Raw genomic sequence first — 143,121 nt, forward strand, 5'->3', positions numbered from 1 at the left:
GCGACCATGAGTTTTAGATTCACTTCTCCTAACGGTGTTAGTGCTGCACATTCCACAATCATTAACATTGAGTAAGGTCTCATATCTGTAACATTAGGAGGTAAGAGGATACAGAGTCACTGCTGGCAGAAAGCTGTATAACTAATCTCTAATATGGCAGCCCCAAATCTCAGCTGTATTGCCTCTAAAAGAATCTGCCAAAGCTAGGTGCTCAGGTATGTTATCTGCAAAATGGGGCCATTCCTGTATATATAACCACTGTTTTAGCATGTTATGTGGCAGGTCCAGAAAGGATAACAGCCTTCTGACACTAATAGGTAATGTAATTACTTTTTTAGCTCAAGCAGTAGAGGTCTGCCACAGCACTGAACTGTCCTAGGTTTTAACTCTGCTGATAATCCACAGCAGTTGGGGTGGGCAGGGGGGCTGCTAAAATTGCACACAATATAATTTTTTCATTTTTAAACTAGGAAATCACTAAAAAATATTAAAAGATCATTGAGGTTACCAGCGAAGCACTCAAAAGTTAGGAAGTGTCAAAATTAAAGTTGCATTTGTAACTTTAATCCTCTCCCATTGTATGTATGCATTTGAGATGGTCTTTAATTATATGACAGTACACCTGAGGGAAAGAAGGCCAATGACCCATAGTGTGCCAAAGGCTATGTCTACCCTATGAACCTTACAGCGGCACAGCTGTACCACTACAGCTGTGCCGCTGTAAGGTCTCCTGTGTGGCTGCTCTATGCCAGCAGGAGAGAGCTCTCCTGCTGGCATAATTAAACCACCTCCAACGAGCAGCGGTAGCTATGTCGGCGGGAGAGCACTCCCGCTGCAATAGTGCTGTCTACACCAGCACTTTTGTCGATGAAAAGTATGTCAGTCAGGGGGTGTTTTACAAAAGTTTTACCAACAAAAATGCTAGTGTAGACATAACCAAACTTATCTACCTACAAGTGGCAATAGCTAAAAATCCCTCCTTGCCTCAAAGCAGCACTGATAACTCAGACTATGGCTATGTCTAGATTACAGAGGCTATTGGCATAGCCCCTTAGCCTAGATGCAGCATATACCAACAAAAGTAGCATTTTGGCTGATGTAGCAACACCACTTCCCTGAATGTTAGCTATGCTGACAGAAGCCCTCTTCTGTTGGCATAGCTGTCTCTCACACTGGTTGTTTCGTCAGCATAGCTATGTCACTGGGGGGGGGTATGGTTTTTTCACATCCCTGACCAATATAGCTATGCTGGTATACATTTTTAATGTAGACCAGGCCTATTTCATCTGCAAAGCTAAAAAGCACCAATGGAGACACAATGCAGTAACCAAAAGAGAACAAGGGAACAATAAAGTTGCAGAAACGCCATCAAAACTGGATAAAAAAAAATTGCCAAGGCAGTAGAGAGCTAGACAGGAAACTTCTTTTCTGAACAAAGTCAGAAGGAACTGAAACAAAACACTGCAGAAGGTATTAAGGCATAGGCAGTTGGCCTTCAAATGGAGCTGAACTACCAGTGCCTCAAAGAGAAAAAAAATATTTTGAAAGCTAGAGGAATTACGGCTTGTGCATGCTAGGGAGAGCAGGAATCCAGTCAACATTTTGTTTTTAGAGAAACATTTTAATGTAGGAAAGGGTTAACAGCTTTGGGCAAAGGTAAGATTAGTAATAGAGTAAATACATATCTAATAAGTATAAAAATTGAAAGGAAAAATTAAGGGCTGGACTGGGATAGAATATAAGTTAGGGTATCTGATAAAGAAAAATATAGTGAGTGAAGGCTTCTGCACAAGGGCTAAGAAAGCAATAACCTGGGCAAAGTGGAGAAAGGTTTTGTTTTGGGTCTGGTGTTTTTTTGTTTTTAAATGTATCATCTCACTTATTGTCTTTGTTAGACTGAAAAGCTCTTCTGGGAAAGTACCATTTATGCATGTAATGCTCATACCATGCTGCTATTGTTATTGTCATAAACATCAGAAGACAAAGTCATGCACAGGTTTTTGGCTTGTCCCACTGCTTATGCTTTCCAAAAATTATTTTAAAATGCTGTTTACACCAGGGGTTGTTTCTCAACCAGGGGGGGGCTGTGATCAGGTTTCAGGGGGCCACCAGGCAGGGCCAGTGTTAGATTTGCTGGGACCCAGGGCAGAAAGCTGAAGCCCCACTGTGTGGGGCTGAAGCCCAGGGCTCCCAGCCCTGCCACCTGGGGCTGAAGCGTGAGCAACTTAACTTTGTGGGGACTCCTGCAGTGTGAGGCCCCAGGCAACTGCCCTGCTTGCTACACCCTAATGCTGGTCCTGGCTTTTATATGCAGAAAAACAGTTGTGGCACTGGCAGGCCATGGAGTTTTTGTAGCATGTTGGGGGGGGGCCTCAGAAAGAAGGTTGAGAACCCCTGGTTTACACCCAAAATTTAAACACAAGTATTTTTAGTCTTCCCTAGGGAAAAAATGGCAAAATAATTAATTCAAGTTACATAGTGATGAAAGCCATTTTAATTGATAGAAAGTCAGAAGAAACAGCAGATGTATTGTGGCTTGGGAACGTCTCGCACTTAAACCATGAAAAGTGCTTGACCTTAAAGACTAAACTCAGAGCCAAAACACAGTTTTTAGTTTTTGTTTTGGAATTTTTCATTCCAAGTACACCCAAACTAACTGTTGTTCAAACAAATGTACAGATCAAAATAGGATCCAAACATTTATTGTAATACTCATCCACTAAAAATGTGACTATACATAGAACAGCTTCATCAGTATTACTGTAGATTAACATTTAGGTTAACATTTGGCAAGTCCAAATGAAACAAAATTGTTGATTTTTGTTTCCTCACAATGCAAACAAATAGTAAACTGGGAGTTTCAGAGAAGCAACGAGGAGGAAGCAATGTGGGCAAATGAGAACCCTTCATCTATCATTTGTAGCCTGCAATAACTTCTCCTCACAGGCCTGAGGTTTCTCGCATTCTAGACAAACAGCAATTCAGATGAATTATAAAGCTCTGATATTATTTGCTTATTTGAACAAAAATATTTAACATGTACCAAAACAGCAAAGCAGGAGGAAAATGGTTACTGACATAAAGGGATGATATCCTACAAAGATGACAAAAAGAAAGGGTAGTCTTATAACCAGACAAATAAACTAACTCAAAACTGGGAATAAACCTAGTCCTTATTCACACTTGTTGATTCATTAATTATAATTTACTCCAAATTATAGTCTGTTTATCTTGACTTCCCCCCCCTCACCCCTTTTCCGGTCTGGTGATTTTGTAGATTATATACTTTTGATTAAATTCAACATATTGTTGTAGAAAAAGAAGTAATGCTAATTTAGCCAATATTTTCTATAGAGATCTAATTACAGAACTGTGAGAGGAAAAGAGTACAATAGATATGGTTAACGGTCATATCTTCACCAGCCAACACTAATCAAGCATGGTGAGGTTAGAGTCCAACCCTTCAACATAATGCACAGCAGCTGTGCTGATGGAGGCCTGTAGTGCTGTAGCCCTGCAGTGAGCAAATAATTGAAGATACAGACTCGTTCTGTATTTAGTTAAGAAATTAACTAAAACTGATAAGGTCTGGAGGAAAGAAAGGCATTAGAGGCTCCTTGGCTCAACAGCACTGTATAATTCTGAGTGCATTTATGCTCTAAATTGATCCTCCCTTAATACAATCAACTTAAAACTAGCTGTTTACAACAAGCGTTATCTGATACAGGGAAGGATACTGCTTTATTTCCCATCCACCCCACTGTGCCTTCATAGTTCTACTGATCTTTTACTTTGAAACAGACCTCTTAAACATCTGAAGAATTGTCTTTTGCTTATTCTTGGTCAACAGTGATTGGATATCCTTTGAGTCACAGCTGTTGACACAGTTCAACACTTTTCCTCCTCTGACACTCGGCGATTTCATCTGGAGCTTGCTGGGAGGCTGCCAGTTCTCATTGTGGGAGCTTCTTCGCGGTTTCCGATGACTCGTTTCAGTCTGGCTCTTGGGAGATGTCGACTCACTTGCCATCTTATTACTACCTCTCCCAGTTGGAGATTCCTCCAGACATGGAGATGCTTTAGGACGTAGAAGGTACTCATCTGGAGAGCCTTTCTTTCGGTTTAATGTCTTTTGCTCCCTGTTTATCTCTCTCTGAAGTCGCAGAGCCAGGAGCCTGTCTTGCTCCTCTTGCTTCCGCCTCTCATAAAGCTGCTTCTCCAAATCTATATGCATTTGCACATTAAGATCATTTACTTTCTCCTCTTGGTCTTCATAAGTTTCTGGAAAAGTTTTCCTCCTTTTATCAATCAAGCATGAATCAACTGCTGATTCAGTTGGAGATTCTTGAGATTTTCTTTTTGGTGTCTCCTTACTGTTCTGTAACACATTTTGTTTCTTTCCTTCAACTGAGCAGTTTGCAGCCACTTCCATGAGATTATGGGATGCATCCTTGTTCTCTAATTTGCCAGATGTCACAGAATCAACTGCTTCCTGAAGAGAAGAGCTAATTTCTGCACATTTTTCAGAGTCTATGTTTTCTGTACATGTAGAGTTATCATTTTCAAAGGCACTTCTGGCTAACTCTCCACTGGAAGAAGAAAGTCCAGTATCAGGCCTTTCCTGTTTTGTGACATTGCTAAGTGCATTTGTAATTTTATCTACCTGATAGTTTGCTCCTGACAGACCTTCCCACTCAATGGGATGAGACCCCACTACAGGAGAGGTATTTAAATAAGTCAGACATGATTCTAAAAATGAATCCTTAACATTTCTGTCTTGAACAGTGGAGAAAGTTTGTGGAGACAGTGTTGGCATTTCCTCTCTATCCTTTTCTTGCCACGTTAAGATGTCATCTTCAGTGCTATTATTTTCCTACAGAAAAGATAAGGCAAAACTGAAAACAAACCGATCAAATACAGCTTGGTGAAAAGTTAATCTTCCATAAACTTTTACTTCTGTTCAGAAATGTTTATTGTCCTCTGATGAGTTTTTATATAAATAGAAAATTTAATAAAATAAAAAGCAAGCTTCATTTCTGTTGGCTGCATTAGCTCTGAAAGCTAGAGGATATTAAGCTGGATTCTTTTCTGGCCTGTGCACCAACTGAACTATTAACCAAGTCACCATTGTATAATACTTGTTGGGGATGATGCACAAGTCAAAATGTATACAAGCTTTCCTTCCAGATGCCATATTGAGTTTGCAGTTAGAATATTTTTTTTGGTCAGAAAAGTAGAGGTCTCATACATAAGGAGAAATTACTCCTGCTTAGCAGACCTTAACAGTGAATTTTCTGGCTCCAATACTTGGTATCAGAGAGAATCAGAATACATATTCAGATCTTGCAATTTTTCACAGAGTAACAAAAATATATTTTGCCTAGTCAGTGATACAGATTGGATGAAATGCTTTCTAAGGCCATTTCTGAAATTCTATTTAAATACAACCTTTACCTTTTTAAGATGACAGTGTGTTCATTTTTATGGTTATATATGTACTTCCAGTCTATATACCCTCAACAAAAAGAAAAGAACCTGCAGCTACTAATAAATAGTGCCATATATAACTTCAATATGGAGACAGATTACCATAGAAAAGGAGTTATTCCTGCGTTTCTCTGCTTTTTCAGAGAGCGACATTGGTACCGAGGCACAAGGTGGCTTTGGAGATAGATACCTTAAGGAGGAAAAAAAAAAAAAAAAAAAAAAAAAGCACATATTAAGACAAAACTTTAAGCATCAAATTAAAGTCTGAGAATCCTCCACATTTCTCTGAACCTTCAGATCAGTGTAGGTGAGTGTCCCACTATTATCTTCCACATTATCCTGTGCTGAAATACTGTAACATTCAGTAGCTTCCAGTTACCATAGATTACTAATAAAAAAAAAAGTATGCCAAAAAAGTAATGCAGTTCGCCACTCGAATCCAAAGATTAAACGATAGCTTATTTTACAAATGAAAAAATAATTTATGTATAGTAATTTTGAAGGCGATTTGTTGCATCAACAATAACAAATGCTTGGTATTATACTTTCCGAGCCTCCTTGAAGCCATGAGAAATAGTTCATATTTACTTTAAAAGGCCACAGTGATTACACAGTGTGGCTACCAGCCACAGCTGGAGGACCATAAAGGGTCAAGTTCTCTGATCCTAACTGGAAGACTGGATGGCATACAAGTCTAGAAGGACTGAATAACACTTCTCTGAAAAAGTGAACTTAAAAAAGAAAAAAAGTTAACAGAAACTGATCTGCCAGGAACAGAACTAAAGTTGAGTAACAAGAGGGGCCACAGTGATAAAATTTAAAGAATATATCAACATAGAATAAATTCAGCCTAAGTAGGCCAATGGGACAACAACAGGATATTGAGGCAGAACACAGTGATCTTAAAGTGAGGTTACAGTTGAAAGAGTCAACTATGCAAAGGCAGCACTTGTTATTCAATAGATCTACCTGTATGTGTCAAATCTTATCTGTTTACTGACATTTTCACTATTTGCCTTGCAGCTACAGGAGAACAAGAATGATTCTATTCTTGGCCATACATCAACAGAATTACTAACTGAGCTCCAACTGCAGAATCTCTATTGCTATGTGATCTCAGAGGAAGAACACAGCTTGACTTTCAGATTCCAGGTTGAATTTGCTCTCCTGACAATTAGAAAATCCATCTTTTTTTATCTGTTACCTGAGCAAGTTTGATAAGGAAGTAGTTGAGAGAATCAACACAGAATGCCAGTGTGCTCTTTTACAGTGGTACTTTTCAAATTTTAGCCACACTTAGTTCTTTCCAAACTAAAAACCATATTTCTCCTTTCACATGCTGTGTATGTTGTGGAAGTGTACCAACAAATCTTGGACAGAAAGGTGGATTACTTACTTTTGGATGTCCCCAGAGTTGCTTGATTTGTCTTTTGTCTTGCATGAACTAATTGGAGATGGGCCAGATGTGTGACTGTTTGCACGTAAAGGAGTGCTGAACATGTGTTCATCAGTAGACTTGTTCTTTAATGACAGGAAACATACAGAAATTAGACAAAATTGAAAATAAGCGTGCTTCTATACACAGGATTAGTTATTTGCATGAATTCTTTGGAGCTAACAATAATTATAGATAGGGAACTGCACTCAGCATGCATTAAATTTATCTGGAGGCAGTGGTATCAGGAGAAGAGTTTTTCATTAGTGATAAATTCATTGTTTTTCATTAGTATTACCACAAAATGGCAGGTTATATCAAATACAACAGAGCTATGTACATCCCACATATATATATTTCAATGGTTAGGATTCTTCTAAGTTACTCTTCCTCAAACATTGCCATTGCATTTTCCACTCCCAAGCACAGGCTACAGACATTAACCTCCTCCAAAAAAGCATTTTTTAAAATAATGGCAGAAGAGAGGAGCTCCTGGTATCCAAGGTGGTTACTATGGAGGAGATTTTAAATCAACTACTGGTAAACACTTCAAGTATATTTTAAAAGTGGAAATTTTTATTTTCTCCTCTCTTGTTGGATTTTAAAACATAATGCTCAATAAGTTATTTAAGCATTGAATGTTGGGTTCCAATCTAAAATTTGAAGAATTTTTTTGAAATTCTTCATAAGGATTTTTGCATATGCTCTGGAACAAGCCTGCACAACATGTGGCCCGGGGGCCATATACGGCCGGCGTGGGCTCACTGTGCGGCCCGCGGGGGGTGAGTAGGCAAGCAGTGGGTGAGGGAGAGGGGCTGAGGAGGCGGGCGGGCAGTGGCAGGGGATGAGTAGGCAGGCGGGCAGTGGGGGGGGGCAGGTGAGCTGGCGGCAGGGGGTGCTGAGGAGGCAAGCAGGCAGGCAGTGGCATGGGGTGAGTAGGCAAGCCGGGGGGCTGAGGAGGTGAGCAGGCGGGCAGTGGCGGGGGGGCAGGTGAGCTGAGGAGGCGAGTGGTGAGTCGGTGGCTGACCTGTTCTACTGATCTGGTCTGGCTCCCATCCCGTGGAGGTGCTTGCCTTCCACGCCTTCCTCATTCACACCTCATTCATTCAACAGGGCAATTGATTACAAAGTGGGGGGAAGATCTTATTCTACTTCTGGCAAAAAAGACAGTTTTCTTTTACCTTAATTATACTACCTTAAGGGCCCGCTATAACATATTACCAAGGTTCAATACCGCTGTTTTGGTGGGGCGGTGCTAGGGAAGGAGGGTTTGTTTCCGTGGGGTGGGCAGCGCTGGGGGGGGGGGTTGTTTCGGGGGGGCTGGGCGGCGCTGGGGGGGTGTTTTGGCAGCGCTGGGGGGGTTGTTTCCGCAGGGCGGGGGGCGCTGGGGGTGTGTGTGTTCTGTTTCGGGGGGGGCTGGGCGGCACTGGGGGGGGGTCGGCAGTGCTGGGGGGGGGTTCGGCAGGGCCGGGGGAGGGTTCGGCCCTCAGCTGTTTTCTTTGGAGTAATATGGCCCTAGCCGCTTTACGAGTTGTGCAGGCCTGCTCTGGAAGATATAAAGATCACTCACTTTGAGAAACACACTGCTCTAATGCCCCCTAGAGCTAAACTCACCAGATTGATACTCAGCTTCCATGCCAGCTCTTCATCTTGTTTAAGCTGTTCCTCCATCTCTCTCTGCCTTTCTTCTGCCAGCCTGTGCACTTCTTCCTCCTCTGCTAATAGCCTTTGAATGTACTCCTCACTTGCTTTGCTCTCCTCTTGTTCGTGTGCCCACCTCTCTGCCTTCGCCTATAAGAGAAGTTTTTAAAAGATCTCAAATTAAATTTCAAGTGAACCTGCAGACAACACATTATTACACTAGAACCTCTCTCTTACACTTCATTAATATGAACATCCCATAATTCACAAAAAGGCACTCTTCATGTTTCTCAGCAAAAATTTAATAGCAGAGTGCTGTGAAACTTCACTATTAAGACTTCACTAAATTTAGCATATATACAGGATGCAATCTAGGATACTATTAAGTATTAAAGCTTCAGTAATCAAAAGAATCAAGTACACTAATGAGCTACCTTTTGATTCTTAGAAAACTGCATTTGTAAACTTGCTAATCTGCAAGATTCAGTGACTTGCAAAGGATCTCCCAGTGAGTGTGAAAAGGTTACTTACCCGCAGCTAGAATTCTCCAACTACGTGTATCTACAGAGAACCTTTTGAAAAACCATGTGCCCTTGATACAGCAGACTGGAAACCATCCATATTGCAATGACTGCTGAAGCTGTTCATTCTCTCATACAGCTAGTCATTTAATGCAGGGATATGGAAGACGGAATAGCACTCATCTCTTTCAATTCCTTTCTAACCCTTTAGAGCGTCAAAAAAACTAACATAGTAGGGTGGGTGAGTATGGCTCTCTTGATGCAATATACTGAGAACTCCAGTTATGGGTTAAAATCTTTTTTTCCTTTAGGAATTACCTCTCCAGACTTTCTTTCTTTGGAGATCAGCCAGCAGAAACCACCCCAGTCAGACTAAAGGCATTGTGTTTGTTCTGCATTACCTTGACTACAGACTGGAAAAGCTTGAACTATAGAGTGGAGGTATAGAAGTGGCCGAGGGAGGAATGTTTTAAGGTGCTCGTGAGTGTCTGACCCTGGCAAACCCCCGCAGGGCTCTGGGCCGAAGACCGGTGGAGTGGGAGGGCCCAGGCTCCCCTACCACCCTCTAACCACTAGGCGCCATCTCTTTCAAGTGCCAGCTATTACAACCCTTCTCCATTCTTCCATCAATGTCAGCCTTGACATCCCTATAATCTCCTTCCACACATGCTGTAAGAGGAAGGTCACACATGATCACTGGGCTCACTCAACTTCCTTGTTGCCGTAATGAAAAACAATGCAGCCACCTGGAAAAGGTGGTACAAGAGCATTCAGATATTGGTTCAAATTGAAAATCTATAAGCATTATTAGTACCATATTTAATTCCATTTAGAAGGGTCCTAAAGTCTAGAGTAAAAAAGAAGCAAGTGATCAAATAATTCCTGCACTGAGCCCAACAATTTGTGGTTGAACAAGAGCATGTCTTTAGAGAAACATCCAATCTTTATTGAAAGATGAAGAGTGAGAATTAGGCCTGGTCTACACTAGGCGTTTATGTCGAATTTAGCGCCGTTACATCGAATTAACCCTGCACCCGTCCACACCACGAGGCTATTTAGTTCGACATAGAGGTCTCTTAAATTCGACTTCTGTACTCCTCCCCAACGAGGGGAGTAGCGCTAAATTCGACATGGCCATATCGAATTAGGCTTGGTGTGGATGGAAATCGACGCTAATAGCTCCGGGAGCTATCCCACAGTGCACCACTCTGTTGACGCTCTGGACAGCAGTCCGAGCTCGGATGCTCTGACCAGCCACACAGGAAAAGGCCCGGGAAAATTTGAATTCCTTTTCCTGTCTGGGCAGTTGGAATCTCATTTCCTGTTTGGACAGCGTGGCGAGCTCAGCAGCACTGGCAACGATGCAGAGCTCTCCAGCAGAGATGGCCGTGCAATCCCAGAATAGAAAGAGGGCCCCAGCATGGACTGATCGGGAAGTCTTGGATCTCATCGCTGTGTGGGGCGATGAGTCCGTGCTTTCCGAGCTGCGCTCCAAAAGACGGAACGCGAAGATCTATGAGAAGATCTCTAAAGCCATGGCAGAGAGAGGATACAGCCGGGATGCAACACAGTGCTGCGTGAAAATCAAGGAGCTGAGACAAGGCTACCAGAAGACCAAAGAGGCAAACGGACGATCCGGATCCCAGCCCCACACATCCCGTTTCTACGAGGCACTGCATTCCATCCTAGGTGCGGCCGCCACCACTACCCCACCACTGACCGTGGACTCTGAGGATGGGATATTGTCCACGGCCGGTTCCTCGGACATGGTAGCGGACGGGGAAGATGAGGAAGGAGATGAGGAGGACGAGGCAGTCGACAGCGCTTACCAAACTGATTTCCCCGACAGCCAGGAGCTCTTCATCACCCTTACAGAGATCCCCTACCAACCGTCCCCAGCATTTAACCCGGACACAGATTCAGGGGAAGGATCAAGCAGTAAGTGTTTTAAACATCTAAACATTTATTTTTAACAGAACTGGAATATTAACAATATTAACAATGGGTTTTGCATGATTACTTTGCCCTAGGCGCTTAACGGTTCAGTCCCAACTATTTAAAAAAAAAATCAAACAATGTCCAGTTGTCCATGATTCTGCTGGCCAAGCCGCTCCACTCTTTAGTCCCTGCCAGTGCAGCTATATTAAAATGCGGTCTATATGACCGGGGATAGAGCTGAAATCCTCCAGGGACATCTCGACGAAGCTCTCCTGGAGGTAATTTGAAAGCCTGTTCATCAGGTTCCTGGGGAGAGCGGCCTTACTGGGTCCTCCGAAGTAGGAGACGTTTCCGCGCCAGGAGATCCTCAAGTACTCCGGGATCATAGCCTTGCACAGCATGGCTGCATAGGGCCCTGGTCTTTGCAGGCTTTCCCGAAGCATCCTTTCCTTATCGCTGTCCGAGATCCTCATGAGTGTGATGTAGCTCATGATGACCTGCTTTGAATTAGGTAGGGGACTGTTAGTATTGGGACTGCTTGCCCGTTCCTTTACAGAACTGTAACCGCCGGTTTACAGCCACGCGGTGGAGGCGGAAGAGGGGCAGCATACAGGGATCTTTCCCTGGGACAGCCACGAGGGGGTGGGACAGGGGCAGAGTTCATGCTTGGCCGATTGCTGGCAGCAGAGACTGGCATTGCTTTCAATGTGAAAGGAGGCCAGTGGTACTACTAAAGTTTTAAGCAGCCACAAGTCTACGGCTTACCATGTCTGCCTGCTACAGAAATTCCGGTGTCCTGCCCCGCTTCCCAGATCGGCAGTGCAAGACCCCAGGCACTGAAGGCGAGGTCCGAAAATTCGACCTAGTCCTGAGTGCGCATGTGATAGGTGCAGTGCATGGTCTTGTTCACAGAGAAAGACTATGTTCTTTGTTCACAACTACATTTATCTTTCGGAGGAATTCACTACCTTTTCTCATTCCCACAGCCACATCTGCGACTGTCTCCCAACCCAGCCTGGCATCACACTCCCAGAGGCTAGCGCACATTAGGCGGAGGAAGAAGAAGACGCGAGAGGACATGTTCTCTGAACTAATGGGCTGCTCCCGAGCCCAGGCAGCCCAGCAGAACCAGTGGAGGGAGAATTTGTCCCAAATGCACCGGACACACATGGAACGTGAGGAGAGGTGGCGGCAGGAAGACCAGCAGGCGACTCAAACGCTGCTTGGACTTATGAGGGAGCAAACGGACACGCTCTGGCGCCTTGTTGATGTTCTGCAGGAACGGAGGCAGGACGACAGAGCCACGCTGCAGTCTATCAGTAACCGCCCTCCCCCGCCACCAAGTCCCATACCCCCCTCGCCCAAAGTCCAAAGAAGGAGGGGCGGGAGAGTCCGTGAAAACTCTCACTCCACCCCTGCAGACTGCTCAAGCACCAGAAGGCTGTCATTCCCCAAAATTTGAAAAGTCCTTTCCTGCCCGCCTCACCCAAGCCCCCGTCCAAGTTTCACCCCCCAGTTTCATGTGTGGTTGTTAATAAAAAATTCGTTTCTGTTCATTACTGTTTCAGTCATGTTCTTTTGGAGGAGAGTCTGCCTGAAGGGGGGGAAGGGGCTTGGTAATTGGACAGGACAGTCACCTTTAGCAGGGTACAGAGGCGGGGGCAGGTCCGCAGCAGGGCACACACACAGTGCAGTGACTAGTTACCCTGGTCAGTCTGGGAGGTGGTTTTCATGTTCTGTGCGTGGGGGGGGGGGGGGGGGTTGGGTTGGGTTTGCTCTGTGACTTTGTGGCGGGGGAGGGCAGTTACAGATCTTATGCAGCGGTCCTTGTCCTGGATCACAGAGCCACGCAGCAGGGGATCTGTAACCCTCCTTCCCCTGCCATAAAGTCACATAGCCCCCACATACACGCAGTCCCGCTCAGGAGGGCTGGCAGGCTCCATTGAAACAACCAGTCCCGGATGCACAGCGCGTCCCGCTGGGCTCTTCTAATCGCCCGGCTGTCTGGCTGGGCGTAATCAGATGCCAGGCTATTTGCCTCAACCTCCCACCCCGCCATAAAGGTCTCCCCCTTGCTCTCACAGAGATTGTGGAGCACACAGCAAGCTGCTATAACAATGGGGATATTGGTTTCGCTGAGATCACAGCGAGTCAGTAAGCTTCTCCATCTCCCCTTGAGACGGCCAAAAGCACACTCCACCACCATTCTGCACTTGCTCAGCCGGTAGTTGAACAGTTCTTTTTCACTGTCCAGGGCGCCAGTATAGGGCTTCATGAGCCAGGGCATTAGCGGGTAGGCTGGGTCCCCAAGGATCACTGTAGGCATCTCCACATCCCCAAGAGTTATTTTGTGGTCCGGGAAGTAAATACCTTCCTGCAGCCGTCTAAACAGACCAGAGTTCCTGAAGACGCGAGCGTCATGAACCTTGCCCGGCCATCCGACGTTGATGTTTGTAAAACGTCCCCGATGGTCCACCGGTGCTTGCAGCACCATTGAAAAGTAGCCCTTTCGGTTAATGTACTGGCTGGCCTGGTGGTCCGGTCCCAGGATAGGGAGGCGAGTTCCATCTATAGCCCCACCGCAGTTTGGGAATCCCATCGCGGCGAAGCCATCTATGATGACCTCCACGTTTCCCAGGGTCACTACCTTTGAGAGCAGTACCTTGACGATTGCGTTGGCTACTTGCATCACAACAACCCCCACGGCAGATTTGCCCACGCCAAAGTGGTTCGCGACTCACCGGTAGCTGTCCGGCGTTGCAAGCTTCCAGAGGGCTATGGCCACTCGCTTCTGGACAGTCAGGGCCGCTCGCATCCGGGTGTCATTGCGCTTCAGGGCAGGGGACAGCAACTCACAAAGTTCAAGGAAAGTCCCCTTCCGCATGCGAAAGTTTCGCAGCCACTGGGATTCGTCCCAGACCTGCAGCACTATGCGGTCCCACCAGTCCGTGCTTGTTTCCCGTGCCCAGAATCGCCGTTCCACAACATCCACATGACCCATTGTCACCGTGATGTCCTCGGCGCTGGGTCCCGTGCTTTCTGACAGGCCTGTGCTACTCTCAGACTTCAGGCCCCCACCGCGGTGCCGTAGCCTCCTCGCCTGGTTTATCTGCATCTGCCTCTGGTAAAGGTGGATGATAACCTGCGAGGCGTTGACAACGGCCACAACTGCAGCGATGGTCGCAGCGGGATCCATGCTCGCAGTGCTGTGGCGTCCGCGCTGTCACTGACCGGAAAAGTGCGCGAACTGATTTCCCGCCGGCGCTTTCAGGGAGGGAGGGAGGGCGGTAGTGACGGACGGATGACGACAATTACCCAAAAGCACCCTCGACCCTTTTTTTTTTTACCCAGAAGGCATTGGCGGCTCGACCCAGAATTCCAATGGGCAGCGGGGACTGCGGGAACTGTGGGATAGCTGCCCACAGTGCACCGCTTCCAATGTCGACGCTTTCCCCGTTACTGTGGACTCACAAAGTCAAATTACTGTCCTTAGTGTGGACACACAAGTTCGACTTTGCAATATCGATTCCACATATTCGATTTAAGTGAAATCGAACTACCCTCGTAGTGTAGACATACCCTTAGTCACATTCCTTGGTAAACTATTCCAATGGTCACCTACACTGACTTAAAATTGTACACCTTATTTCTTTGACTTCCAGACGTTTGATATTGTTATGCCCTTGTGTGCTAGATTAAAGAGCCCAGTAGTATCAAATGCCCTCTCCCTGGGTAGCTTCTTGTACATCATAATCAAGTCACCTCTTAATCTTCTCTTTAATAAGAAAAACTGAACTCAAGTCTCTCACTGTAAGGTGTGTTACCAAACCTCAAACCATTCTTGTAGCTCTTTCCTCTTCAATTTTCCATTACAGCACTAAACTTACTTTCTATTTTAAAAGAAAGAGAGGAAAGTTATTCTAATTAAATAGTCAAATACTGGAGTCATTCTACACATACAAGATTCAAATAAATCCATACTCAAGGCAGTTACTACTTTAAACAGGATTTTCTAGACTTACCTTGCTAATCTCTGCCTCATATTCCTGTCTCAGTTCCCCAGGCTTGCTTAGCTGATGCAGTGGTTGGGATATACAAACTAATCCAGAGAAAAAGAGAAGGGGAGTGTGGGGAAAACAAAATGATCACTTTCAATAGCTCAGATTTGTATAGATTCTTTTCATACCACAGCCCATTACAATTTCATATTATCCTAGTTTAACTTAAACCTAAAACATGCAGAACACAACCATATCCAAGACTGCACCTTAACTCAATTGTGTTCACCTAGTGGGAACTTCATTGAGAAAGCAAATGCATCTCTCAATCACTTCCAGCTTCCCTCACCCTCTATGAGGAAAATGACCAGGCTTCCTTACACTAGTGCAGCATGAAATGTAAAGATCTTAAAAGCTGACCTTCAAAGGGGAAAAAAAAAAAAAAGAGTCTGTACTCTCTTTTGTTCTTTATAGTATATAAACAGCCTGAAATGTGTGTTGCTCTGTTGCTTTGAAGCTATTTAACAGGATTCTCACTCTTGGGTGTAAAAAATTCTTGACAGGATAGAACTCTCAAAGCTAATGTGTTGCAGGGCTTCACCTCCACATATCAACAGAGGGAACATTCCCATCCTGGACTGGCAGTGATACAGTTCACTGGTGTCCTCAGATGTCAGTTTCTTTTTCAAACAAATGGAAGAAATTTATCAATTCACAGCTGTACAAATAAAGCCACTCAAACTCTGATGATGCCACAGCACAACTGGTTGCTGAGCTCTGTGATTTTATCCTCACACACAACTATTTCAAATTTGATGACAATATATACCTCCAGACCAGTGGCACCGCTATGGGCAACCACATGGCCCCACAATATGCCAACATTTTTATGGCTGACCTGGAACAATCCTTCCTCAGCTCTCGTCCACTCATACCCCTTCTCTACCTATGCTACATTGATGACATCTTCATCATCTGGACCCATGGGAAAGAGACTCTGGAAAAATTTCACCACGATTTCAACAGCTTCCACCCCACCATCAACCTCAGCCTGGACCAATCTACACGTGGAGGTCCACTTCCTGGACACCATGGTGCAAATAAGTGATGGTCATGTTAACACCACCCTATACCAAAAACCCACCGACCACTATGCCTACCTTCATGCCTCCAGCTTCCATCCCGGACACACCACACGATCCATTGTCTACAGCCAAGCACTGAGATACAACCGTATCTGCTCCAACCCCTCAGACAGAGACCAACACCTACAAAATCTTCACCAAGCATTCTCAAAACTACGCTACCCACAGGAGGAAATAAGGAAACAAATCAACGAAGCCGGACGTGTACCCAGAAGCCTCCTACTGCAAGACAAGCCCAAGAAAGAAACCAATAGAACTCCACTGGCCATCACATACAGTCCTCAGCTAAAACCTCTCCAACATATCATCAGTGATCTACAACCCATCCTGGACAACGATCCCTCACTTTCACAGGCCTTGGGAGGCAGGCCAGTCCTCGCCCACAGACAACCCGCCAACCTGAAGCATATTCTCACCGGTAACCACACACTGCACCATAGTAACTCTAACTCAGGAACCAATCCATGCAACAAACCTTGATGCCAACTCTGCCCACATATCTACACCAGCGACACCATCACAGGACCTAACCAGATCAGCCACACCATCACCGGTTCATTCACCTGCACGGCCACCAATGTAATATACGCCATCATATGCCAGCAATGCCCCTCTGCTATGTATATCGGCCAAACTGGACAGTCCCTACGTAAAAGGATAAATGGACACAAATCAGATATTAGGAATGGCAATATACAAAAACCTGTAGGAGAACACTTCAACCTCCCTGGACACACAATAGCAGATTTAAAGGTAGCCATCCTGCAGCAAAAAAACTTCAGGACCAGACTTCAAAGAGAAACTGCTGAGCTTCAGTTCATCTGCAAATTTGACACCATCAGCTCAGGATTAAACAAAAACTGTGAATGGCTAGCCAACTACAAAAGCAGTTTCTCCTCCCTTGGTGTTCACACCTCAACTGCTAGAAGAGGGCCTCATCCTCCCTGATTGAACTAACTTCGTTATCTCTAGCCTTACTCACTCTTGCTTGCATATTTATACCTGGCCCCTGGAAATTTCCACTACATGCATCCGAAGAAGTGGGTATTCACCCACAAAAGCTCATGCTCCTATACATCTGTTAGTCTATAAGGTGCCACAGGACTCTTTGCTGCTCAAACTCTGATGGCAGTGAATGGACAAGTGAGATTCCTGTAAGAATATTATTTTCAAAGAAGCAGAATTAAGCATGTCTCCCTCCTTCTTGATGAAGGATATGATGCCCTAATTACTTGTTTGAAATTTCTGGGATATCAGGCTCTGAAGGTTCTCAGAGCACTCAGAACTGTCCTTATTTTGCAAACACTAATGTGCAGGTTTTATCAGTGGAGCAAGTTCATAGCATGTGCCTATAATTTTATCACTGCTTGATCTAGTGTGTATTGTTACTCTTCTTATTAAATGGGACATTTCTTGAGCTACTTACTTTCCAAAAGTAAGAGTCCTGTAATTTCCTTTTTTAAAGATACCATTATTATTATTATTATTATTTAAAGCTACCGCTCTTGATTAAGTAGCTTAAGAGATGTCCCATTTAATAAAACATTCTCACTAGATCAGACAGTGATAAAATTATAGGCTCCTGCTTAAACAAACCAATTTGATTTTTTAAATAAAGAAAGAGAGAAACCAGGCCCTTTCAACTGCATAAGGTAAATACAAATGTTTCAAGGATACTCTACCATCACAATATATTTTCAAATTTGGCTCTCTCTACACTAATACTTTTAGTCGCAAAACTTTTGTCGGGCAGGGGTTTGAAAAAACCCCCACACCCCTGACCAACATAAGTGTCAGTGGCAGAGCATCTCCTGCTGACAGCTACCGCCGCTTGTTTGGGGTGGTTTAATTATGCCGGCATACAGTGGCTACACAGGAGACCTTACTACTGTGCTGCTGTAAGATCTATAGTGTAGACATAGCCTTTGGCTCAGCTAGAGAAAAGACACTGACAGAGTGGGTTATGACAATATCAAAATTACAAACTCTATGTTGTAATAGAATCCTGTTGTACTGCATTCCAGACAGCTGCCCTAATTTGGGAAAGGTGTATAATATCTTGTTGAAAGACCATCACTAAGACCAATCTGGGGCCACTGACTCAGAATAAACACTATGGAACAATGGTCTCTACACAAAGGTCTGCAAGGGAGGGGCCCAAACCTGAGAGTCAGATCTGGAGTTTCTGAATTTGAGCACATGGCACAGAGACAGAGGCCTTATTTAAGAGCTGGGTTCTGCTCTGAGCAAGGGGCTGACAACATATATGGAGGACTTACAGGAGAGGTGGCAGGAGGGACTCTGCCCAGCCTGAAATGCTGATGAACCATGGACTCACAAGGGGTGAACTCAGACTAGGGGCAAGTGCATTTCACTACTTTTGTTATTTTCAAAGATATGTAATGCTCGAGTGCTTTAAGACTAAAAGTTACTGTGGCTAAGAAATTCCTTTGCTAAGCTTGTTTCCTGCCATGTTGTCTTTGAAGAAGTTAAACTGGAAGCCCAGAATACCCACAGTCACGGAGTGTGTGTAAGCAACTGGGGGCACAAGCAGTGCTTGATTACAGGAGGGCTGGGATGGGGGGGAGCAGTCCCCCTTACTACTTTTAGAGGCTACCCCACTTCTGATTTATTCAAAGGCAGCAGGGCAGCTGTGTTTTGGCCCCTTACTTCTCCCTTAGTGGCCTGTAGCAGGGCCAGGAATGGCAGGGAGAGCAGCAGCAGCAGGTGCTGCTCCCTATGGCAAGAGGGGGGCATTGCAAGGAGAGGAAACAGTCTGCAGAGAGAGAATGCTGCTGGGAGAATGGGCCCCAGCACCAGCACTTCATGGGGGCACCGTGAATGTCCCCCGACCACAGCAGGTCCCACTTGCCCAGGCTCAGTCCTTCACTGGCAGATCCCAGGCTCTGATGCCCTGCTCTGGAGAAGCCCTTTCATCCTGCCAGGAAGCACAAGGTGCTGCCCAGTGTCCTGGCCAGCTACTTGGAAGAGATTGGCTCAAGCCTGCTGTGTCCTGTCTTGCCCACTCTTCCTCTGGTAACAGGCTGGGGGAGAAAGATGGGAAAGAGAGTTGGGGGACTGGGTGAGCCCAGGGGGAGAGGGGACCATCCCCTTCTAGGAGCTCTAAATTGGGGAGAGGACCTGTGGGATGGGAGGGGAGTCAGAGTGGAAGGAGGGCCAGAGACGGGAGTCAGGGGGAGGCAAGAGTGGAATAGGGAAGCTCGGGGGTGTTGGCTGGGATGATTTAGTTGGTGCTGGTCCTGCTTTGAGCAGGGGATTGGACTAGATGACCTCATGAGGTCTCTTCCAACCCTAATATTCTATGAAAAGGTGGGAGGAGGCAGGTTAAAGGCAGGGGGAAAAGGCAGATGGGGGTATAATGGTCAGTGGCAGGTAGAAGGGATGCTGTGGTGGGTGCAGAAGGGAGAGTTATTAGTGGGGGCGGAGGCAGGCGGGTAACAGATAGGGGAGATGGGGGAGTTAGGGGTAGGGCAGGAGGGGGAATTAGGAGTATGGGAGGCAGGGGTAGAAGTTAGGGGGCAGTTAGGAAGGGGAGGAGGCAGGGCAGAAGGGAGAAGACAGTTTTGCCGCAGCAGTACTTTAGGTAAGACAATATGCCTATAGGCCTTTTCTTATTTTAACATTTTCACTCTGTTTACTTTGTTCCTTTGGATAAACACTTTGTTTTGAAGAAGCTGATTTGAATCGCTCCATTTACCTACTCGTCACTAGTCTTAAAGAGAAGTCTTTAGCAGCAGTGAAAACCTAGATGACCCTGCTAGTTCGTAAACAGGGATGCTCTGACCTGGAGACTTGGTTTAACAATGGAATGACTTGCATGCAGGATTCCATCCTAAGAGCAAGCCTCTCACTTGGAAGGGTTGCCCATGGAAACTCAGTGAGGGGGGCCAAAGGTACAGTTCACCCTGAACCATGACAAGCATCCCATACCCTAAGCTGAAATAAATTTGTTTCATAGATCTCTGATTCAGAGATCACTCACATAAGGCTACCCAGGTTAGGATATATATCTGAAGATCCTCTTGTGGCAAAAAACCCTTTGATATCATAGTATGACAACCAGAAAATTCCACAGGGTTCTCTCCAGAGAGTTGTGATAGTCATGACATCTTCACATGAAGAAAAAAATCTGTATAAAACAGTCACAAATAGCCAGGAAACCCAATTTAATACTAAGAGACAATCTGTGTTCCTGTTGCAGGCTTTACTTGGGGCCAGCAGGCCTAGGGGGCAGGCTGCACCTCAACAATCTCCCACAGTTTTGGGATTCCCTTGTCAGGCAGTCTGAGGGCCTGGTTGTCAAGTTATAGTACGTCATCCCCCTGTGCTTCCTGGGTTCTCTCAGTCAGCCAGCAGCGGAGGGAAGGGGTACCAAGGCCCTCCCTCTCCAATGGGAAAGTGGTGAGGAGGGAGTCTCAGACCCTCTTAGCTAACACATTAGACCAGCCTCCCCTGGGCCACTTCCTACATCTCCTGTTCTCTCTTTGGCTCGGGGTGCAATCTCCACACACTGCTTCCCTCTCAGCAAAGGGTTGCTCTCAGTCTCAACAATTCAGATAAACCCCAGCTTTGAGCAGGGGATTGGACTAGATGACCTCCTGAAGTCTCTTCCAACCCTAATCTTCTATGATCATCTGGGGCATCCCAGTTCACTTTCAGTGTCCAGTTGTTTCCTCTTGTTGGAGTGGGAGAGAAGGGGGTGAGGCCCCTGCCCTGGTCAGATCTTACTCCAGTCCAGACCTTTGCCCTGTGGATCGCTTTGTCCCAGAAGCTACAGGACCTTACCCCTGGGGGAATTCTGCGCCACTGCACAATGCAGAATTTTGCAGAAATTAATTAATGTTGTGTGTCCAGAATTTCCTTTTGCCCACAAAAATGGTCTGCAGTGCAGCTGGCCACCACTGGGGTCCACTGGACCTGGCAGAGCCCAGCTTGCACATAGAAGACACTGCCCATCACAATTCCCTGAGCAACAAGTCTGTCTGCTGATATTTAAATACAGAAGAGGAAAGATACTGAAATAATTTGTTGAAAATCCTGAGGAAACCTCAGGAGTAAATAAAATCAACTGATGTCATTGAAAGCGTGCAGCCCTCCAAAACTATTTGGTTGGAACTTCTAAAGTGAATATGAAGTTGGAGGGTTAAGACCCAAGGCTGAGAATCCTGATGATGATGATGGTGTCTAAAGAATTTTTTTCACCTTATTTTACCTTAGAAATATCAGGAATGTCGTCAAGTTTGGTCTTCCCTGGTTTGACTAAAGAATTCATCATGCTTCTCCAACACATATTGACCATAATAGAAAGGATTGGTGTGGACAGAGGGGAGTTAAATCATTGATATTAACCTTTTCTCCTAAATATTTTACTTAATTAGGTGTCAAAACAACTAAGTTTTAAATAGTCTAAGGGCAAGTCTACACTTAAAATCCTGCACCGGTGGAGCTGTGCTGCTGTAGTGCTAAAGTGAAGACGCTCCTACACGGACGAGAGAGCTCCTCAAGGGGAGGTAGCTATGTTGACGGGAGAAGCTCTCATCTACATGGGGGTTGAGATCGATATAACTATGTTGCTCAGGGCATGGATTTTTCACGCCCCTGAGCGACACAGTTATTCCGATATAGGTCTGTAGTGTAGACTTGGCCTAAATAAAAATCACTCCGACTCTCAGTTAACCATGTTTCACTTCCTTGTGGTTGTGATGTCAATCCTAGTAGTTGTCAGAACCTTGGGCTTGAACCGATACCCACTGTTTTTTGGGAAGCAGCCTAGGCCATCATGCCACAGTGAGACATTAGATTACAAGGGAATTCACAGACTTGGTGGGCCAGCTTCCAGGGTTCCATGACCTGCTTCCTGATTGGCCACAGGATCTTGACCCTGATTGGTTGGTGACTATATATAAACTTACTGCCTCCCTTCTGGCCTTGTCTGAGCAAGAAGCCATTGCCTGCTAGTTGCTACTCAGACCCACCTGATCCTGCCTTGCCCCACCTGACCTAATCTGGCTGCTTCACCCTGACCCCAGCACCCTCCTCGCTGTACCTTCCCCTTGGACTAGATCTTCCAGCGATCCCTTGTGTTAACTCTGACCACCACTTGGCTGCCCATTGACCTGCCCGACTCCCCGCCATTACAGTAGTCTATCCAGCAGTCTCCCAGGCTGTGCCTACTCTAAGAAAACTGGAACCTGGTGTCAATAAAACGTAGACAGGGCTTGGGCATTTTTAACCATGTCACTCATACTACGTTGGTGATCAAATAAAAAGACCAAAGCACCATTTACAGCCTTCTCTATTACCACTACTGGTAATTTTCCTTGCATAGACAAGATGCCCATTTTTTGTGTAAAACACAAAACAGAAAAACGAATGTGCACTTTTGAACAAACATACATGTAGCTTGCCTTCTTTACATTACATAAAAAAGGGCACAAGCACATTTCTTTGCTTTGCAAATTACCTTTAATTTCCCAGATGATTCAATAATTTAGCTGCGCCAGCAATTACTTTATGATCTCACTTCATGACATCCAAGCTCACTAATACCAATTACTTTCCTACGGCACAAACAGATACAAGACAAATGTCATTTTACTTACTGTCCTCTTCCAGATCCTGTCCATTAACTCTGCGCTGGCATTCTTCTGGGTAATTCTTTTGAATCCTTTCCCACAGTTCCCAATTGATAAGAGTATTTTTGCGGGCATTATATCGCGCCCAAGAAGAGACCCACCGGCGGCAAAAAGGGCAGTACAAACTTGCCTTCTCTACTGTCAACTGGAAACAAGAGTTACAGAGTGTGTGGTTGCATGGCAGGGTCACTGGCTCCACAAAAATGTCCATGCAGATCTGGCAAAGACAGTCAGTCAAGGAAAGAGGAGCCTCAGATTTCTTTGACATTTTGATTCCAAGCAAAAAAAGGAGGTTAATGCAGCATCAATACCTGCAGCCAAAACAAAAACCACATTTCTTACTTGGTACTATCAAGAATACAATTTAACAGAGTTTAAAATGTTTGCTGAATAATGTATAAAAAGGCTTGAGCTATCAAAATGTATGCTTTATCAGCTATTTCTGTTCATCATCCCCAAGATTCCAGATTTGCAGAGTAAATTAGAAATCCTTCTCAAAGTCATTTACTATCCTGAAATGACGAAGACTACATCAGCAATCCATGTTACTCAAAATGCTTGGAAACGAACTGCAAAGTTTTGAACAAATCCTGAATGCTCTATTATAAAATTCCAAAATAGGGGGAAAAAAAAAAAAAAAAAAAAAAAAAAAAAGTATGCAGGGCTTGAAAATTTACATGCATTCACTAGCTAGGGTGAAAAATACTTTTCCCAACACACCCCTTTTCTCCTACAAAGATATGCCCCTTGCAATGCCACTTGTGGGATGGGGAGTATGCTTCACACGCAGGTGAGAACCAAGCCCATTGGCCCTATTTCCCCAGCCCGTCAGTTCAGGAACAGGGAAGGTATTGGGATTTCTACCAGGGTGATTCCTTTAATTAAATGGCAGATGAAATTCAATGTTGATAAATGCAAAGTAATGCATATTGGAAAACATAATCCCAACTACACATACAAAATGATGGGATCTAAATTAGCTATTACTAGGGCCCAACCAAATTAATAGCTATGAAAAATGATTAACGGACTGTGAAATATGATCTCCCCTGTGAAATCTGGACCCTAGCCAGCAGCTCCTATCCTGTGCAGGGCTCCAGATGCTCCCCCACCAGGGATTGAAACAACTTCTTCCACTGCAGGGCCGCTCCCAGGGAAGGTCAGACGCACCTCTGGGATTCTCCCCAGCTGCAGGAAGCTCCACAGCTCCAGCTGTTACACCCCTCCTCCCTGCCCCAGAGGCTGCAGTTCTAGCTGACACACACACACACACACACCACCCAGGGAGGCTGCAGTTCCAGCTGTCACCATCCCCCGCCTAGGGAGGCTGCAGCTCCAGCTGTCACCCCTCTGTTTGGAGAGGCTGCAGCTCCAGCTGTCAGCCCGCCATGGGGGAGGGAAACTGCCGGAACCAGACCGATGGTAACTCATGCCCCAATACCGTGCAACCCTCACTTCTTTGCTGCTGCTGCTGGTGGCTTTAGAGATGGGTGCCCAGGCAACAGCCTTCCTCACTGGCTGCCCAGCTCTGAAAGCAGTGCTCTTGCCAACAGCAGGGCAGAAGTAAGGGTTGCAATCCCATGACCCTCCTACAATAGCCTTGCGAAACCCCCTCCCCCTCCCCAACCGCCTTTTGGTTTGGGACCGCCACGGTTACAACACCGTGAAATTTCAAATACAGTAACTCCTCGCTTAATGTTGTAGTTATGTTCCTGAAAAAAATGCTACTTTAAGTGAAATGAAGTTAAGCGAATCCAATTTCCCCATAAGAATTAATGTAAACAGAGGGGATTAGGTTCCAGGAAAAAAAATTTCAACAGACAAAAGACTATTATTTTTTTATATATATACACACACACAGTATAACTTTTAAACAATTTAATACTGTACACAGCAATGATGATTGTGAAGCTTGGTTGAGCTGGTGAAGTCAGAGGGTGGAAGAGGGTGGGATATTTCCCAGGGAATGCCTTAGTGCTGAATGATGAACTAGCACTCGGCTGAGCCCTCAAGGGTTAACACACTGTTGTTAATGTAGCCTCACACTCTACAAGGCAGCACGAATGGAGGGAGGGGAGACAGCATGGCAGAGAGAGACAGAGACACACACACCGTGTGAGAGAGAGAGAGATGCGCATTGCCCCTTTAAGTATGCTGACCCCACTCTAAGGGTATGTCTACACTACGAGGGTATTTCGATTTCACTTAAATCGAATATGTGGAATCGATATTGCTAAGTCGAACTTGTGTGTCCACACTAAGGACAGTAATTCGACTTTGTGAGTCCACACTAACGGGGAAAGCGTCGACATTGGAAGCGGTGCACTGTGGGCAGCTATCCCACAGTTCCCGCAGTCCCCGCAGCCCATTGGAATTCTGGGTCGAGCCGCCAATGCCTTCTGGGTAAAAAAAAAGGGTCGAGGGTGCTTTTGGGTAATTGTCGTCATCCGTCTGTCAATACCGCCCTCCCTCCCTCCCTGAAAGCGCCGGCGGGAAATCAGTTCGCGTGCTTTTCGGGTCAGTGACAGCGCGGACGCCACAGCACTGCGAGCATGGATCCCGCTGCGACCATCGCTGCAGTTGTGGCACTTGTGAACGCCTCGCAGGTTATCATCCACCTTTCCCAGAGGCAGATGCAGATGAACCAGGCGAGGAGGCTACGGCACCGCGGAGAGGGCCTGAACTCTGAGGGGCACAGACCTCTCACAAAGCACGGGACCCAGCTCCGAGGACATCACGGTGACAATGGGTCATCTGGATGTTGTGGAACGGCGATTCTGGGCACGGGAAACAAGCACGGACTGGTGGGACCGCATCGTGCTGCAGGTCTGGGACGAATCCCAGTGGCTGCGAAACTTTTGCATGCGGAAGGGGACTTTCCTGGAACTTTGTGAGTTGCTGTCACCTGCCCTGAAGCGGAATGACACCCGGATGCGAGCGGCCCTGACTGTCCAGAAGCGAGTGGCCATAGCCCTCTGGAAGCTTGCAATGCCGGACAGCTACCGGTCTGTCGCGAACCAGTTTGGCGTGGGCAAATCTACCGTGGGGGTTGTTGTCATGCAAGTAGCCAAGGCAATTGTCAAGGTACTGCTCTCAAAGGTAGTGACCCTGGGAAACGTGGGATTCCCAAACTGCGGTGGGGCTATAGATGGGACTCACATCCCTATCCTGGGACCGGACCACCAGGCCAGCCAGTACATAAACAGAAAGGGCTACTTTTCAATGGTGCTGCAAGCACTGGTGGACCACAGGGGACGTTTTACCAACATCAACGTCGGATGGCCGGGCAAGGTTCATGACGCTCGCGTCTTCAGGAACTCTGGTCTGTTTAGACGGCTGCAGGAGGGTATTTACTTCCCGGACCACAAAATAACTCTTGGGGATGTGGAGATGCCTACAGTCATCCTTGGGGACCCAGCCTACCCGCTAATGCCCTGGCTCATGAAGCCCTACACTGGCGCCCTGGACTCTGAAAAAGAACTGTTCAACTACCGGCTGAGCAAGTGCAGAATGGTGGTGGAGTGTGCTTTTGGACGTCTCAAGGGGAGATGGAGAAGCTTACTCACTCGCTGTGATCTCAGCGAAACCAATATCCCCATTGTTATAGCTGCTTGCTGTGTGCTCCACAATCTGTGTGAGAGCAAGGGGGAGACCTTTATGGCAGGGTGGGAGGTTGAGGCAAATAGCCTGGCATCTGATTACGCCCAGCTAGACAGCCGGGCGATTAGAAGAGCACAGCGGGACGCGCTGTGCATCCGGGAGGCTTTGAAAGCCAGGTTCAACACTGAGCAGGGTGACCAGTGATTTTAAAGTTTCTGTTCAGAGAAGCTGAACCTGCCCCCGTTTCTTTACCCAGTTAAGGATGACTATCCTCTCCAGTTACAGACCCCCACCACCCCCTTCCAAAAAAATAAATTTAGTTTTATTTTGTTAATGAACACCGTTGTCTTTATTACTGTTTTCGCGGGAATGTTTTAAACCTGGGACGCAGACTGTGGTGGGGAGCGGGTGTAGTGTACTGATGCAAATGATCCTTCTAAACTCCAGGAATGACAGGAATCGCAGTGGCGGATTGGTTGTTTCCACGGAGCCTGCCAGCCCTCCTGAGCGGGACTGCGTGTATGTGGGGGCTGTGTGACTTTATGGCAGGGGGAGGAGGGTTACAGATCCCCTGCTGCGTGGCTCTGTGATCCAGGACAAGGACCGCTGCATAACATCTGTAACTGCCCTCCCCCGCCACAAAGTCACAGAGCAACACCCCCCCCACCACCACCCCACGCACAGAACATGAAAACCACCTCCCAGACTGACCAGGGTAACTAGTCAGTGCACTGTGTATGTGCCCTGCTGCTGGACCTGCCCCCGCCTCTGTAGCCTGCTAAAGGTGAATGTCCTGTCCAATTACCAAGCCCCTTCCCCCCCTGCAGACAGACTCTCCCTCAAAACAGCATGACTGAAACAGTAATGAACAAACACTTATTTTTTATTAACAACCACATATGAAACTGGGGGGTGAAACTTGGATGGGGGCTTGCTTGAGGCGGCCAGGAGAGGACTTTTCAAATTTTGGGGAATGACAGCCTTCTGGTGCTTGAGCAGTCTGCAGGGGTGGAGTGAGAGTTTTCACGGACTCTCCCGCCCCTCCTTCTTTGGACTTTAGGCGAGGGGGGTATGGGACTTGGTGGCGGGGGAGTGCGGCTCCTGATAGACTGCAACGGGGCTCTGTCCTCCTGCCTCCGTTCCTGCAGAACATCAACAAGGCGCCAGAGCGTGTCTGTTTGCTCCCTCAGAAGTCCAAGCAGCGTTTGAGTCGCCTGCTGGTCTTCCTGCCGCCACCTCTCCTCACGGTCCATGTGTATCCGGTGCATTTGGGACAAATTCTCCCTCCACTGGTTATGCTGTGCTGCCTGGGCTCGGGAGCAGCCCATAAGTTCAGAGAACATGTCCTCTCGCGTCTTCTTCTTCCTCCGCCTAATGTGCACTAGCCTCTGGGAGTGTGATTCCAGGCTGGGTTGGGAGACAGTTGCAGATGTGGCTGTGGGAATGAGGAAAAGGCAGTGAATTCCTCCGAAAGATAAATGTAGTTGTGAATCAAGAACCTTGATTCACAAGAACATAGTCTTTCTCCGTGAACAAGACCATGAACCACACCTATCATATGCGCACTGAGGACAAGGTCGAATTTTCGAACCTCGCCTTCAGTGCCTGGGCTTTTGCACTGCCGATCTGGGAACCGGGGCAGGACACGGTACTCTCTGTAGCAGGCAAAGATGGTAAGCCGTAGACTTGTTGCAGATTAAAACTTTAGGAGTACCACTGGCCACCTTTCACATTGAAAGCAATGCCAGTCTGTGCTGCCATCAGTCGGCCAAGCAAGAACTGTGGCCCTGTCCCACCCCCTCGCGGATGTGCCAGGGAAAGATCCCTGGATGCTGACCCTCTCCTGCCCCCACCGCGTGGCTGTAAACCAGCGGTCACAGTTCTGTAAAGGAACTTGTTGCAAGCAGTCCCAATACTAACAGTCCCCTACCTAATTCAAAGCAGGTTGTCATGACCGACATCACCCTCATGAGGATCCCTGACAACGAGATCCGGAGGATGCTTCGAGAAAGCATGCAGAGACCGGGGCCCTATGCCGCCATGATCTGCAAGGCGCTGATTCCTGAGTACCTCCTTGTCTCCTGGCACGGGAACGTCTCTTACTTTGGAGGACCAAGTAAAGCCGCTCTCCCAAGGAACCTGATGAACAGGCTATCCCTTTACCTCCAGGAGAGCTTTGTTGCAATGTCTGTGGAGGACTACTGCTCTATCCCCGGACATATAGACCGGCTTTTCATCTAGCTGCAGTAGCAGCGACAAAAGAGTGGAGCAGCCTGGGCAGCACAATCATGCAGAACCGGACAGTGTTTGATTTTTTTACAAATACTTGTTAGTGATTATTTAAGCGCCCAGGGGGAAGAAATCATGAATCAAAGATTGTTATTAGTATTAATATTCTAGTTTTGTACAAAATAAAGGTTTATATGTTTAAAGCACTTACCGCTTGATCCTTCCCCTGAATCTGTGTCCGGGTTACATGCTGGGGAGGGTTGGTAGGGGATCTCTGTAAGGGTGATGAAGAGCTCCTGGCTGTCGGGGAAATCAGCTTGGTAAGCGCTGCCGACTGCCTCGTCCTCCTCATCTCCTTCCTCATCTTCCCCGTCCGCTAACATGTCCGAGGAACCGGCCCTGGACAATATCCCATCCTCAGACTCCACGGTCAGTGGTGGGGTAGTGGTGGCGGCCGCACCAAGGATGGAATGCAGTGCCTCGTAGAAACGGGATGTGTGGGGCTGGGATCCGGAGCGTCCGTTTGCCTCTTTGGTCTTCTGATAGCCTTGTCTCAGCTCCTTGATTTTCACGCGGCACTGCGTTGCATCCCGGCTGTATCCTCTCTCTGCCATGGCTTTAGAGATCTTCTCATAGATCTTTGCGTTCCGTCTTTTGGAGCGCAGCTCGGAAAGCACGGACTCATCGCCCCACACAGCGATGAGATCCAAGACTTCCCGATCAGTCCATGCTGGGGCCCTCTTTCTATTCTGGGATTGCACGGCCATCTCTGCTGGAGAGCTCTGCATCGTTGCCAGTGCTGCTGAGCTCGCCACGCTGTCCAAACAGGAAATGAGATTCCAACTGCCCAGACAGGAAAAGGAATTCAAATTTTCCCGGGCCTTTTCCTGTGTGGCTGGTCAGAGCATCCGAGCTCGGACTGCTGTCCAGAGCGTCAACAGAGTGGTGCACTGTGGGATAGCTCCCGGAGCTATTAGCGTCGATTTCCATCCACACCAAGCCTAATTCGATATGGCCATGTCGAATTTAGCGCTACTCCCCTCGTTGGGGAGGAGTACAGAAGTCGAATTTAAGAGCCCTCTATGTCGAACTAAATAGCCTCGTGGTGTGGACGGGTGCAGGGTTAATTCGATTTAACGGTGCTAAATTCGACATAAACGCCTAGTGTAGACCAGGCCTAAGTACACTGCCTTTTTAAGTAGATAAGTAAGTTGAGACAGCAGCTGCAGCCAGCAAGCCCTGTCCTGAGCCCTGTCGTGTCCCTCCCCTGCTCTGTGGAGATGGGGTAAAGGAGCAGGGGGCAGGAGACGGGTGGAGGGGGACACCCTGACATTAGCACCCCTCTTCCCCCTGCACAGCAAGCAGGAGACTCTCGGGAGCAGGTCCAAGGCAGAGGGCAGGCAGGAGCAGCACACTGCAGTGGGGGGGAGGGACAGCTGAACTGCCCGGCAATTGACAGCCTGTTGGGTGGCTACCGCACAGGGAACTTAGGGGAATGGGGAGCTGATGGGGGGCTGCCAGTCCACCCTGGTTCCAAGCCCCCACCAGCTAGCTCCAACGGGCTGCTCTTCCTGCAAGCAGTGGACAAAGCAGGTGGGTGCCAAAGAACGTTATAAGGGAGCATTGCGCAACTTTAAACGAGCATGTTCTCTAATTGATCAGCAACGTAACAACGAAACAACGTTAACTGGGATGACATTAAGTGAGGAATTACTGTATAAACACCTGAAAATGTGAAATTGACTAATTTTAAACAAACACACACACAGGCTGTGAATTTGACCAAAATGAACCTTGAATTTGGTAGAGCCCTAATAATAAGACTGTAACTATCATAATGCCACTATATAAATCCACGGTACACCCACACCTTGAATACTGCATACAGTTCTAGTTGCCTCATCTCAAAAAATACATTTTAGAAAAGGCACAGAGAACTGCAACAAAAATGATTAAGTGCATAGAACAACTTTCACCTAAGGAGAGATTAAAAAGACTGGGACTATTCAGCTTGGAAGAGATGACTAAGGGGGTGTATGATAGATCAGGGGTTCTCAAATTGGGGGTCACGAGGTTATTACATGGGGGTCGCAAGCTATCAGCCTCCACCCCAAACCACACTTTGCCTCCAGCATTTATAAAAGTGTTAAATATTAAAAAATGTGTTTTTATTTATAAGGCGGGGGGAGTGTCGCACTCAGGGGCTTGCTGCGTGAAAGGGGTCACCAATACCAAAGTTTGAGAACCACTGAACTAGTAGGACTATATATTTGAAGCCACCTATTCCACACCATTATTGGAAAAGATGAGCATTCTCTCCTCCCTCTTGCTGTATTTCCAAGTTTCTAGCTGATGAGGTTGGGGATGGGGAACATTTCCAATACTGTACATATTTTCCAGCCTCTGGGTTGGGGTCCTCTTTCTCAATCAACACCTCCATTAATTGCATCATGAAATTAGTCCATTCTTGTCTGTTTAACTGTTACCGACATGATTCTGAACACTAGTAAAGAAAACTGACAACAGTCTGGTCAGATTTTACTGATTTCATCTGGCAAAGCTCTGAACAGAAGCATAGGCAATGGGATTGTCGGTAGACTCAGGGAAGCAACACTATATCTGAGACATGTTTGGAATGTCATTTTCACAACTATAGAGAATACTTTATTTTGCAAAGTTTAGGGAACTCTCCTTGCTCAAGAAAGCTGGACGACTAAGTGAGGAGTTACTGTACAGGACCTCAGTTTTATTATCACCTGAAGTTAACCTTCAATATTGTTCTGTAGATCAACAGTGGTTCTTGCTCAAAAGGATAGTTTACTTGCATTCATCTGGTTGACTAACCTAGGGCTAAAAAGCTGAAATGAAGTAATCAAAACTGAAAAGCCTGAAAAAAAGTGAAATGATAAGCTGCATACCTTTTGTTGTCCAATATGATATTGTGATACTTTTATGGACCATCCCATACCTTCCTCACAGCATTTTCTGTCTGCTCTAGTAGTACTGTGGAATACATTTCACAGGCCCTGATTTAAAAAACCAAACAAACATATAGATCACTGATACTCAGACTAAGGCTCAGGAGCACAAGCAGCTCTCCTGCACCTCTGTGCAGCACATGATATTAAAGCACCATGTGATTTAATTATTAACCAATCAGGATGCACTTTTACTATGTTATTAACCAATTGCAGTTGATAAAATAATAATACTTGGTCAGACATTTAGTTGTGAGAAAATATATCTATATATTAAAAATAGTAAATGAAATTCACACTACAGTGGCTCTTTTGGGTAATGCTGATTGCTAATTTGGCTCCTGAACCACTGAGGTCGGAGTATCACTGATATAGATCAGAGCAGAACAAGTGACAATATATAATAATGAATATGTATTTTGTAAATGCTCCAAGTTACAAAAGCTTAAGTTTAAGAAACCTCTCCCAATGATCTCCTCAGAACTACAGGGAACATTTATATAGGTAACAGTTAACCCATTCAGCTTGGATCCAGGACACTCTGGCAACTAAAAAGGAGCAGGTACAGACTGTTGGAATATGCAGTCCAATAACCAAGCTTTGGACATTCTGGGATGCATGCTATGAAATGCAGCACTCACTTTCAGAAAACATTATTTCAAAGACATGGAATGGACAACGATGGAAGAGACTACCAACCACCTGACCAGGATGGTGATAGTGACTGCGAAATGCTTAGGGAGATTAGAGAGGTTATAAAAATAAAAAACTCAACAATAATAGGGGATTTCAACTATCCCCATACTGACTGGGTACATGTCACCTCAGGAGGGGATGCAGAGATAAAGTTTCTTGACACCTAAAATGACACCTTTCTTGGAGCAGCTAGTCCTGGAACCCACAGGATGAGAGGCAATTCTTGATTTAGTCCTAAGTGGAGCACAGGATCTGAATCGCTTGGCTAAAAGTGCCACCAGGGCTAAAAAAAAGTAAAAGAAGCAGTGAGAGGCAAAAAGGCAGCCTTTAAAAAGTGGAAGTTAAATCCTATTGAGGAAAATAGAAAGGAGCATAAACTGTGGCAAATGAAGTGTAAAAATATACACCTCTACCTCGATATAACGCTGTCCTCGGGAGCCAAAAAATCTTACCACATTATAGGTGAAACTGCGTTATATTGAACTTGCTTTGATCCACCGGAGTGCGCAGCCCCGCCCCCCCGGAGCACTGCTTTACCCTGTTGTATCCAAATTCGTGTTATATCGGGTTGCATCATATCGAGGTAGCGGTGTAATTAGGAAGGCCCAAAAATAATTTGAAGAACAGCTAGCCAAAGACTCAAAAAGTAAGAACCAAAAAATTTTAAAGTATATCAGAAGCAGAAAGCCTGCTAAACAATCAGTGGGGCTACTGGACGATCAAGATGCTAAAGGAGCACTCATGGAAGATAAGGCCATTGCAGAGAAACTAAATGAAATCTTCGCATTGGTCTTCATGGCTGAGGATGTGAGGGAGATTCCCAAACCTGAGCCATTCTTTTTAGGTGACAAATCTGAGGAACTGTCCCAGATTGAGGTGTCATTAGTGGATGTTTTGGAACAAACTGTTTAATTTAACAGTAATAAGTCACCAAGACCAGATGGTATTCACCCAAGAATTCTGAAGGAACTCAAATATGAAATTGCAGAACTAACAACTGTGGTATGCAACCTATCATTTAAATGAGCTTTTCTACCAGATGGTGTCACATCAGCTATCCTCCAGTCAATTTTTTTAAAAGGCTCCTGAGGTGATCCCAGCTATTACAGGCCGGTAAGCTAACTTTAGTCCCAGGCAAATTGGCTGAAACTATATTAAAGAACAGAATTGTCAGATTTCAAAGTAGCAGCCATGTTAGTCTGTATCCACAAAAAGAACAGGAGTACTTGTGGCACCTTAGAGACTAACAAATTTATTTGAGCATAAGCTTTCGTGGGCTACAGCCCACTTTGTCAGACACATAGATGAACATAATTTGTTTGGGAAGAGTCAACATGTTTTTTATAAAGGGAAAAAATGCCTCACCAATCTATTTGAATTCTTTTAGGGGGTCAACAAGCATGTGGACAAAGGTGATGCAGTGGATATAGCGTACTTAGATTTTCAGAAAGCCTTTGACAAGGTCCCTCAGCAAAGGCTCTTAAGGAAAGTAAGCGGTCATGGCATAAGTGGGAAAGTCCTTTCATGGATCAGTAACTGGTTAAAAGATAGGAAACAAAGGGTAAGAATAAATGGTCAGTTTTCAGAATGGAGAGGGGCAAATAGTGATGCCCCCCAGGGGTCTGTACTGTGGCCAGTACTGTTCAACATATTCATAAATGATCTAGGAAATGGGGTAAACAGTGAGGTGGCAAAATTTGCAGATGATACAAAACTACTTAAGATAGTTAAGTCCAAAGCAGACTGCGAAGAGCTACAAAAGGATCTCTCAAAGCTGGGCGACTGGGCAACAAAATGGCAGATGAAAGTCAATTAAATTCAATGTTGATAAACGCAAAGTAATGCACATTGAAAACATAATCCCAACTATACATATAAAATGATGGGGTCTAAATTAGCTGTTACCATTCAAGAAATTGATATGTATCAAAAAAGATAGTCTCCCACAGTATTCTTGCCAGCAAGTTAAAGTAGTATGGACTGGATGAATGGACTATAAGGTGGATAGAAAGCTGGCTAGATCATCGGGCTCAACGGGTAGTGATCAACGGCTCGATGTCTAGTTGGCAGCTAGTTGGTATCAAGTCTAGTTGGTATCAGTCTAGTTGGTATCAAGTGAAGAGCTCCAAGGATCAGCATCTTCATTAATGATCTGGATGATGGGATGGATTGCACCCTCAGCAAGTTTGCAGATGACACTAAGCTGGGGGGTGAGGTAGATAGGGTCCAGAGTGATCTAGACAAATTGGAGGATTGGGCCAAAAGAAATCTGATGAGGTTCAGCAAGGACAAGTGCAGAGTCCTGCACTTAGGATGGAAGAATCCCATGAACTGCTACAGTCTGGGGACCAACTGGCTAAGCAGCAATTCTGCAGAAAAGGACCTGGGGATTACAGTGGACAAGAAGCTGGATATGCGTCAACAGTGTGCCCCTGTTGCCAGGAAGGCTAACGGCATATTGGGCTGCATTAGTAAGAGTGTTGCCAGCAGATTGAGGAAAGTGATTATTCCCCTCTATTCGGCACTGGTGAGGCCACATAGAATCAATCATAGAATATCAGGGATGGAAGGGACCTCAGGAGGTCATCTAGTCCAACCCCCTGCTCAAAGCAGGACCAATCCCCAACTAAATCATCTGGATTACTGCGTCCAGTTTTGGGGCCCCCACTTCAGAAAGGATGTGGACAAATTGGAGAGAGTCCAGAGAAGGGCAACAAAAATTATTAGTGGGCTGGGGCACATGACTTATGAGGAGAGGCTGAGGGAGCTGGGGTTATTTAGTCTGCAGAAGAGAAGAGTGAGGGGGGATTTGATAGCAGCCTTCAACTACCTGAAGTGGGGTTTCAAAGAGGATGGAACTAGGCTGTTCTTAGTGGTGACACAACACAGAACAAGGAGCAATGGTCTCAAATTGCAGTGGGGGAGGTCTAGGTTGGATATTAGGAACAACTATTTCACTAGGAGGGTGGTGAAGCACTGGAATGGGTTACCTAGGGAGGTGGTGCTATCTCCATCCTTAGAGGTTTTTAAGGCCTGGCTTGACAAAGCCCTGGCTGGGGTGATTTAGTTGGGGTTGGTCCTGCTTTGAGCAGGGGGTTGAACTAGATGACCTCCTGAGGTCTCTTCCAACCCTAATCTTCTATGATCTTGGAGTCATTGTGGGTAGTTCTCTGAAAACATCCACTCTATGTGCAGCAGCAGCCAAGAAAGCTAACAGAGTTGGGAATCATTAGGAAAGGGATAGATAATAAGATAGAAAATATCATATTGCCTCTACATAAATCCATGGCACACCCATATCTTGAATATCGCATGCAGATCTGGTCCCCCCTCATCTCAAAACAGATATATTGGAATTGGAAAAGGTTCAGAAAAGGGCAACAAAAATTAGGGGTATGGAACGGCTTCCATATGAGTAGAGATTAAGACTGGGACTTTTCAGCTTGGAAAAGAAACAACTAAGAGGGATATAATAGAGGTTTATAAAATCATGACTGGTGTGGAGAAAGTAAATAAGGAAGTGTTATTTACTCCTCATAACACAAGAACTAGGCATCATCAAATGAAATTAATGGGCAGCAGGTTTAAAACAAACAAAGGAAGTATTTCTTCTCACAACACAGTCAACCTGTGGAACTCTTTGCCACAGGATGTTGTGAAGGCCAAGACTATAACAGGGTTCAAAAAAGAACTAGATAAATTCATGGAGAACAGGTGCATCAATGGCTATTAGGCAGGGATGCAAACCACGCTCTGAAGTGTCCCTAGCCTCTGTTTGCCACAAGCTGGGAATGGGCGACAGGGGATGGATTACTTGATGATTACCTGTTCTGTTCATTTCCTCTGAAGCACCTGGCATTGGCCACTGTTGGAAGACAGGATACTGGGCTAGATGGACCATTTGTCTGATCCAGTATGGCCGTTCCTACATTCTTAAGTGCAGAAGATAATCTGCCAGATCTGCTGGGCCTCTTTTCATTCTATGATATACAAGGAGAATATAAGAATATATAAGAACCTGAAGCATCCCTACACTACCATTAGAACAGCATTGGAAAGCGCCTAGAGCAGTGGTTCTCAAACTTTTGTACTGGTGACCCCTTTCACACAGCAAGCCTCTGAGTGCGACCCCCTTCACACAGCAAGCCTCTGAGTGTGACCCCCTTTATAAATTAAAAACTTTTTTTTATATTGAACATTATAAATGCTGGAGGCAAAGCGGGGTTTGGGAGTGGAGGCTGACAGCTCGCGACCCCCTGAGGGGTCACAACCCCCAGTTTGAGAACCCCTGGCCTAGAAAGTCCATAGGTCTTTCTGCGGTACTCTCAGCTATTTCACTTTTGTACACACTGACAGAAGCAATGTATTGTGAGCCTCAAAGCTTCACATCATATTAAATGTGAATTGTTATAATTGGCTTAAGCCTCTTCAAGCTGGTGAAAAGCTTATACCAGTGAGCAAGGACACTGTCTCCTGTCATTTGATTCTCCCTTTGTTAAAGGAAACAGATTTTGTATATTTTTTGTAGTAAACAGGGCTGCATCCAAGTTACCTGGCTCCATCATCAATTTCTCCTCCTATCTGTAATAACCTGCAAGACCCCAAATCTTTGACTAACTGCTCGGGTCAAAAGGAGTAATAGAATGCTCAAAAAAATGATGAGAAGAAAAGAAAAATAAGCAGAATAAATCCAAAAGCAGAATAACTAATAGAAGGCTTCAAAGAAGACATTTTAAGGAAGAATCAGAAAACAAAGGGAAGTAGCTTGGCACATAAGGAGAGAGGAAGAGTTTTCTGAGTAAACAGAAGCTGAAAAGAGAGGGAATACAAGGAAAGGAAAGTTGCTGTGCTGGGACTTGAAGAAAATAAGCTTGAACTTGATGCAGAATGTGAGAAAAGGACAGTGAACAGGGAAGTGACAATCAGAGCAATGAAAGAAGTGTAATTTTCACAGCAGCATTTTATATAGACTGGAGGTGAACAAGGTGAAGTCTGGTGAGGAGACTGTAGCAGATGATGCAAGGGATAACCAACACACGGACAAGGGCTCTAACAGTAGGTGTTAAAAGCGACAAAGAGTCCTGTGGCATCTTATAGACTAACAGAAGTATTGGAGCATAAGCTTTCATGGGTGAATAACCACTTCATCAGACGCATGTAGGTGTTAAAGGATTTTAGAGATGTTGTAAAGGAGCTTAGCTTTAAGGATACAGATCCAAATATTTTTGGGACTGTTCATTTTTTTAACAGGATAAATAACTTTTATTTGATCTTTTAAGTGCAAGCTGTATTTTATGTTCACGCTTCAATAGTTGAGCAGATTTGTTGGTAACTATTCAGCTGATTCATTTACAGAAGACAGGCTTTAAGAGGAGTGTATGCACATGTTGCCATTACAGTGACTGAACTATTCAGTGCCAGGATACCTGAATAAATGGACTCTCTTTTCATGAATATTTAAATGGGCAAAGCAGGAGAAAAGGATTAGACTTAAAAGACAATCTAGTTTTGGATTTATAAGGATTTTTCTATAAAAAGCACAGCTGTGTATCCAGTATGATGTTCAGATTTAAAGGTGTAAGGCACAGAGGGGCACTTACACCACAGCACTGAGGGCTGCATTGGCATCTCACCAGCAGCTGGGGGTTTGCTCTCCATTTGCATTTTTCAGAGCAAGCACTTGCCTGTATTTTTGCCCACATGAATAAGAATGGGGTTTCAGCTGTTACCCCTCCCCCCACCCAACTGCTCCTCTTGGCACCCCTCTCATGCAGGGCCTCCTTCCCCCAACCTGCCCCTCACCTCCCAGTGAAGTAGGGTTGCCAACTTTCTAATAGCACAAATTCGAACACCCTTGCCCTGCCCCTGAGCCCCACCCCTTCTCCAAGGCTCTGCCCCCAACTCACTCCATCTCCTCCTCCCTCCCCCATCGCTCAACTCTCCCCCACCCTCACTCACTCGCTCCCTCATTTTCACTGAGCTGGGGCAGGGGGTTGGGGTGTGGGAGGGGGCAAGGGCTCTGCCTGGGGATGCAGGCTCCAGGGTACGGCCAGAAATGAGGGGTTCAAAGTGCAGGAGGGGGCTCTGGGCTAGGGCAGGGTGGTGGGACCAGGGACGAGAGGTTTGGGGTGCAGAAGGGGGCTCCAAGCCAGGGGCAAGGGGCTCGGAATGTGGGAGGGGGCTCCGGGCTGAGGCAGGGGGTATGGGCTCTGGGCTGGGGGGGGTGTTCCAGGGTGGGGCCAGAAATGAGGGATTTAGGGTGCTGGAGGGGGCTTAGGGCTGGGGCAGGGTGTTGGGGCACAGGAGAGGGTGCGGGCTCCAGGAGGGGGCTCAGGGCTAGGGCACGGGAGGGGGCTCAGGCTCTGGGACAGGGCAGGGAGTTAGCATTCAGGGTGTGGGCTCTCGGAGGGAGTTTGGGTGCATGAGGGGGCCCAGGGCTGGGGCCGAACTGCAGGAGGTGGCGTGGGGTACAGGCTCTGGGAGGGAGTTTGGGTGCAGGAGGGCTCAGAGCTGGGACAGGGGTTGGGATGCAGTAGGGGGTTCAGGGTGCAGGCTCCGGGCAGGCAGCACTTACCTTAGGAGGCTCCCCGGAAGCAGTAACATGTTCCTCGGCTACTAGGCATAGGGGCAGCCAGGGAGCTCTGCGCGGTGAGCACTGCCTCCACCTGCAGGCAGCACCCCTGCAGCTCCCATTGGCCACGGTTCCCAGCCAATGGGAGCTGTAGAACCAGTGCTCAGGCCATGCCTGTCCCTCCACCTAGGAACCAGATGGACAGGTCGCCGCTTCCGGGAGCTGCGTGGAGCCAGGTAGGGAGCCTGCCAGCCAGGGCCATCCCTACCAATTATGGTGACCTACACAGTCCGAGCACCTGCTTTCCCTCCCCTCCCCCCCAAGGGTCTGGGCTGCGCTCAAGGCCTGGGGGGCCAGGGAGGCAGGAGCTGTGGGGGGCCGCTTTGGGGGGCTCCACAGGCCCAGAATGGCCCAGGGGATTAGCAGGGGGCCTGGCACCGGCAGCAGAACAATCCAGCATCAGCCCGCTCCGCTCCCCCTCCCCCCCAGCCGTGTTGCTTGGGGGAGGGGGAAGGACCGCCCTCCGCACTCACTGGCGAGAAGCGGAGCAACGCGGCTGGGAGCTGGTGGAGTGGAGAGGGCTGGGGCCGGGTTGCTCCGCTTCCCGCCGCTGCTGGTGAGTGTGGGTCAATGGGGGAAGAGGTGGAATGGGGGCAGGCCAGGGGCAGAACGGGGGGGGAGGGGCAGCAGGGGGATAGGGCTGGCTGCCAGAGCTGCTGCCGCGTATGCAGCACGCAGCTGCCATGGGCACCATGAAATTTGGGGCAATTTGGTGCCCTAGACAACTGCATATTCTGCATATGCCTAGGGACGGCCCTGCTGCCAGCCCTGCACCAACTGGACTTTTAATGGCCCAATCAGCAGTGCTGACCACCAGGGCTGGCTTTATCAACTGCGGGGCCCGATTCGAATACCCGGCAGCGGTCCGAGGCTTCAGCAGCACTTCGGCTGCAGGGGGGAACGCACCGGGTCTTCCTGAAGGACCCCCTGCCGCCAAAATGCCACCAAAGACCCAGAGCGGACCCCCCGCCGCTGCCGAAGTGCCACTGAAGACCCGGGTGAGTAAAAAAAATTAAAAAGGCACCTAAGGCACAGGGCCCGATTTCAGGGACTCGGCCTAAAGCCAGCCCTGCTGACCAGAACCACCAGGGTCTCTTCTCAACTGGGCTTTCTGGTCAAAAACCAGACACCTGGCAACCCTAGCAAGGGCTCCAGAGCCCTCTTCCCCCCCAGACCCCCAGTGCAGGGGCCCAGAGATCCCCCCCGCGCTCAGGGCAGAGGCCCAGACACCTGTTACCCCCAGGAAGCAACATAAGCTGGGTCTGAGGCCTCCACTATCCGCCGTCCCAGAGCTACAGCCTGATACTCACCGCCCGCCTCAGCCCGAAGCCGCATAACTGCAACGGACTCTTACCCCGCTCCCGGGGTCAACCAACTGACGTCATCGCGTCAGGCGCGCGCGGCCCGCACTTCCGGATCCCGCCGCTACCCGCCTACCCCTGGCGCGCCGGAGGGCGGGAGCTGCGGCCTGGCTTCCAGAAGCACCTCACTGTTGGGACTCTGCGGCCGCCTCCCCGCAAGGGAGCGATGAAGGAAGGAGAGGCCAGAGCTATTGAGGGGAAGGGCCGGGCCCCAGCCCCGCCCTCTGCTTGCCTGGCTTCGGACGCCCAGCCCCGTGACAGGGCCTGGCCTGGCTGGCCCTGCCCTCGCCTCGGCGGCGAGCAGAGACCTCTCATTCCAGGCAGGGCGGGCCCCAGGAAAGGGAACGCGGGGAGACGACGCGGGGCTGTTAGGCGCCGCTCGTGGGTCGGAAGCCTGCCCCCCGGCCGGCCGTGCCTGCTGCCGGGAGAGGCCTGGGCGCGGCTGGGAGCTACTTGCTGGGGAGGCACATCTGAAGGTGGCAGCTGCTGTTTGACAGGGATTCCCCTTCCTACACCCAGTCTGGGCTCTTAGCCTGCTCTGACACTGCTGGCCGAGTGGAGCGGGGGGAGCGGAAGCCAGGCTATAGCTTGATTTTAGTCAGGCTTTTGGCGCAATCTCTCATGACATAATAAACCGACCAGGGAAACGTGGGCTAGGTGAAATTACTATAAAATGGGTGCGTAACTGGTTGAAAGACCATAAGTATAGTCATCACTGGTATCCTAACCCCCCTTGTAGTACAAGTACTACAAGTCCTCCACCCGCAACACTAACTCCAAGGAAACTCTTCAATGCACCCCACACCCCCTGTCAACAGCCACTTAAAGTATCATCTTTAGCTGGAATTAGAAACTTTTAACATTAGAGATACCAGGGTATTATGATAATAGTGCAAATTTTTAGATCCATATGGAAAAACCCTGGCAGATTAAATTATTTTTCTAGTAATTGGCAAATCTTTAAAAAAAACTGGCCATGACTGTCAAATACTGGCCAGATGTTAACCCTACCTGCAGGGGTCAGGCCTGGGTCCAATACTATTCAGTATTTTCATTAATGATTTGGATAATGGAGTGGAGTGTATGCTAATGAATTCTGCAGTTGAGACAAAGCTGAGGGGTTGCATTCACTTTGGAGGATGCACTTAGAATTCAAAATGAACTTGGCAAATAGGTAATTGATCTGAACTGGGACCAGTGCTATTCAACATATTCACTAATGATCTGTAAAAGGGGGTGAACAGGGCCATGGCAATGTTTTCAAATGACACAAAAGTATTCAAAATTTTTAAGTCCAAAGCTGACTGTAAAGAGTTACATGGGGAACTAACAAAACTGAGTGACTGGGCAACAGGATGGCAGGCGAGCTTCAACAATGACAAGTGCAAATAATCTCAATCTATCTCTCTCTCTCTTTATATAAAAATGATGGCTTCTAAATTAGCTGTTACCACTCCAGAAAGAGATCTTGGAGTTACTGTGGATAGTTCTCTGAAAACGTCAGCTGTGTGCAACAGTGGTCAAAAGGGCTTACAGAATGTTAGGCACTATTAGGAAAAGAATAGAAAAGAAGACACAGTATCATAGCACCAATATTTAAATCCATTGTGCACCCACACCTTGAATATTGTATCCAGTTCTTGTCTCCACATCTCAAAAGGGATATAGTGAAAGTGGAAAAGGTTTGGAGAAGGGCAACAAAGATGATCAAAGCTATAGAATGGCTTCCATATCAGTAGAGCCTAAAATGATTAGGGCTGTTAAGATTAGAAAAGAGATGATTAAGGGGACAAGAAGACTTTTTATCAATACATTAGAAGCAAGAGGAAGTCCAAAGACAGGGTAGGCCCACTGCTCAGTGAAGAGGGAGAAACAGTAACAGGAAACTTGGAAATGCAGAGATGCTTAATGACTTCTTTGTTTCGGTCTTCACCGAGAAGTCTGAAGGAATGCCTAACATAGTGAATGCTAATGGGAAGGGGGTAGGTTTAGCAGATAAAATAAAAAAAGAACAAGTTAAAAATCACTTAGAGAAGTTAGATGCCTGCAAGTCACCAGGGCCTGATGAAATGCATCCTAGAATACTCAAGGAGCTAATAGACGAGGTATCTGAGCCTCTAGCTATTATCTTTGGAAAATCGTGGGAGACGGGAGAGATTCCAGAAGACTGGAAAAGGGCAAATATAGTGCCCATCTATAAAAAGGGAAATAAAAACAACCCAGGAAACTACAGACCAGTTAGTTTAACTTCTGTGCCAGGGAAGATAATGGAGCAAGTAATTAAGGAAATCATCTGCAAACACTTGGAAAGTGGTAAGGTGATAGGGAATAGCCAGCATCGATTTGTAAAGAACAAATCATGTCAAACCAATCTGATAGCTTTCTTTGATAGGATAACGAGTCTTGTGGATAAGGGAGAAGCTGTGGATGTGGTATACCTAGACTTTAGTAAGGCATTTGATATGGTCTCGCATGATATTCTTATCGATAAACTAGGCAAATACAATTTAGATGGGGCTACTATAAGGTGGGTGCATAACTGGCTGGATAACCGTACTCAGAGAGTTGTTATTAATGGTTCCCAATCCTGCTGGAAAGGCATAACGAGTGGGGTTCCGCAGGGGTCTGTTTTGGGACCGGCTATGTTCAATATCTTCATTAATGACTTAGATATTGGCATAGAAAGTACGCTTATTAAGTTTGCAGATGATACCAAACTGGGAGGGATTGCAACTGCTTTGGAGGACAGGGTCATAATTCAAAATGATCTGGACAAATTGGAGAAATGGTCTGAGTTAAACAGGATGAAGTTGAACAAAGACAAATGCAAAGTGCTCCACTTAGGAAGAAAAAATCAGTCTCACACATACAGAATGGGAAGAGACTGTCTAGGAAGGAGTACGGCAGAAAGGGATCTAGGGGTTATAGTGGACCACAAGCCAAATATGAGTCAACAGTGTGATGCTGTTGCAAAAAAAGCAAACATGATTCTGGGATGTATTAACAGGTGTGTTGTGAGCAAGACACAAGAAGTCATTCTTCCGCTCTACTCTGCTCTGGTTAGGCCTCAGCTGGAGTATTGTGTCCAGTTCTGGGCACCGCATTTCAAGAAAGATGTGGAGAAATTGGAGAGGATCCAGAGAAGAGCAACAAGAATGACTAAAGGTCTTGAGAACATGACCTATGAAGGAAGGCTGAAAGAATTGGGTTTGTTTCGTTTGGAAAAGAGAAGACTGAGAGGGGACATGATAGCAGTTTTCAGGTATCTAAAAGGGTGTCATAAGGAGGAGGGAGAAAACTTGTTCACCTTAGCCTCTAAGGATAGAACAAGAAGCAATGGGCTTAAACTGCAGCAAGGGAGGTCTAGGTTGGACATTAGGAAAAAGTTCCTAACTGTCAGGGTGGTTAAACACTGGAATAAGTTGCCTAGGGAGGTTGTGGAATCTCCATCTCTGGAGATATTTAAGAGTAGGTTAGATAAATGTGTATCAGGGATGGTCTAGACAGTATTTGGTCCTGCCATGCGGGCAGGGGACTGGACTCGATGACCTCTCGAGGTCCCTTCCAGTCCTAGAATCTATGAATCACCCCCAAGGATCCTCTTGCACACCTCCTGGGGTGCGTGCACCCCACTTTGGAGACCACTGGTCTAAAGTATGCTTAGTCCTGCCTCAGGATGGTGGACTGGTCTTGATGACATCATGATATCCCTTCCAGTCCTATATTCCTAGGATTCTGTGAAAATACTGATTTTCCACAGAGCAGTACACACATTAAATGATAAACCAAGGAGTTTTATTATAAGAAATTAGTTTTTGTTTCATACTACAGTTTACAGCTTTCATAGACATGCAATGAGAATATAAAGTACAGCAAAGCAGATTTTATGCTGGAAAATGTTGGCATTTGAACTCTTCAGCATTATGCAAGTGTCAAAATATTTTAGCTAAGAAACAGAAGAATCTGTGTGTCCCTCCCAGCAGCCTCTGGCTACACATTTGCATGTACGCGTGTACATGATGGTGATGAAAATCTTATATGACTGCTGTATTAATTCTGGGAATCTGCCTGGCTTTTCAGACTCATGATACACTTTGGTGTGTCATGGTCGAGAGCATTTGTACATATGGATCTGTGTGTTGATATACACATGCACAGGTATGTAATTGCTTGTTTATGTTGGAACCTGTTTAGATTGTAAGCTTGTTTGTCCTAAGTGGGTAAGGGAGTTTAAGAAATCTGCCACATAAGTTATTTTTGGACAAGGGTTACTATCTTTTTTGGATCCCTCTGTGCTCTGCCATTCTCTACCACCTGGACAGCACACAGCAGGCTCTCTCGAAGGATCTGGTTCTTCACCACCTTGGTTATCATCGTGCTGATATCACTGGTGTACTTATGCCTCTGGTTAGCTGGGTAATACTGTGCTTCAGAGCAATGTATGATGAAAAAGGTGCATAGAGCTAAGACATCTCCTTCTTGCAGCCCCAGCATCTCCAGCACTGCTTCCCACACCAGTCTAATTCTCTGGTTCTTGCCTTTGCGCCTCATGACAGAGGCTAAGGTGGGGAGGCCTCCCGCCAGATCTGGCAGCTTCACTCTGACACAGGAATGCAAGCAGCAAAGCATTTCACTGACATAGCTGTAGAAAAGATTGATCTCCACTGAAGTGAACCTGCCACAGAGATGGAGACAGAAACCATTTCTCAGACAAAAATACTTCCCGTATACTTCAGTTCATTCCCATTTAGGTAATAAGTGGAGAATTCTAGTGGTCTGTAACCCCAGCAATCCCTGGTAATGCAGCCATCACATCACAGTAAGCCTTCTACTTAAAAGGCAAACACAGAGTGTCTGAAGGGGTGTTGTCAGGTTTCTTATAATGTAGGTGAGCTTGAATTTGAATGAAAAAGTGGGTAGAATTTCCATTTCCCTGAAGTCATTGTTAAGGTCAATTTCAGGGATCATTAGTTTATTTTTCCCAATGTACTTTTTATAGACTTTTACAGTTTGACTAAGAATCCTATTGCATCTAAAACTCCTGACCTGAGTTTAATTATTCAGCTGAGTCTAAGAATTAGTTGAATGAAGGCAGCGTTTTGAAACTAACTGATTCTGCTGCTGCAGCTGAGCTCTGACCAGATCAGTTACCACAATAAATGTGTATACCTTAGATGATTAGTGTACCTTTTCTAGTGTATACCTTAGACAATTTCCCTCAAGGCTTCCTGGAGGAAAAAGAAAAAAAGAAAAGATTGTTTTGCACTTGTGTAATAACACTTATCTGAACAAGTGCTTTCATAGAATCATAGGATTGGAAGGGACCTCGAGAGGTCATCTAGTCCAGTCCCCTGCACTCATGGCAGGACTAAGTATTATCTAGACCATCCCTGATAGGTGTTTGTCTAACCTGATCTGAAAAATCTCCAATGATGGAGATTCCACAACCTCCCTAGGCAATTTATTCCAGTGCTTAGCCACCCTGAGAGACAGGAAGTTTTTCCTAATATCCAATCTAAACCTCCCTTGATGCAATTTAAGCCCATTGCTTCTTAATCTCTGAGGATAGGACAAGAAGAACAATTTTTCTCCCTCCTCCTTGTAACAACCTTTTATGTACTTGAAAACTGATATCATGTCCCCTCTCAGTCTTCTCTTTTCCAGACTAAACAAACCCAATTTTTTCAATCTTCCCTCATAGATCATGTTTTCTTGACCTTTAATCATTTTTATTGCTCTTCTCTGGACTTCCTCCAATTTGTCCACATCTTTCCTGAAACGTGGCACCCAGAACTGGACACAATACTCCAGCTGAGGCCTAATCAGCATGGAGTAGAGCGGAAGAATTACTTCTTGTGTCTTGCTTACAACACTCCTGCTAATACATCCCAGAATGATGTTCGCTTTTTTTGCAACAGTGTTACACTGTTGACTCATTTGTTTACATATGTTTAGGGCCCTACCAATTTCACGGCAGTGAAAAACATGTCTCAGACTGTGAAATAATATAAAATGAAATCCGATCTCCCGTGCTGCTGGAAGCACCCCAGCCAGGGCCTCCTACTTGCTAGTCCCATCTGGCTGGGGAGGGACAGGATTTCCTCTTCCCCTGCATGGCCCCTCCCGCTCCTGTTGGTGCTCAAGGCATCCATTTTTCCAGGGCCCCCCAAAATTGGTTGGGGCCCCTGACAGAGCCTGTGCATTAACCTGCCACTGGCCAGGTCTAGCAGCCCCCGGCTGGGGTGCTCCTAGTAGCATGGGGTGATCATACCCACCTCCACCTCTGGGATCCTCCTCCAGGTGCAGGAAATTCTGGGGCTGCTGCCCAGCCATGGAGCTTCCTACAGACTGGGGAGGTACCCGGAGGTGGGTCTGATCTCCCCCTAGAGGGGCCATGCAGGGAAGAGGAAGTCCTCTCACACCCCAGCCGGCCAGGACTAGCAGCTAGAAGCCCCTGGCTGAGGTGCTCCTAGCAGCATGGGGAGATCAGACTCACCTCCACTCGCCGGGAGCCTCCTCTGACTACAGGAAGCTCCGCAGCTGCTGCCTTCAGAGCCCAGCTCTGCGGGCAGTGTAGAAGTGAAAGTGGTAATCCCGCCACCTCCCTACAACAACTTTGCGGACCCCACAACCCCACTTTGGGTCACACTGTAAAATTACCACACTGTAAAATTTCAGATGTAATCTGAAATTGTGAAGTTGACCAATTTTAAAACTGGCTGCAAAACTGACCAAAATGGGCCGTGAATTTGGTAGGGTCCTACATATGTTCTATTAAACTTAATACCACAACACCTAGAAGAAGAAAAAAACAGTATTTGGGGGACTATTCTGGTTTTGTTTGGGTTTTTAGTTGATGTACAGCTCCTAGAGTAGTAGATAGTTTTATTTCGGTTTCTGCAGTATCAGTATCATACACCCATTTTACTGATGGATAAACTGAGGCGCAGAGAGGTTAAATGACTTGCCAAGGTCACACAGCAAACCAATGGCTGTCTGGTGTTCTCACTCAGCTCCAGTTCCTGTTCTAACTAAAGGCACCAACTAAGGGAGAGAAGCTTAAGGAACACTCCCTCCTAAAGGGACTGGAAAGTTCTGAAAAGGAGGTAGAAGCTAATATTTTTTGTTTTACCTGATTTTTCTCCACCAGATCTATCCTGTTTTAGCTAAAATCATTAGGTTCAAGTATGTGTTTTATGAAGTGCTATTTATTTTTGTTGCAGTTATTGATATTAATGTGATAGGCCTCCAACTAAGCAATTTGCATTCATTTTTGAATGCGATTAATTTATTTAGGCCAAGATTTTCAAAAGTGGGGGGCCCAAATGTGAGCTCTGAAATCCATATTTAGACCCCAGTTCTGCAGAGGCTTAAGCATGTGTGTAATTTTACTCAAAAGTAGTCCCATTGAGTTCAGTGAGCTACTTGTGTGCCCATAGTTACACACCTGTAAGTTTTCATAGGATCAGGTCAGAGGCACCTAAGTAGCCTGTTTTTCAAAGCACTGTGCTCTTGCAGCTGCCGTTGCTTTCCATGGGAACTGTGAGTAGCTCGGGATCTTAAAAAGCCTGTTATTTAGATGTCTAAATATGGTTATGGGAGCCTAACTTCAGGCACCAAAATGTGAAAGATTTGGCCTTATTTGCTAGCAAAACAAAACCAGGGCATTAATAAGATTCTGATTTTTACTGCTTATAGTGGGACACAGTTATCTGAAAGGTTTTGAAAGAGCATATGGTGTCTCTGGTATTCTTAGAAATGGTGTGGGGTTTTTTTAAGATATAATAATATGTAGTGCATATTTAAAATTTCTTTAGAAGTTTTTGCACTTGGAATGGAATTTGGCTTGCATTTGCTGAGATCAACAAACTGTATTCTCTTGTGGTAAAAGGCAATTCAAAGCCACATTCCTGGATGTAGAAAGAAAGTTGTATTCTTTTCACTCAGTGTAGCCTAAACCCATTCATCTTCACCTGCACATATAGAACGTTACACAGGTTTCTCAATTCTCTAGTCTCCCAGCTGATACATGGAGGGGAAACAGATGTTTTTTTTCTTCTGTGGCTCACCTGTCCTCCAGCAAGGATATCCACATCTCATCCTCGTCCATCTGCTTCTCCAGGGTTTTATCCTGAAACTGCAGTTTCTGTGTCAGTTTCTCCATGGCAGAGTTCAGCTCTTTGAACTGAGTCTCCACTGTCTGCAGCCTGCTTTCCACCCTGTGGAATATAAGAACCAGAGTCATTATTAGAATCAGCATATCTGAACTTCTGCACTGAAAGAGGGCTCCACTTCTGCTGCATTATGGCTAACTTCAGATCCAGTTTAAGATTCCTCCATTTTACTTGGAAGTTATTCTGACTCCTTTTGAAGGTGTTTGCCAGTTGAGCTTCAGTTGCTTGATGTAGTCTGTGTACCTTTAGAAGTAGTCATCACATAGTCTTCTTCAAAGACAGTCAAGGTTATCTGAATTAATTTATCAGACACCCTCATTCTTATCATAAGAGATTAAATGTCTACTAATAGTGACCTATCAAGCTCAGTCTAATCTCATTGAGAGTTTCATTTTAGGACCCAAATTGATCCTACATAACAGTTAAATCAGCCCTGTATAAAATCTACCACAAAAATATAATAGCTAATACTTAAATAATAGAGGGTCCTGTGGCACCTTTAAGACTAACAGAAGTATTGGGAGCATAAGCTTTCGTGGGTAAGAACCTCACTTCTTCAGATGCAAGTAAGTTACTTGCATCTGAAGAAGTGAGGTTCTTACCCACGAAAGCTTATGCTCCCAATACTTCTGTTAGTCTTAAAGGTGCCACAGGACCCTCTGTTGCTTTTTACAGATTCAGACTAACACGGCTACCACTCTGATACTTAAATAATACTATACTTAAAACCAGCCTTTTTCTTGCCTCCCTCAGTACCATGGCTGGTGACTTCCTAGTCCCTACTAACTCTTCCTACATAGGTGCTAGAACTAGGAGTGCTACTACACCCCCTGGCTTAAAATGGTTTCCATCATATACATGATTTATAGGGTGGTTCTATGCCTCTCAGCACTCCTGTCTCCCTATTGCAATGTTTTCCTTTTATAGGAACTTTTTCCCCAGCATGCTTTTCTAGAGACGGCTCTTTAAATATGGCAGAACCAAGTAGCTGCAGCACAAAAAAGGCTATTTTGTAATTGGTAGCTGTATTGGTCTCTCTTCCAGCTAGTAAGTACTTATGTTTTTCCTTCTGATTTCTAAGAAAGTGGTATATTTTCATATTTCCTATGAATAATATAACTAAATGAGGTATCTTGATTTTGAAGTTTCTCCATGTGACCTCTATCAGAAAGTTTATTTTATTAGGGTTACCATATTGCAGTCCTGGAAAAAGAGGACACTCCAAGGGGCCCCGGCCCCGCCCCAACTCCACCCCTTCCCCGCCCCCAGCCCTGCCCCAACTCCGCCCCTTCCCCAAAGTCCCCGCCCCAACTCCTTCCCCTCCCCTGAATGCTCCGCCCCCCTGCTCCTTCCCCTCCCCTGCTTCCCGCGAATCAAATGTTCGCGGGAAGCCTGAAACAGGCAGGCAGGCAGCAGGTAAGCTGGGGCGGCGGGGGGGGAGGCGCAAGGAGGCGCGGCCCAGTCCGGCCCCCCCTGGCTGAGCGGCTCCCTCCGGCGGCTGGCCAAGAGGCTCTGGCCCCGGCAGCTCCGGCCCGGCTCGGCTCAGACCCTGGGGCGCCGGCCCCGGTTCCAGCAGAGCGGCTCTGGCCCGGCCCCGGCCGAGCACCCCCGGCCCCGGCCCTAGTGACTCCAGCTCGGCTCGGGCCCCGGGGCACAGGCCCCGGTCCTGGCCAAGCGGCGCCGGCCGGCAGCCGAGCACCCCCAGCCCCGGTCCCAGCGGCTCCAACCCGGCTCACCTCGGGCCCCGGTTCCAGCCGAGCAGCTCCGGCCTGGCCCCGCCCGGCGACCGAGCACCTCCGGCCCGGCTTGGCTCGGGCCCCGGTTCTGGCCGAGTGGCGCCGGCCGGTGGCGGCATCCAAGCTCGCAGCCACCTCCTCCCGGGCTCCAGCTGCTGCTGCACTGGGGAGAGCGGCGGGAGCCGGGAAAGTTGGAGCCCAGGGAGGAGGCGGTCCCCTTACCATGCCTCCCTATTTTCCCGGACATGTCCCGCTTTTTGGAAATTCCTCCTGGGTGGGGATTTGAGGACCAAAAATCCGGACATGTCTGGGAAAATCCGGACATATGGTAACCCTAATTTTATGAGGTGCTATTCTGTTGAATTTATGTCAAAACATGAGGAGGCAGGGAGCATGCTTTATACTCATTCACTGCTGTTCTGTAGATGTAAAGGAGTGGAATATGCTGGTCACTGTCCATTTTGATGGTGTTCCTCAGGAATAATTTAGGGTAATTTAGCTTAACTAAGATCCCAATTAAATTGTTCCCCTGAGGTGCAACTTTTGGGTAATTCTAGAATCTTGAAGCTGTTGAAACACTTTAGACTGAAAGTTTTTTTTGCCTAGGTTTCATACAGATAACAAGGGATCCCGCAATTGGCCAAGTATTGACTATAACAGCGTTTAAAAGAGAACTGGATAAATTCATGGAGGTTAAGTCCATTAATGGCTATTAGCCAGGATGGGTAAGGAATGGTGTCCCTAGCCTCTGTTTGTCAGAGGGTGGAGATGGATGTCAGGAGAGAGATCACTTGATCATTACCTGTTAGGTTCACTCCCTCTGGGGCACCTGACATTGGCCACTGTCAGTAGACAGGATACTGGGCTAGATGGACCTTTGGTCTGACCCAGTACGGCTGTTCTTATGTTCATTAGAAGGTCAGTTAGCCTTGATTTTTTTTATTTTTTTTAACGGAATGAACTTCAGGCTATCTTGAAAAACTGTCTCTGGCAACTAACAGCTATTGAATTGCAAGACTCTGTTTCATAGCAGTGTGGTCCCTGGGTATTCTTACTACTGTTTTATTTGTTTTGCAATAGTGCTGAGGAGCCCAAGTCATGGACCCAGGACCCTATTATGCGAGGCACTGTATAAACACAGAATGAAAAGACTGGCCCTGCTCCAAAGAGTTTGAGATCTGTTGCATTTGGTGAGCTTCCTAGACTAAGACTTTGCCTTACAAATATTACATTTCCTGGTCTATCTTTTCATCTTTGTCTGATGTTTTTGAAATGCCAAAATATCCAGTAGTTTTCAGGTCATCGGATAATCTCTGTCTCTTTTCACTTTAGATCATAGGAACAGTGGATACTCAAACCTATTAACAGCTGATTTCCACCCCCCTTTTTGCTGTAATATATAATGAGAATTTTTTTGGCAATTAACTTCAAATAACATTTTGCGTTAACCATGCTTACATCTCATTTTACTCCCTTGGGAATATTCATAAAAGTGCAAACTCCTTCATATAAATGTTTGCCAAAAGGGAATTTTAGGCCAGTAACAGAGATTTGTTTAATCACAAAGGAAATTTGTTTAATGAGAAAATGAAATTTATGTTGGGCAGAAATAGAATTAGCTTACCAAGGTCAGTGTAACACATTTCAGTACCGTGGATCTTTGCCCTGGTCTACACTACGAGTTTAGGTCGAATTTAGCAGCGTTAAATCGAATTAAGCCTGGACACGTCCACATGACGAAGCCCTTTTTTTCGACTTAAAGGGCCCTTTAAACCGATTTCTTTACTTCACCTCTGACGAGGGGATTAGCGCTGAAATCGGCCTTTCCGGGTCGGATTTGGGGTAGTGTGGATGGAATTCGACGGTATTGGCCTCCGGGAGCTATCCCAGAGTGCTTCATTGTGACCGCTCTGGACAGCACTCTCAACTCAGATGCACTGGCCAGGTAGACAGGAAAAGGCCCGTGAAATTTTGAATTTCATTTCCTGTTTGCCCAGTGTGGAGAGCACAGGTGACCACGCAGAGCTCATCAGCACAGGTAACCATGATGGAGTCCCAGGATCACAAAAGAGCTCCAGCATGGACCGAATGGGAGGTATGGGATCTGCTCGTCATATGGGGAGACGAATCAGTGCTAGCTGAACTCCGTTGCAATAAACAAAATGCCAAAACATTAGAAAAAGTCTCAAAGGGCATGAAGGACAGAGGCCATAACAGGGACGCACAGCAGTGCCGCGTGAAAATTAAGGAGCTAAGGCAAGCCTACCACAAAACCAGAGAGGCAAACGGAAGGTCTGGGGCAGAGCCGCAGACATGCCACTTCTACGCTGAGCTGCATGCCATGCTAGGGGGTGCAGCCACCACTACCCCAATCCTGTGCTTTGACTCCATCAATGGAGAATCACGCAACACGGAAGCGGTTTTGGGGGACGAGGAAGATGATGATGAAGACAATGAAGATAGCTCCCAGCAAGGAAGCGGAGAAACCGGTTTCCCCAACAGCCAGGATACGTTTTTCACCCTGGACCTGGAGGCAGTAACCCCTGAACCCACCCAAGGCGTGCTCCCAGACCCTGAGGGCACACAAGGCACCTCTGGTGAGTGTACCTTTGTAAATATTACACATGGTTTAAAAGCAAGCGTGTTTAATGATTAATGATTAATTTGCCCTGGCATTCGCGGCCAGTACAGCTAATGGAAAAGTCTGTTAACGTATATGGGGATGGAGCGGAAATCCTCCAGGGACATCTCCAGAAAGCTCTCCTTCATGTACTCCCAAAGCCTTTGCAAAAGGTTTCTGGGGAGGGCTGCCTTATCCCGTCCGCCATGGTAGGACACTTTACCATGCCAGGCCAGTAGCACGTAGTCTGGAATCATTGCATAACAAAGCATGGCAGCGTATGGTCCCAGTGTTTGCTGGCATGCAGACAACATCCATTCCTTATCTCTCTTTGCTATCCTCAGGAGAGTGATATCATTCACGGTCACCTGGTTGAAATGGAGTGGTTTTATTAAGGGGACATTCAGAGGTGCCCGTTCCTGCTCGGCTGAACAGAAATATTTCCCGCTGTTAGCCACGCGGTGGGGGGGAGGTGTGATCATCCCAGAGAATTGGAGGGGGGGGAGGGGTTAGTTGGGTTTGTGCTGCATGTTAACCCAGAAACCGCAGCCCCTCCTTTTACATTGCAAACCCATTTTAAATGGCCAACCCAATGGATGCTTGGTATGGGAAATGAGGGCGCTGCTGTTTGAAACCATTCCCACATGTTATGAAGGTTAAAAAAGCCAAAAGACTGGCTTACCATGGCTGCCTGCAAGCCGAATTCTGTTGCCTGGCACTGCGTGAGTGATCTCTCACACCAAACCGGCAGGCCCTCAATATAAGAGGAAAAATGCGACCTTGTAACGAAAGCACATGTGCTGTGTAATGTGAACAGCAGAATTTAACGTGAAAGAGTGTACCCATTGTTCTCTAAAATGTGTCTTTTTAACCACCTCTCCCTTTTCCTCCACCAGCTGCAAATGTTTCTCCTTCGTAGAGGCTAGTGAAGATTAGAAGGAGAAAAAGGTGGACTCGGGATGATATGTTCTCGGAGCTCCAGATGTCCTCCCATGCTGACAGAGCACAGCAGAATGCGTGGAGGCAGACAATGTCAGAGTGCAGAAAAGCACAATATGAACGAGAGGAGAGGTGGCGGGCTGAATCGCAGGCTGAAGAGAGCAAGTGGTGGGCTGAAGAGGATAGGTGGCGTCAGATTGCTGACAGAAGGCAAGAGTCGATGCTCTGGCTGCTGGAGCATCAAACTGATATGCTCCAGCGTATGGTTGAGCTGCAGGAAAGGCAGCAGGAGCAGAGACCGCCGCTACAGCCCCTGTGTAACCACCAGCCCTCCTCCCCAAGTTCCATAGCCTCCTCACCCAGACGCCCAAGAACGTGGTGGGGGGGGCCTCCGGCCACCCAGCCACTCCACCCCAGAGGATTGCCCAAGCAACAGAAGGCTGGCCTTCAATAAGAGTTAAAGTTTTAAAGTGCAGTGTGTCCTTGTCCTTCCCTCCTCCCCCACCCCACCCGGCGCTTCCCTTCTCCCCCACCCCTCCCGGGCTACCTTGGCAGTTATCCCCCTAGTTGTGTGATGAATTAATAAAGAATGCATGAATGTGAAGTAACAATGACTTTATTGCTTCTGCAAGCGGTGATCGAAGTGGGGAGGGGAGGGTGGTTAGTTTACAGGGAAGTAGAATGAACCGGGGGGGGGGGAGTTCATCAAGGAGAAACAAACAGAAGTTTCACACCGTATCCTGGCCAGTCACAAAACTGGTTTTCAAAGCTTCTCTGATGCGCACCGCGCCCTGCTGTACTCTTCTAACCGCCCTCGTGTCTGGCTGCGCGTAATCAGCGGCCAGGCGATTTGCCTCAGCCTCCCACCCCGCCATAAATGTCTTCCCCTTACTCTCACAGATACTGTGGAGCGCACAGCAAGCAGTAATAATAATGGGAATATTGGTTTCGCTGAGGTCTATCCGAGTCAGTAAACTGCGCCAGCGCGCTTTTAAACATCCAAATGCACATTCTACCACCATTCTGCACTTGCTCAGCCTATAGTTGAACAGGTCCTGACTACTGTCCAGGCTGCCTGTGTACGGCTTCATGAGCCATGGCATTAAGGGGTAGGCTGGGTCCCCAAGGATAACTATAGGCATTTCAACATCCCCAACGGTTATTTTCTGGTCCGGGAAGAAAGTCCCTTCCTGCAGCTTTTGAAACAGACCAGAGTTCCTGAAGACGCGAGCATCATGTACCTTTCCCGGCCATCCGACGTTGATGTTAGTGAAACATCCCTTGTGGTCCACCAGTGCTTGCAGCAGCATTGAAAAGTACCCTTTTCGGTTTATGTATTCGCTGGCTTGGTGCTCCGGTGCCAAGATAGGGATATGGGATCCGTCTGTCGCCCCACCACAGTTAGGGAATCCCATTGCAGCAAAGCCATCCACTATGACCTGCACGTTTCCCAGAGTCACTGCCCTTGATACCAGCAGGCCTTTGATTGCGTTGGCTACTTGGATCACAGCAGCCCCCACAGTAGATTTGCCCACTCCAAATTGATTCCCGACTGACCGGTAGCTGTCTGGTGTTGCAAGCTTCCACAGGGCTATCGCCACTCGCTTCTCAACTGTAAGGACTGCTCTCATCTTGGTATTCTGGCACTTCAGGGCAGGGGAAAGCAAGTCACAAAGTTCCATGAAAGTGCCCTTATGCATGCGAAAGTTTCGCAGCCACTGGGAATCGTCCCAGACCTGCAACACGATGCAGTCCCACCAGTCTGTGCTTGTTTCCCGGGCCCAGAATCGGCGTTCCACGGCTTGAACCTGCCCCATTAACACCATGATTTGCACACTGCTGGGGCCCGTACTTTGTGAGAGGTCTATGTCCATGTCAATTTCCTCATCACTCTCGTCGCCTCGCTGCAATTGCCTCCTTGACTGGTTTTGCTTTGGCATGTTCTGGCTCTGCATATACTCCAGGATAAGGCGCGTGGTGTTCATAGTGCTCATAATTGCCGCGGTGATCTGAGCGGGCTCCATGATCCCAGTGCTATGGCGTCTGGGCTGAAAAAAGGCGCGAAACTATTGTCTGACGGAGGGAGGGAGGGAGGGAGGGGCGAGTGACGACATGGCTTACAGGGAATTAAAATCAACAAAGGTGGCTGTGCATCAGGGAGAAACACAAACAACTGTCACACAGAATGGCCCCCCCAAAGATTGAACTCAAAACCCTGGGTTTAGCAGGCCGTTGATTTCACGGAGGGAGGGGGAAGCAAATGAATATAGAACAAATCTGGTCCATTTATTGTTTTGATCCACTCCATCTATCTTTTACATCTTAGACTGGCAGCATGACTGATAGCCATCGGCATCTTCTGGGTGCTTGGCAGAAGATGTTGCATTACGATTGCTAGCCATCATCATCAAGACGGTTCAATAGGACTGCCAGCAGGACTGAGTCTCCAGGAGACAAAACATGTCTGCCCAGGTGCCTCTGACCGAACTCACTGAGGAGTACGACGACAACGGCTACCAATCGTAATGCACCATCTGCTGCTAAAAGGCAAGGAGCTACTGCTGTATAGCAATGCAGTCCCACGTCTGCCAGCACCCAGTATGCCGATGACGGCTACCAGTCATACTGCACCGTCTACTGCCAAAAGGCAATTAGCTGCTGCTGTGTAGCAATGCAGTCCCACGTCTGCCGGCACCCAGATGACATATGGTGACAGTGAGCTGAGCGGGCTCCATGCTTGCCGTGGTATGTTGTCTGCACAGGTAACCCAGGAAAAAAAGGCATGAAACGATTGCCATTGCTCGCACGGAGGGAGGGTGCCTGACGACATGTACCCAGAATCCCCCGCGACACTGTTTTTGCCTCATCAGGCATTGGGATCTCAACCCGGAATTCCAATGGGTGGCGGAGACTGCGGGAACTGTGAGATAGCTACCCACAGTGCAACGCTCCGGAAGTCAACGCTAGCTTCGGTACTGTGGCCGCAGTCCGCCGACTTAATGCACATAGAGCATTTTGTGTGGGGACATACACAATCAACTGTATAAAAACGATTTCTAAAAAACCGGCTTCTATAAATTCGACCTAATTTCATAGTGTAGACATACCCTAAGTCTCCTTCTAGTGGCTGGTTATCACACTTATTTCTTAATGTAATAGTCAGTACATCAGATCCAGTAGTACAGACTCATGCTATTAGCAGTGAAGGTTCAAGAGTTCAAACCCTACTATTTATGTGAAGGTATCAGTTAGAGAACAGGAACAATACTATGATTTAAGTGACTAATCACACAGCTCACAGATTAGATACTCAAAGGAATAGCTGTCAGCAAACACTTTGTGTCTCGGTGGGAGTCACTGGTTCAATGCTCTGGAACTACTCCATATGAAGCCAGTCAGGACTCTGGGGGAGCATGCCTCCTCTCTCTCAGCATAATGTCTCCAGGGCAAGAAGCTTACACAGCTTCGATCTTCCTGGGTCTGACCTTGGAGCATTCAGCGTCCCCTTCCACACTGTGCGCTTCCCACAGCGAGTCTGCCCAGGCGGGGCTCCTGGGGAAGCCAGAGGGCCCTGCATCCCAACTCCGCAGTCAGATGTGACTGTCAGCCAGCCGGTAAAACAGAAGGTTTATTAGTTGACAGGAACACAGCGTAGGACAGAACTTGTTAGAACAGAAATCAGAGACTTTCAGCCAAGTGCATCTTGGGGGGAAGGGAACCCAGAGCTAGGGCTCTGGTCCTCCCCCTGAATCCCAAGCCAGCCAAGACTGACTCGTTTCCAGCTGTCTGGCCCCTGCCCTGCCCGTTGCTCCTCCTCCAGCCTTTGTCTCATTTCCCGGGCCAAGAGTCACCTGGTCGCATCCCCCTCCTGGGTCTCAGGTTACGAAGGGGCGGCTATAGCATCGGTGCAGGCAGCTGGAGCAGCCTCCGCAAGTCACACCCCCTTATTCCCACCACCTAGACATTGGTGCAATACACAGGGAAACTGAGGTACACACACAGGGCCGGCGCAACCCATTAGGCGACCTAGGCGGTCGCCTAGGACACAATTTGGGGGGCGGCAACCATGGCGGTATTTCGGCTGCAGGACCTTCCGCCGCCTCTGTAGGGGGCGGCATTTCGGGGTGGGACCTTCCGCCACCTAGGGCGGCAGAAAAGCTGGCAGCACTCCTGTACACACAGCATTCATGCAAAATAGTAAGACTCACATAGGCTCATATACAACATAACAAAGGAAAATCCCCACTTCATCACACTGTCAACAATCTACAGCCTGAAACTTATTTAGGTAACATTTGTTGGAAAAGATGAGCAAACATATTTGTAAGAGTCAGTTTGTGGACAAGTCAGAAATAAAAGGCTGAGTGAATTATTCATTACAGATTGTAATGGCTCATTGACCGAGTTGGGTGAATGAAGATTCATGGTTTCTGTTTTCACAAGCTTTCTTCTACATAAATGGTGAAAATGACCAATAGATTTAATTATTGATGAAAATGGGTCACCACTGATGCAATAATTTTTCTCTGTTGCTTTTAATATTTAATAATGTTGCTTTAATATTCCCTGGCTTTTCCAGCCATTTTTGTTCTTGGGAGAAACTGCTCCCAGCCTTTAAGCTACTTGCAGATGTTTTAAACCACCTTCAAGCCAAAACTGAAACATTCACAAGTGTCCGCTCTGAAAATGCCAATTCACACTGCAGTGACCACTTGAAATTATGAAGTGGATTTACAATATTATGATACGTGGAAATGACCCTTCATTAATAAGAGCAAACCCCAGGAAAATTTTGCATCTTGAGCCTTTGGGGAATAGATCAGCTCTCACATTGCCCCAATATTCACTTTGCCAATGAAAATGTATTCCCCACTCGTCAAAGGATGACGGTAGGTTATCTGACTTTTTAAATAGCTCACATTTCTTTGGGTTCCATTTCAAAAATAAGAATTATTACACTTACACAAACTGATGCAATTACAAATGTAGGCAAACAGGATGGCATCCACATATAGCAAACAGGAGAGAAGTCCATTAGTGGCTATTAGCCAGAATGGGTAAGGAATGGTGTCCCTAGCCTCTGTTTGTCAGAGGGTGGAGATGGATGTCAGGAGAGAGATCACTTAATCATTACCTGTTAGGTTCACTCCCTCTGGGACACCTGGCATTGGTCACTGTCGGTAGACAGGATACTGGGCTGGGTGGACCTTTGATCTGACCCAGTATGGCCATTCTTCCGTTCTTAATGTAGGGCAGGATGGTCCTGTGTTTAAGACACAGGGCTGGCAGTCAGGAAAACTTGATTTTGTTACCAGCTGTGCCGCTTTTTGGGCAAATAAATTAACTTTGTGCCTGTTTTTAATGTAAAATGGGAGTAGTTATATTTCCTAATCTCACTGGGGTCTTATGAGAATTTATTAATAATTGTGAGGCACTCCGATTATAGAGTGATGAGTTTCTTTACTTTTTAAAAGTGGTAACCAATGAGGTTACTACTAAATTAATACCACCTCATGTCAATCTTGTTCTGTACAAGCACAAAACAAATCCTGATCCTTTACAAGAAAGCTTTTAAAACCTTCCTGCTGCTCTTCCTGTAAATATACAGCACTGCACTTAGAACACATCCAGTAAAATCAGAGCTCACATTCTTATGAAGGTTATTGAACGCTATATGGAAAAAAGAGGCTTTTTAAAAATAAGTTATTTAATGCTCATGGCTTTTCTTTCCCTGAGTTTAGATCCTTTCCAGAAAATCAGACACCCTCATTTTTATTACTTTTAGAGCTAAGCTATAAATGTTCATATTCCAGGTCATCACTGTCGCAAACTCGTGTATAACACTATGTCCCACACACCACCTCTTTATCCTATTTTCATGATATCAACCATACACTTATATCTTTCCTTTGCTTGCTCCTCACTTAAGACCTCAATTCTCCACAGGCTTCTAATCACCTGTCACTTTTACTGTAATGGGTAATGTTATTCACAGAACCATGGAACATCGGAATTTCCATACCAATCAGACCTATAGTCCAGTGTCTTGTCTCCAGTAGTGATTGGTACCATGTTTCAGAAGAAGGGCAAAATCCCCCATAATGAACAGTGGCAGAATACCCCACTCTAAGGAAAAGTTTCTTACCAACCCCATTATCTAGTGGCTGGTTTATGCCCTGAAGCATGAGGGTTCAGAGCTCTATATAAATGTAAATGAAGTAAATAATTCCTAATCTTGTAAAGAGTTATTCACACAACTCACAGCAGCTCCTTACACTTCCTACTGAAAACTTACTTGCTCTTCTCTTTCCACATCATTCTCTGTGTGTCTCTCTCAGCATGCATATTTCTCTGTATAGAATATGTATGTTAAGACACACCGTCCTCAGTCCTGTTCTTAGATATACAGGTGCATGCTGCCTTTTTGCTAATTTGTTACAGCTGATTTAATAGTACAGTCAGTGATCTTGTGTAGCAGGAAGATTGAAGCACTAGTTACAGCACTAGTTAAATCAGAGAAACTGGAGATCTCATGCTGTATTACCCAATTTTGCCAGTAGTGGCCACTGTGTTCTGTTCCTTTTGTTACCTCTTCCTCCCAACCCAACTCCACCTATACGTGTGTGTTCACACACTTGTGTCCTGACACGTAGACAGTCTTTTCCCCAGAGATCTGACGATCTTTGTTAATTGTCTCTATAGTGTCTAGCACAGTGGGGCATTGATCTTTGGGGTTCCTTTCCTGGGCACTTCCATAGTATAAATAATGTGCATACAAATATGCAGATGTTGGGATATTAGAAATGTTAATTGAAATACTGTATCCCAGCCGCAATAATATATTTGTTTTACAACAGCCACTTTTACTACAATAATATTTATTTAAGCAGACACCAGCTTTACACATACTCAAGCCTGCCTTGTTAGATAACATTTGCACAATAATGTCAGACCTGGGATTCCTGTATATATACTTTGTAGTAAAAAGGGACTATACTTTACCCACCTCCAGTAACTATAGGAGCATTTTCAAATCTTTTGCTTTCCTTCCCCTTTAATTTTAATATGAACTGTTAACAATTTAAATTAGAAAAATAGTCTGCAAATTAAAGAAAGTGGTTATATGTGACCAGGCAATTGATGAGAGACACAATATGAAGTAGAGTTTCCTCTGTGAGCTGCCTTCCTTCCTTTCTTGTCTTTTCAATCCACTGGGTTCTGAGCTCTTTGCTTCTAACCCATCCTGGGCCTGGGCTCACCTAAAAACACTTGTTCAGAACTGGACCTTATCAGAACATTAGCATATGGTTGAATATGGAAACATTAGAATTTCCTGCTGGCCCATAATCAAATTGCAACTTTTTAAAAAAGAGATCATTTATGATTGGGGATCAAGTGATTGCATTCAAGCTGATGGCAAAGCACTCGTGCACCCGGGCCACAGGGCTAAATGCCTGCGAACTATACAAAGGCTTGTTCACAAAACAGGTGGTTGGTTGTTTTCAGAGATAAAGGAGAAACAAGGAGACTCCTTGTGATCTGAGACCCATCAGCCTCTAAGTTCATGTTTATACCCCCTCTATTTCCCATAAAGAATTAAGAAACAAGTACAGGCTCATCTAATATACAGACCTGTCACTCTGGTAGTTGTTAGTTTCTTCCCTTGCCCCATCTTGCTATAGTCCCTTCCCAGCACAATGGAGCCTTGCCTTGTTCCTCCTTGTAGTACTAACACACACAGTCCTTTGTGACCTGTTTAATGTCTCATTCAGGGAGTGCAGAGATATGGCCTCTTTAGTCATCCTCATGGGGAACAAGAAGAGAAGAAATGCAATTTTAATAGGCTTGAATCTTCTCTCGTGGGCAGTCAGCAACAGCACGGACAGGAGATCTGACTTCTGCTAAAGGTCACTTTGCACTGAGGGCTTTTTATAGCCAGTACATCCAAATATAGTTCAGAAACACACAAACATATGTCCACAAACATGTTACTTAATGAATTATGGATTTGGTGCAGCTCCTCAAACATGAACACCCCACTTGTCTTTCTTTGTATATGAATTACTCTTATTTAAAGGTGATCTGAAAAGGGGCTTGTGCCCTGTTCAGCTTCTTCCTGATGTATTATTATTTGTATTACTGTAGTATTTATGGACGAGAACTCCATTGTGCTAGCTGGTGTACAAACAGAACAAAAATACCTGGCTTTTATATAGAGACAAGGTGGGTGAGTTAATGTCTTTTATTGGACCAGCTTCTGTTGGCAAAGAGACAAGCTTGTCTTTTGCCAATAGAAGTTGATCCAATAAAAGATATTACCTCGCCCACATTGTCTCTCTAATATCCTGGGACCAACATAGCTACAACAACACTGCAAATTGCTTTTATATAGTGCTTTTCCTATATAGCTCTGTAAGTGCTTTACAAAGGTAGTGTGATCAGCATCAGTTACACCTGGGGGAACTGAGGCACAGAACAATGTCCCCAAGGTCACCTAGCAGGCCAGTAGCAGTGCCAGGAATAGCACTCAGGTTCCTGGGGTCACAGTCCAGTGCTGTATCCACTAGACCACACTGCCCCAAAGAGCTTACAAGCTATGTATCAGACAAGAGACAACAAATAGATAGACAGATGGGGAAATACGAGACAGTATAGGTCAGCATAATAGGCGGAGTCTCAGCATATCAGCGGTCTAACTGCTGTCACGTTTTCTGTAGGCTCCATGACAAAAGGGAGTCTGACACAGATTTGGAGGAGGATGAGAGCTTTGTGGATGTTTACAGGGAGCTTCTCCCAAGTGTGAGGCATAGCATAGGAAACACAAAGGAGCTTTTTACAAAATGAGACAGGTGGACAACAGAGGCTGGCATCATTGGCCAACTGGGGGTGGGTATATAAAGAAGGCCTGAAATGTATTTACAAAACAAAGTGTGGCTTTACATCAAAAATGCACATACTATCTAGCTTGGAAAACTGATGACTGGATATCTAGTGAAATTTGACATCACAAGAATCAAAGGTTTGTTATTGCACTAGTTTAACGTGAGTTGATTGCCAATCAACTTGTTAGCTAACATGTTTGTCCATGCTACTCTGGACACTACAAACATTTATGTGCTAGCATAATATATGAAAAAAGAGAGAGAAATGTGATTTTTTTATAATTTTTGATTAATCTCTGGCTCTCCTTTTCATCCTCAAACTGGAGGCTGGGCCCTACCATACCTGTCCCGCCAATGAACTGTGGTTGTGCAGAGAGACAGGAGGAGTCAGCATGGGGCTGGGTGAGTAAAGAGCCAGAAATGAACAGAAATTGCTAGCCCTAACATTGTGCACCATTTCTTGCTCTTTTTCCTTTTCTCCTACCTGACTTTCATTGCAATGTCATTTCCTTTCAGTTTTTCTCCCTTTTATTTGGTTACCTCGTCTCTCCTCATACCACTTTCCTACTCCCCACCTTATTTCTTGTTCCCCCTATTCCCATAGCTTCCTACGTTGCCATGAGGGACTTTAACTCTATTTTTTGAAGCGGTGAGACACTTCCTAATTGTTAAAAAGTTAATTCCAGAAGTGTGTTGACTGTCTTTTTGCTCAAGATATGAGGATCACAAAGATGAGAGCAGTACAAAGATTCCCACTGCCATAGAGATGTTACCCTTATACTTTGAAATGCACATCTGACAGTAGGCATTACTTTGTCACCATGGAAATGTTTGAGTGCTAAATATTCAAAAGCAGAGGGTAAAAAAAACAAGATAAAGCATATACAATTGTAAGGAATCTTTTAATCTTTACTGATGCATAAGAAGTTGTGATGGGTTCAGTCACAGAGACCCCCTTGAGACTGTCACCTGACGTGCTGAAACTACCTCTGAGCCTGTTTTCCCTGCCAGCTTGGGACTCCAGAACCCTGTCTTGTTGAGCCAGACACGCTACTCCGCTGCAACACAGACCCAGGGTCTGAACCACGCCCCCAACGCTGCAGACTTTAATCAAAACTGCTCAGCAGGTTTCCTATCTCCAGCAGCCAACGGGATCCAAACCCCCCAAATAAATCCGTTTTACTCTGTATAAAGCTTATACAGGGTAAACCCATAAATCGTCTGCCCTCTATAACACTGATAGAGAAATATGCACAGCTGTTTGCTTCCCCGGGTATTAAGCACTTACACTTACTCATACACAAAAGTGATTTTATTAAGCATAAAACATAGGTTTTAAGTGGTTTCAAGCAATAACAGACAGAACAAAGTAAGTTACCAAGCAAAATAAAGCAAAACACGCAAGTCTAAACCTAATACATTAAGAAACTGGATATAGGTAAATCTCACCCTCAGAGATGTTCCATTAAGCTTCTTTCACAGACTAGACTCCTTCCTAATCTGGGCCCAATCCTTTCCCCAGTACAGTTCTTGTTAGTTCCAGCTCAGGTGGTAAAAAAGGGGATTTTTCATGACTGCAGCCCTTTTATGGCTTTGGCACAAGGCGGGAATCTTTTGTCTCTCTAGGTCTCTACCCTTCCTTCTAAATGGAAAAGCACCAGGTTTAAGATGGATTCCAGTATCAGGTGACATGGTCACATGTCCTGTGAGACCCCAAGCCTCCATTCTTTCCGGCCTGACTCTCACGAACACAGGAAGGCTTACAAGTAAACAGAGCCATTTACAGGTGATTGATTCTGAAGCACCTTAATGGCGTCCACTTAACATGTTTACATCAGTAATACAAGTTTATATCTTATTCTCCTAACTCGAAACATAGAAATGATACATTCATACAAATAGGATGAACATACTCAGTAGATAAGCTTTGTAATGATACCTTACAAGAGCATATTCCAGTTACATTATATTCACTTATTAGCATAATTTCATAAAGCATATGGAATGCAACATCACCAATGTACAGTGGATAGTTTTGGTAGCCAGAGGGGAATGTCTCCTAAGTATTTTAGTTACAGTTTGGCTCTTTTCTTACGATAAAAGGACAATCCATCTCTCCCATTATCTTACTGCTTGCCACCAAAAAAGCTTCTAATTGACAAACACAAATTAACTTTATTTTAGTAATGTCAGATTTAATCCTTCAAAGTTCAGTGTTTTTGGCAAAGATCGCTCCTTTACATGTATAAACAATGAGAAGGAAATAATTTAATTGGTCAGATTAGTTCCCAAACTGTACACTAGTGCACTTTTAGCACATTAGTGATACAGGACATCCTGGGAAAATAAACTTTCTGAATTATTTGCACATCCCATAAAAGCCGAGAGTTTATTAAATAACTTCAAAGGCACAGGATTCACATTTGGTCACCTCCCCCCACATTTGTAAGCTAACACTCCACCTAGGGCAAGAGCCTGCTTTCCCTATTCATGCAAGGAGCCCTTGAAATCAGTAATACTATGTGTGTAAGGAAGACAGCAACACTTGGCCCTCTGTATTTTTATTATACTCTGCATTTAAGTTATAAAATGCTCAACTTCACATTTTCCACAGCATATAGGGTTACATAGGATAGTCATACAAGAGCTAGCAGGAGCACAAGTAGCACAGTGATGGAGAAAGCTTTTATTGAAACAGATTTAAAAGATTTTTTTCTTCTCTGACACATGAAATCAGAGGACAAGCCAAGTTAATAGCTGTTAACATTTCCCCCCACCCCCTAATGTTGTTCCAGTCTGAAAATCCCACTTAATGATGAACTTTAAATCAATTTAGCTATTTAACCCCTTCAGTAATTATTCTTAACTATATTAAATTAAAAATAGTTCAAACATGCTTGCAACCCACATTTCAGTTGTCGCAGCTCAGATAATCAGAATATATGTCTAATTCAGGCCTAAATTACCAGAAATGTTGAAATAAGGAAAGCAAAGAACTAAAGAGGGGAATTAGCAGGAAAATTAGTAGTTTTGTTATTGTGCAGGGGTTTTGGAGGACTCCAGTCAATTACACCTTCAGCAAAACTTACCACACCCATTGATTTAGTTTTTACAGAAAAGGCCACCATTTTTCTCCCAGACTGAATACCTTCTTACAATGTTTGCAGACTGAAACATAAAATGTTACAACCTGCAGCATGAGGCTGCCTCAGTGTCTGCTCATTTTTGAGCCTGCAATTCCTCTCAACCCATTTCAAACAAAGTTACACCTGTATTCAAGATGCACCATCTTCCGACCCCACAAGAAAATATTTACAGTGAAGATGTGCCACTATTGAAAAAGATAAAGCATTGTTACTTATGTGCATAATGTGCCATAGCAAATTCCTGGCCACTTCTAAACATGCATGAGAGCTGGGAATTATTTAAGCTACAGGAAGTTTACTCTCGATGGTAACAAAGAGGAGAGTGCTCTGTAGGAAACCAGGTAGGCCAGCTCACAACAACCCAAAAAACTAGCTACTTGCCAAGATTTCCTTAAACAATGTGGTCTAAGTTTCAATCAGAGGATATACAGATATACAGCTGCTCTGATCGGCAACTAATACCCTCCTGAAGCCTTTGATCTCTGCATATGAAATCCAGTTCACCTTCTCTCTATGTTCTATGCTTAGTTTTGGTAAAACTCTGGCATGTTCATTTGTAACCATTGCGTTGGGCTCTCCATCTCTCTTGGTGGAAGCTGGTGTTCTGGCCTTCCTCCTGTGGATGGATTTCACAGGACTCTTCAGTTGCTTCCCAACTTCATTGCTGACATCCCACAGTAACACCTTCCCATCATTTCCTCCCGAAAGCAGCCAATATTCTTCTGGCAGAAAGAGGACCTGTGACACCCCCAAAGTGTGACCCTTAAACCCCAGCTCCTGTTCAAACTTGACACCTGTTACCCTGAAGATCCGGATTTTACCATCTTCACCTCCACAACCAAAGACGTTGCCACATGCTGCAACAGACAGAGAATGAGCTAGGGGAGGGTTAAAGAACTGGCCAGCTGATTGCTGTTCCGCTCCTTCTGCTTCGTTCTCCTGCAGGGTCATGGTCCACAGTGGGCGAGCTTTCTGCAGGTTCCACAGCATAACCTTCAAATCAAACCATAAAAAATGACTTAGCACTATAGCTGCTGAAACAGCCTTCCTATGGTTAGTTGAGACTTGACCCTTGAGAAGGTGGAAGTGGTGAAGAAACCACTCTGAATTGCTTTCGGAGGCATCTGAGCAGCAGTAGCCATGACACACTGACAGTTTTAACTATGTAACTGAAAAAGGAACACACCAGTGTAATAGGGAATGAGAACAGCATTGAGTCAGACACTTTCTCTGCCACCTTTGGTGACCCATTTTATTTCCTTATCTGTAAATGGGGAGAACGCCTACTTCATAGCAGGGGTTGATGACTTTTGTAGATAATGCTGAACATTAAAACATTATATAAGAACTAACCAATTTTCATGATAACATACTAACAGTTCAGGGGAATCCAAGCCTCTGTGCTCTGAACCCCCAGGGCGTTTCAAGTTCCTGGAGCCTGAATGGAGTCCAGCCACTGCCCCAAATCTTTGAGTCCCTTGACCTTCAGGGCGCAGACCTTCTATCTGTCACCTCCTTCTAAGTGTTGGAACCTACTGTCCAGCTGCCTAACCCCTCTGGGTGCAGCACTGACCCTTCAGACCCCCTGATACTTAAACACACCCCTCTCCCAGAACTCGACCCAAAGTGTGAAGCTTCTGATTACATTTGAACTCTTCCAGGGGCAAAATTGTGAATGCTTAACACATACTGGTAGACAGGCTTTGCACTGATTCTAACACCATTGCTCTTTAACAGATAAAGCACAGGAGGCCACAGATCATACAAAATAAACATATGAAATGACAAGATCCCTCACTTGCTATCTTGCCCTTTCCTTGGGGTACCACCTGGGTCCAGGAAGGCAGGGTGTTACAGGGTGAGTGCTCTCTCCCTCACAGACTACAGTAAATGGCCCCCAACCCCAGCTGAGCAGACCATCCTCTGCCCTTTTCAAAACTTCAGCCTCCCCCGTTAGGTAACACCCTTGCCAGGCAAACCCCTGTAAAGTGACTTTGTTGCTGTGACTTCCCCCGCTAAGCAGCTCTTCTGGGCTAGGACCAGTCTTTTGTCTAGAGTGAATAGTTTTCCTGTTATTGGGTAGTCCTAAGTAGTCAACTGCTCTGTACTGTTGTTCTGCCCCCACCTTTGGAATTTTTAACCCAACATGGAAGCAAGTACACCATAGAGAAGTCAAAAGGCTGCATGTTCAAAATGGAGTTTGCAGCCTGACAGACACATAGGGATTGTAATTTTACACACAATCCATGAATTATACAGATATATTCTCAATTTATCACACCACAGTATTTGCAACCCTCAGTGTAGCACTGCGCTAGTGCATGAGAAGTGAAAATGACTAGAAACAGGCCAGTCTAGTTTCACTAGCCAGGCTGAGTAAAATATAAAAACGAAATATCAATTTTAACAGGTAGTGGCCCTTTAACAGTAACCTCCTAAATTTCCAAAACAGCACACAGGGATTTACCTGCATGGTTCCCATTATCAGTTGGGGGGAGAGGACCACAACTCAAATTCCATACTCACCTCACTGAACATTTGAGTTCACTTATTTGAACAGACAATACAAGATGATTAGAACCGTTTCCTGTATTATCATAATCTGGTGAGAACACATCTCCAGATGATAAAACTTAGTAAGACTCCACCACCTGCAGAATCCCCATATTGCAATAAATATGCTTCCAAATGGAGCATTATTTGACTTCCAGTACTGCAAGTCAATTATGGATGAGTCACCCAACAGGGTTAGTGTGTGTGTTAGGTGGTAATTCAAACAAATGATGTTACTGAGCTACAGGAGCACAAGGAAGCTTCAGAAACTGTAAAACATCTATTTTCTTCCTCCACTCCACCCCCAGCATGTGAGGAAAAAGACACATAAAAGGACAAGACTCGGGCCAAAATTTTCAAACTTGGTGTGTAAAGTAAGTGGCCTGATTTTCAAAAGTGCTGAGTGCCTGCACCTCCCATTAACTTCAATTGATTTTTGGGTACTCAGCACTTCTGAAAATTATTTCTCCAAGTACCTAAATATAGATTTAGGAACTTTAGGCAACCAGGTTTCCAAATCTTAACCATTGTATAAAAAAGTCAGCCCTTACTGAATTACAGCTACATTATGAATTCTAAAATTGAGATTTATAATGAACATTATCACCTTAACTAGGACATGACAAATGTGACAGTGCTAGTGGGAATTAGTATATATGCAGCGGCACAATTATTTCAAATTTGGTGACAATATATACCTCCAGACCAGTGGCACCGCTATGGGCACCCACATGGCCCCACAATATGCCAACATTTTTATGGCTGACCTGGAACAACGCTTCCTCAGCTCTCGTCCACTCACGCCCCTTCTCTACCTACGCTACATTGATGACATCTTCATCATCTGGACCCATGGGAAGGAGACTCTGGAAGAATTCCACCACGATTTCAACAGCTTCCACCCCACCATCAACCTCAGCCTGGACCAATCTACCCGGGAGGTCCACTTCCTAGACACCACGGTACAAATAAGTGACAGTCACATTAACACCACCCTATACCAAAAACCCACCAACCGCTATGCCTACCTTCATGCCTCCAGCTTCCATCCCAGACACACCACACGATCCATCGTCTACAGCCAAGCGCTGAGGTATAACCGCATTTGCTCCAACCCCTCAGTCAGAGACCAACACCTACAAGATCTTCACCAAGCATTCTCAAAACTACGATACCCGCACGAGGAAATAAGGAAACAAATCAACAGAGCCAGACGTGTACCCAGAAGCCTCCTGCTGCAAGACAAGTCCAAGAAAGAAACCAACTGAACTCCACTGGTCATCACCTACAGTCCTCAGCTAAAACTTCTCCAACGCATCATCAGTGATCTACAACCCATCCTGGACAACGATCCCTGGCTTTCACAGGCCTTGGGAGGCAGGTCAGTCCTCGCCCACAGACAACCCACCAACCTTAAGCATATTCTCACCAGCAACCACACACCGCACCATAGTAACTCTAACTCAGGAACCAATCCATGCAACAAACCTCGATGCCAACTCTGCCCACATATTTACATCAGCGACACCATCACAGGACCTAACCAGATCAGCCACACCATCACCGGCTCATTCACTTGCACGTCCACCAATGTAATATACGCCATCATATGCCAGCAATGCCCCTCTGCTATGTACATCGGCCAAACTGGACAATCCCTATGTAAAAGGATAAATGGACACAAGTCAGATATTAGGAATGGCAATATACAAAAACCTGTAGGAGAACACTTCAACCTCCCTGGACACACAATAGCAGATTTAAAGGTAGCCATCCTGCAGCAAAAAAACTTCAGGACCAGACTCCAAAGAGAAACTGCTTGCAAATTTGACACCATCAGCTCAGGATTAAACAAAGACTGTGAATGGCTAGCCAACTACAAAAGCAGTTTCTCCTCCCTTGGTGTTCACACCTCAACTGCTAGAAGAGGGCCTCATCCTTCCTGATTGAACTAATCTCATTATCTCTAGACTGATTCTTGCCTGCATATTTATACCTGCCTCCGGAAATTTCCACCACATGCGTCTGACAAAGTGGGTATTCACCCACGAAAGCTTATCTTACATACAAAAGTAGTCCTTTAACATCAAGGGCCTACTTGCATGAGTGAGTCTTTGCAGGACTACACCCTAATAAGCTATCAAAACCTGGGTATTGCAATGTTTGGAATGTTGTTTGCATTAAGTTTGTATCAGTCACCAGTGGATTATGCCTTCAAGAAAAAAAACAGACCCCGGCATCTCTGCTCAAAGAATAACCTGAGTCATGTTTTACCATTAGAGGATTAGTAAAGGGTACATTGTCAAAGTTAGGGTATACCCCCAAACTGACTTTCCCCCTATCTTTTTGCAAAGTCCATGTGATTCAGTAACATTTAAATATTTTTCATTAAAAAAAAAAATCTAGTCCTAAATAGTAAACCTAAAATAAAAGTTGGAATTTGAAGTGAGGTAGAGGAAGGACAAATTAAAAAAAGTAATTGATTTCATTTAAGCTTTCAAGAGGTTATTAAAACAAAGGAATAACACATGAAATTTTAAACAAACCTTATCATTGTATGTACCAGTCATAAATGTGCTTTTAACTAATCTGTACTAAATGTCAGAACAGTAATATCAAAAGTTAGCACTTTTTGCAAACCACTCACAACGTTCTGTTTGCAATATTTAATTGGTCCCCTGGGAAAAGTCAGAATGCATAAAGAAAAACAATGATAGTTGATGTAGTGCAAGCTTTCTACAGCCACCTTGTCATGATTTATCCCCTTTCTCCACACCAGACAGAACCTCTGAGTCTTGGCTAATTTAGGCTTTGGGTGATTTGACCTGTGGTCTGTTTGCTGACGACAGACTGAAGTTCTCATCCACAACTATCCAAGGGCTGTCCCTCTCTGTCTTAGGCTAGTTGCTTCTTTTAGCTCTGCTGCCACTTCTCACACCACCCCCTTTGACAGAATACTTTAATTCAGTGACATTCAGACCTCAGTGGTTCAGGAGCCAAATTAGTGATCAGTTATGACTCTTTTGGGTAACGTAGTGTGAATTCATTATTTCATTTACTATAGTACTATATATTCATATTTAAACAGCACGGTGGGAAATATTTTGGGTTTTTTTATATATATAAATAATTATCACAGCAAAATGAGTGACCAAGTATTATTTTATCAACTAAAATTGGTTAATAACATAGTAAAAGCGCATCCTGATTGGTTAATAATGAAATCATAGTATTTTAATATGTGCTGAAAAAAGCCGCAGGGGCCGCATTAAAGAGCCACTTGCTGCTCGCGAGCCTCAGTCTGAGTATCACTGCTCTAATTCCTGCTTTCCCAACTTTTTTATAATAAAGGAGGGCAATAATAGAAACAATGTAAATGCTGTGCAGAAAACAGCATTATCGTCCTTAGGACACTGCTGGCTATTATGCTGGGGCCACATTAGGAGTGTTGGAGAGCCACATTAACTATCCTAGAATGGAAGAGAAGTACAGCAAATATCTAATTACTCATATCTGGTTGATATTTAAGTTCTCTAGCCATCATCCACCATCTACTATAAAAATCACCTTCATGTCCAGTCCACAAGACACAAGGCTTTGAGGGCGCTGAGGTCGAAAGGCTACAGAGGAGCAGATGTTTGAATGCCTCCTCAAGGACCGGCTGACTTTCTTGTTTTCCAAGTTCATAATTTTTATTGCCCCAGAGTCATCTGCAGCAGCCAGGACACTATCTGTCTCATTCACTGACAGGCAATTGATCTCTTCCTCATTCAGATGAAAGCATTCAACTGGCCCCTTAAGGGATCTGACATCCAACATGCTAATGGTTTCACCATGGGAGGTGTATAGCCTGCTGGGGTAGGTGGGAGAGAACACAACACAGGTGACATCATCTGCCCTTGGAAGCTGTATCTGTCCTAAATGAATCCCTTCTTCATTCCAGATTGTGAGTTCTCCTCTCTCTGCTCCGGAAGCTACCAGCCCTTCTTTGTTTACATTCAAGCACAGTATAGAAGAGGAATGTCCACTAGTCCACTTGACTGCCATGATACTTCAAGGGAGTCTGTGAAGGAAAACAAATTGATGTTAGGGAAGGGTTTTTCCTACTACAGTAAAAAATTAAGAATGCAAGCACGCTTGGCTGACACAGTAACATGCAGTGGATGAGATGCTAGTGTCCCTAAGGTAAAACAGACACCTGTATAGGTAAGCACATTAACTGGGACTTGGGCTCAAACAGTATTGACATTTTGCATCATCCCCTTGCTGCTCTATTGTGAGAAGTGCTATGTCCGGTACATGAACTAAACTAAATCACCTTCTGCTAATCTTGAGTAGTTGTCTAGGTGGAAGTTACTTCAGCTGCAACCCCTGCAGCAGGGAGTGTCTTTTCATTATGTGCATACAGTGCTCATCACAATGGGGTCCCAGTCTCTGACTGGGGTATCTAGGTGCTATCACAACACATAAATTAAACTTTCTATTGCACTTACTGAAAAGAGTAGGGGGGAAATTTCAGGGCTTGTCTATACTTTCAGAGCTGAAGCAGTGCAGCTGAACCACTGTAGCACTTAGTGAATATGCTACCTACGCTGACAGGAAAGTTTCTCCCATCTGTGTAGGTACTCCACCTCCCCGAGAGGCAGTGGCTATGTTGATGGGAGAAGCCCCCCCTGTCAACATAGCGCTGTCTACACTGGGGGTTAGGTCTGTTAACTGTCATTCAGGGGTTTGGTGTTATATTGACATAAGTTCCTAGTGTGACCAAGCCTTAATATCCTAGACAACAGTCCCTCTTCATAAAACAAATTCTTATGTTCCAAGCTGTGTGAAAAGCTACAATTTAGAGCATGACTACTTCCTCTGACTACACAGTCACTGAACTGCTTTGTAAATCACACCAATACCTAGAGTAAGAAAACTGCTGTGTAAGACAAAGTTCTTTTCTTCCTAAACAATAAGCTTATTTTGATAATGGTGGGGTTTGCATGAAGTAACATCATCATTGTAAACAGAACAATGAAAATAGTTTAACTATATACAGCACTATCCACATAAGCAGAAAGGAAACATACAAAGATGAGATATGGAAAAACTGAAATGAAAAGTAAAAATGGACTCCACCAGGGGTGAAGGCAGAATGACATAAATTGGTGGAGTTGGGAGGAACTGAGTTAATTGAGGGATGAAGTGAACAAGGTTTAAATATGAGATCAGAAGGGAGGAAGTAACCTGTGGTTCAGAGCATTTGAGAGAGAAAAGGTTGAGGAACTTTCTTTGGTGCTTGGACTCTTGCTATTGAATTTTCAGGTAAAAGAGACCAGCATCTAAAACTATAAAAATGTGATGTGCAAAAAACTGTGTTCAGCATTTTTCTAAAGTTGCTGGAAGCCCCACAACAGAGGAGGAATTCAGCACTTGTGTAAGCTAAAACTTTTTGCTTGTTTGACCCTACTGATGAGAATTAGGTCCTAAAGTATGGATCCCACCAGTCCCCAGCTTCTTGTGTGTGACACCACTGCCTGCAGTCTGCTGGTACACCTGTCCTGGAACCTCACTGCCAAATAATCCTCTCTATAGCGGCAAAGGAAGCCACTTTGAAAAAGTGTGTAGTTTCTTTAAAAAAAAAAAAACCCTTGCTAGTATTGATAAACCCACACATTTTAAAAAAATGTAGGTCTGTAAAATATTTTACATTTTAGTATAATAGGATATAAAGAGAACTATAAAACCATGCTGAATTCCTTATACGTGGCATTTACTTTACTATGGGGTTGCAAGGTGGCACACACGTGCATGTGACGCTGCTAGCAGAATGCTTTTACGGACAATTCACATTCCAGGAGTTGGAGATCTGTGGCTGGTCCAGACTTTTCAGGGCCTGAACTTTAGTAAATTTCAAGTTAGCTAATGTGCTTGATGACCATGTTTCCCCTTATTAGTTGGAGTCATCAGCAAGTATGTCTAAGGCTCTGCTCCTACAATTGGATCCACCTAGAAGGACTCTGGCACCTATGAGAATCATATTGTAGGCTGGGGCCTAAAATTGTTGAGGCTTTTTAAACAGCTTTACATGTTATGGTTGAAACAACACAAATATATTAAATATTTCAGCAATTTGGCATTCCAATTCAAAGTGTGGTAAGAAGCATTGCCTCTATTTTAAACCAAACATGATTTGTTCAGATTTTGTGGTGGAGGCAAGGATCAATGCTGTTAAATATATTAATGGTTTTAAATTGTAAACTCTTGGCAAGAGGGATTTTTTAAAAATTGTACAGCACACAGCACATCTAACAAAGCTCCTTATGTGCATGCAGAGGTAGGAAATGGCTGTAGTGCAGATTTACAGTTGAGGGTGGCAGCCATAGGTAAAGCCCCCCGGGGGGGGGGGGGGAGATGAGCAAGAGGAAGGAGGGGCAGCTGTAGGCAAAGCTCTCCCCCTCCTCCCCCCATGGGATGGGTGAGAGTGTGTTTGTGTGGAAGTGGCTGTAGACAAAAGCCTGTGGTGGTGACTGGGGATGGGGGGGGGGGGGGGGGGGTGTGTAGGAAAGGCCCAGGGGATAAGCAGGAAGAGGGGTGGCTGTATGAAAGGACCAGGCAGGTATGGCTGGACAGAAGATCAGGAAGGGGGGGTGTTTGGGGGTGGCTATAGGGATGGCCCGGGGTGAGAGAGAGGAGGACAGCATGGGGGAGGTTAGCAGGAGGATGGTAGGGAAGACCCAGGGGAAGGATTAGCGGTGGAGGGGACGGGGACAGGGACAGGGAGGCTGGAGAGAAGGCCTGGGCAGGGTGGCTGGAGGGAAGGCCCTGAGGGGGGCGGGGGGAAGATGGTTCGGGGGAAGGCCCAAGCAGGGGTGGGATGAGTGGGGTGGCTGAAGGGAAGGTCCAGGTGAGGGGGAGAGGGCTGGAGATAAGGCCTGTGGGGCGGATGGGGAGGGATCGGGGTGGCTGGAGGGGATATCTAGCAGGAAGGCCCATGTGGTGGAAGGGAAATAGCTATAGGGAAGGAGCGGACTAGGTGCTCATAGGGAAGGTCCGGGCAGGGGGCCTGAAGGGAAGGCCTGAGAGGGAGTGGGCGGCGGGCTGGAGGAAAGGCCAGGGAGGGAAGAGCAGGGGGTCGGGGGTGGCTGGAGGAAAGAGCAGGGAGGGATGAGCATGTGGGGCGGGGGTCTCGAGGGCCTGAGCGCAGGAGGGTGTCTGGAGGGAAGGCCCGGAGGGGAATGAGCGAGGGGCGGTGTGTGTGCGGAGGGAAGGCCCGGGGGATGGGACTGGAGGAAAGGCCCCGGGGATAGGCAGCTCCCACCGCGCCGCTCGCTCTCGTCCGTGCTGCGGGGTGAGGGGAGGGCGCGTTACCTCTGACCACACCAAGCACCCAGCTTCCCCGCGCGACCCGCCTGTTCCGGCGCAGCATAATTACATCATCTCAAAGTACTTCCGTGCGTCCTCTGCGGCCAAGCTACCGAACGCTGCGGCGCATGCGCCTCCGAGATCCTATGCCAGCTCTACCCGTAACCAACATGGCGCTCCTGCTGTCAACCTCTCCTCGTACAAAGTAGTAGTGACAGCTGCTGTGGAGAATGCGGGGTGGATAGTCTGGGCGTCGCTCGCGGCTATGTTCCCGGGGTAAACTGCGGCACTCTGGACTCTCAGCTGTGCCCCTCCTGCCCAACCGCAGAGCTCACTTCCGCCCGCACTTGTCCCCAGTCGGGGGAGGGCAAACAGCTCGCACCGCCCCCCACTGTACTGCCGGTTCCCGCGAGATTGGCTAGTGCGGCTGGCGCCGCCTCAGGGGCTGGTACAGCGCCTCGCGCCGCCGCGGGGTCTCGCGGAGGGGGTGGTTGTTGCCGGCCGGCAGGAGGGGCGAGCGGCCGGTGCGCGCCGCCTGAGGCGATGGCGGCGGGCGGAGGCGGGGGGGCGGTGGGGGGCGCGGGCTGGCGGCTGCCCGGGCGGGTGCTGGAGCTGGTGTTCTCCTACCTGGAGCTGTGGGAGCTGCGCAGCTGCGCGCTGGTCTGCCGGCTGTGGCACCACGTCCTGCACGGCGACGAGAACAGCGAGGTGTGGCGCAGCCTGGCCGCCCGCAGCCTGGCCGAGGAGGCGCTGCGCACTGACATCCTCTGCAACGTGCCCACCTACAAGGGCAAGGTGAGCGGGGCCTCGCCACAGGCTCCGGGCTGCCGAACCGGCGCCGCGGGGGGCAGGGCTGGCAGCCCCTGCTGCGCCGCCGGGATCACGGCAGGGCCAGGGCACCCCGCGCGGCGATAGTTACTGTGCAGGGCCGAGCGGCACCGGCCGGCGCTGTCCGCGCACCCGGGCATTGCAGGGAGGGACCCTCCTGTCGCAGCTGCCGTCCTCGCCCCAGCGCTGCCAGAGCCGTTATCTACTCCCTGAAATGACCCTTCTCTACCTTCGCCTTGACAATGGGACTGGCCTATGGAGAGCAGGTTTTCCCTGGCTGCGCCTCCCCACACCCACTGTCATGTTTTCCATCCCCCTGTTGGAGAATGGCAAGTAGATCTGGTGTTGCTGAATTGTCATCTTCTTGCAAGGAATGCTTGTCTTAAGCTGCCGCCATTGGTCCTGCCAGCTGTTCAAAGCAAGTCTGGTCAACTGTGCTTAAAATACTCTGCACAGCCAGCAGGCTGTCTTCATTGCTGTGGCCTGGGAAGCTGAAATCGGGTTGCTATTTGAAAAATTTCCCTAATATAGACTAGGCTTTTAATTGCTTGTTTTACAGGTGCCCTCCACTTCCTACCATTCCCCTCAGTCCTCTCTATTGCTCTCTGTCGGGGGCTCAGGTACTCTGGTTCGCTACTCTCTGGAGTCTTCAACCAGTAAACCCACTATCCTGCGCATAGGTGCTGACTCTGTGGGTGCTCTGGGGCTGGAGCACCGACGAGAAAAAAATAGTGGGTGCTCAGCACTCACTGGCAGCCCCATGGATTAGCTCCCTCCCCTCTCCCACAGCCCTCCTGCCTGCCACAATCAGTTGTTCAGTGGTGTGCAGGAGGCACTGGGGGGGAGGGAGAGGAGCAGGGGCAGGAAGAAGTGGGGGGAGGGCAGGAAGGGTCGGAGATGGGAGCTTGGGGGAAGGGGGTGAAGTGGAGGTGGGGCCTAGGGGGGCAGAGCAGGCGGGGGGTTGAGCACCCCTCGGGAACTCAGGAACTTGGCACCTCTGATCCTGCGTGCTTTTGTGTCTCTTCTACACTGTGGTTTTTTTTTAAAGTTCGAAATTTGTTGGGAATGAGGTGTAAGATGTTAATGAATTAATTCATTTTATTATTATTCTCTCCACTCAAAAATCCCATCTCTCTTTCTGTGGTTTTAGGTACGGGCCTTTCAACATGCTTTCAGTACCAATGACTGCTCCAGGAATGTGTACATCAAGAAAAATGGATTTACATTGCACCGGAACCCCATTGCTCAGAGCACAGATGGGGCAAGGACCAAGATTGGTTTCAGCGAGGGTCGTCATGCTTGGGAAGTTTGGTGGGAGGGGCCTCTTGGCACAGTGGCAGTAATTGGAATTGCCACAAAACGGGCTCCCATGCAGTGTCAGGGCTATGTAGCACTGCTGGGCAGTGATGACCAGAGTTGGGGATGGAATCTGGTGGACAATAATTTGCTACATAATGGAGAAGTAAATGGCAGTTTCCCACAGTGCAATAATGCACCAAAATACCAGGTGAGTGAGACTAAGCACCAGCTAGAGAGGCTCTACACATCTGTGAACAGCTGTCCTTCAAGAATTGTCAGGCAAGAAAAAGACTTAATTGCCTAATAAGCCTTATCACTGTTCTTTAATATGTCCCTTTTCTATTATAAAAATGTCTGTCTCCTAAACTGGTCTGACATGGCAATGTATACAATATGTTTACCTTTTGAGGGGAAAAATTTACCTTATTATCTTTTTTCTAATTTACTGGTTTATTTTAGATTACATCCCTGTATGGTGTACAGATTCTGGATCCTACGTTGTCTCCTCCAGTTAGAATGAAATTAATCTTGTACCTTTCTTTTTTCTCAAATCTTATCTGATATTATCCTGCATTCATATACAGTTCATTGAAAGGCAGCAACCTCTTGTGTTTAAAAAAAAAAAAAAAAAAAGGTACTAGAGCATTCTAAATGTTTTAACCAGGGATTTGTTCACCAATAACAGAGCTGTGTTTGATAAGCATTATGTCTTTTTGGTGCATCCCAGCGTTAAGTGTGCTGAGTCTAGTCGGCAATTGGATAGGAATTCTCCAAGGAAGTCCTGGGTGATGCAAAAGTGATGTTTATTCAATAACTGATATTCTTCGAGGTGACATCTTTTGGATAAGACATAACATTGATGTTCAGATAACTTGCCATAATTAAAGAATGTGTGGCACTTTTCCCCCCCCAAAATAGTGGTATTTAGCTGTGGCCAAATTCCACTTTTGGATAACTACATTCTGCTTACTAGATTTTCTGACAGTACAGCTTCAACTGAATACACTATACTTCCTGACTTACACTGTTATGTAGTGTTGTTGTGTGATGTTCCACTTCAGATGTGGCTGCATTTTAGTGGGTGAACATTGTTTAATGTATATTTATATATAATATTCCTAAGTCCCCACTCTAAGTAAAGTTAGCTGTTTGAGTGGTATAGCAAACATGATCTGTGTAGTGGCACTTAAATTTAAAAAATTGCACTTTTCTCTGAAACATGTATCTATGATTTTTTTATGAGTAAAACATAATATTACTGTAATTTAAAGATCAGAGAGACTATTTTTTCTGTAGTTAATTTTGTGCCTTTGATAGCACTATGTACAGTCACTCTGCCTATTTACTTTGTGTGCTCAGTTTCCTTTGTTTGGGTCTTTCACACCCTAACAGGAAAGGAGGGTGGGGAAGAACTTAAAACTATAGCAATGGTCATGGAGACTCAAGGGTATGGTGTAGACAAAACTGCTTTGATCTTAGTTTTTAAATTGACTTGATTTCAAGTTGATGTCTCTTTAAAGTATGCTTGAATTAAGTAAAGCATGTGAGATGATCTTTCTTTTCATAAAATAAAGACTAAAAAGTATACATTCTTATGTTAAAAGAGACTACATTTGAGGGTGGCTTGACTCTTCCACAACATAGAAGCTTGTGTAATATCCTGTTACTGCTTGCTGTTGGGAGCTGTGTACTTATTTAAATTTCAAATCATGCTCTAGGTAAATGAACTGACATGCAATATCATGTTTATATGCTGATCTGTGATTCTCCTGGTGCATTCAATGTTTATTATTCTCATACATCTTTTTTTTTTTCTTTTGGCAAAAACAAATGGGAAAAATCTACACATAGTTTTGAAATGTCCTGCTCTATCGGTAAATAAGAGTGTAATGCTAATGTTCAGAGTGCATGCTTGGCCAAAGAAGTGTTTTAGTTCACCTGGCATACAGCACCTACTTTCTTAAAACCAGTTCTGTGGCTTTAAAATCTCTCTGCAAAGGCTTTACCTATTTAGCATAATAAAAGCTATATTCAGAGTCATGGGAAATTCAGGGTGGAGGCCATTACAAAATAGCCACATACTGCAGAACACTGAAGTAGATGTAATGCAGTGTATTCATTCTTATTGCCAGATCAGTCACATGTGAAGGGTCACATTTGGGGTATTTAGCATTGTGATTGTTAACTGGAAATTTTCTGTACAGCTATACAGAATCTTGTGAGCATCAGTGAAACTGACACTCCCACAGAAAAATTAATTCATTTTTATTGAGAAACAGAAAAATGCCCTTCTCTTAAGGTCTCCTGTTCTACTGTCTATGTGCTATATTCGTTTTATTTCCCTTTTAATTGGTCTCCCTTTGAATATTGCCTGACTCTTCTTCCTATCTCCGTTTGCAGATAGGTGAGAGGATTCGAGTCATCTTGGACATGGAAGACAAGACATTAGCCTTTGAGCGGGGCTATGAGTTCTTGGGAGTTGCATTCAGAGGATTGCCAAAGGCCTGCCTATATCCAGCAGTGTCTGCTGTGTATGGCAACACAGAGGTGACTTTGGTCTACCTGGGAAAACCTCTAGATGGATAACATTGATTGTTTCATTGGGACATCAAGATGTGGAAGATCTGGAGAAGAAATCTGCACGTTGGTTAGAGGGAAAGATGAACTTGAAATAAAGTGTGGGTGCGTGTGCAAGAAACATCCAGGAAAACAAAGAATTGTGATCTGGAGAACCAGCCATACTGCAGGAATTGTTACATTTCCTTTTTCTATCAAACGAGAAAAATCCTCAGGGTTGGAGTTGGTTGAGTGGGAAGTTCACACATGCATGTTGCAACATATTTCATTGCTAAGATGGCTGTGTGTGACCTCAAATACGTAAGGAAAGATTTGATAGATGTGCTTGAGGAAATTAACCTGCGAATTTGTAGGTAGCGTGTTTTGTGAAAGACTCCCATTTTAAAACTGTTCCTTCCGGGCTAGTGTGGCTACCAGAGGGGAGAGAGTCTGGTTGGGTTTTATTTATATATTTTTAACATATTGAGAAGCATGGTCTGCCTGGACTGCACTTCTCTTATACAATGAGATATAAAATTTGTGCAGCTATTTTTAAGTGTATTTTAAAGGTTGTATATACAGAACATGTAAAAAAAAAAAAATCCTGTTTAAAGGTTGGCTTCTTTCTAAACTGGGATATAAGTTCTTAAAGGAAAAACCACTACATGGCATCAGAACAACCTCTGTTGAGAGATAGACAACATGCATGCAAGTGTTATAAAGCATCTTGGGATGCTTTTGTGGAAGAAGGTGCTACATAGGCTCATTTGGATGTGGAGAAAGTTTCCATGGCTAAAGCAATTTTTGTTTGTTTTCTGTGACAAAAAGAAGCCCCCCATGAGTTTTATTATGCCACAAATCCTGATCCCTATTAACAAGGGAATGCAAACTGATTTACTGGGTTGATCTTCCTCTTGATGCAGAAAAACTAATTCATCTTTAAGAAGTCATAAAGTTTATAATATTGTAAAATGAGGCTTTCAAAGTAATATGAAAAACAATGTTGAACTTCCTGGGTCTAGATTTTATTTTTCTGTTAAAATGTTTGAATAAGGATTCAAGGCTTCCTTTTATTTGACTTAAATTGGATGTTTAAAAGACAAACAAACCCCCAAATATCCAGGTATGGGCTCTGTCCACCTACAACCAAGAGTAGTAAAACTCTCACCTCCCTCTGACAGGAATTCTGGATCAGGTCTACTGTGTGGAGTTTTCACCCATTTCATTTTTCTAAAAACTATTTTTCACAAACTTGTCAGCATTACAGTACTCATGGAATCTGGTATCACAGCCTTCTCAATCAGTTGTGTCCTAAGGAAGTAGATGTAGGTGCTGTAGCAGCTGCTTTCCACAGAGGCTGAAAGCTCAACAGTGGTCTAGGAAACTGCCAGCTTCCACAATGAAAAATGCAAAGTTAGCCTCCAACCTGGCAGTAACATCTTAACCGCTAAGCCCTGAGGCCAGCCCTTGGTACTAAAACTTTATTTCATTTTTTTTTTTTTAATGTTTCTCCAAGCTACACAGAGCTATCTTAACTTTTTTCAGGATTATTATTTGAGGGAAGGGGAAGGGAAACATTTGTACAAACCCTTAATTTGTCTGCTAGAGAATCTGAATCATGTAATCTCAGACATATCTTTGAGTTTTCTGTGTATGGGCATGAGAGGAAATTCTTAAGTTATTGATTTCATTTTTTTCTGTTATCTGATTAAGCCGGGGAAATGGTACAGGGAGCTGTCTGGAATAATTGGGGTGCTGTTGAAGAACTAGGTTTGGAATGCTTTTTACATAATATATAATAGGGTTCTGCTCTGGAACAGACTCTGTTGCTACTTGAAGGGTTCTAAAATATTTATTTGTGTTATGTGTAGTCTGTTACTTAAAGGGAATATCTGTTGAGGTCAGTTTCTCTTGTTTGTTTTTGAAAACAAAATGCACATTAAGAAATGAAAGACCTTTTAAAACATGGAACTGAAACATGGAACAGTTGAATGAAGTGAGACCTGTACATGTGAATAACTTTTAGAAAAATCTAATTGTTACAAACATTTACTATTTCTATAAGATTGTAAACTATATATCAATACAGCAGAACATTATGGCATCAATTTAAAAACTGTCCTAAAATGAAAGAAAAACTTCAGTTAGATTAATGTGCTCTTTAAATGAGTCTTGAAAGGCATGGCCTCTGCACTTGTTTATGGAATCCAAGTATATATAGCTAATCCCAAGAACTGTTCCAGAGAATTTTGTTCATGAATTAGGTTTCACTTTTCTTTTTCAGGTAATGTCATGCCCTCTTTCCCTATAAATTAGAAGTGGTGGAAGCTGAACATTCCTTTCCTTGGAGGGTGGGCGATGGGGAACATCTTGCTTATGTAAACTTGTTATAACTTATTACTGGAGACCAATGCTAGTTGTACAAAATATTAAAATAAACTCTGCTACAACATAAAAGGAAATGTTTGTGTATTGTTATAACAGCATTCAGGGCATGTTGGTGTGGGAGTTGAAGTAGCAATTTTGAGAGTGTTGAATTGGAGAAATGTCATTAAGTTCAACTGCCAAAAAAGTGAGGCTGATTGTGATTGATTTCTGCTGTTTGATTTGTAGTGTGGGCATTTTAAAAAGAGAGAGCCCCTGGCCAATGATTGTAAATAGTTTGTAACTCAATGGTATATATATGTGCTTGTGTACTCTGAAACACAGGAAATCTCACAGGTGACTTTGACTCAGTTGGGAGCACTCTCCCTAAGAGCCAGAAAGCTGTTGGTTCAAGTTTCATACCAGGAGATGAGTTGATATTTATTGCTGAGACTTCATTGCAGTGTGTGCAGTGCTGCACAGAGAGTTCTTTCTGCCACTCTGTGGCTCTTGATGTGAAAGTTAAAGGTCATGGGTACCTTTAAGGAGAGTGAATAAATGTTTCCCCTCTTAATAAGAGGCTCCAGAGTAGGGGTTCTCAAACTTTTTTTGCAGTGCCCTCCTTTGAAAATATTTCACCCCCTAAAGTTACCATATTTTAAGTTCCCAAATAGAGGACGCTGCTGGAGGTACGGGGGTGGGGAGCTGGATACAGCAGCCACCGCTCTCTGACCACCCAACTCTGAAGGCAGCACTGCTGCCAACAGCAACACAGAAGTAAAGGTGGCAATACCATATCCTTCCATCCTTACTTCTGCACTACAGTCTTCCTCCTCCTGCTTCCCCCAATGTAACTGAAGTTCTGTTTGCTTGAGTAATTAGTGGGCAGATTCTGGTGTAACATGATCTGTGGAAGTAATCTATTAGTGCATTGAAATGATGATCCGTTTTGTCGGTATATATTTCCCCACCATTCTTACAAATGGCACTGGATTGCTCCCAATGAAAATTCTTTGTTTGGTGTATCTTGAGCACTTGATACAACTTGTGCATAGTCTGTTTCATTATAGCTTCCTCTATTTGTGTGCCTTCACACCACAACAGAGGAGGGAAGGGTTTTAAAAGATAGGAAAATATGGCTGTCAAACTACAAAAATCGTCAGAGGGACTTGGTGAGTGGAATAAGTGGAACTACTACATTTCTTGTTATAACTAATTAAATTCCAGGTTGTATCCCTTTTAATAGTCAGGTATGATTGGCTGAAAATCTAGGTTAACAATATTGGAGATGTTAAGTAGCTAGTAAACTGACAGGGATACACGTTAGCCTGTACCCTGGGGAATTCTTAGTAAGTCAGTTCTTTGTAAATCACAAATAGGCATTTTTAATCCTCTCAGAGAGAGTACAATATCTTATGGCTCTGCTGGGCCCCACTAATGAAGAATGAGGAGAAAGTCATTTAGTATATTTCTGCTGTAGGAAACCGAGAACTGACTTTTTGTTGTTGCTCACCAAGAAGAGTGGCTGTAAGAAATTGGAAAAAATACACACAAGAGCTACAATGAAACTAGATGACTTTTTGGTTCACATTTCAGTGTTTGCAGTGCTCATTTCAAGGCAGATGCAACATTAAATATTTTGTAAAGGAAGTAAAGCTGGTTTTAGAGCATTTATTAATTGTAGAACATTAGTGCAGACACACTGGTTCTAGACCAGAGGTTCTCAGGACAAATTTTTTGGTGGCGTCCGAGTGCGGCCACCAACCCTTACTGGTGGTCGCTCTCACACTTTTTCTTAAAATACTTAATTATCTTTAGGAAAAACAAATAAATTTGCACATATACGTGTCCAAATCATTGTAATTTATTTATTGCTAGCTAGTAAGTCTGCTGTGAAAAGTGATATTAACAAACATACAAGTATCACTTTTCACAGCAGCCTTACTTAGCCCTCTCAAGCCTAGGGACAAATTAAACCCTGGATGGGGGATCAGGGAGGCAGTGTGGGGCTGGAGCCTGAAGCCCCGTGGCCAGAGCCCGAAGCCCCGCATCCGGAGTCTGGGGCCTGCCGCCGCACAGCTGGAGCCTGGGGATGGAGCCTGAAGCCCCTTGGCTGGAGCCTGCCGCCCCGCCACCCCAGGGCTGAAGCCCAAAGCCTGAGCCCCGTCACCCCTGGGAAGGTGGGGAACTCACCGGCTGCCTGGTCCTCCCGCGTTGTGATCCAGTTATCTCCAGAAGGGTCAGGACCCAAACCTGCTGGCAGCCCCAGCAACCAACACCAAGGCAGTGCATCCAGGCGCAACAGGAAGAGGGAAGGGGCTGCTACTTTGCCTCCTCCCCCCCAATCACAGCCCAGGAGACTGTGGCTGCAAGAAAAGCCCCTGGTGGCCTCGTGCGGCTATGATGGCCGCATTTGAGAAATGCTGTTCTAGACAACTTTTGTCTTCTACAAGCAATGATAGGTTTTGAATAGCAGAGACCTGAAAATGGCAACGTCCTTGCAGCTGCGAGTGACTGCACATAACTATATGGGAGTTGTAGGATGATGTGGTCATTTCAAAGTGTAAAAATGTTTGAGCATTGCTGATATAACGGCAATAAAATGTAATGGGCATTTTTATAACAAATTGTGATTACAGTTTAAAGAAATTAGACGTCGTTTCCGTACTTTTACCTAGTTATCTCTGATAACTAGTTTGCTTTTGTATTTATTCACCATTTTAATTAAGGCTCAAAATAGAGTTGACTTCTATCAAGATTGTTGCTACTTCTCTTGGCAAATTGTCTTTGGAAAGTTGCTCTGTCAGACAAGCTGACATTGTCTGTGATTTAATGTAATAGCATAGGTCATTCAAAGTCACTTTATCCCAGTGGTTCTCAAACTTTTGTATTGGTGACCCCTTTCACATAGCAAACCTCTGAGTGCACCCCCTTTATACATTTAAAACACTTTTTAAATATATTTAACACCATTATAAATACTGGAGGCAAAGCAGGGTTTGGGTTGGAGGCTGACAGCTCGTGTCCTCCCATGTAATGACTTCCTGACCCCCTGAGGGGTCCCAAGCCCCAGTTTGAGAACCCCTGCTTTATCCAGACATTTTCCGGCCCTTGAAGTGTTTCATTTGCTGGCTGGGCTGTTCTGACTAGAGCTTCCCGGGAAATCTAGTGTTGCCAAATATAGGTTGAGTGACTAAGATAAAATGGGTTTAGGCCAAGGTGGCTTAATTTACTACAACTCTAATTTTATACAATATAATCTTCTTTTCGTTGTTGCTATGGTATTTGGACACTTAAACTAATCATGAGTACAAAAGCTACCCCCAAGGCTAACTCCATTGAATTCTGCCTCTGTAACTCACTAACTGCCTTCACCTACAGTGACCTGAAGAAGAGCTCTGTGTAATCTTGAAAGCTTCTCTCTTTCACCAACAGAAGTTGGTTCAATAAAAGCTATTACCTCACTTAGTTTGTCTCTCTAATATCCTGGGACTAACATGACTACGACAACATTGTCCCTCTGTGGGATGGAGAACTCACACTTGTGCTCTGATAGGTAGACTGTTAGGGAAAATAAATTCTTCTTCGAGTGATTGTTCACGTCCATTACACATTAGGTGTGCGCACGTCGCGTGCATGGACATTGGAAACTTTTCCCCTCAGCGGCTCCCGTCGGGCCGGCAGGGTCCCCCCTCCCGCTCTAGCGTATATATATTCCTGCGGGCCCGACCCTCCCTCAATTCCTTCTTACCGTCCGTGGCGGCGTTGGAACAACTCTGTCTCTCGTTTGAGAGTGTCCCTTAGCGTAGTAGTTAGTGTTAATCTTAACAGTTATCAGATCTTTAGAAGTACTTAAGCTCCTTTGTTTTAGGTGTTTGGTCAATCCCGACACCGGCCCTGGGCGGCGGGGCATGCCGCACGCCCAAGGCTTCAAGGCTTGTGCCACGTGCCACAAGCCTATGCCGATAAGCGATCCCCACGACTCATGTCTCCGTTGCCTGGGGGAAGCACACCAAAAAGAGCGCTGCAAGATCTGTAAGGCCTTCAAGCCCAGGACTAAGAAAGAGAGAGACTTTCGCCTTAAGCAGCTGCTCATGGAGACGACATTACAGCCCTCCACTTCAGCGGCACCGTCAACCTCGGTGCGGAGTGCCCTGGCATCGGTTCGTGATCCAGCACCGGCGGGGCACCCTAAGCCTATGGCACCGAAACAGCAGGACCACCCCTGGCACCGGTTGTCTTCGCCGGCAAAATCGAAGGGCCAACCCAAGGCCTGAGGACGCTCCCCACATAAGAGGGTAGCGCCCGCGGAGAACTCGAGTGCGCCTAAGGGCGTTGCGGCCCCAGCACAGATCCCGGTGACAGTGACTCTGGCGCCGAAAGGCCCGTCAAGCCCCAGGATAGGCGCATCGAGTGAGGAGGAAGGGCTGGAGGAGCTTTTGGAACAGCCCTCCACCCCGGACACGTTTGAGGCAGCAAAGGACCTCATTGAATTGTCCGCTGAGGGTCCCCTCCAAGCTAAAGACAATCCGCCGAGACTGCCATCCAGAGGCAAACCGGCAATGGTGCGCCCATCATGGTCACCATCTCGGCACCATTCACGGCGCCGGTCCCGGTCGAGCTCCACCTCGGTGGACTCCCGACTTCCCTCCGCGCAGAGAGCCGCACAGCCGTTGGGCCCCAATAAGCGGCCGGCACCGACCCAGCAGCCCTACTCGAGTAGGCACCAGGACGTGTCAGTCACGCGATCCCCAAGACCGACCACTCGCAGTCGTTCCCAGTCCCGAGGTCACCGGTACCGATCCAGGTCCAGGTCGGCAAGACGCTACTCCCGGTCACGGAGGCACTACTCTCCAACCCCGGACCGGCACCGTCCCACGGCACTGCCGTGGCCTTCCAGGTCACCGTCCGCGGTTTCTGAGGCAGACTCGGGCCAGTCCAGCAGATATACCCACAGGGCACCGGCCAGTAGGGAACACGAAGCCGCTTGGCACCCACAATGGGGCCAGCCAGGACAATGGCAATTCTGGACCCCTTGGGCCTACCACAAACAAGGCCCCCCCATCCAGGACCTCGAGATCTGGCCCTTCGGAACACCGGTCCCGGTCTCCGCAGGGGCGCCCCTCCTCTCGCAAGGAGGCCACGGTCTCCAAACCACCAGAGCAAGAAAGAGCTGACTCGGCATCGAGCCCGGCACCGTCTCAGACCCACATCATAGGGCAGACTCCAGAGGAGCGCCCAGTCGGTGAGGAGTTGCAGGAAGAGGAAGACGCACAAAAGGCCCTAATCTCTTCCTCCTCACCAGATGAAGCCGTGGCGGGCACGACAGTGTCCGGCCCTCCTCCGATTGACCATCGGGCGCACCAGGAACTGCTCCGCCGAGTAGCCCTCAATCTGGGGTTGCAGGCGGAGGAGACGGTAGAGCAGGAGGACCCCATGGTTGACATCCTAAGCCCGGAGGCCCCCTCCAGGATCGCGCTCCCGCTCATAAAAACGGTACAGTCCAACTATAAAACAGTATGGCAAACACCGGCCTCCAGTGCACCAACTGCGAAAGGCGTGGAGAGGAAATACTTCGCCCCCTCTAAAGGGTTCAACTTCCTCTTCTCTCATCCAACACCCTGTTCGCTGGTCGTCTCTGCGGTCAACGAACGAGAGCGACATGGCCAGCAAGCCCCGGCCCCCAAGGCCAAGGAGGCAAAACGCTTGGACTTATTTGGGAGGAAGGTCTACTCGTCCGGGGGCCTCCAGTTGAGGATCGCTAACCAACAAGTGATTCTGAACAGACACAACTTCAATTCTTGGGCATCAGTCTCCAAGTTTAAGGAATCCCTGCCCCAAGGTTCACAACCCGAGTTTGCGGCCATAGTGGACGAAGGGAAGGCAGTAGTCAAAACCTCTCTGCGAGCCTCCCTTGACTCCGCGGACGCAGCTGCCAGGACAATCGCGTCAGGAGTAGTGATGAGGCGCTGGGCATGGCTACAGGCTTCCGGCCTTCCCCAGAGGTGCAAAACACCTTGCAAGACCTTCCGTTCGAGGGGTCAGGCTTGTTTTCGGACCAGATGGATGCCAGACTACATAGCCTCAAAGACTCTCGAGCAACCCTCAAGTCGTTGGGAATGCACACCCCAGTGACACAGAGGAAACCCTTTAAGCCCCAACCACCACAGAGGCAATACCACCCTCGTCCTAGACAGGAACCGTACCGCAGAAGGGGCAGGGATAACAGGCGTAGACGTAACAACACGCCTAACCAGGGCCAAAACCACGGCCAAGGCAAGCCGCAGCCGGGAAATAAGCAAGGGTTTTGAAGCTGCGATCGAGGACAGCGTACCAACCCTTATACCGGATCCCCCTCTATGTTTCAGGGACCGCCTGTCCCATTTTTACCGTGCTTGGTCCCGTATAACATTGGACCGCTGGGTCCTGCGCACGGTGGAGGCGGGATACACCCTTCAGTTCTCCTCGCCCCCTCCCTCCCACCCCCCATCCCCGTCCCTCTTCAGGGACCCCTCTCACGAGCAACTCCTCATGCAGGAGGTACGGGCCCTCCTCAAAGTAGGAGCAGTGGAAGAGGTTCCTCCGGACCTAAGGGGGAAAGGGTTTTACTCCAGATATTTCCTCATTCCCAAAGCAAAAGGGGGCCTCCGTCCCATTTTGGATCTACGCAGACTAAACAAATTTTTGGTCAAGGCACGGTTTCGTATGGTCTCCCTTGGTGCTATTATCCCATCCCTGGATCCGGGGGATTGGTACACTGCCCTCGATATGAAAGATGCGTACTTTCACGTTGCCATCCGCCCGGCCCACCGGCGGTTCCTGCGCTTCACCATCAACCAACACCATTTCCAATTTACGGTCTTGCCCTTCGGCCTAGCAACGGCCCCGTGAGTGTTCACGAAATGCATGTGCGTGGTGGCAGCCTTTCTTCGGAAAAGAAAGATGCGGGTATACCCGTACTTGGACGACTGGCTCCTTGCGGGCAGGTCGGAGGACGAGGTCCGCTCCCACGTGACACTGGCACTACAGGTGTTCCGCAAGCTCGGTCTACTAGTCAATGTACCCAAGTCCTCACTGATCCCCACGCAGAGACTGGATTTCATAGGAGCAGTCCTGGACTCGGTGGCGGCACGGGCAAGTCTTCCAGTGTCACAGTTCTTGGCCATTCAAAGGGTCGTAAGCTCCATCCAACAATTCCCCACGACCACGGCCAGATGCTGTATGCAACTCTTGGGGCACATGGCGGCTTGCACACATGTAGTCAGATATGCCCGCCTAAGACTCAGGCCGTTACAGTTGTGGCTGGCCCAAACGTATCACCCCAACAGAGACCCCTTAGACCTAGTAGTGACAATCCCAGCTCGGGTGTCGAACTCCCTCTGCTGGTGGCTCGATCGGCAGCAGGTTTGCGAAGGGGTCCCTTTCGCCACCCCTCAACCCACTCTGACGTTAGTAACAGATGCGTTGGACCTGGGCTGGGGGGCGCACCTTGGGGACCTACGGACCCAGGGCTTATGGTCCAGGGAAGAAAAGTTGCTTCACATCAATCTGAAGGAGTTAAGGGCAGTTCGCCTCGCCTGCCAGACCTTTCACGCTACCATAGAAGGCCACAGCGTGTCAGTTCTGACGGACAACACTACCGCCATGTTCTACATAAACAAGCAGGGCGGGTCCCGATCCTCTCCCCTCTGTCACGAGGCGCTCCTCGTATGGGACTTCTGTATAGCCCATTCAGTCCACCTACTGGCAGCATATCTCCCAGGGGTCCAAAACGGGTTAGCAGACCGCCTCAGCCGGTCCTACCACATGCACGAACGGACTCTGAGAGAGGACGTCCTGCATTCAATCTTCCAGAGGTGGGGGTTTCCCCAGGTGGATCTCTTCGCCACCAAGGACAACAGCCAATGCCCTCAGTTTTGTTCATTCCAGAACCTCAGCCCGGGCTCAGTGGCAGATGCCTTCGTGATTCTGTGGGGCGGGAGCCTGAGGTATGCCTTCCCACCATTCCCGCTCATCCACAGGGTCCTGCTCAAGACCCGCAGGGACAAGGCGACAGTCATCCTCATCGCACCGGCGTGGCCACGCCAGCATTGGTTCACAACCCTGCTGGAACTGTCCGTGACCGCCCCGATCGCCCTGCCCTTCCATCGCGACCTCATCACGCAGGACCGGGGTCGCCTACTCCACCCGAACCTACCGTCGCTACATCTCATGGCGTGGTATCTCTCTGGCTAAACGATACGGAGCACAGGTGCTCCCACCAGGTCCAGCAAATTCTTCTTGGTAGTAGGAAGCCCTCCACAAGAGCGACCTACCTTGCCAAATGGAAGAGGTTCTCCCACTGGTGTGAGCCTCTGCAGGCCTCCGTCCCATCAATACTGGACTACTTGCTGCACCTCAAGCACCAAGGGCTCGCCCCCGCCTCAATTAAAGTGCATCTGGCTGCCATATCGGCATTCCACCCTGGAGAGTTGGGGGTTTCGGTGTTCTCCAACCCCACAGTAGTCCGATTCCTCAAGGGGCTGGAGAGGGTGTTTCCCTACTCGCGTCTGCCAGTCCCTGCATGGAATCTCAACCTGGTCCTAACTAAACTCATGCGGCCGCCCTTTGAACCCCTAGCCTCTTGCTCCCTCATGCACCGCTCATGGAAGGTAGCGTTTCTAGTGGCCATCACATCGGCTAGGAGGGTATCGGAATTGAGAGCCCTCACTTCGGAACCTCCTTATACAGTTTTTTTATAAGGATAAGGTCCAACTGAGGCCGCACCCCAAAATTCCTTCCTAAGGTGGTCACGCAATTTCATAGGGGACAGGACATTTGTTTACCGGTGTTCTTCCCTAAGCCCCATACGGACCCAAGCCATCGCAGCCTGCATACCCTCGATGTCCGTAGAGCCTTGGCATTTTATCTAGAACGGACCAGGCCATTCCGCAAGTCGACGCAACTGTTCATTGCCATTGCGGAGAGAATGAAAGGCCAGCCTATCTCGGCGCAACGCTTGTCAGCATGGATTGTGCTTTGCATACGCACATGCTATGAGCTCGCCAACGTACCAGCCCCGGAGATCAGGGCTCACTCGACTAGGGCCCAAGCGTCCTCGGCGGCTTTCTTGGCACAGGTTCCACTCCAGGAAATCCTGTAAAGCGGCCACCTGGTCATCGGTGCATATGTTCACAGCCCACTACACGATCCATCATCAGACCAGAGAGGACGCGGTGGTCGGCAGGGCTGTGCTTCAATCAATTGTTCCTTGACTCCTACCCTCCTCCAATGGTAAGCTTGTGAGTCACCTAATGTGTAATGGACGTGAACAATCACTCGAAGAAGAAAAAACGGTTACCTACCTTCTGTAACTGTTGTTCTTCGAGATGTGTTGTTCACGTCCATTACACTTCCCACCCTCCTTCCCCTCTGTCGGAGTCACTGGCAAGAAGGAACTGAGGGAGGGTCGGGCCCGCAGGGATATATATACGCTAGAGCGGGGCGCCGCTCTGGCGGGAGGGGGGACCCTGCCGGCCCGATGGGAGCCGCTGAGGGGAAAAGTTTCCGACATCCGTGCACGCAACGCGCGCACACCTAATGTGTAATGGACGTGAACAACACATCTCGAAGAACAACAGTTACAGAAGGTAGGTAACCGTTTTTCCCCCCAGATGACAGTGCTTCTATGGCATTACTAACTTTGGGATATTCGGCCTGGAGGGGAAAGGTCTTTTGATGTAGAGAAAGAGGTGGTACTGCAAGTCAATGTTGTTACTCGTATCCATGAACAGTAATGGATACGGTAAGACACTGAGACTGGGAACCGTTTTAATAAATGGACATGTATCAACATGTAAACAAACCTTCCTCCATTCCTTCTTTCTGCCAGTTGTTATGCTCATCTTCTCTGGACTGAGCATCTGCTAGTTCTCTTTTGCTCACTCTGTATCTTGGTCAGATGATAAATAAAGTAGGGAACATGGCCTTTCTGCTATAAATATCCATCATACACTGGCTGAAACCGTTATACCTCGGTGGATAAAAATCAATGATTTTTTCTTTTTAAATCCAAAAAAATCGGATTTTTTTATAAAATACTTTTTGAGGAAAAATCCGATCTAAAGATAGATACATTATAGCTCAAAGATATTTCATCATGGAATAGGGATTATAATTTCTAAATCTATAGTATGAGATAATAGATTCATGTAATGATTAAGAAGTTTTGTAAATGAGTTCCAATAGTTCATGGATTAGGGACTGAATCTTATGAGGTTCCAAGGGCTTCTGTATAAATTATTTAGGTTAATCTTTCTATCTACCCAATGGGACTCAGTGCTCAGTCTAGAAGATACCATCAGAGATGCTTAGTTTTGCGGTTCTCAAACTGTGGATTTGTGTCTCCAGAGATAACATGCTTGTTTACAGCAAAAATGTTTTAAAATAAATAAACAGAGGTGAGAAATAACAGACCTCAACCCTGTTGTCCCTCTGCAAATTTGTGTACACAGAGTCAATCCCTTACCTCTCTCTAAAAGTGCAAAGTTTCAAAAAGTTCAATGAATAGAAGATTGTTGGGGGCGGAATAGATCTGGACAAGGAGAAGAAGTCTGGAGATAAATGTGAGAAGGGAGGGACGGGCAGTAGAAACAAAAGTGAAACTGTTTGAGCAGCATATTCCAGAAGTCTTGAGGTCTTTCTGAGTGTAACCTTCATTGATTTGAGATCTACCATACCATTCTCTCACTAGAAGGGAAAACCTATAATGGCAGCAGGCTGTAAAAGAGACCCAGTTTGGGAATATTTTAATGAAGTTCCTCTACCTGTGGGTAAGACAGGCATGCGTGCAAAATGCAAACAGTGCAACAAAGAAATGCAGGGCCTGGTTGCCCGAATGAAACATCACAAGAAGTGTTCCTTCTCAGGAAGAAGCTGTGTTGAAGATGATGAAAGCAACATGTCTGAACATGCAGGATCTTCAGGTTGGTCAACTTTTTTATTTCATACTTCTTTCTTAAGGACTGCCTGTCTTCCTTCTGGACTATTCTTGAATTCTCATGTTTGAGCAAAAAATATAGTTGTTACTCTATGGTAATATCATTTTAGATGCAGTTGTGATAAAAAAAATAGCTGAAATAGGCAGATCTTCCTTCTACAATTTTACCTTTAAAGTAGTACTGAGTGTTAGTGAATGGAATGAGTAATACTAAATGAGCAGTATGGTAATAATAAATAACTGCATTGACTTATTTTGTTTAGGAGAATCCATCCTCAACATACAGGATTCTGAAGACTATCCACCTTCAAGATCACCACCATTTTCTATAGTTTCAGAGTTATCTGCCAATGATAGGGTTTCAGTCACACCATGTAAGTAGTATAAGGGCCCTACCGTCAATCAAACTCTAACCCCGGCCCTTGACCCCTTGGTCCCTCCCACCTGTCACCGGAAGTCCCGCCCTATGGGGGTATTACTTCTGGGGTCAAGGTGCCACCTGACCGGAAGCAAGGTATGTCATGTGACCCCTCTAAGAACTCCCCCCATCACCCTCTACCAATCAGGATGGGTTTCGTCCCAACAGGACCTCCCTGAGAGGAGATTTTGACCAATCGGGGTGACTTCCGGGTTGGGGTGACCCCTCCGGAAGTGAGTCGTGTACCCCACTAAGAACTCCTCCCAAGGCCCTCTGCCAATCAGAGTGCAGCACCATTACCCCATAAGTCCCAGCGCCAGACAGAGGAGGCGGCCATCTCTTACCAATGACACATGTTTTCGAAATCGCGGAAAGGCTGCTGAGAGGAAACATGGACTCCTTCACCACCCCCGTGAGAACTTCGGACTTTGTTTTAGCCCCGAGGGTCTTTGACCATCCGCAGAGAAAGCGCTACATCAGTGACAGTTCCGAGGAGGAGGAGGGAGCGACCAAGGGGAGCCCTTTGGCCCAGCCGTTGCTGGATACGCCGGAACCCGACCCCGAAACCCTCGTGAGACACCCCGATGAGCATGGCGGTCTCTCTTTGTCCACCCCCTCAGAGGTGGAAGGCGATTGCGGCTCTGGGGAGTCACCGGCGGACAAGGCGAACGGAAAAGATGGCGCTCAGGTAAATGAATGATTAAGAAGCGGAGGTCGAGGAGGGGTGGGTAATGGGTTAGGAACCGGGGGCTAGGTAAATTAAAAAAACAAGCAGTGGGGGTGCTTATACGGTTTCTTTTCTGAAAATCTCTCAACAGCTCGACAATGCCTTTCTAGAGGACTCAGAGGCCCTGGACAGCGTTGCATCAAGCAGCGAAGATGAACCGGGCCCAGCATGTTTTTGCTCAACGCCGATGCAAGTTGTTGAAGAGGACTCTGAGGATGATGGCTATGAGGAGTTTAGGAGGCGGCTTGGCATAGAACTAACTGAGCCAGTGCCACGTCGTGAGCGTAAAAAAGTCATGCGGACTATTGTACGCGTTGCTGTTTATGCTATCCTTAAACACTGCCTTAGGGAAAAGCTTTTTGAAGATTGTGAGGGCTGTGTCATAGATGTGCCAGGCCAAAGGCACCATGACTGTGTGACTTGGACTTCAGTGGATATAAACTGCAAGCTCCGGGGCCTGTGTGCTGAGCTGTGTTTGGAAAGCTTATTAAACACTGTTATTGCCATAGGTTATGCTATGCAATGTCTGTGCCTAACCCAAGAACATTTAGCGCAAGGGGTGACCGTGATAAATGCTGTGCAATTCAGTGGAGACCCTGACCGTGTTTTAAAGAATATGACCAAACCAGAAGATACCTGCTTACAGCGTTATATTGACCGTCTAGTCCGCACAAAAAGTTACAGAACCCTGCTTAAGAAAAAGACTATTTGTAAGAAATCTAAAAGGATTAAGTTAGAGAATGGTGAGGGGACAAACATGCGATATAAAACTTGGTAGCTGTAAAAAAAAATTTTTTTTTTTTTTTAAAAGGGGGGTTTGTGACTATCTATGTTTTGTTAGAAGGCCTTTGGCCTTTAAGTGAGCTAAAAAGTTTTAATGAAGCATCTTGGTTTGTTTTCAAGGAGCTGTATGTTTTTTAAATAAAAAATAAATAAATTGTTTGTGAGAATTAGCTCGTGTGTTTTTGTGTGTGTAAAAGAGACCCATTTGTAGCAAAAAGCTGAAATGTATGTTGCGGTGGGGCGGTGTGTGTGTGTGGAAAAAAAAATCCTAAAAATGTGCTTACAATAAAACAAACAGGGCTAGTTCAGACATGTGTCTGAGTACAATAGAGTTAATATGGAGATATACGTATCTCATAGAACGGCCTTTACTAGCAGGACCAAATATTGATTTTGCCCCAGATCCCTAAGTGGCCCCCTCAAGGATTGAACTCACAACCCTGGGCTTAACAGACTAATGCTTAAACCACTGAGCTATCCTTAGTCTGTTGCTATAGGATTACATTTGATGGGAGTGCACCCATAGTAAGGGGTGGATGGTGAGTTCTGCTTAATATGAAATGAAATTAAACCTCAGGAATTCACAGATGCTATTGGACAGTTTAAATATAACCCCTGGGGTTGGTAGAGCACTATTGGACAGTTTAAAGGACCCAGGAGTTGGTGGAACGCTATTGGACAGTTTAAATATGGCCCAGGAGTTGGTTGAATGCTATGGGTCATTCTTTCTAGGAAACAACCCCACCCCCCAAACTTTAAGCATGAAAGAAACATGTTTTAAAAAACAGCCAAGCCCCAAGACATTCATTGATATCTGCAAAGGGCCCCCCACTTGGAAATAGGTACTGTTTAATACTGTAAGAAAGCCACAAATGTATTTTAACTTAAAGGAAAAAAAAAAAGTCCTGTTGTGCAGACAACATGGTTTCACTACCCCAGATCACAAAAGGGAATGCTATGGGAGGGGTGATTAAATTAACCTGTTAGCAACTGTGTTGAAGTCTGTTTGAAACAATGGGCTAAGATGGTATAAAAACCTCAGGTATGCTGGAGCTTGTCCTTTTCAACAGAAAACTTTCTTGGATAGCTGCTGGACTGCAAAAAGAGGTAAGACTTGCTGTCTTTAACTCTGAAACTATATATTATATAATGCCACTCTTTGCCCATGCTGTCTTAGTAAATAATGGTGCCTATGTTTATTGCAGTGTGATCTGTTTAGCATGGAACCAGTAACTTTAAACTGCATTTCACCACCAGGCCAAGGTAAAAACCATTTTAACTATAGTTGTGCGTAATACTTTTTTTTTTTTTTTTTTTTTTTTTTTTAATTCAACAGTATTACATAGGCTGTATAGGGATTTGGTGGTAATACTAACTAACATTTTTGCTTGTTCTTGAACCTGAAGGCCCAAACACACATGAGGGGGAACAGAACAAGCATGTGCCTGCAACACTTTATCCCATAGTGAAAGGTAACTTTTTTTTTTTTTTTTTTTTTTTTTTTTTGCACCTGGCTTTTAAATGCATTTGGGTTTTTGAAAAGTATATGGCTGCAAACTTGGTTTGGTGTGTTTTATAAAGCTGCTGTTTTGTGTGTGTGTGAGAGAGAGGGGGGGGGGGGGGCCTGTGCAAGGCATAGGTGTTTTTTTTTTTTTTTTTTAAAGTACTTGGTTTGTTTTCAAACTAACAGGGTTTTTTACTGTGCATAATGTGATGGGTTTTTAAAAATGGGGTTTGAGGCACTTGGGGAGGGGGGAATGCTACTAACTAAACCAAAGGCCCCAAACACACATGGCTGGGGGACAGAACAACCATGTGGCTTTTAAATGCATGTGGGTTTATTGAAAAGTATTTGGTTGCAAACTGTGGGTTTTAAACTAGTGGTATGTGTGTTTCAAACTAACAAGGGTTTCTGTGCAAAATGGATTTTAAAAGCAGTTTTGGTTTTTATTCTGCAAAATGAGATGTATTTAAAAACCTGTGTTTGTTGTACAGCCTGAAATGGATTATTTTGTTGTAAAGCTATGACTTTTTAAATAGAAAAACACCCTAATGAAATGAGAGTGTGTGTGTGTGTGTGTATATATATATATATATATATATATATATATATATATGAAGTTTACAAGACGGTTTCATGTGTTTTTAATATAATGTTGTTGTTTGCTCTACAGTACAGTCAAAACATGAGAGATCCTTAGACCAGAGGGAAAACAAGCTGAAAAGGAAAATTCACTAGCATCAGTGACTGATGGATGGATGAAGCACTGTAAATATATTTTGCTTATTGGTTTGGTTGTTCTATGAGGTTTTGTATTTTAAGTACATACATAGGTGTGGGTGAGAGAGATGGTAAAGTTCAGTTTTGTAAAATGTTGTTGTTTTTTCCCCCTCATAGGCCTGGGCAACTTCTCTGACAATGCTGTAGTCAGAGCTAAAAGGACACCTCCTCCAGAACTGCCAACGAACCAGGAATCTTCTTTGAGACCTTTAGCAACGCAAAACAGCACAAGAGTGCAACTGAAGCATCCGGGCAGTCCAAACCTCATATACGTCAAACCCAAGGACAAAACAAAAGACTCTGGTAAAAAAACAACCATGCCACCACAACTCCAGTTCCTCAGCGGCCACCACCAGACCAAGCCCTGAGGAAACTGTGAGCGAAAACACCCACATTCACAAACCCAGAGCACGCACTCTAGAGGTTCTGAATGTGCGCAAACCCGGAGCATGTGCTCTAGGGGCTGCATTTAAAAAACCAAGGACTAAAAGCTTCTGCGATGCTGAGGTATTGCAATCACACAACCAGCACTCTAGTTCCTCAGCGGCCACCACCACACCAAGCCCTGAGGAAACTGTGAGCGAAAATACCCACATTCACAAACCCAGAGCATGCGCTCTAGGGGTTGTGAATAAAAAACCAAGAACTGACAAACCATTCTCCCAAAACCATAAGCTCGTCACAGCTCCCATATTCTAGTATTTGGGAAGAGTTTGATGCTTCCCTCAGAAAAGTGATGGATGCTGTATCCTCGGGGAGTCTAAAAGAACGGGATTCTAGAAAGAAATGGGAAAAATATGATGCTTTGTTCAGAACCATGCTGAAAGACATGAGGGCTGGAAAGGGTGGCTCTGAGCAGGCATGACTAGTCGTGAAAAGGGGTCTGGGTAAAAGGGGCACCCTCCAGGGTACACATCAGCTCATGTGTAAACAAAACGGGGGACAGCTCTTGGGGGATAAACAGATGGCTGCCAAAAAGTTCCAGGCCTGGGTCGTTGTAAAAATTTTAAAAAGGGCTAAAGAGGTAATGAGGGAAAAAAAACAAAAAGAGATGCCCCCTACTGGAGGCTCTCAAACTGGCTTCTCTGAAAATGGGGAGGCGGAATCAGACTCTGGTTTAGCAAATTCCCCAGAGGGCTCTCTAGACAGGTTCCGTTCTACTCCCAATGACCCTCATGGAGGCGCCTCAGAGTCTGACTCTCAAATAGCATCTGATGTAGAAGATGCCGCTAATGATCCCGTAGAGGAACCCCCAAGTAACCCCGAAAATGCAGAGGTGTATATGGAGAGAGTGAGAAGCTGGCAACGTGAATTATCTAGATTTGGGGGGTCGGTGTATTGTGAGAAATTTCGTTTAGTCAATCTTGAGCAAATAAATTCAGCTCAGCAGGTTGTTGAAGCCATACACCGGGGAATACAGTTAGTGCTCGATGACATTTATGGTAGGGTAGGCCCTGATGATTATGTTCAGTTACGTTTAGAGAGCCGTAATTTAACTAACTCTTTGTTTTCGGTCAAAAGAACTAGGGATGAGCTGTCTGCTGAGGATTTCTTAAATCAGACCTCAAAGCTGCTACAGAGCAATAGAGAGTTGCATGTCGATGGGACATTGCGCCTCGTTGTGACAGTTGTAAAAAACAGGGGTGGGGGCGCTCGTAGAGTTTTAAATTCTATCCTTAGTAGTCAAATTATTCATAAAAAGAGACCGTGTTTAGTAGACCTGACTTACACCGGTACCAATTTGTGTTTTGCGGGTGGGCTCTTGGCTGTCATGTCCGATCGTAAACCTACGGACGCGGAATTGTTAGCGGAGGCGAGAAAGTTACATGAGAAACGGGTGGTCAGATCAAAAAAAGGTTATGCTCAGTGACGTAGCAAAGTTTGAACAGCATTTAGGAGTTAACATACAGGTGGTGCTGTATACGGCGAAAGGCGGCTGGGGCTTTTTTAAAATGTGGGGCACAGTGTACCCCAAGACTTATTTTATCCTGTTGCACGATGAGCATTACTATGGGGTTCTGGATGTAAAAAAGTTGTTCGGAGCGAAAAATTATTGTGAGTTTTGCCATACGGTGTACAGCCACGACCACTCTTGCAGGTATCGTTGCCGCCTCTGCTTGAGCGTAACATGCTCAGACAGCGTGGGCGTGCAGCAGCGGTGTCCTAGCTGTAGACTGTATTGTTGGTCCAAAGAGTGTTTAGACAGACATATCGACTGTGCATCAAAAAACCAAGTTGAATGCCTGTCTAAAACTTTGTGTGATAAGTGTCAGTCTTACGTGGATAAGCGGCATAGGTGTAAAGGGAGGCGGTGTAAGCAGTGTCAGGATTTGATCGTTGGTGATGTAGACGGTCACCTCTGTTTTATGGACAGCCTTAGAAAGCCCGAATCTTCAGAAAAGTATATTTTTTATGATTTCGAATGCACGCAGGAGACCGGGTTGCACACTCCCAATTACATTTTTGCTATGTCCCTAAAGCCAGAAAAATCCTGGGAATTTAAGGGCGATGAGTGTCTTTCTGTGTTTAAGACCTTTATTGGCAAAGAGGTTCGGGACTACACGTTCCTAGCACACAATTCTAAAGGTTTTGATGCGTACTTCATTGTTAGACAGTTACTCAAGGAAAAGATGGGCCTAGAACTGATCACTTAGGGTAGTAAACTAATGTGTGTGGAAGTTAAGGCCCCGGGCATTCGTTTTATAGACTCTTTAAACTTCTTGCCCATGAAGCTTAGCAAGCTACCGCAGGCGATGGGGTTTGAAGGGTGCAAAGGGTATTTTCCACACTTTTTTAACATGTTAGAACATCAAAATTACGCGGGGCCTATGCCCGGTATAAATTAAATAAATATAAATATAAATTAATGGAGATATCCTATCTCCTAGAACTGGAAGGGACCTTGAAAGGTCATCGAGTCCAGCCCCCTGCCTTCACTAGCAGAACCAAGTACTGATTTTTGCCCCAGATCCCTAAGTGGCCCCCTCAAGGATTGAACTCACAACCCTGGGTTTAGCAGGCCAATGCTCAAACTACTGAGCTATCCCTCCCCCCCCGGTATGGAGCACTATGGTGTAGAAAGCATGATGCCCAGAGAAAAAGCAGAGTTTCTCGACTGGTATCGGGACCACAGCTCTGAGGCGTTTGACTTGCAGAAAGAGCTCGCGTATAACTGTCAGCAGGATGTAAAAATTTTGAGACAGGCCTGTATCCTATACAGAAAAGAGATTATGAAAATGACGGAGAAGGGAGATGTAGTAGGGAAAGAACCTGGTAAATTCACCGAGATAAAACTGTGTATAGATCCATTCCGGTACATAACACTGGCATCTGTCTGCATGGCTATGTACAGGTTTATGTTTTTGGAGCCTAACACGGTAGCTCTTTTCCCTCCAGACAACTATCACAGGCAGAAAAAGAGATATTCGACCCCATCTATTCAGTGGCTGTTGTATATCTCTCACAAAGAAAATATACAAATACGGCACGCTTTACAGGGTGGGGAACTACAGGTAGGCCCCTACTTTTTAGACGGTTTTGCCAATGTTGATGGGGTACGCACAGCCTTTGAGTTTAACAGGTGTTTTTTCCACGGCTGTGTCCCCGTCATAGGATTTTGTGCTTTTTCACAATAACAGGTGACATCTTTTGGATTTCTTTATTACAAGACGCAGCTCAAGACCGACTATCTGAAACGACTTGGTTTTGTAGTGAGGACTCTTTGGGAGCACAAGTGGGAGGTGATGAAAGAAACAGACAGGGAGCTTGCAGACTTTTTAAACAGAGCCCAGTTACCCCAGCCTCTCGTGCCTAGGGATGCTCTTTTTTGGGGGAGGACAAATGCTATCCGCCTATATTACAAGCCTAACCCCGGGGAAGAAATCCACTATTATGATTTTACCAGCCTGTACCCTTTCGTAAACAAAACCAAAGAATACCCTATCGGACACCCCGATATAGTCTATGACAAATTTGGACCCTTGCAAATTATTTTGGAATTGCAAAAGTTAAAGTGTACCCCCCGCGAGGCCTCTTTTTCCCATTGTTACCTGTCAGAGTGGGTGGCAAGCTTACGTTCCCGCTATGACGAACCTGTGCAGAAACCGAGCAGTGGGAGACATGCACCCATACTGACGAGGAGCGGGCCATCCTGGGGACTTGGTGCATGGTGGAATTGAACACGGCCATAGCGAAGGGGTATGCGGTGGCTAAGATCTATGAAATCTGGCATTTTAATGAAAAATCTGATAAACTCTTTTCAGAGTACATAAAATTACACCTCCACCAGAAACAAGAGGCTTCAGGGTGTCCCAGTTGGTGCACAGACGAGGAAAAACAAAATAAGTACGTTAGCGATTTCTACCAGCAAGAAGGCGTGCATTTACGCCAACACGAGATCAGATCAAACCCTGCTAAACGCCAAATCGCTAAACTGTTTTTAAATTCTCTGTGGGGTAAATTCGGCCAAAGATCCAACCTACCCAATACCAGCATCGTGAGAGACCCTGACGAACTCTTGCAGTACCTGTTCTCCCCCAATTATGAGGTTTCATCCTGCGAGTTTATCGATGATGAAACAGCATGCGTGTCGTGGAAGCACGCAAAAGAACGGTACTCTGTCTCTGGCAATACCAATGTTTTCATAGCCTGTTTCACCACTGCTTATGCCCGCTTAGAATTATACAGCCTCCTTGATGGTTTGCAAGAGCGGTGCCTGTACCACGACACTGACTCGGTGATATTTGTGAAAAGGGAGGGTGACTGGAATCCCCCTCTGGGGGATTATTTAGGGGACCTCACGAGTGAGATCCTGCCAGATCAACACATCACTGAGTTTGCGTCGGCAGGCCCGAAAGCCTATGGGTAGAAGCTGTTGGGTGGAAAGGCCTGTATGAAAGTCAAAGGTATTACCCTAAACGTAGCAAACTGTGAAAAGATCAACTTCGACAGTTTGAAAGATCTAGTCCTGGACTATTGCACGGGTCTGCAAGAAAACACCTCAAAAAAGATCGAGGTGCAGCAGCCCTCTATCGTAAGAAACAAAAACCAGTGGCAAATAGAGACAAAAACCCTTAAAAAGACTCATAGACTCATAGACTTTAAGGTCAGAAGGGACCAATATGGTCATCTAGTCTGATCTCCCGCATGATGCAGGCCACAAAAGCTGACTCACCCACAACAGAATCTTCCAGCCTGTGACCCCTGCCCTATGCTGCGGAGGAAGGCGAAAAACCTCCAGGGCCTCTGCCAATCTACCCTGGAGGAAAATTCCTTCCCGACCCCAAATATGGCGATCAGCAGAACCCCGAGCATACAGGCAAGATTCTACAGCCGGACCCTCATTTTACCCGCGATGGCACGTTAATGCCTAATTGACTAAAATCACGTTATCCCATCAAACCATTCCCTCCATAAACTTATCAAGCCTAATCTTGAAGCCAGAGAGGTCCTTCGCCCCCACCGTTTCCCACAAAAAGTGGTTTACAACGAGAGGGTCCTAGGAGAAGGTTTTAAACCCCTGCCCTACAGCTTTTGAAAAAATGGATAAGTGGTAGAAACACCCCTTTTCTGCAATTCTCGCGGGGCCTAGCAACTGCGGGAGAAGTTACTTTATAAAAAACGTGTTGGATAATGCCAAACACACACTGTTTGTTATGCCTGAGAATATCGTGTGGTGTTACAGTTGTTGGCAACCTCTGTATAAAGAACTGCTTTGTAAATATCCCTTTATCAATTTTGTGGAGGGGCTGCCTGATGCTTTTGACGATGACAGTTTGTTTCCTACTAATAAAGTAAATATGATGATCATAGACGATCCGATGAACTCTGCTTGTGAAAGCGATGAAATCGAGAGAGCCTTTACCAAGTACGTGCATCACAGAAACCTGAGCATTATGTATATAGTTCAAAACGTATTTTGTCAGGGGGAAAAAAGAGTCGCACGATTAACCTAAACACAAAGTACATGGTTCTGTTCAAATTACAGAGAAATTACAAATTGCTACGCTCGCTCGGCAAATGTACCCCGGCAAAGCTCAATTCTTTCTAGAAGCTTTTGAGGATGCTACCAAAAGACCTTACGGCTACCTGGTGGTGGATTTAAATGCTTCCACACCAGAAGCTTATAGACTAAGAACTGGTCTTTTCCCTCCAGACTGGCCAGCGGTTTATACTTTGAAAAGAACAACAGCCGGGTATAAAAAGAGATGACTTATCAGCAGGCCCCTTTTTAACAGCCGGGGCTGCTGACCAAAAACATGTCTAGCTACGTGAAGAGAAACTTGGGCCTTTTAAAATTACTTAGCAAATCGTCCCCACAGCAAAGGAGGGCTATACTGTGTTCGGCCTCTGACGATCTAGTAGCGGCCATCTCAGAAATAGCGCTCAATACCTTAAAAGGAAACGTACATTTAACACAGAATCAAGTGCGTGTGCTGAAAAAGAAATGCACGCTTATAAAAACTTTGTGTAATAAAAGGGTTTCACTTAAAAGAAAAAAGCATCTGGAGAAGCAGTCTGGGGGGTTTATCGGACCTCTGTTAAGTTTTGCTATCCCTCTGATAAAGGGGCTTTTAACTAATCGATAATGGAGTATGCAGAAAAAATGTTCCTGGTGCCCAGCTACCAGTTGGAGCAATTTAGGGCTCTCCCTCCGGCAGAGGAAAATATCAGAACAACCGCAACTCGCTTACTGGATGCTGAAATGAAGTCTGTTCTTCAAAGAACTGACTTGGCCGAATACGAAAAGGCTAAACTTTACAGTGCCGTGCTTCAAAGGTACCTAATGTACGTGAAGCAGAGCGATGCGGATAAAGGGAAAATAAGTCTGTTTCTACCGGAACAGGAACAAAGTGTGACTGCCAAACCCCCAGAAACACCAAAGAACTCAGACTCTGTTGCTCAGGAGGTGTTGGACAACGTGAATAAGCGTTATAAGAAAAATGCAATAGTATTGCTAAATAAGCTGGGCCAGGATAAAAATCTCTCTTCATGGAACGATAAAGGGTCTTTTGTGTACAAAGGCTCTGTGGTTAATGGTTCTAACATGCTCGACTTAGTCAGGGCCGTCACCCAGACTCGCTCTGTTCCTAGCAGACATGTACCTAAAGGATGGGATGTGTTTATGAATGCCATGGCGGAACTGAACATACCATCTTCCGTCATGGGCAATGAGGCCAACAGAGATCTTTTGGAATGCCTCAAGGCCTCGACTGCTGACACCGGGGTGGATTGAGAAACCGTGACCCCTTTTTTGCCATCTAAAAAACGAAAATTGGCTAAAAGAGCCGAATGGCTCAGTGTGTAATGTTTTTCACATTCTAATTTTTTTTTTAAACTGGTAATGTTTTGCTTTAAATAAAACATTTCTATAATTTAAAAAAAAATCTGTACTTTTTCTCAATTGGTCGTTGGTTTTTTTGTTTGTTTTTAAAAAAAAACAACCCACCAAACATCAATTGTCTTTAAACCCCTCACCTGGGGTGCTTTATTGGGTAACATGGCTATGAAAATCATTGCAAGATACACGTCTGGGCTTGTTGAAACATGGTTTGAGCAAGGCTAGGCATGCCCAAGAATTTAAATTTATTTTTTACAAAATTCATCACCATCCGGTCGATAGAATACAATTTTAAAATCCGGTCAAAAGATAAACCCTTGCTACGATGATGTAAGAAAAACACGCAGTGATAGCCGCAGGCGACAGAGCGGGGGTCTTGTAATTGTCTATTGTGAAACACCATGTCTGTGGCATTTTTGTTTAAAAATTTCATAATGCTTTTAGGAAACAACACGCTGTTCGGGGGGTGCCCATATGAGTCAAAAAACTCTCCACGGTTACGCTGCGCCAGATACAAGGCGAGCCAGTGTTCACCCGGTTGGTTGTGTGGATGCGTGTTCACCACCAAGCCTAGGGGTCTCTGAGACAGCTTGCCTCCAGGGAGCCAATCGCAAGGGAACGCATCTAAGAAATTCTTTTTCGTGTAAGGGTCCGTTGATAAGACACGTGAGAGCTGCACGGTGTCCATGTTCACATGTAGTCAAACAGAATGTTTCTCCTCTGATTTATTTCTATGACATTGTCAAAAACCCCATACACAATCATACTGACGGTAACCGTTAAAGCCTTCCCAAAACGTATTTCTGCTCTCAGGTTCCCAGTTTTAATCAGGGAATAGTGATCAGCGCATTCCTGGTCGGGAGACAGGTCAAAGGTGTTGTGGTCAAAGACACCCACGCAGTGATTTTAGTTCAAAGACTCAAGCCTGAGGCCAGTTTATTGACATACATACCAGTGCACTGGGGTGCAGTCCGAAGACTGACACCCTGAGGACTGCTCGCAGGCAGGCTTTTATTTCGTCAAACCGCAAGCAAAGTACAAACAATAGTCATGAGTTAAGAAATTAGGGTTGGGGTTAGTCCCTCCCCCAAACCGCGAGTTAAGAAAGTAGGGTCGGGGTCAGTCCTCCCCGCTCCCTGGTACCTTCCTCATTAATTTTCCGAGAAGTGGGTGTTTATTTGGGTAGAGGGGCACTTGGTGGTTTTCCCCAGGGGTGGTACTTGGCACCAGTTTGGGTACATTTCTCAAGACACATGTTATTTTCCGGGGTCTTTTGGTTAAAGATTAAGGGGGGGGGTTTCCATGGGATGCCTAAAGAGGGTCTATGATTGGCTATTTTTGCAGATAGCTGGAATCATGGAGTGGGTCACAGATCACCCAAAGGAGAAGCTGCATGAGTTAGTTTGCATTTAGCTAAAGTTACCTATTGCTTCACACAAGTGGTTATTATATTTCATTAGTCATGAACATATTTCATTAGTGCTGTTGCTGGGGCTTTTTATTCTTTCCCTCCTTGCCCCACCTTGCCCTCCTCTGGACATGACCCTTGACCGAGTTTGGCAGGGAATTGTGCAGTCTAGTCTAGTTCAGGCCCTGGCCTGGGCCCTGCTTTGTGTAAGGGTAGTTAGCATAACAGATCTTTGTTGGAGGGTTTATTTTGGGGCCTTCAGATTCACAGCTCTGGCTATCAAAAAGAAGGCCCCCCTGCTCTATTTCCCCACAAAGGCAAACAAGGTGTAACCCTGTGCAAACTCCTCACGGTCGATTAACAGAGAACGATCTTTCATGTGTTTACCAGCTGTCTGTACCAAATTCATGTATTCTCTCACGCAGCGTCCTGCCTCGAAGTCCGGTTGCAGAGGCTTGGTCGGTATCTGTTCACCATCCACATACAAGGCCACAAAATTAATATCGTAATGTTTAAAATGAAAAGGATTTTTAGCGTAACTTCCGCTAAAGGCATCGTTATCCACAAACCCTAGGACAAGCATTTTGGGTAGCTGTCCCAAGAACAGGTTCTCCTGGTTACTGACCCTGCTGCCCGCGGGGACGCTAAACACTTTCATTCCCACACGGTCCACGGGGTATTTAGCATTAGTGATAAGCAGGGCCTCCGCGTGCCCCAGACGGACTCCCGGGGCCACCCGTACTTTCTTCACAAAAAGGGACGCTGATACAATGCGCAGTTTAAAGCCTTCAGCTGCACTGCCCATTAAACAGAAAGTGTCTTTACTGCGCATCAGTTTAATTTTCACATCCACACCATTTAACAAAAGTTTTTCTTGAAAAAACAGGTCGCTGTGTAAATGGCCCAGCAGCTCTACCGTTCTGCTCTCGGCCGTCAGCTTTGCACGCCTCACAAACCCTAGATTCCCTCCATCCAACTCTGTTTCTTCATGTTGTCCAGCAGTGTCTTTGTAAAACAGGCCGGCGGAAAATTGCGTGGCGAGGGTGTCGTCGCTGTAATTGAGCACCGATTCTATAAAGGCCCTGTAAGGGTAACAGTTGTTGCTTTGGCTTATGAGGCGGTCTCACAGCGTGACATCCAAATGACTGAAAATAGAGGCCATGGGGTAATTCACCAGGCCCACTTCGGCGTCCACGGCAAGTTCAGTTCCGTCTCCTTTTACAATCTTGCAACACAGGTACAGCAGCGTGTTGTTTAAATCCATATAATCTATGCCATTCCCTGCTATAAAAAAGTCAATGGGGGCAGACTCCGTAACGGCCGATAGAGGCGGCACCTCGATGTAGATGCTTTTCTCGATGCTGGTCTGCGTAGGGGCTATTTGAAACAAGTCTAGTTCGGATTTGGTGCACTCTTCAGACCCGCAGTGAACAAAAGCCATGTTGATTAAAATATGTCTCTTTTACCAGGCAGAGCGCGTCTCCTCATTCGCCCAGGCTTCCTCTTGGACTTTCGCTTATGGCCAGCCCTGCGTGTCAAAGCCCTTCTTTTAAAGGGTTTCGGGGGACCTGTGCGTCGCGGGTATGACGTATTTCTCTTTCTCTTCCTCCTTTTAATGTACATCAGCCCCGATCCTTCCTGTGAAGCTGTATTCCCCACCTTCTCCAGAACAGCACAGGAGACGTGACCTACCACATCTTTAGCTATGTTTTGAGTGGCGGTTTTTACGTGGGGTTTAATAATCTCTAGCCCCCTCCTCAAAAGCGGTACGGCTTTTCGAAAGAGGCTACGAAATATTCCACCCACACCCGCCCCGTGCATCACGGGGGCCCCATCATATCTAGGAAGGGTGTATCCAGCCTGGGCTTTGTAATAGTTCCTGTAGATGGTGGGGTCGCCATAATTTTTTGGGATCGCCATAATAGTGTTTTGCTTTTTAGAAACCTTGCTCTCTCCGCGGACGCAGATGCAGCTTGACGATCACCTTGCCGAAGCGAAATGAGACATGTCTGTTCTGATCTGTCTTTATTTCAATGGTGATGGTGTCGATGTGGTGTTTACTGACAGGGACGTAATGAGGTTTATCGTAGGTGATGGTAACAAACTCGTTCCTTCCTCGGACAGGGACGCAACGTAACAGGGGAACAGAAAAGTCCCCCACAAACTGGTGTTCTATGATATCCGTGTATAGATACAAGGAGTTAAAACCTCCTGTGATGTCTGCCGAGAAGGGCAATTTTTGGACGTTGCGTTTGGGACCCAAACCCAGAATGTTAGCTAACTCCCCGCCAGTAGAAAACACATACATAAAATCGGTAGATTTAAGTCTTACTTTTCTACCCACAGGGTCGTAGTTCATGACCACCTCAGGCGGTCCGGGATGATGAGCCACGTTGCTGTTCATATGCTCCAGTAATTCGGGTATGGTCGAGTAATAACCTCGTCGTAGGACGAAATTCCACGTTGTAGCTCCAAAGGTGATTTCGAAAGGGGTGTCTTCGTTGATAGTATTCCAGCTGTGCGGGTATTGTATTTCCACTAACCCCACCTCCCAGGCACCCGGGAGATCCAAGGGCTTAATTAGCCGTATTGTAAAGTTCGAGATGGTGTTTTGGGGGAAAACTGCAGAGCTGGCATTGCTGGGCAAAGTAATGTAAAACCCGCCGTCGCTCATTTTTCTCTCTCTCTGTCTTTGCAGAAGGAATTTTTTTTCCCGTGTCTAGATGTCACAGAGTTGAGAAGCTTCCACGCAGCTGTTAAACTTATCGGGCCACCCCAACCATTTCACCAGTAGCTGCTTTTTTCTCCCTTTTCCTTTCTCCGCTAGAACTTTTTCAATCCTGTAAATCCTGTCTCGTTTGGGGTTTACTTTTTGTAATTCTTCAGGGTAAAAAGATCCAGTAACTGCCTCACCCTCGTAATCTTTTAATCGGTATACAGGTCTCTGGCCCCTAGTTAAGGCTTCATCCACTATGAATATCTCATCGGTAAATGTCTGTTCATAACCTTTTTCAAAAGCGCCTTTGGTTTTAGATAGTCTCACGTGGTCACCTTTTCTAAAAGGGGCAACAACCGGTTTTATTTTAAAACCATCTCCGTAAACCGTTTTCCATACCTTCAGAGAATTTGAAGGGTTAACATCAACGGGTCAGGTACGTATAGTTCTGTGAAAGCTCTGGTTGTAACTCTTTATAAAGTCAGGTAAGACGTCAATGTAGCGAAAAGTGTTATGGGCTGTCAAATATCTCCACATCCTAGTTTTTAAAGTTGTGTTAAATCGCTCCACAACCCCTGCTTTGACTTCACTATTGGTAACAAAATGGTGAACTCCATGCCGCTTTAACAATCCGCTTAAAGGTTTGTTTAAAAATTCTTTCCCCCGATCGGTTTGTAATTTTTGAGGCATGCGACCTTCACTGAAAATAGCTTTAAAGGCCTTGGATACCTCACCACTCGTCTTGTCTTTTAGGCCTAAGGCCCAGGCATATTTGGATAGAATGTCTATCACTGTTAAGATGTACTTAAAACCGCTGTTGTGTTTGGAGAACCGGTGCATATCCACCAAATCTGCCTGCCACTGCGCATCCACATCTGAAACAATGGTCTCGTTTCTTTTAAAACGTATTCGAGCCGGTTTGTGTAAAGTGTAAGCATCCTGGTCTGAAAGCCATGCTGTTACCTGTCTTCTGTTTAAAGTTTTACTATGCTTTCTGGCCACTTGAAAAAGAGGGTTGACCCCGCCGAAGTTCCCAACTTCCCCGGGGGCGTAATATATTTTCTTTAACAGAGCTGTCTGTGTAGACATGACTGTTACTGGTACCGTCTTTTATTACCACGAGTATGAAAGGGGACACATTCATATTGACACATTTAAATAAGTTTTATTAATCGCCTGGTTTAACACGGCCTTTTACAGCCGCCTGTAAAAATGGATGCCATGACCCCTACCATAAGGGAGTCTCAGATGGTTCATTCTTCCATTTTGTCCTTTTTGGCTTGAGATCTGTGTCTCAGACGTGAGCAAAAACAGCTGACGCACGATATATTTACTCCCACAGGGCTACCGATGTGTAAGTTCTTAAAGGCCTCTAAAAAGGCATCGTCGAGCTGTTGAGAGATTTTCAGAAAAGAAACCATGTAAGCACCCCTACTGCTCGTTTTTTAATTTACGCAACCCGCGGTTCCTAACCCTTTACCCACCCCCTCCTTGACCGCTGCTTCTTAATCATTCATTTTACCTGAGCGCCGTCTTTTCCATTCGCCTTGTCCGCCGGTGCCTCCCCCGAACCGCGATCGCCTTCCACCTCTGAGGGGGTGGACAAAGAGAGGCCGTCACGCTCATCGGGGTGCCTCACGAGGGTTTTGGGGTTGGGTTCCGGCGTATCCATCAACGGCTGGGTCAAAGGGTCCTCCTCGGAACTGTCGCTGAAGTAGCGCTTTCTCCACACAAGACCAAAGGTGCTCGGGGCTAAAACAAAGTCTGAAGTTCTCACGGGGGTGGTGAAAGAGTCCATGTTTCCTCTCAGTAGCCTTTCCGCAATTTCAAAAACACGTGTCCTTGGTAAGAGATGGCCGCCTCCTCTGTCTGGCGCTGGGACTTATGGGGTAATGGTGCTGCACTCTGATTGGCGGAGGGCCTTGGGAGGAGTTCTTAGTGGGGTCACATGACCCACTTCCGGACGGGTCACCCCCGCCCCGGAAGTCACACTGATTGGTCAAAATCTCCTCTTGGGGCGGACCTTTCAGGACAAAACCCATCCTGATTGGTAGAGGGTGGTCAGAGGAGTTCTTAGAGGGGTCACATGACACACCTTGCTTCCGCTCAGATGGCACCTTGACCCCGGAAGTAATACCCCCATGGGCGGGACTTCCGGTGACAGGTGGGAGGGACTAAGGAGTCAAGGGGCGCGGCTTAAGGGGGGGTCAATGGGCGGGGTTAGGGTTTGATTGACGGTAGGGCCCCTATACTACTCATGTATGTCACATAGCCACAGTATATCACCTGTAGCAAAAAGAAAAAAAAATCTCCATCATCCAGAAACAACCATAGATAAGTTTGTGATAAGAACCAGCAGATTACAAAGATGAAAAAATTGCCCGGTTTGTTTATGCATCAAACTCTCCTTTCCATATGATTGAGAACCCACACTTCATTGACATGGTTCAGTCATGAAGACCAGGATAGAGTCCACCCAACAGAGCAGATGTCGCAGGCAAATTGCTGGATAAAGTGTACGAAAGAGAAATTGAGCAGTGTGCAAAAGGTCTAGAGGGTGAAATTGTTAACCTGAGTCTTGATGGGTGGAGCAATGTCCACGATGATCCTGTTGTATGTGCTTGTGTGACAACAGAAGAAGGGAATGTCTTCCTTACAGAAACAATTGATACATCAGGAAATGCACACACAGAAGAATACTTACAAGAAGTAGCAGTAAAAGCTATACTGCTACTTCTTGTAGAAAAAAAATTCAAATGTCTAGTATGCAGCTTGGTCACAGACAATGTTGCAAATGTATCCAAGATGAGAAGAAATTATTTAGAAGAGAGTGAAGAGAGTCCCAAGCTAATAACATATGGTTGCAGTGCTCATTTGATGCACCTCCTAGCCAAAGACTTCAGTGTTCCAGAAATAAAGGCTAGTGTTGTTGAAATTGCAAAATACTTCCGTAACAACCACTTTGCAGCAGCTGCTCTGAAAAAAGTGGGAGGAAGTATGTCTACACTATGGGATTACTCCGAATTTACAGAATTCGATTTTGGGCAACAGATTGTATAAAGTCGAGTGCATGCGGCCACACTAAGCACATTAATTCTGCGGTGTGCATCCATGTACCGAGGCTAGTGTCGACTTCCGAAGCGTTGCACTGTGGGTAGCTATCCCATAGCTATCCCATAGTTCCCGCAGTTTCCCCCGCCCATTGGAATTCTGGGTTGAGATCCCAATGCCTGATGGGGCAAAAAACATTGTCGCTGGTGGTTCTGGGTACAGCCTCACCCCTCCCTCCATGAAAGCAACGACAGACAACCATTTCGCCCCTTTTTTCCTGGGTGAACTGTGCAGACGCCATACCATAGCATGGAGCCCACTCAGCTCAAGACAGCAGTCATAAACACTGTAAACACCTCGCACATTATCGTGCAGTTTATGCTGAACCAGGACCTGAAAAACCAGGCGAGGAGGAGGCTGTGACTGCAGCGCAGCGACGAGAGTGATGAGGACATGGACGTGGACACAGAATTCTCTTAAACCGTGGGCCCCGGTGCTTTGGAGATCATGTTGTTAATGGGGCAGGTTCTAGCTGTGGAACGCCGATTTTGGGCCCGGGAAACAAGCACAGACTGGTGGGACCACATAATGTTGCAGGTGTGGGATGATTCCCAGTGGCTGCGAAACTTTCGCATGCGTAAGGGCACTTTCATGGAACTTTGTGACTTGCTTTCCCCTTCCCTGAAGCGCCAGAATACCAAGATGAGAGCAGCCCTCACAGTTGAGAAGCGAGTGGCGATAGCCCTGTGGAAGCTTGCAACGCCAGATAGCTACCGGTCAGTCGGGAATCAATTTGGAGTGGGCAAATCGACTGTGGGAGCTGCTGTGATGCAAGTAGCCAAAGCAATCACTGAGCTGCTGCTACCAAAGGTAGTGACTCTGGGAAATGTGCAGGTCATAGTAGATGGCTTTGCTGCAATGGGATTCCCTAACTGTGGTGGGGCAATAGATGGAACCCATATCCCTATCTTGGCACCGGAGCACCAGGGCAGCCAGTACATAAACCGCAAGGGGTACTTTTCAATGGTGCTGCAAGTACTGGTGGATCACAAGGGATGTTTCACCAACATCAACGTGGGCTGGCCGGGAAGGGTTCATGACGCTCGCGTCTTCAGGAACACTACTCTGTTTAAATGGCTGCAGCAAGGGATTTACTTCCCAGACCAGAAAATAACCGTTGGGGATGTTGAAATGCCTATAGTTATCCTTGGGGACCCAGCCTACCCCTTAATGCCATGGTTCATGAAGCCATACACAGGCAGTCTGGACAGTCATCAGGAGCTGTTCAACTACAGGCTGAGCAAGTGCAGAATGGTGGTAGAATGTGCATTTGGATGTTTAAAGGGTCGCTGGTGCACTTTATTGACTCACTCAGACCTCAGCCAAACCAATATTCCCATTGTTATTGCTGCTTGCTGTATGCTCCACAATCTCTGTGAGAGTAAGGGGGAGACCTTTATGGTGGGGTGGGAGGCTGAAGCAAATCGCCTGGCCACTGATTACGCGCAGCCAGACACCAGGGCAATTAGAAGAGCACACCAGAAAGCGCTGCGCATCAGAGAAGCTTTGAAAACCAGTTTCATGACTGGCCAGGCTACGGTGTGAAAGTTCTGTTTGTTTCTCCTTGATGAAAACCCGCCCCCTTGATTGACTCGTTCTCTGTAAGCAACCCACCCTCCCCCTTCGATCACAGATTGCTTGCAAAGGAAATAAAGTCACTATAATTTAAAAATCATGTATTCTTTATTAATTGATTATTAAAAGAGGGAGAGAACTGACAAGGTAGCCCGGGTGGGGTTTGGGAGGAGGATAGGAGGGAAGGAAAAGGCCACTAAAAAAGTTCAATATAATGGCAGCCTTTTGGTTGGGCTGTCCACTGGGGTGGAGTGGGAGGGTGCACGGAGCCTCCCCCCCCCCCCCCCCCGCGTTCTTACACGTCTGGGTGAGGAGGCTATAGAACATGGTGAGGGCGGAAGGCAGTTATACAAGGGCTGCAGCGGCACTCTGTGATCCTGCTGCCGTTCCTGAAGCTCCACCAGACGCCGGAGCATGTCCGTTTGCTCACGCAGCAGCAGCAGCGTTGCATCCCACCACCTCTCATCTCGAGCATCTCTCCTGTCCTCACGTTGGTCCCTCATCTCCTCACGTTGGTCCCTCCAGTCCTCACATTCACTGGCATCTTTCCTGTATTTTGATACCGCGTCCTTCCACTCATTCTGATGAGCTCTTTCATTGCGGGTCGATTCCATGATTTCAGAGAACATTTCGTCTCGCGTCCTTTTTTTCCGCTGCCTTATCTGAGATAGCCTTCGGGACGGAGGAGGGATGCTTGAAAAATTTGCAGTTGTGGGAGGGAGGGGAAAAAAGGGAGAGAAGTATTTAAAAAGATACATTTTACAGAACAATACTTATACTCTTTCACGGTGAACAACACTATTCACATTACATAGCACATGTGATTTCAGTACAAGGTCGCATTTTGCAGATTAATATTGAGTGCCTGCGGCTTTGGTGTTAGAGATCACAGACGCAGGTCCGAGCAACAGAATTCGGCTTGCATGTGGCCATGGTAAGCCATTGTCTTTCGGCTTCTGCAGCCTTCAGAAAAGCAGCGCCCTCCTTTTCCACATACCAAGCAAAGCCCGTTGAGTGCTGCGGTTTTCCTGTTAACATGCAGCAGCAGAAACCAAACTAACCCCCCCATCCAATTCTCTGGGGTGATCGCTTTATCGCTCCCCACACTGCGTGGCCGGTATCAGGGAAGATCCCTGCAGAAACCAAACTAACCCCCCCCCATCGAATTCTCTGGGATGATCGCTTTACCGCTCCCCCCACTGCGTGGCTGGTTTCACGGAAGATCCCTGCTAGCCAAATGCGAAAAGCTCAGCGCCAATCCCCCCTCTCCCCCGCTTGGCTAACTGCAGAGAAGGATTTCTTTTCAGCCACAGGCAAACAGCCTAGTAGGAATGGCCACCTCTGTCCCCTTAATTAAATTCCCGTATTTCAACCAGGTTACCATGAACGATATCACTCTCCTGAGGATAACACAGCGAGATAAAGAACGGATGTTGCTTGAATGCCAGCAAACACCGGGACCATACGCTGCCAGGCTTTGTCATACAATGATACCCGATTACTTGCTACTAGTATGGCGTAGTCAAGTGTCCTACCATGGAGGACGGAATAAGGCTGCACTGCCCAGAAACCTTCTGGAAAGGCTTTTGGAGTACCTCCAGGAGAGCTTCATGGAGATGTCCCTGGAGGATTTCCACTCCATCCCCAGACACGTTAACAGACTTTTCCAGTAGCTGTACTGGCCGCGAATGCATCCCAAGCCCTCAGGGCAAATTAATCATTAAAAAAAGCTTGCTTTTAAACCATGTTTTATATTTACAAAGGTAACTCACCAGAGGTCCCTTCCATGGCTTCATGGTCTGAGATAATGTCCTGGGAGGGTACTTCAGTCAGGCTGAGAAAAAGATCCTGGCTGTTGGGGAGAATGGAGTGCTGTGTGCTCTCCGCAAGCTCGTCGTCCTCCTCCTCCTCCTCATCTTCCCCATCAGCAGAATCCTCAGGCATGGCTGAGATTATCCCCTCCTCGGAATCCCCGGTCAGGGGTGGGGTAGTGGTGGCGCGCCCCCCCCCCCCCGAATTGCATGCATCTCAGCGTAGAAGCGGCATGTCTGCAGCTCTGCCCCGGACCTTCCGTTTGATTCTTTGGTTTTCTGGTAGGCTTGTCTGAGCTCCTTAACTTTCACGCAGCACTGTAGTGAGTCCCTATTGTGGCCTCTCTCCATCATGCCCTTGGAGATTTTTTTCAAATGTTTTGGCATTTCGTCTTTTGGAACGTAATTCTGCTAGCACGGAATCCTCTCCCCATATAGCGATCAGATCCAGTACCTCCCGTACAGTCCATGCTGGTGCTCTTTTTCGATTCTCGGACTGTATGGTTATCTGTGCTGATGAGCTCTGCGTGGTCACCTGTGCTCTCCATGCTGGGCAAACAGGAAATGAAATTCAAAAGTTCGCCGGGCTTTTCCTGTCTACCTGGCCAGTGCATCCGAGTTCAGATTGCTGTCCAGAGTGGTCAGAATGGTGCACTGTGGGATTGCTCCCGGAGGCCAATACCGTCGAATTGCGGCCACACTAACCCTAATTCGAAATGGCAATATCGATTTCGGCGCTACTCCCCTTGTCTGGGAGGAGTACAGAAATCGATTTTAAGAGCCCTTCATGTCGAAGTAAATGGCTTCGTTGTGTGGACGGGTGCAGGGTTAATTCGATTTAACGCTGCTAAATTCGACCTAAAATCATAGAGTAGACCAGGCCTTAGTTAACTTTCCCACAAGACGTGGACTGTTTTGAGCACTCTATCAAGAACTGGCCTAATCTGATGACAGTTTGTGAACAAAATCATGAAAAAATAGATGGCACTGTCGCAGCCAAAGTTCTCAACATTGGGCTTAAGAGAAATGTTGAACACATGCTGAGTACCCTGAAGCCTATTTCTGTAACCTTGAACAAAATGCAGGGAAATAGCCGTTTTATTGCTGACGCTGTTGAAATTGGGAAGGAACTGAGTGAGATCTTAAAAAGAGAAATAGGCAATGACAGAGTTAAATCACAAGCCTTAAAAAAATGAACAGGACAAGCACTATCTCCAGCTCATTTTCTTGCAAATATTTTCAATACTCGGTACCAGGGTCAAACCTTAACTGTTGAAGAAGAGGAGTTGGCTATGACATGGACATCCAGCAATCATCCCTCCGTAATGCCAACTATAATAAACTTCAGAGCTAAGGGTGAACCATTTAAGAAATATATGTTTGCTGATGATGTGAACTGGTGGAAGTCACTTAAGCACTTGGATTCAGAGACTGTTGAAGTGATAATCTCACTTTTAAGAGCAGTAGCTTCTTCTGCCGGTGTAGAAAGAATATTTTCTTCCTTTGGACTAATTCATTCCAAATTGCGAAATCATTTGGGACCTGAAAAAGCAGGAAAGCTTGTTTTTTCTTTTCCAGATTATGAACAAACAGGAAAATGAAGGTGAAGACGACTGAGTTAGCTGCAGAATCCAATCTTTTAAGTTTCTCATGTTGAGCTGGCTGACATAGTCGATTTTTTTTTAAATATATTTCATTTAACTATTTTAGTTAAAAACAATTTTAACAAAAACAAACCTGATTTTAAAAAACGTGAATGTTTAACTACATTCAAAAATTCATATGATTGTTTTGTTAAAAATATTATATATTTGCTGTTGAAGAAAAAATCCAGAATACATAAATGTCTGTCTGGTGATGTTCTCCTCCTAATACAGCATGGCAAGAAAATCCTCCAAATCTTAATGATTAACCTGTTGAATTGGAGATAGTTTACTTCCCAATGACTTCATAAATATCTACTTCAATTACCTTTGGTAAATGAAATAACCAAACAATCATTTATTTTCTGATATAGCTGTAAAACTAATCTGAAAAGTTTTCAAGATAAATCACTTAAAAATGTATAGTGTGTACCTTCTAAAAATGAAACCTACATCTATCTCTGAGTTGTGAAGAATATGTATTAAGGTTATAACAACTAACAAGAATGCACTTTTATGTAGACATCCATGATTAAATAGAGTGTTCCTGACTAGTGATTTAAATCACGATTTAAATCAATGTGATTTAAATCAAATCCGCCCTTCTTGTAACTTGTAGTTTAAATAATAATCTTGGGACTTTGCATTGTTTCCATGCTCATAGAGTCATAGGGTCAGAAGGGTCATCTAGTTTACCCCGTGCCAAGATGCAGGATTTGTTGTGTCTAAACCATCCAAGACAGCTGACTATCCAGCCTTCTTTTGAAAACCACCAGTGAAGAAGCTTTCATGACTGCCCTAGCCCTAGGCAATCTTGATGCTATATGGTTATATCCTCTTTGGTTCTTCTGCATTTGGTTCTTCTGCAATGTAACTTTGTTCTGTGAATCCATTAGCAAAATTACTATTCTCTTTGATGTCAAGTATCGGGGTAGCCGTGTTAGTCTGTATCTACAAAAACAACAAGGAGTCGGGTGGCACCTTAAAGACTAACAGATTTATTTGGGCATAAGCTTTCGTGGGTAAAAACCTCACTTCTTCAGGTGCATCTGAAGCTTATGCCCAAATAAATCTGTTAGTCTTTAAGGTGCCACCAGACTCCTTGTTGTTATTCTCTTTGATGCTTTTTAAATCTCAAGGTCAAGCTTTTTAAAAGTGAGAGCCTAAAGTAAGGCTCCTACATCCATATTTAGGCTCCTAATCATACACATACAATTTGACACCATCAGGTTAGGATTAAACAAAGACTGTGAATGGCTATCCAACTACAGAAGCAGTTTCTCCTCCCTTGGTGTTCACACCTCAACTGCTAGCAGAGCACCTCACCCTCCCTGATTGAACTAACCTCGTTATCTCCATACTGATTTATACCTGCCTCTGGAGATTTCTATTACTTGCATCTGAAGAAGTGAGGTTCTTACCCACGAAAGCTTATGCTCCCAATACTTCTGTTAGTCTTAAAGGTGCCACAGGAACCTCTGTTGCTTTATACAATACTTAATTTTCTTGTAAACAACCATCTATCTAGACATTTGTTGTGTGCCAGAAAACCTGTTTTTCATCTTTCCTGGTGACAAATCCCTAAACACAGCCTTTAAAACATAATTTTCAGTGTATATACATAACTCCTTATGCATCATCCATACATGCGTTTTGCAATTATATTGATGATCAGTGTGACACCAGCTTTTATCTGAGACCTCACTTGACATTTTTGGTGAACTAGAATGTACGTACCTGACCTAGGAAATCCCTGTAACCCCTATACAGCCCCTCTGTGCCCATTGCCAGTTGGTACTAAGAGGTTCCTGAGACACAGTAGTTGATTGGTCCCAAAATTAATTGGTGAGGCTTATTTACACAAAATAAAACCTGCTCAGTGACATGGGGAGCAAAGATTTATTTTGGACCAGAATGGGAGAGCACATATATTTCACCTCCCAAAAAAACCTCAGGCATCTTGAGAGCACAGTTGTGTATCTGCTGAAGTTGGTGGTGAACTAAGTTCCCTCTAAGCTGCGTGGGTGCGCAGCAGCCTATTAAGCACTGCACAGGTGCTCAGGCAGGTGAGATGCCTCTCCCTGGGCCCCAACCTAGCCCTGCTTAGACCTGCTGCAGCTGGGGGAAAGGCGCCTATCCCGCAGCCCCAGGCCCGGAGCTGCCGTAGCAGGGACAGGTGCCTCCCCTGCCCCCCAGCCCAGGTGCTGCTGTGGGGAGAGAGAGCTGGGGGGAGTCCTTTCTCCCTTCTGTAGCCCTGGGGCAGCCTGCACCTCAAACCCCTCTTCCCTGGCTCCACCCCAGAGCCCACAACCCCAGCCAGAGCCCTCACCCCAAGCCTCTGCCTCAGCCCTGGGCCCCTCAGCCCTGGCCCCACCCAAGAGCCTGCACCCCAGCCAGACCCCTGAACCCCCATACTCCAGCCCTGAGCCCCCTCCCACACTCCGAACCTTGGCCTCACCCCACCACATGAATTTTGTTATGTGCACCAATATGGAGGTGATGTGGACATGTCAACTCCATATTGGTGCACATAAAATTCATTCCACACATGCGTGGGAAAAATCAGAGGGAACACTGGTAGTGAAGTGAGTGAAATCAGGATTTGCTCTCCAAAGTGAATGTATTTAGTGGCTTCTGTCTGGTACCCATTTGTTCATGTCACTGCTTACAGCTTCTGCTGAGAGACACCCAAATGGACTGAAATATTAGGGAGTTTGTGGGTCTGCATTATCAGATACAAGTGAAGAAAATTTCCTATTGCCTGGTCAGACCTGCCTAACTGAAGTAAATGGCATATGGCTGCTTGTGAAACAAAGGCTTAAAGATCCACCCCCTTCAAAAAGTTGCTGTATCTGATTTTTCATTTTTTTAAAAAAGCTCTAGATAAATATGTATTTGCTAAAATTAATATTGGCTAGTACGTTTTTTGTATTGTGGACTGAATGCTGTGCTGATCAAACCCATTTTCAGTTTAGTCTAGTTCCAACAGCAGAGGGCAGCAAGTTACCAAACAGATCAGAGAAGGCTAAGAAGCCGGAGCTGTGGGGAGGAGGGGAAGAAACCATGAAGCATTCACCAAAGCCAACCTCAAAGCTTAACCAGTGTAATGTGGCATGTACCGCTACACTCGTTCCTTCTCCACAATGATTTTTTTCCCCTTCCTTTTACATTCTGGGTTGCAGAGAATGATAACTTCACATTAATCTATAAGTGTTTGACACCAGTCATAATGTCGCATCAGAGTGGAGTTTAGAGCTAAATTATGGTGCTTTGTAGCCTGCTAAATTATAGCTTTCTTTTGGTTGAGGATTTAATTTTGTTTTATACTAGAAAAAATTATTTAAAAGCAATAATTCCCAATGTAGAGCCAGATTAAATATTAACTAGAGAGAAACAGGGTAGTATGAAATCTGAGAGTGGTTCGCTGTTAAATGTAAAGCTATGCTACATCCTGGTTCTTGCTTTGCCTTCAATTCTGAACATAATCTAGCCAGATCTTACAGTGTTCCTGGGATGTGATGTCTATTGACTGACAGATTAGGTTGCCGCTCTTCTCTGAGCACTATCCAGCAGACCACATCATCTCATTTTGGATGTATTTTTGATCAGTGTGGCTGTTTGAGTTCTCTACTTTTTCTTCTGCCATTTGCATATGTTAACTATTCACTACTCCATGGCTAAGTGAAAAATAGACACTAGAACCAAAACAAGTAACAGCTTTGTTTTGATCGTCTTTCAGGTATGACGTCAGTGGCTGGCTCCAACACACTACAGGGGCCATGTCATACTGCTTTAAAAAAAGAAGAGGGGGAAATTGCAGAAGTTCACAGGGTGACTGGTATTCCTGGCCATTTTTGTTATGATAAAGAGTGCGTCAAATAAAATATGGTGCCTCAAGTTCATCCTTTTAAAAAATAGTAGATTGGCTTATCTTGACTCTGTGGAAGTTGATTTCAAAGCAGCGTGTGAGAGGGTGTGATGCTGACTGCCAGAGGTGGAAGTGCTGGGGCAAAGGAGGGCTTTAGAGATTGAGCACATCTAACTTACTTTCTCAACCTATTCTAATAACTTGATTTTTAATCCACCATAAAATCCTATTTGTCTGACAGAATGTGTAGCCCTATGGTTGGCCATCTTGGCCAAAGTGGATAGGTTGCTTGGGATGTATATAGGTCTGTGGGAGGACTCGCTATAATACTTTCACTTCCCTTAGCATTAATGACTCTCTTCTCCTAAAGAGAAGTGAGAACTAAGGGCTGGTGTATATAGGAAAGATGACCAGAATAAACTATTCTGCTTCATGAATTAAGCAAAATGGGAAAAAGGCACTCTTATTTTGGAATAAGAGTGTCCACACAGGGAGCTATTCTGCAATAGCTATTCTAGTCAGTTTCCCCAGGTAGACAAGCTCCAAGTGCAGGAAAAAGGTATATGTGACTCTGCAGATGGGAATTGCTATTTTGCCACACTTGCATTGCTGAATGATGTCAGCAACACTGACTTGTCATTACATTTTGATTCTTGATATTTTAGTATCCAGAGCTTTGCAAATTTTACATTAGAAAAATTAACGATGTGTTCCTGCACTAGCATAAATGCTAGCATAAACGGGGTTCAGGAGTTGTTACCACTGTTGTGAAAAGCTGCGCTGAGCAGCTTTAGATCACAGTGGTAAAAATGCCCGAACTCTGTCTATACTAGCACTTTCACCACTGCTGGAAAATTGATCAAAAATTTTCTAGTGTAGATGCATGCACCCAGAGACCAAAATATAGGATGCAGCAGATTACCTCTGAATTTTTCCTCAACTCTGGGTAGACCAGGAAGGAGAGAGTGTATTCTTTTCTATCTTGTACCTTTAAAAACGTATGTATTCATGTAAAAATGAATTACTAACAGCTGTCTAGATTAGAACATCTAAACTTCCAGTACACCTTACTTTGGTTCACAAGTTATAAGGAAGTGCAAATACTTAGCTTTCCGTTAATATAGGAATGTAAGACATGGTTAATACATTTAATGTTTGAAATTCTGGGCTATCTAGTTCTGTTACATACAACAAATGGGGCAGGAAATTCATCTCAATTTGTCACATTCTTATGTTAAGGGAATGGGATTTGCCTTTCTGAGAAAAGTGGGAGCTTCATCCGATAGAACCAGGGGATTCCCTTGTGCCTCTGCACTGATTGGGATGATTTAGTTGGGGTTGGTCCTGCTTTGAGATGGGGGTTGGACTAGATGACCTCCTGAGGTCTCTTCCAACTCTAATATTCTATGATTGCTGACCACTCTTCCTCCTTCCAGCCTGTGGCTGGACTTATAGGGGCTACTCTGTTGATGGCTGGCCCTACAGCTCCCGCTGCCAACGGTGTGATGGGGAAAGGATGAGTAAGTGAACACTAGCAGAGGCAGCATTATCTAACTTGGAAAAATTCCACGTGGGTCGGGTATATTTATGGGGAAGGAAATGATGTCACCTCTGTGGATATCTCCTCCCTGACCCACTTCCTCCTCATTTACATTTCAATTTGTGTTCTTGGAAAAAGGAAGGAAAGATGTCACTGAGGTAGCACTGCCCTCTTCTGAGTCTCCCAGGCAGGGAGGGAGCTACTGAGTCGCTGGACCCTGCAAAGCGGTATACCTAGCCTTTTCACATCAGTCGGTAAAGCAGATGTGGCTAAGCCACTGACCAGCACACACCCGAATGCTGCTGTGGTCCTAGAAGCTTGGTTTTGCTTTCTACTAAGACCTAAATCTGACTTCCTTCTGATCTCCTTGTGGAACTCTTGCTGCTTTTATATGGTAAGACTTGAAGGGTTAAAGGGTGAATCTAGTCTGAGAAGTGACTGTAAAAATGGTCACAGATTATAAGGGTGAGATTATCTGTATTCAGTTTGATTAGACATAGATTTGCATGTTTTATTTTATTTTGCTTGGTAATTCACTTTGTTCTGTCTGTTACTACTTGAAACCACTTAAATCCTACTTTCTGTATTTAATAAAATCACTTTTTATTTATTACTTAACCCAGAGTATGTATTAATACCTGGGGGTGGGGCAAACAGCTGTGCATACCTCTCTATCAGTGTTACAGAGGATGAACAATTTGAGTTTACCCTGTATAAGCTTTATAGTGTAAAGCTTATTCCAGTTATGTCATAAGCATATTTCCATAAAGCATATGGAGTGCAACATCACAATGGAGTCCAACCGTATTTTTTCCCAACTGCAAACTCATCTTGGATTTTTTGTTGCTTGTACACTGTCAATTAAAAAAAACAGTTCTGTGGGTAAAATTATACCATCAGTGATGGCCCATGCGTTCCCATTGCCTTCAGTAGGTGTGCCAAGGTGTTAATGTAGAAAGGAAGTAAACAACTATAATGATGCACAAGAAAGGATAGAACCTATTTCATGCTCTCAGGTGTGCTGGTTTTGCAGGGCTGATGGGAGTGAAAAGCAGTACGTTATTATTAAATGATTGACAGCTTATAGCTCATTTGGTTAGGGGCTGTACAAACATGGGAAGATGCAATCCCTGCTGCAAAGTAATAATCTTAAAAAAAGACAAAAGGCAGATAAAGAGTGAAGGAAATTTTTTTTTTACTCAAGCCAGCAGGTGTGACTGAATATACATAGAGCAGCAATAAGCACTTTTCAGAGTAGAAATGCACGTTAAATAGGAAGGTAAAGAATGAATGACTTCTTTAAACCTTGACCTTCAGACCTTGGACTGTAGTTTTTCCCAATGGCAAACCCCTCAGAAGAAAGAACTATTGATCCATGGGTTGCTGGAAGCTCCAGAAGCAAAACTGAACACACAGAGCATTTTCTCCTTTGTAAACATTGAGATTTGTTGTATTAATGGGGGGGGGGGGAAACATGGACAATAAAATAGGTGTAACGGTCAATCTAGCTGCATGTGAACAGAGATGCAGTCATAGGACAAGATGGCCACTGTGGTCCCTGTTCAGGCTGCATTGGTGAAGCAAGTGCTTAAAACTGATCATAGATTGAAATCACTGGAGCAGTTAGCCCAGATTTAGAACACTCTGAATATTGGGGATCCCTGAAAGCTCTGAAACTGGAGACATTTGTAGCACAAAGTTCCACTCTGGATAGGCGTAGAAGTATTAGCACACGTTCAGCAAAGAGGCTTGGAGCAAGGAAAAAGCGCTGTTGGATAGATGAACAAAGAGAGAATTCTGTCTGCAGCCGGGGAAAAAAGACACTCTGAAGTTGCTGGCATTGATAGAGCTCAGTTTAGGCAATTAAATAAGTTTTTCTTGGAGAGGGAATTAAGGTACCGTATCCCTGTTCCCTGTAAAGCTCCAGATAAACTGACAAGTCCCTGATCTTGCAAAGACTTACACACTTGCTTAACTTTAAACATGAAAGTCTTTGCAGGATCTTTAATTTTGGGGACTTGGACTTCCATTTAGTAAACGGACAAGATAAAAAAGAACAAGGTAGCAAATAAGGATCCTGAGACATTCAGCCAGGAGGGAGAACAGTACCAGAACTCTAACTTAAAATCAAGCCATTATTTAGGTCTAGTTTTAACTGTTTTCTCTTAGCTAATGAACGACTTCTTGTTAAATTTGATTGTATGGGAATATGGTTTAGAGAAAGTATATTTAAATCCATGCTTCATTTTAAAATACATCTGGCACCTGTGATTAGAAGTGTTTCCAGCTTTGGAAAAATGGTGGAACTTTGGTTTCTTTTTAAGATATATCTCTTAATAGTATTACTTATAATATGACTCCATAAAACTATTTTATCATGAGTAGAAGTATTTTTTAAATAATCTCCTTTCCTTAGTGCTCAGATACTATGGTGATGGGCAGCAATATAGGACCCTAAAATAGATAGGCTTATTGTTGGAATGTAAAGTGATGAGTTTTACCATGCATTATAATAAGTTATGCTATTTTTCCTATAAAAGATAGCTCAAAGTGAAAAACATTAAATACAAAGGTTAATTACAGAAATATTAATTTGCTTACATTACCTATACAGTATACATCAGTCAGTAGTAAATAAAAATGTGATGTAGATAAGTTGAAGACCAACTTTGATTTTTTTTTTCATATGGATGTTTCAAAACATGCAAATGATGGTGAATATATTTAATATAGTTTTTGACAGAAAAAGACTTTCCCCCCTCTATAGTAACTCAAAATTGCTGAGTTTTGGTCAAATTTACTTTGGATCAGAATTAAGATGGGGAAAAAATAGGTGATGGTAGTTTCCCAAACTCTGCCTATGTCACAAACTTGGCCTCCTCATGATGCCAAGATAAGATAATACAGTAGATGTGCAGATCTTCATAATGATTGTTCCTCTTTCTTGCAGGCTTGGATCTCAGTAGTAAAGTAGTTAACAATACTGACATTAAAACGATCAGTGTTTGGTTTCTGAGTGAGCATCCTATTGAGGTATGAGAGATTTCAGGTTTTCAGAAAAATTGTTCCAGGCTGTCTGCAGACTCTGGTAGATATCACTGCATCAAGTAACACTTGGATCACATTTTGAAGGTTTTCTTTACAACCGTAAGGGCTAGAAAACATAATGTTTTTAAATGAAAGCTGAGATTTTAGACCACAAGATAAGTGGCCCCAACGCGAAGTATTGTGTGGCCAACCAGATCCAACCTGACATCTGTCTTTGAGCTGGAATCAAACATGAAAGCAGGGGCCTACAATGGTACTGTTGGAACTACACAGCATTTCCAGTAACTAAAAACAATTTCTCTCAAGTCTAATGAGATGCTGCTTTAAAATCCTTTTTCTTTGTCTCTGAAATGTCCCAGGATCTTCAGTATCATAGAATCATAGAAGATTAGGGTTGGCAGAGACCTCAGAAGGTCATCTAGTCCAACCCCCTGCTCATGGAGCTGTCAGTTCTCTTATTCCTTCAGCTTTGTTTTTCCAATGGACTCTATTCACAGCCAGTTGCCAACTAGAACCTCGAGACATGCCCATAATGTTTTGCATATTCTGAAGGCTCTTGTGCTGTTCTGTTGGACTTCTCATGGATTACACTGTTCTCAGTACTGAAGTCAATTTGTGAGTAGATGTGGCTTGTCGATAAACATTTCTATGCATCTAGCTCTTACTTACTTGGGGAGATGCTGATCTGCTTTTTTTGCAGCAGCTACTTGAACTATGGGTGACCCTTACTACCAGAGGTTCCACTTTAGAAGAAATCATGTTCCACACAGGAAAGAAAATAACACATTGAGGCCTGCTAATCAGCAAACAAGGGGCTGCTTCTCATCCAGCCACTTTCTGTTGCAGATTTACCAACCTATCTACCTCCTACTCAGCGGTCTTGGTGGGTACCTCCCCACAGTGTGATCACTGGGATGTATGCCAGGAAATTCAAACTCCACTATCTATTGGGGTTGTGGTTTCCTGATCTGTTTTAAGCTAGAATTCTGGTAGCTCAGAAGATGTGAAAGCCCCAAAGAACTTGAGTGTGGAGCACATCAAAAGCAGACTATGACTAGTTTTCAACCCTGTTCAGCCCTTGTGTAACTCAGAGCAGCCCATGGTCTTTGCCCAGCACCGAGGCCTCTATCACAACCTCTGGTACTTTAGACAACAGATGAGTGTCTCTTTTCCTTCTTGATTTCTGTTCTTAAAACTTCCTTGAAAATGAAGGAAATGAAACCACAGAACACTGTGCTAAAATGACAGGCGGGACCTGACTTATACCAAAAAAGAAACAAAATTCAGAGTAAAGGCAATAAAACAAACAACTCCCCCCCAACTTAGACACATGCTCTGGCTTAAGCCCATTGGCAGCAGTTTTGACAGACCCAAGGTACAATCCAGACCAGTGAGCAGCTATTTCACCCCTGCCCTGCAACCTTGGATGCCTTACAGTGCTCCAACCTGGGCCGCTCACAAACAGCTTGCCAGCATGCCAGTGTAACACTGACAGACCCTGGTCGTCAGCGGGCAGGATCAAATCTGGGACCTCTGGAGTTAAATGCATAAGCCTCTACTGCATGAGCTAAAAGCCAGAGGGCTAGTAGCTAAGGCTGTGGAGCAGACTCATTAATCTCTCTCTCTAAGTGGTCTCGGTGCCACTAGATGGGACAGAACACCACACTCAAGAGGTGTGTGGGTTACATACTTCCCCTAGCTGAGGAAGCATGTCCCGAGCTTCAGCGACTTCCCAGTTAAAATCCCGGACAAGCCCCCACTTGTAACACCTACGGACCCCGGTTGTCGGGATTGAATCTGGGACCTTTGGAGCTAAATGCATGAGCCTCTACTGCACGAGCTAAAAGCCATATGCCTATTAGCTAAGGTTGTAGAGCAGACTCATTAATCTCTCTCTCTAAGTGGTCTCAGTGCCACCAGATGGGACAGAACACCACACCCAGGAGGTATGTGGGTTACACAAGCACACCCTGAATTCTCTGTGTAACTGCAGCCTGCCAGCTGCACCCTGGCTCTCACCAGCCTTGGTTATACTGCAGGGTGACCTCTACACACACTCAGTCTTAGATTTCCCCCCAAAGATGTATGTCCTGTACTGCCCAGTCTTCTCCTGGACAATATTGGTTATATTAGATCTGTTATTTCTTTAAAAGGAATCATAGAAGATTAGGGTTGGAAGAGACCACAGGAGGTCATTGGAGCAGGACCAACACCAACTAAATCATCCCAGCCAGAGCTTTGTCAAGGTAGGCCTTAAAACCCTCTAAGGATGGAGATTCCACCACCTCCCTAGGTAACCCATTCCAGTGCTTCACCACCCTCCTAGTGAAATAGTGTTTCCTAATATCCAACCTAGACCTCCCCCACTGCAATTTGAGATAATTGCTCCTTGTTCTGTCATCTTCCACCCTGATAACAGCCAAGCTCCATCCTCTTTGGAACCGCCCTTCAGGTAGTTGAAGGCTGCTATCAAATTCCCCCTCACTTTTCTCTTCTGCAGACTAAACAAGCCCAGTTCCCTCAGCCTCTCCTTGTAAGTCATGTGCCCCAGCCCCCATGATCATTTTCGTTGCCCTCCACTGGACTCTCTCCAATTTGTCCACATCCTTTCTGCAGTAGGGGGCCAAAAACTGCATGCAATACTCCAGATGTGGCCTCACCAGTGCCGAATAGAGGGGAATAATCACTTCCCTCAATCTGCTGGCAATGCTCCTACTAATGCAGCCCAATATGCCGTTAGCCTTCTTGGCAACAAGGGCACATTGCTGAATCAAATTCAGCTTCTCATCCACTGTAATCCCCAGGTCCTTTTCTGCAGAACTGCTGCTCAGCCAGTCAGTCCCCAGCCTGTAGCAGTGCATGGGATTCTTCCGTCCCAAGTGCAGGACTCTGCACTAGTCCTTGTTGAACCTCATCAGATTTCTTTTGGCCCAATCCTCTAATTTGTCCCTCTGTATCCTATCCCTACCCTCCAGCGTATCTACTACTCCTCCCAGTTTAGTGTCATCTGCAAACTTGCTGAGGATGCAGTCCACACCATCCTCTAGATCATTAATAAAGATATTGAACAAAACCGGCCCCAGGACCAACCCCTAGGGCACTACGCTTGATACCGGCTGCCAACTAGACATCGAGCCGTTGATCACTACCCGTTGAGCCCAACAATCTAGCCAGCTTTCTATCCACCTTATAGTTCATTCATCCAATCCGTACTTTTTAAACTTGCTGGCAAGAATACTATAGGAGACCGTATAGAAAGATTTGCTAAAGTCAAGATATATCACATCAACTGCTTTCCCCATATCCACAGAACCAGTTATCTTGTCATAGAAGGCAATCAGCTTGGTCAGGCAAGACTTGTCCTTGATGAATCCATGTTGACTGTTCCTGATCACCTTCCTGTCCTCCAAGTGCTTCAAAATGGTTTCCTTGGGGACCTGCTCCATGATTTTTCTAGGGACTGAGTGAGGCTGACTGGTCTGTAGTTCCCCGGGTTCTCCTCCTTCCCTTTTTAAAGATGGGCACCATATTTGCCTTTTTCCAATTGTCCAATAAATATGCCAATTTATTATTTCAAATAGATATTTAGACACTTCAATTTAAATACATTGGATTAGATAAAACAGTAAAATTAGTTTATTAATTACAAAGGAGATTTTAGTGAGTACAAGTAATGAGGCATAAAAATCAGAAATGATTACAAGAAAAATAAAGCTAAAACACTTACTAGTGTCTAACTTAACAAACTGTGTTAAATTCAAAGCAGTTTTCTCATCACGTACTTTCAGCTGTCTCACTGACCAAACTTCTTAGGTCAGGACCCCTTCTCTCAGAGTCTGACGAATGCTGCCTTTGTCGCTTCAGGTACAGTGAATGCAATGGGCGGGGGCGGGCGGGGGGGGGGGTGTACCTTGGGGTATTTGCCCCTTCTTAGTCCTGTCCCACTTTGAGAAGCATTTCCAGCTGGAAGCAAGGCCACAGGGAGTCTACATGGAAGGGAACTCTTTGTGAAGATGTAGATTTTTTTGCCCTGTCTCCTTTCCTGCCAAAGAATGGCTGCTTAGCAGGTAATTGTCCATCAGCCTTGTTCACACCTGGTTGAGGCCTCAGTTTGCCCTTTGTCTCTGAGGAACTGGTTTGGCCACTCCGCAGACTTCTCTGGAAAACCTACTTTTAGGCTATGTCTACACTAGCACTTTTGTCGGGCAGGGTGTGAAAAACACACACACCCGACCGACATAAGTGTCAGCAACAAAAGTGACGGTGTGGACAGCGCTATGTCGGCTAGAGAGCATCTCTCGACAACATAGCCACTGCAGCTCATTGGGAGTGGGCTAATTATGCAGATGGAAGAGCTCTCTCCTGCCGGCATAGAGTAGTTACACTACAGACCTTACAGCAGCGCAGCTGCAGCAGTACAGCTGTGCCACTGTAAGGTCTGTAGTGTAGACATCGCCTTAGTCATGATTTCAGCTTGCTTTATACCTTCCTATGTAATGCTGCTACGTGCATTTTGCCATGATATTATTTATCAGCAAGTTCTGAGTTTTTAAATACCACCTCACAAAACATGTCTTGTGCAAAAATTATTACAATGTGTAGAGGGTGTGAACACACCAGTATATTCCGTCACAGGACTTATTTATGGAAGAGGAGAGCAAGTGGGAAAGGGAGCAGTAAGGCTCATTTTCTTTCTCTGCTTTCTTTTGTCCTAAACTGCTAGAGATTTGCTTTATGCCTCATTGCAGTGTAGAACTACTTGATTGATTAAAAATGCATTAAAATGCATGGCAGAGAGTGTAGTTAATAAGTCTTCCGTTTGTGCTATGTGAGGAATGAACTGAAGATGGCCTTCACCACCACTACATTGCAGATATTTATAACAAGGGCCCCTGTATTCCATGACAACATACATTACACCCCTTGCTGCAGAATTCTGCTCCAGATTCTCCTTTTTTATTTTAAAAAAATTGTTTCTAACCCTAATTGTTGCAGAGAGCCTTAAAAACATGAGCTGGCTGTAGCTACTGCAGTGCTGTTTTCCTGATTCTGCAGCCAGCCTGAAGCTATCTTTGAGAGTGTTGCAAACTTTCCCATTACCCCACTGAAGTGTTAGCTCTGAAACCTAATGATGCCAACATAAGGTGAGCACTGTTAACTTTTTCTGTACTGATTGTTTTTGCAGAAAGCACACAACTAATGTGCTTATCTCATAATCCCAAACTGCCTCCTCTGCCAAAAGCTCCAATTTTCTTTATGCTGCAGCCCAATCTCCCATCACTCCCAATGAGTTTCATTGCATGGCAGAAGTTAATACAAAGCTCTGCAGAACACTGAAAATTTAAAATGTGAGGATGGCTTAAAATAAATATAATTTAATATCAAAGAAAGTAACATGGGGAATGCTGCACTGATGGTATTAGCATTTTCGTACTGAATTCCATAAAAAATTCCATTTTTAATATTTAAATGAAGCTGCCACAGAATTTCCAGCTGCCATGCTCAATGCTATAGAAACCTTGGTCTTTGGGGGCAGAATTTGGGTACATGGGATCGTCTTTATAACATAATTCCTAGGACTTGCTTTTAGAACTCTTTAAATGAGGCTCTGAGCTGGCCCGTTGGCTTGGTGTAACACAACCATGCAGGAGGTGCAGATTTGATTCCAGGTCCTGGTCTTTTGCTCCCAAGCTCAACGGCTAAGACTGTTAGAGGCCGGGTTCATATCCTGTTGGAATGAATGGAAAAAGACTCCCTTTAACTTCAGTGGGAGTTGGATTGGGTCCCTCGTGAAGGGACTGCTCCCCATAGTTTGATAGTGATCCTTGAGTTAGCCTACCTGAGGAGCGGTATTGATTGGCTCTGCAGAGAATATTCCTCAGCCAGAAAGATGGTCATCACAACATTAAGAGGAAGGTTACATTGGAATCAGGGAGAGGGGGTAACCTCTGAGCACTGCAGAATATGGGAATGTTGTGTGTCATTCTGTATATAGCCTGCAAGTTCTTGTAGTGGGATAGCTTTAAAATGGGCTCCAGTTTGTCTGATCAGACTGAAACTGTGCTATCTTTGCTCCCTTGTCCAAACAGAGAAGCCCTGATACAAATGTCATAGCTAGTGTAAGCAGATAGCAAGTGTAAAAAATCAGGACAAGGGGTGGGGGGTAATAGGAGCCTATATAAGAAAAAGCCCCCAAAATCGGGACTGTCCCTATAAAATCGGGACATCTGGTCACCCTAGTCCAGGGGTCGGCAACCTTTCAGAAGTGGTGTGCCGAGTCTTCATTTATTCACTCTAATTTAAGGTTTCGCGTGCCAGTAATACATTTTAACATTTTTAGAAGGTCTCTTTCAATAAGTCTATAATATATAAGTAAACTATTGTTGTATGTAAAGTAAATAAGGTTTTTAAAATGTTTAAGAAGCTTCATTTAAAATTAAATTAAAATGCAGAGCCCCCCGGACCGGTGGCCAGGACCCCGGCAGTGTGTGTGCCACTGAAAATCAGCTCGCGTGCCGCCTTCGGCACCTGTGCCATAGGTTGCCTACCCCTGCCCTAGTCATAGCAGAGTCAGACCACTCATACAGTCTGTCCCCAGAAGAGGTCCCAGAGCAATTAACAGGAGTTCAGCTAATGGCTTCATAGCCTGGACCTCGGCTAGTTCCTCCCCTCCCCTCCCCCCGCTCCTGGTTCCTTCTTGTTTTTAATTGACTTGCATGTGCATGACCCTTGGGTAAGTGCTGATATCAGTAAGCAGAGTGGCTTGCAGCTAACTTTGCAATCCATGTGACTGCCGTTTCCGTTAGTTCCTTCCGCAAGATCTAAATTAACCTGATGCTAAGTGAGAGGAAGAAAAAAAAAAAAAAAAAAGGCTGCAGCTAACGTTGCCTTTTGTGAAGCAGCTGAGAGAGAGCAGGAGGGCGGCTGTGTGCAGCATGAGTGCCCGCGATCTGTGCACGCTGCCCCGAGCGGTGAGTAACCCCCAAAACTGGGCTCTGCGCTTCGCCCTGTCCAAGATAAAGTTCAGGGGTGGGTGCAGGGGAGGGCAACGGTCGGAAAGAAACTCCCAGGTGGGTGGTCGGTCGTTACGACAGCCATGGCACCCATGGTTTACTGTGTGTGTGCGTCTGAGCTCTGGGAGCGTGGAGCGTTTCCAAGCATTGTATGCGGCGATGTGCTGCCTGCTTGCAGAAAACTCTTTCTATAGCGCAGTGTCCTCAGTGGTGATCAGGGCTGTGCCAGCGTCGGGGAGGCAACGCCCTTAAGTTCGCTCTCTCTCATGGTCTCCCTTTGGAACGCTCACCACCACCCGTGTTTGGAGGATGCTGCAAAAGCCACACTTTGGCCCCCATCCCAACAGGGCAAGCCGGGAGAGAGATGGAGGGAGGAGGGCTGTCGCTGGAGGGAAGACAGTTAATGCTGGGCAGACAGCTTGGGAGAGAGCAAACACGTCGGCTGCGGGAGAAAGGCTGAGTCAGAAAAGAGAGAACCTCCTGAAAAGGGAAAGAGTTTGAGGTTAAAATGCATTGAAACGTTTAATAAAGGTGAAATACGGTAGAAAAATCAGTGTGAAGGAAACCAGGACGCTGGAAAAGGCTGAAATAAAGATGCATCAAGGTTGGTCTGTTTTAGGTTTCAATACCGCATCTGTTCCGGTGGTTATTTCGGCACCGCTCGAGGCATGGAGGGCCAAATCCTCAATTGCTGCAAATGGCTTCAGTGGAGCTATACTGAGCTACACCAGCTGAGGATCTGTCCCAGAGGAAATATAGAAAGAAGAGTGGGGAACCCCCAGGGAGACGCAGTAAGCGATCTCTTTGATAAGACATTGGCTTTATATACTGTTTGAATCTGTGATTTAGTGGTGGTTTGGCTGGTGGTAAAAATAAAAAAAAAACTGAAAATTGCCCCAGGTGTGTCCAAGACTCTAGATCTAGCCACTTCAGCTGCCAGAAAGACTCTTCCATTTCTTTAGTTCACCGGTTTGAAAACACTGCTCATAGAGTGCGAATTGTGAGTAGTGTAATCAAGGTCTCCCGGCATGGTTGCCTTAGGTTTATCATTCTCCTGCGTGCAAATGTTATAAACTCTGATGCCATGAATTGCCATTATTATCTGATTTCACTTGATCGAAAAGCAGCAAGTTCCATTGGTCTCCATCACTGGAACCTTAATTTAGGACTGGATCTTCAGGGGAGTTCAGGGCTTGGTTTCTGTTGGAGTTGTGGGTGCTCAGCATGGCTAAAAAATCAAACCCCTTGTTTGCTGGTAAGACACATAAAGAGAACACTTGATGCATGGGATTTGCAACTTATAATATAGAGGGAAACTTCTTTATGAAACATGTCAGTTAATCGATGTGCGCAAATAGCTATTCAATTAGATGCTGATGTTCCTTTAAAAAGGATTTTCACATCCTAGCATCAAAATGTAGCATATTTCTACACACATTGTCTACTCCTCTATTAAACTGTGTATGAATTTGTGTTCTGTATATTACACCAGTGCCAACAGCCCCAGCTGAGCTCAGGGTCCCATTGTGCTTGGTGCTGCACAGACACACAGTGAGAAACTGTCCCTGCTCCAAAGAGTTCAGCCTCAGATCCTCAAAGGCATTTAGGCTCCTTACTTCAGTTGATTTCAGTGGGAGTTAGGTGCCTAAATACTGTTGATTATCATGTTAATAGGTGTGATAGACAAAGGGTGGGAAAGGAAACAGAGTCACAGAGAGGTAAAATGACTTGTCCCAGGTCACAGGCCCTGAGTCCCAGTAGAGTGCCCTAGCCACTGGACCTCAGTGTAAATGAGTGTGAGGTTACCTCTCTATTAGCATTAGAGAGCCTCCTGAGTGGCTTAGAATTGGACTACAGAACCACAACATTAACCTGTCCTATTCTTACCCCAGGGGCTGGACTGTGCAACAGAGCCCATCTTGTTGCAATAAACTTCAGAGTAATTAATAAAGTTGGGGCCAGAAGATGCCTCCAGTGCAGGTTTTCCTGTATAGGACTCAAACTCCAAGGGACCACTTCCCCAGTGCATTGGAACAGAACTGGACACACTGGGAAAGGTGGGACACAAGTGGCTTCACTCCCTAGCTGGAGCCTGGGGCAGAGTTTGCCCCCCAGAGGCATGTTATGTTGTCTTGTAATAGCCCTCTAGGAACTGTTAAGTCAACTGAGAGCCACTGAAGCCCAATGTGCTCCACCCACATCTCCAGTGTCATCCCTATGCCATGGTGCAAAGGGTGCTCCAGTGGGGCATTAGTCCCACACTGTATAGCTAGGCCTGGTAAGGGCAGTGGATCCAACACCACAGTGTGAGGGAAGTGCTGCCGAGAAAATGTTTAGAGCCCAAGTCTGATCTTGGGCTGACAGAGGATCTAAAATCCTGGGTCCGTGTAAGAAGGTTTGGGAGGCAGAGATTGTCTTGTCTTATGTTTCCTGGGAAATCCTTTGGTGTGCCAAAAAATAATCATGAATGAAGGGGAAAAAAGCAGAGCAGATCTTTCAAATGTGTCTTTATCTTTGGTTTCTCTCTTTGCAGGACCATTGCTGTTGAGATGGAGTCAGTGTTTCTCAGTCTCTCCCTGAGTCTAGTCTTTATAGTAGCAGGATGGGGAAACAAGACTGGAATGGCCCTGGCAACGTATCACAGGACCTGCAAACTAGTGAGTCCTCTTATGCAAACCTGTGAACTTGTTAATTGTTCACTTCTTGCCTTGAGAAAAGCAGGTGTATACTCTGAGTATGTACTCTACAGGAACTGGCAGTGACTGCTCAGTGTAGGCCCTATTCCATTGTTTTCATTCTAGCCTATGACTTTCACCATCAGGCTGCATTTTCCAGACTTGATCTCAGCCCAAAGTTGTTGTGTTTTTTTAAATGTGAGCAAAACCTGGTTTGCCGTTTTTGAATATGAGACAAGAGGCTTATATGGTGCACAGTGAATGAAGCAGGGCATCTCGTGGAGTTGATTGATCAAGTGGAATAGGGCATTGTAATGGTGTCGAGATAAATATTGCCATAGGAACAGCATTTATTCACTTTGTCTTTGAAATCAATAAAAATATGGAAATGAGGTGGGGAGGGACGTGATGCCAAATGAAGAAGCTGGGTAGGCTAGAGATTGTGATTCACAAATAGGAGGGGCGGAGGGAGTTTGGAAATACTGTGTGTACTCTCAAAAGTAGCCACTGATTTCTAGGTGCCTCAGTTTTGGGGTAACTTCTGGTATCTTGGGCCTGATTTTCAGAGGTGCTGAGCAGCTGCAGCTCCCTGTCTGGAAATGATGCTTATTTGCTGATCAGTGAAGTGTGCTTGAGGCTATACGGCAAGCAGAGGAAGATGCCCCAGGAGCTTTTACGCTAAGGGATAGATTTTCAAGTGCTCAACATCAACAGTTGGGGCCAGATTTGTAAAAGAGCTCAGCTGCACCCAGCATACTGACCAATGTGCAGAGCTCTGCAGAAAATCTGACCACTTACTTAGGTAAACAGAACTCAGGGCCACCCACAGGATTCAGGGGGCCTGGGGCAAAGCAATTTCGGGGGCCCCTTCCATAAAAAAAAGTTGCAATACTATAGTAACATGTATTTGGAAATGTAAAAAATAACCAGTGAAATACATTCAAAAATTAATTTTTAATCATTCGAAAATACACAAAATACATTATTTAAAAACATGAAATGCTTTAATGGTATGTATACATTTGCAATTACATAATGGGCTGTCGCTGGGTGATGGTGATGGTTGGTGCCAATGGGCTGTCACTGCCTGGGGGTGGCGCTGCTGTTGCCCAGGGCTGGGTGGGGAGCTGGGCTCTGGGTCGGGGGGTGCCCGGCTCAGAGGGGCTGGGCTCAGAGCTGGGGGTCAGGGCTGTGGGGGGATGGGGTCAGGGGGTGCCCAGCTCAAAGGGGCTGGGCTTGGAGCTGGGGGTCAGGGCTGTGGGGGGCTGGGCTCGGGGGGTGTCTGGTTCAGAGGGGCTGGACTCGGAGCTAGGGGTCAGGGCTGTGGGGGGATGGGATCGGGGGGGTGCCCGGCTCAGAGGGGCTGGGCTCGGAGCTGGGGGTCACGGCTGTGGGGGGGATGGGGTCGGGGGGTGCCCGCCTCAGAGGGGCTGGGCTCGGAGCTGGAGGTCAGGGCTGGGGGGAGTGCCCAGCTCAGAGGGGCTTACCATGCTGCTAACCCCCGTCTCAGCGAGCCGCGTCCAGGAGCTCCTGCCGCTCGGCCCGCCGGAGCTCGTCGCCCCGCCCAGGGCCGGTGCCACTTTGCGCCCCCCCCCAGCCCTGCGGCAGCTCCCCGCCCCCCCTCCGCCCTGAGGCGCTCCCCCCCCGCGACAGCTCCCCCCCTGGGGAGCCGTGCGGCAGCTCCCCACCCCAGCTCACCTCTGCTACGCCCCCTCCCTGAGCACGCAGCCCCCCGCTCTAATTCTCCTCCCCTCCCAGGCTTGCGGCGCCAAACAGCTGATTGGCGCTGCAAGCCTGGGAGGTGGGAGAAGTGGAGTGGCGACCGCGCGCTCAGGGAGGGGGCATAGGGACGCTGTAAAAAAAAAATTGGGGGCACCGCTTTTTGGCGCCCCCAAATCTTGGCGTCCTAGGCAACCGCCAAGTTTGCCTAAATGGTAGCACCGGCCCTGGCCCCACCCCCTTACCACGCGGCTCCGAGCGGGAGGACCTCGGGCCCCGCCCGAGCCACGCCGCTGCAGCGCTCTCCAGGGCCGCTACTGGTCGCGGCGTGCTGAGACGCCGGAGTTATGGGGGAAGGCAGAGGCGGGGGGAGCCTCCGACATTCTCATGGGGGCCCCTGTGGGGCCCGGGGCAAATTGCCCCACTTGCCCCCCCACCCCCCCGGGCGGCCCTGATAGAACTGAGCTTGAAAATTTGGCCCCTATTGTGGGTGCTGAGCTCTTCGGAGGATCTGGCCTGGCATGTGATAGCAAACCAAATGCAATGCTTCCCCTGCTTTATTTTCACCATTTCTTAGCCTTAGTCCTTTAAGCCAGGCTAGGTGATTTCAGTCCTTCTGTGCCGCTTCCTGCTGACAGAACTGGTTCTGCTCCCCGCAGCCAGCTTCTGTCTGATAAGAGGCGCTGATTAGAACAGGGTGGATTTTTTCCAGTTTCTCTTTTGTTCTTTCCTCTTCTCGTCCTGTTTTCTCCTCTTTTTGTTTGTACTACATTAGTGCCTATAGCTCCCAGATGAGACCAGGACATTATTGTGCTAGATCCTGTGCATATGCAAAGTAAGAGACAGCCCCTTCCCCAAAGATTTTACAGTCTAAGTAGAGAAGACAGGAGAGGAAATGCTGCTGTTCTGTTTTACAGATGAGGGGTTGAGGAAAGCATAGAGAGATTGTGTTTCAGCCAAGGTCTCACAGGGACTCTGGGGCAGAACTTGGAGATGAACCCAGAATTTGAGTCCCAATCCAGTGTCTTAACCACAAGATCAACCTTCATCTCCTCTGTGCTTTGCACCCTTAATTTCTCCTCCTCTTCCTGCATCCCCGAACCCTCTTCTCTGCATCATTCCAAATCCCTCTTTCTTCTTGATTGGCTCTTTCCCCCTCCTTGGTGGGAAGTCCCCTTTCTTTCTTCCTGGTCCCTCATTTGCTCTATACTCTGTGATCCTCTGCTCAATGATACTGACCCCCACATACAATCTCTTGATCCACATCCACTGAGTGGGAGCTCTAACAGCAGGTCTGCTCTACCAGTGCTCTGCTATGTGCTGCTGCTGCCCGTGGAACCACGAAGGGTGCAAGTCAGCCACTCAGCCTCCAGGAGCAGGCTGGCTGGTGCTATTCCAACAGGGTAAGCAGGCTGGGAGAATGTTGGAGCAGGATCATGTCCTGCCCTGATTTACTCCTGTAGGCAGGCTCTGCTTTCCAGTGCATCCCAGCAGGGAGTCCTAAAGGGAGATAGGGAACATAGTTGGTCAGCTGGAAAGCAGACCCTGGCTGTAACTTCAGAGTAGGCCAATCTGATCTCGTATGTCTTTTGAGGGGCAGTTATTGTCTGCCCCCAGCTGCCTACAGGCTTCACCATATCAGTGATTCAAGCAAAAATGACTGCTGCTACCATCTGATGTTTGTCGTCTGGGAGAGGCGGAGAGGTCAGGATGATGGCAGAAAATAAAGAATCAGATGTTGTGCACCCTCTCCCATCTGAACTCTAAGCCTTTGCCCCCAGTTTCACTATTTCCAGTGTTGTTTATATATAGATATAGATATATTCGTATTCTTTGTTTCAGATGCACAGAGCTGTGGATTGCAGTGGGAGATGGCAAGGCACAGTCCCGGCAGACCTCCCAGCTGACATAGAGGTGCTTTTCCTGGATCACAACACTATACGGACCCTAAAGAATACCTCTCTGCAGCAATACCAAAACCTGGAGACACTGAGCCTGCGTGAGAACAGACTGGAACTCATTGAACCTGGGGCCTTCCTTGGCAGCAGAGACCTCAAAAATCTCTCCTTGGCAGATAACACCCTCTTTACAAACTACTCTGTGACGGCTGCTGCTCTTCGCTCCTTACCAGCCTTGAGGAAACTGGACCTGTCTGGGAATCATCTCACTGAGCACATGGTGGCTACCATGCTCTGCAACCTGTCCTCCTTGGAGTCCTTGTCGATGGCCAGGAACATCATAATGCGCTTGGACTCCTCTGTCTTTGAAAGCCTGAGCCAGCTGCAGGAGCTGAACCTGGAGAAGAACTACATTTATGAGATCGAGGGGGGCACCTTTGAAGGCCTGCAGGGCCTGCAGATGCTTAATCTGGCCTACAACTACATTCCCTGCATCGTGGAGTTTGGTCTGACCCAGCTCAAGATGCTTAATGCCAGCAACAACATCATCGAGTGGTTCCTGGCCGTAGAGGGTGATGCTGTCTTTGAGCTGGAGACGCTAGATCTCTCCCACAACCGGCTCCTGTTCTTCCCGCTACTACCAAGACAGAGCAAACTGCGCTCCCTGCTGCTGAGGGACAATGAAATGAGCTTTTATCGCAAACTTCCCAATGCTACATCCCTCATGGATGTCACGGTGCAGTTCCTTCTCATAGAGGGCAATACCACTAATGTCACTACCCTCAGTCTCTGGGAAGAGGTCAGCCTGAGCAATCTCTCTTCCTTGAGCTTTCTGGATATGAGCCAGAACCAGTTCCGGTACCTCCCTGATGGCTTCCTGGGAAGGATGACTTCCCTCTCCCATCTGAAGCTTAACCAGAACTGCTTAGAGACCCTTCACATCCAGGGGAGAGAACCCCTGGGCATGCTCACGGACCTTGATCTCAGCCAGAATCAGCTCTCAGAACTGCAGGTGGATCTAGGTTCTGAAGGCACCCTGCCAAACCTTAGATCGTTTAATCTGAGTACCAATAGGTTGCAGAGGGTACCACCTAACATTTTCACCCACACAGAGATCACTACAGTTGACCTCAGTCACAACCACATAGACCTCTGTCCCCAGCAAGCTAATGCAGATGGGGCTGAATATCCCATCTGCATAGACTTAAGGAATGTAACATCCCTCAGGAAACTTTACTTGGCTGGGTGTGGCCTGGAAATGGTGGCCAGCAATACTTTCAGTGGGACACCACTAACACACTTAGATCTGTCTAATAATCCGAGAGCACTGGCTAGGGGCCTACAACCTCTAAAAGATATTGCACTAATGCTGCAGGTTTTATCTCTCAGGAACACTGGCCTCTCTTCCACCATGGAAGACATTGACTTCTCTGGCTTTCAGAACTTGGTAAGTTTGGACGTCTCTGAAAACTCCCTGACCAGCTTCCCAGAGTCCTTGAGTGGTCTGAAACTGCATACCCTGGATCTCCGGAGAAACCATCTTCCCTCTCTTCCACAGCACTCAATGCAGAAGCAACTTGGGAGGAGTCTGAGTCTGCTCTACCTCAGCCACAACCCATTTGACTGCTGCAAGCTGGAGTGGTGGGACTTCCTTCACAGTCTCAGGACAGTGCGTGTTGTGGACAGGGGGCAGGTCACCTGCAACTACTCCTCTAACATTATTAATACAGTGGGGCTGCCTGAGTCTGTGCTCCAGAGCTGCAGGCGGATGACAGTGAATATGGCTTTGTTGTACCTGGTGCTTACTCTCCCTGCCTGCCTGACCCTGCTAGTTGCCTTTGCTGTCATCTTCCTTACTTTCAAGCACAAGCTGCTTCAAATGGTGAAAAACCAGTACAGAGTGTCCAGCCCATACTGATCTCTGTGGGCAAAGGAGTAGGCTGTTGGCACACAGAATGCAGGCAGAGTAGTAACTCTGTGATCTCTGTGAGGGGCCGAGAGCAGAGTGAGCAGGGGTGCTTTGGAGGGAGCGGCCAGGATTCTGGCTCTCTGATGTTCTCATTGCTGCATTTTGAGTGCATCGCTTCCTGGTGCACGTTCTCCCGTTGCTCTGGGCAGGGGTAGGGCCTTCTGCCGGGAAGCACAATGGAGGCACTTGGAGTTTAACTCAGGGAGCACAGGGTTCAACATGGAGTCAGAAGGCAAGAGAATGGAGAATTAGTGATTGGAGTAACGAAAATGGATTTTAAGACACTGAAAATGAGTAAATGGGAGAGAAATTCAGAAGGGAAAGGTGAGGATCATGATGAGGAAGAGCTGAACATAAAATTAGAAAGGGCAAATATTAAGAAAAACCAATGAAGCAGCTGAAAAGTGGACTCATTGGATGCCAGGGAGTGAGAGGCAGGCGAGATCTATCACTCTTTGCTAGAGGCTTCACTGGTGGCTAAGGAAGGGAGTTCAGGGTATATAAGTCCTGTGAAATATAAAGCAAATATGCATATGTATACACTATAAATATAAACCAATGAAGCTGCAGTTCTGAGTTAAGGCCTACAGGGATCTATTTTCTCCTAATTGGAAACATAAATTCCCATTCATGACAATTTACTTGAATTTATGTTGAAATTGAACAGTCTTGGCCAATCAGAGTGTGAGGATGTACAGTTGCTTTTCCCTCCCCACTGTCACCCTCAGACATTATACATTTATTCATCACCATAGTATCCAGGAGATGTATGGTTTTCTGTTATACAAAAACTGTTTTACATTTATATAATCCCCTGAATGCTGATTAGCAGAATGGGGAAATGGTTTGCATAATTCTCAGTCGAGTAAATGAAAATATTGTATATGTATTATGTGCAAAATAGAATATGCAGGTTGAGTGTGAGAGTGAAAATCCTCATTCTATATATTGCAATGTGGTTATTGCTCAACCAGTATTTCAGAGTTAAATATCTAGCCCATTTAAAATCAGTTGGTCATCTTTGTAAATTAATGATCAAAGTTAAACTGCATAGATGACTCCTTGCTAAACTTTACTTTTTTAATCAACCCATTTTGAGCTGTATAATGTAAAAAAAAGTCCCCATCACCTCAATGATTAAACTTTGAAGTACACACTTTAGTTAATGTTCTTTGAGGGTTAGGCTTTATTAAAAGAAACAAACCCAGAAATGTTTTCCCCTTGGATATGACTTAATATGTCAAATTTCAATCTGTGATTGTTTCAAATTTTCACCCCTTAAAAAAAAAAGGTCAAAAGAGATTTGAAACTGGAACCCATATGCACAGCAACAATAACAGCAGTGAGAGAACACATCTAACATATTTACATTTTGGTCTCTGTAGAAACAAGCACATGACAACTGAATGGAATTGGCAGCTGTTCTTGACTTACAAACACATACAAGTGATGATTAGATTTGTTTGATAAGATGTGTAGAACAATACAGTTGAACATTTCTAGGCTATCCACTGTGGTGTCATTAATTATGCTTAAGTAGCTATCCCAATTAAAGAAGAGGCCATTTAAAAAAAACAGGTCGGGAATAATGTAAAATTGAATGCAAGATACAAAAATAAATTATATTCACTTTATTTTATTAACATTTTTCTTCTGTAAATTTTCATTTGGCAACTTCTATATTAAAACACAAGATAAAAATTGTAAGTGGAGTCACAACCCCCCTCCCTTACCAAGTTTATGTGGAGTTGTGGTAAAGCCATGCTGATGCTGGCACCGAGCATGGTACATAGTAGAGTGCTGTCTGCAAGCTACTGTACTACAAGCCAGTACCTGCA

The 143,121-nt window shown here is 45.9% G+C and overlaps 5 protein-coding genes across 6 annotated transcripts; 2 read left to right on the plus strand and 3 right to left on the minus strand.

The window, feature by feature from the left end:
• Positions 1-2,475: 2,475 nt before the first annotated feature.
• On the minus strand, positions 2,476-40,326 carry RNF168 (ring finger protein 168). 2 transcript variants are annotated; one of them, XM_065410427.1, is made up of 9 exons: positions 40,266-40,318; positions 36,150-36,304; positions 31,569-31,676; positions 22,789-23,132; positions 15,045-15,121; positions 8,537-8,713; positions 6,884-7,008; positions 5,590-5,677; positions 2,476-4,873 (listed from the first exon to the last, which is right to left on the minus strand). In XM_065410427.1, exons 4-9 carry the CDS (start codon positions 23,087-23,089, stop codon positions 3,788-3,790), a joined length of 1,854 nt encoding a protein of 617 aa, XP_065266499.1. In that variant the 5' UTR covers positions 23,090-23,132; positions 31,569-31,676; positions 36,150-36,304; positions 40,266-40,318; the 3' UTR covers positions 2,476-3,787. The 2 variants fall into 2 exon arrangements, with proteins under 2 accessions (XP_065266499.1, XP_065266500.1); XM_065410428.1 differs by lacking the exons at positions 31,569-31,676; positions 36,150-36,304 and having other exon boundaries at positions 40,266-40,326.
• Positions 40,327-44,567: 4,241 nt separating this feature from the next.
• On the minus strand, positions 44,568-61,593 carry SMCO1 (single-pass membrane protein with coiled-coil domains 1). Its single transcript, XM_065411364.1, has 3 exons — positions 61,538-61,593; positions 48,386-48,535; positions 44,568-44,991 (listed from the first exon to the last, which is right to left on the minus strand). Exons 1-3 carry the CDS (start codon positions 61,591-61,593, stop codon positions 44,568-44,570), a joined length of 630 nt encoding a protein of 209 aa, XP_065267436.1.
• A 4,380-nt stretch (positions 61,594-65,973) lies between these two features.
• On the minus strand, positions 65,974-75,794 carry WDR53 (WD repeat domain 53). Its single transcript, XM_065410880.1, has 3 exons — positions 75,723-75,794; positions 71,934-72,429; positions 65,974-66,806 (listed from the first exon to the last, which is right to left on the minus strand). The coding sequence occupies exons 2-3, from the start codon at positions 72,411-72,413 to the stop codon at positions 66,219-66,221; spliced, it is 1,068 nt and encodes a 355-aa protein (XP_065266952.1). The 5' UTR covers positions 72,414-72,429; positions 75,723-75,794; the 3' UTR covers positions 65,974-66,218.
• A 465-nt stretch (positions 75,795-76,259) lies between these two features.
• FBXO45 (F-box protein 45) lies at positions 76,260-82,847 on the plus strand. The gene is made up of 3 exons (XM_065410464.1): positions 76,260-76,511; positions 77,695-78,051; positions 80,244-82,847. The coding sequence occupies exons 1-3, from the start codon at positions 76,260-76,262 to the stop codon at positions 80,427-80,429; spliced, it is 795 nt and encodes a 264-aa protein (XP_065266536.1). The 3' UTR covers positions 80,430-82,847.
• A 50,072-nt stretch (positions 82,848-132,919) lies between these two features.
• On the plus strand, positions 132,920-141,236 carry NRROS (negative regulator of reactive oxygen species). Its single transcript, XM_065411163.1, has 3 exons — positions 132,920-132,980; positions 135,556-135,679; positions 139,259-141,236. Exons 2-3 carry the CDS (start codon positions 135,572-135,574, stop codon positions 141,230-141,232), a joined length of 2,082 nt encoding a protein of 693 aa, XP_065267235.1. The 5' UTR covers positions 132,920-132,980; positions 135,556-135,571; the 3' UTR covers positions 141,233-141,236.
• The last annotated feature ends 1,885 nt before the right edge of the window (positions 141,237-143,121 follow it).

The sequence above is a fragment of the Emys orbicularis genome, chromosome 9 (assembly GCF_028017835.1).
Source record: "Emys orbicularis isolate rEmyOrb1 chromosome 9, rEmyOrb1.hap1, whole genome shotgun sequence".
NCBI lineage: Eukaryota > Metazoa > Chordata > Testudines > Emydidae > Emys > Emys orbicularis.

Excerpts from the sequence above, each read along its gene's own strand:
- NRROS (XM_065411163.1), top strand. The coding sequence starts at position 135,572 with ATGGAGTCAGTGTTTCTCAGTCTCTCCCTGAGTCTAGTCTTTATAGTA. Across the intron at positions 135,680-139,258 it reads ATCACAGGACCTGCAAACTA|ATGCACAGAGCTGTGGATTG; the intron begins GTGAGTCCTCTT and ends TCTTTGTTTCAG.
- SMCO1 (XM_065411364.1), bottom strand. The coding sequence starts at position 61,593 with ATGAGGATGACTAAAGAGGCCATATCTCTGCACTCCCTGAATGAGACA. Across the intron at positions 48,536-61,537 it reads CTGAATGAGACATTAAACAG|GGTGGAAAGCAGGCTGCAGA; the intron begins GTCACAAAGGAC and ends TATATTCCACAG. Across the intron at positions 44,992-48,385 it reads ATATCCTTGCTGGAGGACAG|GTTCACTTCAGTGGAGATCA; the intron begins GTGAGCCACAGA and ends TCTCTGTGGCAG.
- FBXO45 (XM_065410464.1), top strand. The coding sequence starts at position 76,260 with ATGGCGGCGGGCGGAGGCGGGGGGGCGGTGGGGGGCGCGGGCTGGCGG. Across the intron at positions 76,512-77,694 it reads TGCCCACCTACAAGGGCAAG|GTACGGGCCTTTCAACATGC; the intron begins GTGAGCGGGGCC and ends CTGTGGTTTTAG. Across the intron at positions 78,052-80,243 it reads ATAATGCACCAAAATACCAG|ATAGGTGAGAGGATTCGAGT; the intron begins GTGAGTGAGACT and ends CTCCGTTTGCAG.
- WDR53 (XM_065410880.1), bottom strand. The coding sequence starts at position 72,413 with ATGGCAGTCAAGTGGACTAGTGGACATTCCTCTTCTATACTGTGCTTG. Across the intron at positions 66,807-71,933 it reads CTTGTGGACTGGACATGAAG|GTTATGCTGTGGAACCTGCA; the intron begins GTGATTTTTATA and ends TTTGATTTGAAG.
- RNF168 (XM_065410428.1), bottom strand. The coding sequence starts at position 23,089 with ATGTCAAAGAAATCTGAGGCTCCTCTTTCCTTGACTGACTGTCTTTGC. Across the intron at positions 15,122-22,788 it reads ACAGGATCTGGAAGAGGACA|TTTGTATATCCCAACCACTG; the intron begins GTAAGTAAAATG and ends TCTCTGGATTAG. Across the intron at positions 7,009-8,536 it reads GGAAGCTGAGTATCAATCTG|AACAAGTCTACTGATGAACA; the intron begins GTGAGTTTAGCT and ends CTGTCATTAAAG.